Source organism: Hippopotamus amphibius, chromosome 4 (genome assembly GCF_030028045.1).
Source record: "Hippopotamus amphibius kiboko isolate mHipAmp2 chromosome 4, mHipAmp2.hap2, whole genome shotgun sequence".
NCBI classification, from domain to species: Eukaryota; Metazoa; Chordata; class Mammalia; order Artiodactyla; family Hippopotamidae; genus Hippopotamus; species Hippopotamus amphibius.
Genome location: NC_080189.1, coordinates 48,800,094 through 48,944,272, shown reverse-complemented (window position 1 = coordinate 48,944,272; position 144,179 = coordinate 48,800,094). Strand labels below are relative to the sequence as shown.

Here is a 144,179-nt window from a genome sequence, read left to right as displayed (position 1 = left end):
AAAGGATTCTTTGCTCTGAGTCTCTGTTTTTGGCGGTGTTCAACTGAATGAAAAACAGGATTAAATTAGAGATTTATCTCTTTACTGTCTTTAAAGCTAGAGTGAGATTTCAGAGGTGCCTGTGTTGTTTGGGAAACATAGATAATGGTTCCATGAATTTGTGTCTTGCACAGGTATATATAGAAACTGATTGGTTGATTGATTGATTGATTGATTGAAATATGTCAGTTGGAGAACTTCATGAAAAAAGTCACCATCTTTATAGATAACAGTTGCGGGAGACATCCACTCAACAAATACATGTTGAGTGCTAGGCATTGGGGAAAGGTGGTGAGCAAGGTAGAGAAGGTCCTTTCCTTCATGGAAATCATGAAATCTACTGAGTCTCAGTCTCCTCATCTATAAGATGGAGATCACGATAATACCTACTTCATAACCTTTTCAAGAGGAGTAAATGCCCCTGAATGTGAAAACACCAGTTGGATTTTAAAATGCTACATAAATTATGAGTGGCTATTATGATTGATGTACCAAATATAATTATTGTTCCCTTTGAGAATAAATCCTGATTAATTATTTCTAGTTCTGAATATTCTACATCTCATAAAATCTACAACCTGATTTTATCCTTATAATTTGGGGAGCTAAATTACCTTTCATTACAATCCTAATGGTAAGAAAAGAAAATGCCAGGTGTATAGTTTGGGTTGTAAACAGTTGTATTAGTTAGCAGTTGCTGTGTAACAAATTAGCCCCCCTCCCCAACATATATTTATTAAGGCAGAGTTTCTGTGGGTCAGGAATCTGTGTGTGGCTCAGCTGGGTCCTCTGGCTCAGGGTCTCACAAGGCTGTAATCAAGATGTTGGCCAGGGCTGCAGTCATCTTGAGCCTCAGCTAAGGGAGGATCTACTTCTAAACTCGTGCGACTATTGCAGGCCTCTGAAGCTCCACATGCAAGCTTATTTGTATGGCTGTTGGCAGGGTAAGAGTAAGCAAGGGTTCTATCTAAGAGCAAGAAAGTGAGAGTTAGAAATCACAGTCCTTTTTGGTAATTTAACTTCAGACATAACATCCCATTAAATTTGCCATATTCTTTTTTTTAATGTTTGTTTGTTTATTTATTTATGGCTGTGCCACGCAGCTTATAGGAGCTTAGTTCCCTAAGCAGGGACAGAACCCAGGCCCCTGGCTGTGAAAGCACCAAGTCCTAACCACCAGACAGCCAGAGAATTCCCACATTTGCTATATTCTATTTGTTAGAAACAAGTCAGAAGGCCCAGCCTATACTCAGGGGAGGAGATTACATGCATGTATACTGTAAGACTGGGATCATTAGGAGACATCTCAAAGACTGTCTGACACAGCAGTACTTGTAAATAATACTGAGTTAATGCTGTAGCTATGATGTTAATAATGTTACACTTTTTGAACTGAAAAAAATAAGGGAAATAAGCACCATCCTTTCCTTAAGACACAATAATTAGGATAGACAAGGGAGGTTGGTGTTGGAGCCTTCTAGATTTTGAATTGTGACCAATAAAGAATCCTGGTTCATTCTTTTGCTTCTGCCATTGGCTCCTGCTTGGACATTTATAACTTCTGTATTTTTCAGGAAAGTATTTGAAAAGTACTTTCTAAATGTTGGAGGTAAACAAAGGTCAGTCTTTCCTAAGCAAGAATACCAAATTAAAAAAATGTTAATTTTAATTTGCCATTTCATGGGATTATTGTCATGTATTCACTTGATTACTTGTTTTAAAAATGTATTTTATTGAAATATAGTTGATTTGCAATGTCATGTTAATGTCTACTGCACAGCAAAGTGATTTGGTTATACATATATTTATAAATATATTCTTTTTCATATTCTTTTCCATTATGATTTATCACAGGATATTGAATATAGTTCCCTGTGCTATACAGTAGAACCTTGTTGTTTATCCACTCTATATATAATAGTTTGCATCTACTAACTCCAAATTCCTGATCTGTTTCTCCTCTACGCCCCCTTCCCTTTGGCAATCACAAGTTTGTTCTCTATGTCTATGAGTCTGTTTCTGTTTCATAGATAAGTTCATTTGTGTCATACTTTAGATTCCACATGTAAGTGATATCATATAATATTTGTCTTTCTCAGCCTGACTTACTTCACTGAGTATGATAGTCTCTAGGCCCATCCATATTTCTGCAAATGGCACTATTTCATTCTTTTTTATGGCTGAGTAGTATTCCATTGTATATGTACACCATATCTTCTTTATCCACTTATCTGTCGATGGACATTTAGATTGTTTCCATTGTTAACTTGACTGCTTTTTTATTTTTATTTTTTGGCTGTGTTGGGTCTTCGTTGCTGCATATGGGCTTTCTCTAGTTGTGGCGAGCAAGGGCTACTCTTCATTGCAGTGTTCGGGCTTCTCATTGCAGTGGCTTCTCTTGTTGTGGAGCACAGGCTCTAGGCGCATGGGCTTCAGTAGTTGCAGCACGTGGGCTCAGTAGTTGTGGCTTGCAGGCTCTAGAGTGCAGGCTTAGTAGTTGTGGTACACGGGCTTAGTCGCTCCAAGGCATGTGGGATCTTCCTGGACCAGGGATTGAACCTGTGCCCCCTGCGTTGGCAGACGGGGTCTTAACCACTGCACCACCAGGGAAGTCTCCACTTGATTACTTTTAACCCCAACCTGAAAACAAAGCTGGTCTAATCATTTGGAGGTTATAGGAAAGAATATTATCTTAAGATATAGAGGAGACCTAGTGCTATGGGAATGAGCTTGCCAGGGTTGAGAAAAAGAGAAAAAGACCAGTATATCCAGAGTGTAGTGGGCAAGGAATTAAATGCTACTAGATGACGCTGGAGCTGAGGTGTATTAAGCCAGGTTAGGAGTTTAGATTTCAATCTAAATGCAGTGGAGACCCATTGCAGGTTTGGGGTGACTGCAAGCAGCAATAGTGTTTTCTGTGATTTTAATTGCATTAGTATTGCATTGAGCTGTCTCTGAAAGAAAGATTCTGCAGTCTATTAACTAAAGGCCATGCTTGGGCAAAGATAAAACAAGCACTGAAACTTTATAATAGGATGTTTGAATCAGGCAATGCACTTAACACAGAGTTAAAGTGTTGTGTATTTCCAGCAGCCAATGGCAAAAGCAATGTGGTAGATGCATTTGAAATGAGGTCCTGGTATCATAGGGATTCCTAGTATTATGCTAGTTTCATGTGACAGGACTTACAAGAAATTCATTCAGAAAAACATCCCGTGTAGGAGTCTTTTTGGCATATTCTCTGCATATTTTCTCAAGTAAGCGGCAATCATTTTTCGGTCGTGTCATTTATGGCTGGTGCCTGTATGTAGTCCTGGGGCTCTTTTCTAAGCCGGCAGGCACTGCAGCAGTTTGGCAGTGTCATCTGGGATTGTAAAATTAGAGCACACCATTTAAAATAGTGGTCTTGATAAGTTCTCTTTCTTGCAAATTCCCCCTGAAGCTGACCTTGTGAGAAAAATGCCCTGAAGAGGAACAGTAGGGCATCTCTCTTTCCTGAAAGGGTAACTAGGAAAGGAAAGTTCCAAAGTTTTAACACTGGAAATCAGCGGATCCTAATGCTAAAATCTACTTGCTGGTGTGTCCCTTTCTGAGTGAAGATGAATTTTAGCTGGCTTGAACAAAAATGGTGAAAAAAATGTCAATTAGATCTGAATTCCTTGGCTTTGTTTTTTTAACTTTAGAGATAAATGTACTGTTTTCTGATTTAAGGAAAAAAACTCATAGAAGATACAAAAACATGTGAAGAAGAAAATTCTAACCAAAGATAATCACTGTTGGTGATTTTTATGTATATCCTTCATATAATCTATGTCCTTCCATATCGTGTAGCGATAATTCAGAATGTTTGCAGTTTTGTGTTTGAATTTGTTTTCTGTTTAACATTATTTTGTGATCATTTCCCCAAGGTCATGATTTATTTTTTTGAAAATATAATTTTAATGACTGTATAATCTTCTATTTGCCATAATTTACTTAAGCCATTCTGCTTATTATATGTTTATTCCATTTTGAATTTTTCCTTGGAAATGTGTAATATTTGATGGCTCTTCTTGCACATAATTCTTCATCTGCATCTCTCACTTTTCCAAAGGAATTAATCCAACAAATGGATTTTGATATATTTTATTAAATTGCTTTCAAACAGCCTGTACCAATTGCCTCATCATCATCAAGGCTATGCAGAGTGCCTATCACGCTTGACCTGTAACCAGGATTTAGATAGTCACTAAAAGAGAGATATTTGCCAATTTATTAGGTCAAAATTGTTTTAATTTGCTTTTATTTGATTAAAAGGGATGGTGACCATTATTTCCATTTATTTACTGGCACTTTGTCAATTGTTCATGTCTGTCTATGCCTTTTGGCCATTTTTCTTCGCTTTTTAAAGTTTTTTTTCTTTTCTTTCTTTTTTTTTTTTGATGTGGACCATTTTTAAAGTCTTTATTGAATTTGTTACAATATTGCTTCTGTTTTATGTTTTGGTCTTTTGGCTGGAGGCATGTGGGATCTTAGCTCCCCCACCAGGGATCGAACCCACACCCCCTGCGTTGGAAAGCGAAGTCCTAAGGACTGGACCACCAGGGAAGTCCCCATTTCTCTTTTAGAATGTCAATGTTTCACTTTTTGAAATTTACATTTTTTAATATGGCAAGGATATACACTCTATCTTAAAAATTTAGAGGCATGAATATAGCCATAAACTTCTGTTGTAAAAAAAGTTAAAAAAATTTTTTTTGTGGTTCTTAATTCCTGATATAGTGGTTTATATATGAGTCTGTAAATATATATACATAATTTACTTTTAGAATAATGTCTCTTCTGCTTGTTATAGGTTCAGTTACATGGATCTTCCTTATATTTTTCTGCCTGTTTCCCTCTTCCTCCTCCTGTAATAAGTTTGTTTTAAAGATCCAGACTTATACTTATCTCACTTTATTCAACTACAATTCTAGGTGGCAGTCTGCCAAGGAAACCAAATCTGAAAAGAATCTCATGGGGGAACTGAAGGGGAGCAGTAGCTCTAGTGAGAGGAATAGTCGATGAGAGAAAAAAGACAGCTTCTTGTTTATGCCCTGTAAAGAATGAACTTCCTGAGGCCAGCTCAGAGTGAGCAAGCTTAGTTAGGAGGCCATGGGGCTCAGGAATTTCAGGTATCCGACAGCCAGCTTGATTTTTCTGCCTCTGGCCAGAGGCAACTGGTTCATCCCGGCTCCATCTCCGCTCCTCATTTTATAATGGAGATAATAATACCTCAAAGGTATGCTCTAATTAATTCTTCTTGGAGCCTCTGAAAATATAATTACTAATTATTACAACTATTAGATCATTAATTCTTTATCGCTTTTATGGAATTTCGATTAAATGCCAAAAATTCAACACCCAGATTCAGTTGTTTGTAGAGACTTCGTTGCCTAGGATTAATAGTTTCACCGGCTTCTTTATGTTTATTTTACCCCATGCTAAGTGAATTCTTTAAAATGTAGAGATTTGAAAGTCTGTTGAAAATATTTAGAAATTTTGAAGTTCCAAGATGAGGGAATGCCAAAAAAATTATAAAGTTAAAAAAAATTTAAATATAAAGTTTTATATCTCCACAGATCATTATAACTCACTAATAAAAATAGCTAAATATTTGAGACTGTTGGTTTTTAAATCACGTTAACTTCTTTTTCCTTCGAGGTGAGCCATATAATCTGGTCATTGGTAAATAATTATACCTAAGACTATTATAGTTTACCTAGATAGTCAAGAGGAGAGTCATGTGGGCATAAGTAATTTAACAAATGACTTGTTCTGACCAGTGGCCCGAGCTTTTACTGTGCAGTTTTATGTTTGAAACTGTGTGTTGACTGATTAGGAATCTTTTTGTTAATTCTGTAAATTCAGAAAATTAACTTGGCTCTGAGTTGAAAAGAGTGGAAAGGGTGTATACTTAGCATTGGCGATTTTTCTTCAATGGCATTGTTTGATTTAGTGTGTGAGTGTCTTATTTTTCTAATTAGGTCACATGCATCTTAAGAGTAGAGACCATGTATTGTAATTCCTCTAAAAGCAGAGGGATTGAATGAATGCTGGAATTATCACCTGGGCCACCTGGCTTTTTTAACCCTGACTCAACCTATAACCAGCTGTGAGTCTTTGCACACTTAGGTAACTGCATGCTGCCTCAGTTTCCCAATCTCTAAATGGGAAAATGATACATTCTCTAATTCACAAGGCTGTTGTGAAGTTCAAATGAAAGGAACTCCCTCCATAGGAGGAAGTGAATGGTTAAGAGCTTTGTGTGGGCTGGTAAAAATTCCGTGCCATTTTGTAAGGTAGTTTTATTTCCAGATGCATGCTTATCGGTGGAGATGTGTGTTTTGACCTCTTCCCCTGCATTTTTGCCTGGGAGATTTTGCATGCTGACAAGAGCTGAGAGTTGGTTTAGCAGAGTTATTATCAGTTGTTTCCGGCTCTCATGGCCTCTGTCTTCTCCTGGTCTGGCCTTCATATGAACGAGGACCATACAACCAGCCTCTTAAATTTAAGTGTCAGTCCCATCGTCTTCATCAGGAGAAACATCTCAAACATTTATTTTCTTTGCAGAAGGCAGGTTTTAGTGGGGGAATCAATTTATTTCAGAAACGATCTCACTTACCTGAATGAGGAGCGCATATTTATTTTCAGGGTAAGTGGCCAGGGTGTATAATTCTCATGTGACAGATGAACCAAACACTCCGCTGTAAATTACATTTGGCTGGAAGAAGATGCTCTGGTATGAAACCACATTTCAGCCTTGCTTACTTGCTCTTCTTGGGTTGGGGCTGAGAGCTGGAAGATTGGTGAGTCTGTGATTTACCTAGAAAATGAAAACTATTCTTTAGAGAAACCAGAAAGTGGTGAGTAATCCCATCTATACTTATTTATATAAAAAAGAGAATTTGCGGATGTGACCCGGGTCCAGCCTTTCTCTTGCCAGGAGACTAAAAGTGTCACAGAACATGTCTGAGTGGCTTGTGGCATTACAGTTTATTTTCAAAGGCCTTTTGATAACACGATTAAGCCTTTTCCTTTGTTTTATTTTAAAGTTGCCCTTACTGGCTACATTAATATGTCACAAAGTGGGAATTTTGTTGTTGTTGTTTCTGTGAGCCTTCAGTCTCATAAAAATTAAATGTGTGCATTCTTGTAACCTGATATGTCCTCTCCAGTGAAAATCAATGCTTCGTGCCCTTGCTGCTGAAGCTGCAGAGGTCTTATAATGTAGCCTGTGTCCGTTGTGTGCATTTGTGCGTATGGCCCTTCATCACCCATGTTTTCTGATGTTTCTGAAACATATCTGAGACCTCAGCCCCACTACAAACAATCTGTTGGCATGTGTCTGGCCTCCCCGTGTGTCTGCTAGAGAAGAGCAGAGGGTGGTTTTTTGTTTTGTTTTTGTTTTTTCGCCCAGCGTTTGTCCTGGACAGTGGGCACAGAACAGCACCGGTTTATTACTTGTCTGTGTATTATTCCTTTGGTTGCGGGCAGCAAGAACATCTAAAGAAGATGGATTTCTGGAGGGGTAGCAAAATTGAAAACTGTTTAGTTCTCTTTCAGACTTGAATTATATTATCTTAAATATGCCAAGTACAAAGTCTGAGACTCCTGATGGCCAATTATTTGCCTGTGCTTAGATGCAATTATCATTTTTTCCTACCTAGTGGAATTTCCATTGCAGGTTTCTTCTAGGAAATAATCAAACATTGAATTTTAGGATTAGGTTCCAAAATAGAGGGAAAGACTCTGGGATTCTCTCGGATTCTTCTTGAACTAATCATTGCCTCTGATAAATGGGACCAGCCTAGCCTTTTGCAGCATTTGACTGAGATTTAAGGATATGTTATCAAGCTGATGGAATCTGGGGGAACAGGCTGCATTTATTCTGTTATATAAAAGTCCCCAAGTGTAATTGTATACTATGCTGGTGAGGTAACTCAAAGGTTATGTTAGAGCAAATGATGAACTGTCCCTAATTGTCCTTGCCCCACTTTTAGAAGGAGAGTAAGCATCAGAAGGTCTTTTGTTCATGATTTTGTCTGATATCACTGATTCAGCAGGACAACATCCCTCGGAGGTCTCAGCTCTTACTCCCAAGGTCCCACTTACGTGATCAGTAGAAAGGATTCTTAGGGGCGTGGCTAAAGACTTCTTACTACTGTCTGTGATTAATCAGTTAATTTGGTTAATGCCTACTATATGCTAGGCACTGTGCAATAAATACTTAACTTACATTGTTTTATTTAAGTAGGTGTTATTATCTCTGATCTGATGAGGAACCTGAAGGTCAGAGAGACTGAAAACTTTACCCAAGATCACGTAGCTATGAAGTGGCAGAGCCAGCATTCACTCTCTGTCGTGGGTGCTTCCTTTCCTTGTACTGTATACAGTGTTATGAACACGAGAGGTTTGTAAACCTTACCAAGAGAGACCACCCTTCCATCTTCTTCAGATAAAACTATCTGTGTGGCGAAAATACCACTGAAGTCTTGAATCCATGGATCTTCATTCCATCACCTTCTACCAATACAAAATGCTTTTTAGTTCTGTCACCAGATATTTTACTGAGTCCCTACAGAATCCTAATTTTAAGTGGCCGTTGATTTCAAGAAGTACAATAAAAGCGCAGCTCACTTCACATAACAACACGAAATGTAAGGTGCAGTTGGTACTATAATCTAACTAAATGGAATTGCAAGTGCTGTTATTAGTAGTCCTGATATTAATAGTTGTGTTTAAGATACAATCCTGTTAACTATAAGCAATATAATATCATCCCACTTCTTAAATGCAGTCAGTCAACGATTAACATGTGCAGTATTCTTTGTATGATTGTTTTTGGAATAGAAAAGAGAATATAGAGATTTGTGAGATTAGAATCTGGTAACTTTCAGGCTCAGGATGAATTTACAAACACTGGCATTCATCTCTGCATGATATTTCCCAGTTATCCAAAAAGGCTTTTATTCAGGAACCATTTGTGGTTAGGAAGCATTGTGATGCATCATTTATTTAGTGCCTTAAGTGTTTACTGGGTAGAGTGTGCAAGAGACAAAGCACAAGAATCCTGCCTAAAACCCTTACTATCTAGAGACACATTTACTGTTATGTCATAGAATTTCATCGGAGAGTAGATATTGCTTAACTCATTCATCTCCTGAGAGCGGAAGTTCAGGGTTTCCTTTAACATTCAGATAGCCCCCAACATATGCTGATTTGTATCTTCATTTCCAGTAGACAGTCACACTAAAGAGTATGCTTTGCACTCTAAAAATGGGCAAGAGGTGGGATGGGAAAGAAGGTGTGGACTCGATCAGCAGGTTATTGTTAAGGGGGTGTTGAGAGAGGGCAGCTGAGGGTGAACTGGAGATCACTGCTTCCCAGCTTCACACCGTAAAGGGCCTCTTTGTTTTTTCTTATTTTTGTATTTGAAGGATTTTTTTCTCTACTCGATAAGTATTAATTAGTTTTCTTTAAAACTAAAAGCGTTCACAGTTGTAAATCAGAAACTGTGGTCATCATGAGCTGACTGATCTCACCACACTGAATCAAAAAGTTTCCAGCCAGAGGCAAAGTTGACGTTTTGCTTGGCATGTGAGAGCTTTTCATATGAATCACTAAATGTTTAAATATATGTTAAGCTTTTGGAAATACTGAAAATAGAACTGATCTCTGTTATTACTTTCACAGACTGCCTAGGAATCCAGAGACCCCCAAGTGGGGAGCAATTGGATTTAGCAATTGCCATAAATTCCCTTCTACTTCTAACATTCTGTGATTTGTGAGCACCATTAAAACTAATAAAATTGACTGGTTGCAAATGTACTCCCAACAGCAAGTTTTGAAATCCAGGTCTGACATTTTGTGGGGTAGGGGAAGAAGCAAATTTAGATACCCCCAAAGTTTGGAGAGCAGGGTAGGTATGTGGGAATAGCTATGCTTTGGGTGTGCCCCACAGTTTTCCTTGGTAAGCAAGCAAAAAAAGCAATGTCTACTTTGTCACCCTTGACCACAGACAGTTCTACTTGTGATAAAAACAAACGAGCAAACAAACACAACAAAACCAGACCCTTCATATGATGCTTTGTCTCCACATCTGGGGTGGACCTTACACAACCCTTTAGCCCAGGCCCCACATTGCATGCAGAATGATCTGGAAAACCAAAGCCAACTGTATCAAACCCCTGTTGGGTCTCAACTGCCCATGGCACTAAAATCTAACCTCCTTGGCTTGATGTCTAAGGTCTTTGACAATATGACCCTAATCTACACCTGATTCATCTCCACATATAAATTATGAACCTGCTACACTGAATTTTTCATCATACTTGCAACCAGACCTTTCATTAACCATTCCCTTTAGACATGTTATTCTGCTAACTGGAATATTTTTTCTGCTCAATCTTTGTTGAATAAGTCCCTATAATATCTGGCTAAGATAACAGCACTTATTATGTACCAGGCACTCATTTAATCCTTACAGTGAGGTGGTTGCCATTATCAATACCATTTTGCAGAGGAGGAACCTGGCCTAGAGAGGTTAAGAAAACTTCCCAAAGTCACATAGCCAACAAGAGGTAGAGCCAGAACTTGAACCTGTACAGCCCATCACTTCTGAACCTATACTCTCACCCCCCATGCCACACTTACCCTCCTCTAAGATGCACGTACAAAGTTGAAGGTGTTCCTAAATCCCTCAAATGGAATAATGTCTTTCATTCTTAGGATTCCCAAAATGCTTTCTAAAGCAGGCTAGTAATAGAATTTAGCAAGTTGCATTATTATTTTGGTCTTTCTGTGCCTTTGTGATTTGTGAGTAATTTTGAGCATCATTCAGTTTCGTGCCCAGGGCCTGGCAAATTGCCTGCCACCAGGTAAACACTTAGTAGATTTATTTCTTCAATGAGAGAATGAGTGAGTGAATGAACAAACACACACAGAAACACTTGCCTGTACTCAGATGGGTCAGGATCATCTTTCCTTCTATGATATGTTTCTGGGATATCAGTTGAAAAACACTTCCTTCCAGTAGACTTTACCTGTCTCAGGGGTGTAGAACATTCCAACAGGAAAACTTAGAGCTCTCAGCTGTCATCTTCACGTGACAGTAAATCATTTCCAAATCCTGCAAAGATGCCCATGAATTCTGCTGAGTAGCCATGTAGCACTCCAGTCCGACAACATTGATTTATTTAAGTATGGGTTTGGTGCTCTGTAAGAGCTCACCATCTGCTTAAGTTGTGTTTACTTTAAGTACCAGTCAGCGTTTTCCTGACACGTTATAGAAAAATGGTAGTTCGACTTAATTTTTAAGCGAAATCTGTTTAAGAATAATTTGTTAATTACTAGTTGGTTGATCTCATTTCCTTAAATTAAGGGCTCCAGTTAATATCACATGCTTATTGCCAGCTTGCTAGAAGCCGCTGCAGTGGTGCTCATAGTTGCATGATATACCGTAGTCCTATTCCTCTGTGCCAGCCTCTGCCCTGGCTTTTAAATTCATCTTTAGTTAATTTTACAAGCCCGGAGAGTAACCTGATGGTTTCCTAGCTTTAGAATTGCAAGTTGGAAGCTTAATTTAATAGCCACTTATAAAACTGCTTAGGCAGAAATTGGTATAATAAGGCCTTCGATAGGATGGGTGCGCAGAGCCATTTCATCAAGGCCGATAATTCAAAATACAGGAGAATTGGGTGCACACCATTTGGGCTGAAGGTGTTTCATCAACCGCACACAAGACAGGATCCAAACCTTGCGGTGGGGTGGTTTGGAGTTCCGTGATTTTTTTGGCAAGAAAGGAACTATTTGGCAGCCTGTTATTGGGGAGGTCCAAGGAGGCTGGCCCTGGCCATTAAAGAGAACACACTGAGGCTGGGTGAATCTGGATGTGTAATGGTTTTGTAAATGTTTTGGTTTCAATAAAATCCCAAACGTATTTTATCAATGCATTTCCCCCTGTAATTTTCAGACCTTTGTGTATTTCAAGGGAAATGTTGTGCATATGCTTTTGATTCATTTATACTTAACTCACCAAAATGTTGTTTTCTAAGAGTTTATTTGATGTTCAAGAAGACTTTAGAGCTTGATTTAAATACTTTCTAGTGTTCTTTCCCTTTATTTTTTAAAAATAGAAAGCCATCTACTCTTGGCAAAACCCAAATGCACACACACCAAAAGTTTGCATTTGGTTGAAAGCTGTAACCCCATAAGGTTGTTAAGCTGGGCCAAATGCATTATCCAGCTCCTGGTAATGTGTGAGCTCCATTCCTCAAAAGTATAGAGAGATCTTTACCTTTTGATGATCTCTAGTGGCTGTGCACATGGAAATAAACCCTAAAAAATAAAATGCCTGCCATTTGCTAGATCTTTGATCTTGGGAAAGCCACCTCACCTCCCTTCGCTTCAGTTTTCCCATCTGTAAAGTTGGGCCATCGTTGTCTTGTCTACCTCCCAGAATTACTGAGAGGATTGAAAGAGTCCATATGAAAATACTTTGGAAAACACAAATAGCTCCACAAATAGAATCATATCTCTTTGCTTGACGTTATTATTCTTTGAATAAAATAGTAGATACTCACCCTTTAGTCAGTGTTGATCATGTGCCGGGTACTGTGTTAGACATTTTACAAATTACTCTCTTGTTTAATGCTCATAGTATCTGGTAAAGAGTAGATACTTTAAATTTCTGCATTTTGGACGATAAAACTCCTCTATGTTATTTACCCAAGGTCTTATCGTTTGTGGAAGAGCTAGAGTGTAAATCTAGCCCTTTATGAGTTTTAACCATTAAATTGTATAGTATATGGTTGAAGCCATATTGATCACTGTCATATTGACTCAATATCATAGTTTATCTTGAGTTATAACTGTGATTAAGATCACTTACATTTTCTGTTCCATTCTCTTATTGATTAGAGTGAATGCATATATAATATTATGTTATTTGATTATGTACATATTAAAAGATCATTCATTACATTGAATAGCAGAGAAGCTAATGTTAATTGAATACCTACTTGGGACCAGACACTGCAGAGCTCGTTATATGATCATTGCCTTTACTCCTCATGGCAGCTCTATGAGGTAGAGACTGTATTGTCAAGCGCTGTGAAGATCTGGGATTTTACCCTACTTGCAAGCTAGCAAACTAGCCTGCCAGTTTCATGGACGCTGGAAGAAGTTATGAAACTCCTGGGTCAGAAATAAAGTTATTACTGACAACCAGCAAGCAGCATCACTTTCATCTTTGCATCAGTTTCCCTTGGCCCCCAGGTCCTACCAGGGTGATGTGCACTGGCCCATGTGGGTTTATGTTATGGCTGAGGAGCTAACCCCAAGCTTAGAAATCCATCTCTTTTAATACTGTGGTAAGAAACCTTGCCTGACCTTTGCTCCAGAAACAGACATTATCTTTATCATACTGGACAGTAAGCAACCATGCCCTGTGCTCCAGATGGACACGCTATATCCAGCTTACTGTTCGCTATACAAATATGTTAGAAAAGTACCAGCCATCAGTGCCTCTGCTTCCAAGACATACATAATGGGAAGAGACTTATGGTGAGTTGTCTCCCAACAGTTATCTCCATTTTACAGACAAGGCATCTGGCCTTAGAGAGGTTTAGTCATTGATTCATACCAGAAATATTTATTGAGCACCTGTATGTGTTAAGGTCACAGAGCCAAACAGCAGAGGAGATGGCAGCCAACACAGGCTCTAAGCCATTAACTTGTCCTCTGGGCCACTTACCCCTCACCTTCTTAGTCGCTATCCACCTTGTCTTCCCACCTAATGACCAATGATATAAAACAGTGAGTAACTTAAGATGATAATGACCCTTTGGGACATATGCTTCTCCTGCCCTCAGGTGCTCCCTCTGCAGCTTGACCCAGCCCAAGGTACCCAGATGCAGCAGGGTTGCCTGAGATGTGGGTGTGGTATTGGCAGCCCCCGAGAGAAGTCAGAGGTTGTATTTAGCAGCACATGGAAGACAGTGGTGCTAGGTGATTGGAATATTAAATGTGAATCACTTTGTATGGGAAATTTAGTTTTGGAACTTGGGAATAATTGGGTCTCTGTACAAAATTCAGAAGGTTCTTTTCCCCAAATGCTCCCTCCTCCAGTTTATCAGTGTTATTTTATGTTTGTATAATGATGCCATGAAGTGACTTTGAGTTTTGGTCGTGCCCATGCTAGCTTGTGGGGTTCCTCGTGCCACGTGCCTGAATCAGTCCCTCAGGAAATATTAAGTGATGATGCAGTTGGAATCTGGGGAGAAGAAAAAAGTCTTGGCAACAATCTGACCGGAAGTATCCTTTCCTAACAAAGCGTTCTCCTCCACCCCATAGGAAGGCGTCCCGGGCTGTAACCTCTCTCCTCTGTCAGCACAGGCTCCAGGAGAGAGCTCGTTTGCCATTTTTCCTGGGAAAAGAGTCATGCTGGACCGGGGTAATGAAGAGGGCTGGTATCTAACTCTCAACTGTGGTGAAGAAGCAAAGTGACATTGAACGGGTCAGCCTTTGCCCCTTTCAGCCAAGAGACTTCAGGGGAAACAGTCTCCCGCTGGTTGTATCTCTCCGCCAGAGGGGAAACTGTACCTTAAAAAAAATGAGAGAAAGAAGCCTGCGTTGACGCGCCCTTAGCCCCTGTCCCCACGGTGTTCATGGATTAATGTAACACAGCGAGAAAGTCTCTCCTGTTGGCCTGTTTGTCAGCACCTGAAACTATTGGCCCTGTTTCCCGAGCTTGTTTCACCTCCCTTTGATGCCAGAGAAGATCTAATTAGTGAACAATCTGAAGGAAGGAATTTTGGAGAGCACTCTGCCACCCCAAAACCTCAGCAGAGCGGGGCCATGGCCCTTTCTTGGGAGGCCCTCCCTGTCAAGGGTTGGCTTCCTAATCTTAAAAGTTAAGAAGGAAAGTTTATACACAGATTCTCTGGGATGGAGAGGGGCCTCCTTCGGAGCCGATGATTCTAGAGCCACTTACCTTGCAGATGAATTCCCTCTTGAGACAGGCTCTGATTCTGGACTAGGCTTGCAGGAAGAGGACGTGTGTGCACGTCATCAGCAGAGTCCACGGGAAGAAGAAAATAAGAATCTTTGCAGCTGAGTTTTACTTAAGAATGAGAGTGGGCCTCAGGAGCTAATATTCTCTGAATATAATTTGGTGGGGTGAGGAGGAAATGTGTGCTGCTTTGCGCCGAATATCTGAGGCCTGTCCACGGCAGTGGCAAAACCACCTCAACAGACAAAACCAGACAAACACCCAACAACGTGTGACGTGTTACTTTCCTAATTACTTGGTTCTGCGCCGCCCCCCACCCTCCCCGCCAAGGAAGCCCTTAGAGCAGCCAGGGTGCCTTTCCTTGCGGGAACCATGCTAGATGCCCCTGAACACACGTGGCTCCAAAGGAGCCTTCAGTGTAGACCATCTTCCTGTCTCCCTTTGTTCCTATTGATGGTTCCGCCCATAGTTTCCTTGTGGTTGCTTTTGGTTGATCTGTTTGTGTTGGGTCCCCTGCCCCACCCCCCGGCTCCAGGAAGCTGTACACACACTGGAGCCTTTGCGGCTGACTTGGCAGGATAATGTGACTGCTGGCAGCTTCCAAAATACGACACCAATGAAAATATGAACCAAATGTTGCTTGTATGCTAGGTGTGAAGCCTTCATCACGCCTCTCTCAGAGCAGAAAGCATGAAAGAACTAGACAGTTTTGGGTCGTGGTCCTGGCTCTGTCTCTTAATTGCTGGGTGATGTCTCTGAATACAATTCTTTATTATAAAACAGCAGTCGTCTTACTCGCTTCATAAAGGTGCCATTGGGGTCAAACAGAGTCATTTGTTGAGTGCCTACTGTGTGCCAGAGAGTGTGCTGAAGTAGCTCCTCTGCTGAAGCATGAGCATCTCAAAGTCAAGGTCATTTCTTATTCCCACTGGGCCAGGCTTGGGTCTTGACTCTGTCCCTTGCTAGCTTTGTGACTTTGTGCAAGTTACTAACCTCTCACCTGGAAAGTGGCAATCACAACAGCACCTACCTCAGAGAGTTCTTGTAAGAACTAAATAGGCTATTACACGTAGCCCAGGGCTTGGAAGATGCTCTGTGAATGTCAGCAGTGGTTGTTACTTAAAAGCCCAGTGCCTGGAACATATCTGTCTTTTGAGATATAGTAAACAGTAAGTGCTCAACAAATGCTAGTTTCTTTTTCCATAATCCTTCTTCATTAAGTCTTCTCTTTCATATCTGACAGGTTACTGTGGTGTGTTTCATTGGGGCCAATCCCAAGAAAGGAAGGTAAAGTTTTTCCAGAGGGAGTTTAACTCCTAAGCTTCTCTTCAAATGTGTTGTTTGTTCTTTCAGTCGCTACAAACAGACAAAGGGAGAAATGTCTTAGGGCCTTTGTCCCTTCATGCAGCCATTTGCTTCAGTTGAGCCCAAGCTCAGTGATCCTGAGCCGTGTTGGTGGTGTAGAGAGAGCAATGCCACAGAATGTTCACTCAGTGTGTCACAGGGGTGTGGGCCCTACACATGCACCTGCTGGGGGAAGGGAGTGGGTGGTTGTGTGTGTTTGTGGCAGGGGTGGGGGTGGTCAGTGGGTTCACAGCTAGGGGAGCTAGATAAAGAAGTTGCTGACTCAAGGATCTTTTATTTTCCCTGGCATTTCCAAAAGGTGGCTTTTGATGACATAACTGCCCCATATTCCTTGCCAACCTCAGGTACACCTCAGGCCTTCTCTTCTTCCCATTGGCTTCTTCCTTTGACTTGGAGCAGATGTTTATAAAGATCGGAATACTAAAGAAAGGGACAAGAAGCAGGAAGAAACCACTTCAGTGAGTGAGCTTTTTTAAGCAGGCAGGGGCATGTATGTGTGGTTTTCATTTTTATTGCTTCCAATTTTTTTTTAGATCTTAATTTACTGTTGGACACCTCAGAGTTCGTTTGGCTCTGTCAAGATCCCTGACCCCAAGGACCTTCGTTCTCTAAACTACACTTCCCTTCTGGACTCAGGAACCCTCAGCGTTAGTGATATGGAACTGGTGGGTTTAGCTGTGGAATTTTGCCACCATCTTCGTGTGTCTGCTGGGGGACTTTTCAGATATTGAAGTAGGCCTTTGCCCTGCTAAATTCTTTCAGTGGCTTGACTGGTCACTGGCTGTGACTTCCAGAACATGCAAGCCCTGCATCCTTCAGGGCCTGGTGGGTTGGGCAGATGTGGAGAGGGGGGGCATTGATAAAAGAGTAGGGCTTATCACTGCATTTACATTCAAATCCTGAAAACAAAAACCCAACCAAAACCCAGCAAACAACATGTGAAGTGCTGCTTTCGTAATTATGTGGTTCTATTTTCAGGATCTGAATGCAAACCAAGTTACATGGGCCCTGTGAGCAGGCAGCTTTCAGGATGATTCTGTCAACCTTTCCATTTTACAGATGTGGGAACTGAGGCTGGCAGTTGCGGGGTGGGGGTGGGGGTGGGGTGTCGAATAACTTGCTTCTGGTCACAGTGCTAGGAGCAGAGCCACGGCTGGGACTCAGGCCTTGTGATTCCTTCTTTGGGGTTCTTTCTGTTCTCTTCCACTCATGCACCTATCCTTGACTGAGGTAGACATGAAACTCTAGCTTCTTAACCAATTCTTAACCCTTTGCCAAACCCTCTTACTTTTGGAAAAATGGAGTTTTCCTGCTATTCCTCTTGGCTAAGTTTCTTCTCCTTCTCCTCTCGCTTGTGATATGTCCACATGCAAGCAAAGTAAATCAGATGCTAAAGAACCTAAATTGAAAAACCATCGTTTCCCCTTGCCGCTCATTAGAGGTGATTTTTTTTTCTAACTGGTTCTGTTTTTGTTTTTTCTGGAAGTGACTGCCAAACTCTAAATAACTCATATCTATGTTTCTTTCTTTATCATGTTTTTATAGCATGTATTGTTTGAAAATGGGGATTTAGCTCCGTTGCCCTGCTTTTTCTCTACCCCTGCCTTCTCTCAGTGTTCCATTACTACTTTTAGTCTTCTTGGTCTACTGTACCTTTAAATTGTGACTCGCACCTTCACTTTGTGTTCTGTCAACTTTCAACCAGTTTCCTAAGATGGAGCTCTGAGCCCTTTGAGGACTCATTCCTTACCCCACTCCCTTCCACACTCCACCTTTTGTCAGCTCCAAGTTACTTTCTTTTTTCAAGTATTTTATATTCTTCTTCTTATTATTATTTTGGCTACATTGGGTCTTAGTTGTGGCACGTGGGATCTTCATTGTGGCACGCGGAATCTTTTGTTGCAGTAAGTGAGTTCTTCTATGCGGCACGCGGGCTTTTCTCTAGTTGTGGAGTGTGGGTTTTTCTCTCTAGTAGTGGCGTGGGGGCTCCAGAGTGCTTGAGTCTGTAGTTTGCAGCACGTGGGCTCTCTAGTTGTGGCACATGGGCTTAGTTGCCCCATGGCATGTGGGATCTTAGTACCCTGACCAGGGATCGAACCAGCGTCCCCTGCCTTGCAAGGTGGATTGTTTACCATTGGACCACCAGGGAAGTTCCAGCTCCAAGTTACTTTCCCCTTGTTCAGGTGATTTTCCTTTCCATTCTATCTTGCAACCATAGCCATGGCTTCTGTGCTTTGGTTAACTCTGAAAGTTGAAAACCAGCAGATAGCATTTATATATTGAGACTGTGCAATTTCTGTTTGTTGTTATGCCAAATAACGTATTATGATTTTCTCTAGGGAACTTAATGTCATAACTTGAGGGCTCGTCAAAGAGGGATATTCCTAACATCAAGGTCATGATTGGCTTTTTTTTTATGTTTCATCAGTTGCTTAAAATCATTTGACCAAGGTTGATAACTGTCAGTTTCTCCTGAGAAAGTCCCTGTCAAACTTTCCTCCAATTTTTTCCCTGCTTCTTTCTTCTAGCTCCCTCCCACACTTCACAGTAAAATAGAATCAAATACTATTGAGTTTTCTTAGACTTAGAAACTCAGAATTTGAAGATGTGCTCTATGACGTGTGCTCAGTCAATGGCGTGATTGATTCTTTGGCCTTCTTTTGGACAACTAGAATGAAATCATATGTGCCCCATAATAACAAGAGAAGCTGTTATTTTGGAGAATCAACTGATACTGCTGATGAGTTTAATTTTCTTTGTCTATTTATTTATTTTTGGCCTTTTCTTCCCAAAGGAGGATGTCAGTATAATAAATGCTGTTTGTTTGATGGATCCTGTCACGATTGATAATAATGATTCTGATGCTTTCTGTTGGACCAAGATAATAAAAAGCTCAAGGGTATTTATAATATGCCTAACCGGGTTTTAAATCAATTAGTGGGTATCTGAAGGCTTTATATAATACGTCACTAGAAACAGCTACTTAAGGAAGAGCCTGGAAAATCTCAAAAATTATGCCAGTTCGAAAGTGTGATACCTGCTGCTCTAAATTACCATTCTGCTACTTGATTTGTATATTATGTGGAATATTGAAATAGATAATTTACCAAGCATGCAATTTCTCAGGCTGAAGAAAATATGCAATTAGGAAACACCCAACATAGATTTAGAAAAAAGTATTTGCAGCAACTCAGATGGTTGATGTGAAACCATAATTTTCTCCAGATAATGGATTGCCACAGGAGCTGAGTCTGCTTGGCCAGATGCTTCACCTCATCCTAGCTTGGTATCCCTTTCTCTCTCTCTGCAGATGTTGAATGGGAGAAGACAATGTGGGGTAGCAGGAGATGAAAACTGGCTTTCTAGATTTGTCTCAAGTCTTGGCAAAATGTTGAAGACGGGTTATAGCGTATGTTCTCTGCTATTCATAAGTCCCTTTTTCCCACTCTAAATGGTTCTTTTAAAATTTTTAAATTTTTCAAAAACGTTTTATTGAAGTACAGTTGATTTACAATGTTGTGTTAGTTTCAGGTGTGTAGCAAAGTGATTCAGATGTATGTGTGTGTGTGTGTATGTGTGTGTGCGTATATATAAACACATATCTGTATATATATGTATATATATTTTTTTCAGATTCTTTTCCATTATAGGTTATCATGAGATATTGAATATAGTTCCCTGTGCTATACAGTAGGTCCTTGTTTATCTACTTTATATATAGTAGTGTATATCTGTTAATCTCAAACTCCTAATTTATCCCTCCCGCCCTTCCCCTTTGGTAATCATAAGTTTGTTTTCTATGTCTGTGAGCCTGTTTCTGTTTTATAAATAAGTTCATTTGTATAATTTTTTGAGGTTCCACATAAATGATATGACATACTTGTCTTTCTCTGTTTGACTTACTTCACTTCGTATGATAATCTCTAGGTCCATCCATGTTGCTGCAAATGGCATTATTTCATTCTTTTTTTATGGCCGAGTAGTATTCTGTTGTGTACATGTACCACATCTTTTTCCATTCATCTGTTGATGGGCGTATAGGTTGCTTCCTCATAAGTCCTTTTGAAACAGTAATTTTCATTTTTATATGATGGGGTGTTTGAAGTTGTTGATGATGAAGTAGTGATTTAGGCAAAAAAAAAAAAACTTCAAATGTGCATCACAAGTACCCTAGCACTAGGTATAATCTGGAAAGCTGTAGGAGTCTGTGGTGTGTGTGCATGTGTGGAGTGGGTATGGGAGATCAGAAGTAAGAAGAATATGATTGGGAGGGTCCCTGCTGGGGAATCCCTCTCCCAAGGGAAATATCATTATTGGAAAGAAGCTAGTGTATAGTGTGGCTGGCATCTAACATTCCTCAGACCTAAAGTTAACATCATCTGTATTTGGCTTTCTGTAAGCCTTTCTGTGGTTTGGGCATAACAAGCAGAGCCCAGGCTGTTCTGGCCTTTTACAGTTGATCTAGATTCCAGCCACTTTCCTGGATGCCATTCTGGCCTTTTGCTGCGTGTGCGCACGTGTGTGTGTGTGTGTGTGTGTGTGTGTGTATGTGTGTATGTGTGTATTCTGCCTGCCCCCCTGCCCTGAAGATTAGTCTTAGGTGAAGTTGGTTGTGGGGCTATAGCTTTCAAGGCTTGGTATCTGAATCTACCTAGAGGTGGCATGGTGTGTATGTGTATGTATGTGTGCTGTGGATATACAGTGAGGTGGGACAAGGAAGGTCGAAGTTGTGTGTATACAGAAGTATGGCGTTCCTACAGGAGCATCCCTGTTCGGGTTCCACTCTCCAGAGAGTGTTGCTAACCTGATCTTTCTATCCTGGGTCCTGGGAACTTAAATGTAAATATGGGTTAGGTTTATATACAGTACAGTTGGCTTACTTTTAAAAACACTGATGGGTTTTGTGAGGATCCCCGAGCTCACATTCTTGACTAACTTCCATAGGGTTTCCCAAACAGATCATGTATTTTAAAGTGTATACATATAGAACAGACATACATTTATAGCAATTGCAAGTTGTGTGTAGGTGTCACTGCTGCGTGTTGTGGCATTAGCTGCCAGCTCCTCTTGGCAAGGAAATAGGTCCCCGCTTCCACCCTCTGCTTTTCCTGCTGCATCTGTCAGTCCATCTCTGAGCCACTCCAGCGCATCTTGGACTGGTGATTTCTTTCTATCATGGATGTTAACATCACTCCACAACCCCGGCTCTTTGCCTGCAGTTACTCAGAGTTATGTTTCTCGATTTCCATGTCATCATCATCTCTAGCCTCATTGGATAAAATGATCCCTCTTTATGGCAAATATTTTATAATAAATTTATAATCTTTCAGTGAATCTTATAGATAAAAAACCTACCCTAGACACACGGTTACCAAAAATGCCCTAATATAATATGAGAAATAGAAGAAAGGTAATTTTAATAAAAAATATGTATTTATATCAATCAAGGTCCTGACAGGAAAAAGCCAGTAAACAAGAGATTTTTTTTAAAACTGAAAAGACTTGAATGAAGGTGAGGTTCAGGGTTAAGGGAACCCACCAAGGAGAATAAGGGACCCAGAGATCAGGGACAGCTGGAAGCTCTTACCACCCCTAGACCTGGAGAAGCCCCGTGAGAGCTGGAGCTAGAAAGTGGGAGGCAGCCACATCCTCAGGCTTGGGGTTAGGAAGGAGGGAGACGGGGAGTGAATACCCCAGTCTCTTCCACCTCTCACCCTGGCATCTCCTGCCACTGCCTCTCATTGGCTGAATGCTAGAAGCTAGAGGGTCAGGGAGCCTGCGGGATGCAGTCCCCAGAGCTCAGCCTTCTCGTGCAGAAAGGACAGAGAAAGGCAGAGAATGGATCAAGGTGGGGTGAGGCAAATGGAGAAAGCAGCTCAGTATTTCGGTATGCACCTGCCAGGTGCCACAACACGGGAGGACTTAAAGCAGGGTCAAGTCTTCGCACCTTGGTGTAGGATTTCCCTGGGAACACGGGAATGCGACAAATGTATTGCCTTGTGTTGGCAACTCTGATGCTCTCAAACAGCAAAGAACGTTCGTTAAAGTTCCGAATTAAACCAAATACAGTTTTCACTTTTCAGGTTGCCTTTCTAAAAAAAAACTTAAGCAGATATTAAAATCATGCAAAAAAATGTGTTTTGCTTATACAAATAAAGTTGAGTTAGTTTCTCAGATAATATTAAGTATATTTTTCTTCTACACGAATGGCATTTGTGTTGGGTGTGGGGGTGCAGGGCAAGTATCTATTCAGCAGACGTGTCTTGTCTATTACAGGACAATTAGCATCCCTGACCCCTGCCCACTAGATAAATGCTCATAGCACCCCTCCAATAGAGGTAAAAAAACAAAGTGAAGTACCCGGAAGTTTTCAGAATGTCCTCAGTCTAGGGCATGTCCCGCTACCAGTCACTGCTGTAGCTATGCCTGGTGTCATTTACTATGTCATCACCGATGAAATTGCTAGAAGTGCAAGTTTCCTCCAGTGCAGTTGGTGTAAAATAAAAGAAAGTCTCTGCTAATTAAAATGCTGCCTTCTTCACCATGCTGGGATGAGGGAGGTTTTGTAAACCTTTTTGCTGAGAGAGGGTGCGGTCCAGGCTAGTTGTTAGCTGAAAGAGGCTCTCCTCCAGTTCTTATTCCTGTAAACGTTCTCTCATCACTTCTCTCCTAATGTGTTCCTACCCAGCACGACCTCCCCTGCCAAAGCTGTGTATTTGTAGCTAAAGTGGCCCAGCCACTGGGACATCAGATCAGCCTGAATGTGGGCTCCCAAGGCACCTGCGATGACAGGTGCCAGCATCTGAGTCCCTGCTGCTCTTCTATCTATCAGCAGTTCTCAGTCTTCTCCCAGGAATTCTCTCTTCCAGTTTCCTTCCTCATCTGTGTTGGCTGTGCTGCCTCCCACTGCCACCTCACAGCATCTATGGGTACCACACCTCCACCCGAGCTTAATAAGCTGGGCCAGTTTATGCCATGATTGGTCCGATTGGTCTACCTGTGGCTCCACCCTCCCCATATTACTATGACGGCTGCTACTCTATGTCTGTGTCTCAGGGCCCCAAATTCCACTGGAGTGAATATTATTCCTATGGTATGCTATTAAGCACCTAAAATTCTTTTATAAAAGACTGAGATGCCAGTATGCCAATGCTGGTTTACAATTTAAAAGAGTTGGTATGCCATCCTAACAGTATCTTCATCACGTGGGGGATCTGGCCAATTGTAATGGAATGTGTTTTGACACAGGGCTGGTCAGCCATGGAGAGCTATGTTTACTGTTACCCATTTCCACATCCCTCTCTGTCATGGATGCTGAAGAGATGACCTTATAGTGGCTTTGGCACACCACCTCACTTGTCCTTGAATGAGCCTCCCTTATAATTGTGCAGTGGCATCTGATCACCCTCTAATGTACATTAAGACAGTACTTCTTTCACCTTCAGTTTTCTTAATCAGATGATAAACAGGAGCTTTAAAGATAGCATTTGGCAGAAGAAGTGGGGTGGGAGGTAAAGCTGCACATGAAGTCTGTTCAAGTCATCAGTTACACGTGTTGAGGCATTGAAATTGTTCACTTATTAGTATGCATATGTCGATCCCCAGACATGTTTTGCAATGCATACTGTGTGGAGTGCTCTAGGTTAAACTCCACGGAGCTGCAGAGATAGATAAGATTGAGAGCGCTTACTGTCTGGGGAGGAATCAGACAAGCAGACAGAGAAGTTCACTATGATTTGGGAATAGACCAAAGGGGCAAAGGGGGTAGAAGAATGTTTATGGGGGCATTTGAACCAAGTCTTAAAGGTAGTACAAGATTTTAATAAACAAAGAAGGAAGAAAGGGTGCTGCTGACTTAGAATGAGAAAAATGCTATTTGTAAATTAATTGCTAAAATTGTGTGGCTGGCTCAGGTAGTCGTCAGAGATTCAGGATGGCACATATGTCGGATTTATGTAGCTCTGAATCTGGCAGGGGATAAAAGTTGGGGATGGACTGCAAAGTGCCTTGACCGACCTGCTAAGGAGTATAGGTTGCACTTTGGGGCTTTGATGCTTCAGATGGGCATAGGGGAGGGGGCAATCACGGTGGAACCCAGGATCCCAGGAAAATTGCCCTGGGGCAGTGTGTAGGAGGGATTAGAGGAGTAAGAAAGCAGGAAGGAGATGGTTAATGGGCTACTTAATAGCTTTGGCCAAGATGATGTGGGCAAAAGTTCTGCATGTGCTCATCGCGGATATGGGTGGACAGTTGCATGCATTTTACCTCTCAGTAATGTTGGAGAAGTGACTGATACCTTTATTTCTTTTCTTAGTATGTGAGAATTGTTACTGACCTGGTCAACTTTTAACCTCTCAGTCTCACCAAGGCCAGACCACAGAGGGGATGATTACATTTTTTTTTTTTTTTCTTTGCTTTCACTGGTGTTGGGAAGAGAATGTGGGAGGATATGTTAGTGTGAAATCATAAATGGAATTCAGATTATTCTTAGGCAGGCTGCTGACTTAATGTTTCTAAGCAATAGCTAGAGTTTATATCCTCATCTTGAGAGGAAAAAAAAATGTTCCCTCTGAAGCATGTACTAAAGAGAAAGGCTGAGAGGATTGATTTTTTTTTCCCCAAAGAATCCATAAATATTTACATAAGTGCAAGTTACAAATCTGTGGCTTGGAGATTATCGAATTTCACTGCTTTTACACTCACAGCATATAAATTTCCAGCAGGCATTTACTGGTTGTGAACGTTCAGTCTTTGGAGAATTGTCTCCTAGTTTGTTTCCTTTGCTCTTGGAAAACAAATCTCTCGTACTCTTTTTAATGCTCTCACTTACCAGTATGGATTGGTCGCTGGCAGCCATGTGACGATGATGGTCCTTGGCCAAGGGGGCTTCACTGTGATGGACTGTCTGCTGATGGGGGCACTGAACCCCGAACCAAGATGTGGCTTTTAAAGACCCTCTGTGTGACTCAATCATTCTCTCCAGAAGAGAGCCCTGGATGGTGATGAAGTTCCAAAGTCTTTGTGGACTTCTTAGGTAAATGAGAAAGTCTCTAAAGATCAAGTCCCTTGAGCTTCCTAGGTGGTGCAGTGATTAAGAATCTGCCTGCCAATGCAGAGGACCTGGGTGCAATCCCTGCTCCAGGAAGATCCCACATGCCGCGGAGCAACTAAGCACGTGAGCCACAACTATTGAGCCTGTGCTTTAGAGCCCGTGAGCCACAGCTATTGAGCCCACGTGCTGCAATTACTGAAGCCCACGTGCTGCAATTACTGGAGCCCACATGCCTAAGGCCCGTGCTCCACAGCAAGAAAAGCCACTGCAATGAGGAGCCCCACTCACCGCAACTAGAGAAAGCCCGTGTGCAGCAGCAAAGACCCAACACAGCCAATAAATAAGTAAATAAATTTATTAAAAAAAAAAAGATCATGTCCATTTAGCTGAGAGACACATCAGCAAGTCTCCCTTAAATATGGCTGCTGCATCCACCATTTTGCATGTGAACTGACCTCAGCTATTTTATTCTCGGCCTCTCTCTATTGAACTGGGCCTGGGGCTTGCTCTCTTCTTGTTTGGCTGGTCAGAACGATTGCTGCCCAGTAAAGCTTTTCACTAAGATTCTGAATTTTAAGATTGCTAGATTTTGGACTAGCCTACTAATCTCAGGGACCTAAATCTGTATATGCTGAATAGCACATTTCTTCAATATGCAAGGGACAAGCTCCTCCTTTGTGTCTTGCCTGTGACAGGCAGTTAATACCCATTTGTGGAATTGGGGAGTAGTTGACCTGAAAGTAGTTCCCATCTGTCTTCTTTCAAAATAATTTTAACATTTGTTAAACAGTTGTTTTTAAATTTGAGAAAGTGCTACACAGAAAGTAAACAAAAGAAATTTAAAATTCCTGCCAGTGGACTGTGCCAGGGTGCCAGAAAAACTTAAGTTGTAGAAGAGGGGCTTTCACACAGAGAAACAAAGGAGCCATTTCTGTTTGTGTTGGGACTCAGCTGGGTACAGCTTGGTCACTTGCAAAAGTGAGATTGGTGGTAGGTGGGCTTAGAACTGGGTTTACCCCCAGCCTCATAACAGAAGCTCTGGTCAGCCTGCCTAGGTTTAGCCTCTCATCCATGGTCATAATTGGCACGGTCCCGATGAGAGATTTGCAATGGGAACCCAACATGGGCGGGGTGAGGTTTCTCATCAAGCAGACAGACTGAGACCGCAGAATGGATGGTGGTTTTCCATCAGATTCTGTACCATTGGACAGGACTCTGGGCCTGGAAGGGGAATTGGAAGAACATGGCAGAACCCTTGCCTCTAGTCACCTGACTGGAACAGGGAGCCAGCATGGAACCGTTGAGAAGAAACCTAGAGTTGGGAGTCTTGCTCTCTGGGCAGGTCTTTTAGCTGGGGTAGAAGATTAGAACACATGAGCTGTGAGGCAAATAATGCATGTCTCAGATTCAGGCAATAACTCCGTAAAGAACCCCTACATGAGTCAGGCTTAGCTTTGGGTCTTGGGGGAAGGCCTGAGGCTGTGTCTTATTTATTGTGTATCTTCTTGTGCCTAGCAAGATGCCTGACAGTGTAGTGCTCACTAAGTAATGGCTTCCAATGTAAGTGGCATGGATGGTTTTCAAGAATGTAAAAAAGCAATGAAAGCTTATGGAAGGTTGCATTTAAGTTTACAGCAACATTTTAAAAGAGACTTTGACTAATATTGAGGTTATATAATCCCCAAAGAGGCAGGCAAGAAAGGGCTGTGTCAAGAGAGGGATACTGAACTTACTCTGGAAGCTGTGTATTCTGATGAAAAAAGGAAAGACAAAACAAAATAAAACAAAACAAAACATGGGCTGTGGTTTCAGACAGATCTGGGTTTGAATCTCAGCTTTGCTAGATACTAATTATGTGGTCATGACCAATAACTTCACCTCTCTAAGCCCAAGTCACCAGTAAAATATGGATACTGTTGCATTCCTGGAAGGGGTGTTGCCAGGAATAAAGTGTTTTAACATCAGTTAAAGACTTAGGTGGTGCCTGAGCCCTAGTGGGCCATAGGAATGAAAATTCCCATAGAGAGTCCTGAAAGAACCCACCGTGAAGGAGAGAGACAAGAGGCTTTTAATGTCTTGCTGTGGGATTTGGTGACCCCGATGGGCCTCATCCTTACGCTCCCTGAGTGATGTGTTTCTTGCTGACGTAATGGGCTGGGTTGATGTCGTGCAGATCTGATGACAGGACACCCACACCCTGTCACCCTCCCTGCCAAGACGGACTGTGCTTGTTGGAGCTGACCCCTCCAAATGAACTGAGCTTTATTCACATCCTTATGGAAAATTCAGCCTGGTTGCTTTGCAGTGGTCACGTTCTTAGCGAGGGACCAACTCTCAACCAACTCTGCAAACCCCAGCCCTCTCATTCTTCATCCAGCTGTCCAGGTTTCTTGTTTTATCAGGCAGAATTTGAATTTCATCTTGACCATCCTTTCCTCTGATTTGGAGGAGTGGGAGAGCAGAGAAAATAAGAATCAGGAAAAGAGGCCTTTTTTCCCTATAGCCAGGACCCTCAGAAAAGTGAGGCTAGTTGTTGGATTGGAGTCATGTAGCGCTGATGTTTTTCATTAGGTCACCCATAGAGGCAGGGCCCATGGGGCAGTTTTAGGTTCTGGAATCGTGTCATCATAGGATGCGTTAAATTCCCTCTTCTACATTTCTGCCCCTACCCCATCCCCTGTTTTTCTTCCAGATGAAGCGGAGGGCGGGCAGGATACACATTTATGGACAGACTTGTTCTCCTGAAAACATGACCAGACTCTGTGCATGTGGAAAGGTGGGCTGACACAGTAGAAAGTGTGTAGTCCAACTTGGGTTTGTGCCACCCTTGCCTTTGACTGCTAGTGACCTTGCCCTTGTCAAGCATGGTTGTCATTGTCAGATGTTTACTGAGCGTTTACTGTGTTCCTGGCACTGAACAGATGCTTCATATGTGTTATCTTGTTTAATCCTCACTACAAATCTTGTAAAGTACGTGTCATTATCCTCATTTTATACATGAGTAAATGAGGCTCAGAGAAGTGAATGAGTGGCGTGAAGAGAAGTTTGAAACTAATGATTTTCCTGCAGCTGCAGTTCCTGTCACAGCTGATGTGCCTTCTACTGCTCGTGCTCTTACCACTATCTGCCCCTTAAAGCTGCCCCACTGCATTCATGTGACATATGAAGACATTTGATGTCTCTATAAAATAATTTGTCCTTCCCGCTTCACAGATATGCTTTGAGGAAGAAGGATTTTGAAAAGGACTAAATCTTTTACAAGTGTAAAGAAACTCACGGATATGAAGTTTTATATAAAGGAAATGAAAGTTGGCAGAAATAGCAGGGAAATAAAAATGGATCAAAGAGGAAAATATTTACGTATGAATATATACGTGTTTACCATATCTAATTGCTTCAAATGTGTTATTTTACTTAAACTTCATAACAAGTCAGTGAGGTCCATGCTAGTGCAATTATCACCCCTGATTTACAGATGAGGAAACTGAGGCACAAAGAGGTTAAGTACATTGTACAAGATCACATACCTGGTAAGCAGCAGACCTGGTCAGCAACAGTCTGACTTGGGAAGCTGCAGTTTTAACTCTGATGATTTGATGTTCTGCCTTCTAATGGCTTTTACAAGGGTAGGGGCAGGGGGCTAGGGAATCCATGAAGGGGTCTCCTAAGTAATTTTTTTAGATGTGGTGTCTGTCATGGAGGTGGTGACAGCTAAGGTGATTTCTACAGGACTCTTGGGAATTGGCAATAAGTAAGACAGGGGGTTAAGGAAGAACAACATCAGGCAGAACCTTATTAAGGAGTCTATAATTTACCCTAGAGGGCAATGAAGGGTTGTATGCAGGGGAGGACCTTGCTCAGCTTTGAGTTTTAGAAATGTCACCCAGACAGCCACATTGGCTATATGGCAGCGCTGAGGGAAGGATGGTATGATGGACGAGGATGAAGGCCATGGAGTGAGACAGACTCAACTGTCAATACCTGAGTCTTGATTTTTTCATTTTAAAAACAAAGAATAATGACAACATGTACTTAGGAAGGTTACCCTGAGAATGAAATGAGAGCTGTTTTGCCCAGTAAGTGCTTCATAAAGGCTAGCTGTTCGTACTGTGAGGTGTTCCAAGAAAGCAGTTAAGGATGAAGATGGTTTTATCTGGGATGGTGGCAGTGGGAATGGAAAGTGGACAGGTTTAAAAGAAGTAGAATTAGGAGGAGTTGGCCATTAATCAGATGTGGGGGGTAAGAGAGGAGAGAAAGAGAGAGCTGTGGGAGGAGAGGAGTGGTAGAAAAAGGAGAAGAAAGCACAGGAAGGGAAGGAGGGGAGGAAGGGGTATCAGATGTAGAGCCTGTAAAAATACCCAATGTTAGCAAAGATGTAATCACAGGAGGAGACAGACAAAAGAAATACACCAATGGGAGAGAACACTTATAGTTTGATTAGGGAAATATCTACATAGTCATTTAACCATTGTTTATGGAGCATCTATTATATTAGACAACAATCAACAACACAAGATGTTCTGGTTACTGCATATTTTGGGTGGATATTTGTTTTAGCGTTTGTGTTCATTAAATGTTCACACTCTGAGTTTAGAGTAGAAGATGAGTGATACTTATTTTCCTGCATGAACGTCTTTCGGTAGTCACAATTTTCCATGAACTCATCATGATTAGAGTCTAGAAATTAGTGTGTGCTTTGAGTAGTGAAGAATGTATATTTCATGTGGACTGATGGCTGACATATGAGGCCATACTAGGATTTTCTGTGACAGCTCCATTTCCGTGTCATTGTAACACTTTCCCAGCAGAAGATTTGTAAAATGGCTCATTGTGATTGAATGTGTAGACCTTTTCATTTAAATAAATTAAAAAGCAGAAATCTCTTGCGTCAGAATGTGTCCTGATTTTGTTTCAGAAGATATTGGCCTTGTAGCCTTAGGGAGCTTAACTCGTAAATCCATTGCCATTTTTCAAACTGAAAAAGCAGGGTAAAATGTAGTGAACCCACTTGTAGACTTTAAAGTGTATATAAAACAGCTTTATTGAGATATAATTCACATACTATAAAATTCCCCCCTTTAAAGTATAGTTTAGTGTTTTTTCTAATATATTCACAGAATTGTGTAACCATTACACTGTCTAATTTTAGAACATTTTCATCCCCCCAAAAGGAAACCCTGTATCTGTTAGCAGCCACTGCACGTTTTTCCTTCCCCCCCAGTCCCTGAACCTACTTTATGTCAATATGGTTTTGCCTGTGTAGGATATTTCATATACAATATGTGACCGTTTGTGTCTAGTAAAATGTTTTTAAGGTTCATCCATGTTGTAGCATGTTTCAGTACTTTCTTCCTTTCTATGGCCAAATAATATTTAAACATAAGGATAGACTACATTTTGTTTATCCAATCATTAGCTGATGGACATGTGGATAATTTCTACTTTTTGGCTATTACAAATAATGCTGCTATGAACATTCATGTACGAGTGTACAAGTTTTTGTGTGGACATATGTTTTCATTTCTCTTAGGTGTAGACCCAGGAGTGAAATTGCTATCTCATATGGTAACTCTATGTTTAACATTTTGAAGAACTACCAAACTGTGTTCCAAAGTAGCTGCCTCATTTTACAGTCCCACCAGCAATGTATGAGGGAATGGAATTTCTCCACCTTACCAATACTTATTATGTGTCTTTTTGATTTTAGCTGTACTAGTGGGTATGTTGCCATATTTCACAGTGCTTTTGATTTGCATCTCCCTAGTGACAAGTAGCGTTGAACATTTTTGGGCCATTTGGATATTTTCTTCAGAGAAATGTGTATTCAAATCATTTGTTTTCTTTCTAATTGGTTTGTTTGTCTTTTTATTGTTGAGTTGTAGGAGTTTTTTATGTGTTCTGGGTACTCCATCCTTATCGAGGATGTGACTTGCAAATGTTTTCTCCCGCTATGTGGGTTATCTTCACTTTCTTGATGGTGCCCTTTGAAGTACAAACATTTTAAATTTTGAGGAAGTTCAACTCACTTATTTTCTCTTTTGTTGCTTGTACTTTGGTGTCATATCTAAAAATCTTGTTGCCACATCTAAGGTCACGAAGATTTATGCCTATGTTTTCTTCTGAGTTTTATAGTTTTAGTTCTTATATTTAGTTTTATAATCCATTTTGAGTTAATTTTTGTATATGGTGTGAACTAGGGGTCCAGCCTTATTCTTTTGCATGTGGATATCCAATTGTCCCAATACTATTTGTTGAAAAGACTGTTTTTCTCCATTGAATGGTTTTGGTATGCTTCTTGAAAATCAGCTGACCATAAATGTAAGGGTTTATTTCTAGACTCTTAATTCCGTTCCATTGATCTGTGTGTCTCGATTACTACTGCTTGTAGTAAGTTTTGAAATTAGGATGTGTAAATCCTTCAACTTTGTTCTTTTTCAAGATTGTTTTGGCTATTCTGGGTCTCTTGTATTTCCATATGAATTTTAGGGTCAGCTTGTCAATATCTGCAAAAAAGGCATATGGGATCATGACTGGGATTGCATTGAATCTGAAAATGAACCTACCATTTAACAAAATTAATGCTTGCAATTCACAAACTTGAAATGTCTTTCTGTATCTTTAGTTATCCTTTAATTTCTTTCAATGATATTTTGATGTTTTCAGTATACTAGACTTGTACCTCTTTTGTTAAATTTAATTAATTAGTTAATTACTTTTATAATTTTGATGCTATTGTAAGTGAAATTGTCTTCTTAATTTTATTTTCTGATCATAGTGTATAGAAATAAGTTTTGTATATTGACTTGTAATCTACAATCTTGTTGAACATGTTAGTTCTAATAGTTCTTTTTTTTTAAATTGATGGGTTCCTTAGTATTTTCTATATACAGATTATGTCATCTGTGTTTAGAGATCATTTTCTTTCTTTCTTTCTAATCTGGATGACTTTTATTTTGCTTTCTTGCCTAAATGTCCTGGCTAGACCTCTAGTGAAATAGAAGTGATAAGATCTGATATCCTCTTGTTCCTGATCCTAAGGGTAAAGCATTCAGTCTTTCACCATCACATATGATATCAGCTGTGGGGTTTTTTGGGTAATTTCCCTTTATCAGGTTGAGACAGTTCCCCTGTGTTCCTAGGTTTCTGAATGTTTTATCATGGAAAGGTATTCTATTAACTTAGTGTGTTATTGTGATTGATTTTCAGAAGATAAACCAACCTTGCATTCCTTGGATAAATTCCACTTGGTCATGGTATAGAATCCCTTTTATATGTTGCTAGATTTGGTTGGGTTGTATTTTGTTGAAGATTTTTGCATTGATATAAGAAATATTGGTGCATATTTTTTTTCCTTCTTGTAATGTCTGGTTTTGGTGTCACGGTAAAGATAGCTTCATAGAATAAGTTAGATAATGTGCCCATTTCTTTATTTTTTGGAAGATTTTGAGAAGGATTGGTGTTAGTTCTTTAAACATTTGGTAGAATTCACCACTGAATCCATGCAGGCCTGAGCTTTTCTTTGTGGGAAGTTCTTTTTTTTTTTTTTTTAATTGCTAATTTAGTCTCTTCATTTGTTATAGGTTTAATCAAATTTTCTATTTTCTCTTGAGTCATTTTTGGTAGTTTGTGTCTTTGTAGGGGTTTGTCCATTTCATCTAGATTGTCTAAATTGTTTACATACAGTTTTTCATGACATGTACTTTTGTTTCAAGTTATGAAAAAACATTATTCTTTTTGAAAATAAGGGCTTCTGCAAGACATACCTATGTAGCCTTGGAGTACAGGACTGTGATAATAACTATTATAGAGTGCTTACTATGTGCTGGATATTTTGCTAACTAACTTACATATGTAATTTCATGTGCTATAACAACAGTTTGAGGTAGATAATATGTTTTCTGGAAACAGAGGCTCACAATTGTTATGCAGTTGGTATGTGGTGGGACTGGTAATTGCACCCAGATAACCTGGACATTTAGAGTAGAATCCTTTGAGAAGAGGTACTGAGTCCCATCCTATCCAAGTCTTGGGAGAGGAGGAATTCCAAAGTCATCTCTTTATATAGAATGTCAGGAGGTCCTGAGGACAGGATGCTGAGTGAAGAGATGTCAGGACTACTGCAGCTTCAGGAGAGTTCCAAGAACCATGAGACTGTAGTAGGTACTGCAGAGGTAGAGAGTAAGACAGGAGGATGTTTTGAATTTACCCAAATTTTTCTCTAGAGGTTGCCTTAAGCTTAGGTCTAGGGGGTATGCTGGGAGCTTGGACTGGGGATGTAGCACAGAAGGTTTTGCAGCTTGATCCAGGGCAGAGGGTGCTAGAAAGGTGTTCGATGTAGTTTCTCCAGTTTCCAAGGTAAGAGGACAACTTGCACCCCATCTTTGAAAACACCCCATAAGGCCTAGAGCTTTCTTGTGTGTTTGTATCATAAATGTATTTTCAGGACTCACTGGCACATAGATTGATCTCCACCAGGGGCAGAAACACTGGCAAATTGGTTTTTCTGCTCTGTTCTAAGAATATCCTAGTATTTAGGGTCAGGGGGCCCAAATTCAAGTCCTAGCTTTGCTTTTTACTCGTGGTGTGACCTCAGTCATATTATTTCCCTTTCTAAATCTCAGATTCATCATCTGCAAAATGAGAAAAAAAAAAATCCATCTCATAAATCATCCTAAGTTCCAAATTAAATTAATGTATGGAAAATGGCTTTGTAAACTGTTAAACCCTACAAAGGTTAACGAATGGCTCTTTTCTCCCCCATATGGAAAAAGCCACTGAATAAATAATCTCTTGCATGAGTGTCCATTTATGTCAGCCTGCTGAGGTCATACGGTGTAGCTTTGAAGTGGAGAAAGTGTGACTGTCAGGTTTTAAAAAGGAAGCAGAGAGACTGTATTTCTCTTGCCTCTCTACAAGGTAGCAAGCACAGCTGTAAAGGCAATGATTTCACAGAACCTGCAGCACCTTCCTGGGGCAGAAACAGTCAAAATAAGGACAACTGAGAAACCAGACGTGGGCAAGTTGGAGAAATGAAATAAAAACAGACCTGGAGGGCATAAAAAGCACCTTCATTTATAAAAAGCTTTATAAAAATAAATAGATTCTCATGTTTCTTTTGTGATCTTTCTAGAAATTTCCATCTAGTTATTACCTGATCACTTTTATCCTAAGTATATGACTGAAAAACGAAAGCTCTGAAGTTTTTAGCTTGGTACTTTGTGAAAATTGAGAGTGATAATATTTCTCAAGATAATGTCATATCTATTATCAGTTTTGGTTAACTAGGGTTCATTGAAACTTTGGGAGAGTTTCAGTGAGGCTTGAAAGAAAAAAGCGGTTAGGCTGGAGGAAAGACGGCAAGCATTGGGTCAGCAGATATGTACTGTTTGCTTCCTGGCTCCTTTTTTCTAGCTAGGTCCTTGGGGAAGTTATTTACCTCAGATTTTCTCATCTGTAAACTAGAGAGAATAAAATACCTTTTCAATAGGGTTGTGATGAAGACTAAATACACAGCAATAACTCTTTGTTGCCTTCCCTTTTTAAAAAATTAACTTATTTACTTGGTTTTGCCAGGTCTTAGTTGCAACAGGCAGGCTCCTTAGTTGCGGCATGCATGTGAGATCTAGTTCCCGGACCAGGGATTGCACCCAGGCCCCCAGCACTGGGAGCACAGAGTCTTAACCACTGCGTCACCAGGGAAGTCCCTCCCTACCGTCCTTTTTTTTTTTTTTTTTTAAACAGACAATAAACTGCATATATTTAGAGTGTACAATTTGGTATCCCAATCTCCCAATTCATTGCCCCCCAACCCTCCCGCTTTCCCCACTCCTACCTTCCTTTTGATTTAGCTTTTCATATCATAAGACCAACATCACTTAATCAGAAAACATTTCCAAATGAGTTTTTCTTCCTCATTGCAAATATGCCGTGAATGGTCTGACTTTTTTTTTGTCCAGGGTACTGAGAACTACCCTAAAAGGTGGTCAGATGCTATCTATCTAGTCTGTTGACTGCTCCAGAGAATTTTGAAATCCTCTGAGTCCCTAGGTTAAAGCCTTGCAAATCTGGGCTGTGATCTAGGAGAATTAATGGTCACGGTGGTTCTAGGAATATGAACATGATTCAACATTCCTCAGACATAGACCACTGTATCTGTCAGGGTTCCCACAGGAACATAATGCACTCTTCGAGGGATAATGAAAGAAAGTGTAGTGAAAGGACTACTTCGGAGCTGTGGGCAGGCTAACAGGGGACCAGGAGTGCGAGGGGGCCAAGGAAAGAACCCACTGCGGAGAGCTTGGCTGTGGGAGAGGGGCTGCCTGCCATACACAGGGACACAATCACTGCCACCCGAACCCCAGCAGAGAGGCAGTGCCCAGAGTGGAGCCTTGACTCCTCTCTCTTTCTCCCCTCCAGTTAAGGAGATTTGGGGGCAGTTGGTAAAGGGTAGCCTCCTAGGACATGGGTTGGGGGTGCAGAGAATGGAGCTGGAAGGGCAGAGGAAGACCACTCAGAAGAACTGTCTTCTCGGTGAGGGAGGGTCCTTAGCACTGGCTCTGGCATTAGGCAGACTGACTCCAGCCCTGGAACCACAGGGCAAGGGCGGCACACACAAATGCCACCTTTTATTCCCCCCTTCTGTTTTTTTCTGTCCTCTCACACATCTGGAAAGGAAAAGATGTAATACTACTCAGGTTTGGTTCTGAGAAGTCCTGTCTGTTGCTTGCTTGCATTCTTGGCCACAACTCAGGCAATACGTAGTTCAGATATTGCACTTGTTTGCAAAACCTCTTTGAGGATTTATGAAAATGGGTTACTGTTCCTGGTGATGCTTGCAATTCTTTATTTTCCTTTTGTAGACAGATGAGGAATTGCTCTTGTGGGGTGATACGAAGTGTATATAAGTCGCCCTAGATCACATCAGCAGCCTACCCATTAGCCAGAATTTCCCACATTGCTAACTTCTTGGGGCTGCTGTGTTGAAGCTACTGCAAATCTTCGATGGCAGAGAAAAGCCATCATCAGCCTAATCCATGTCAAGTTGGCCAGGGCTGCATCCTAGGAAAGAGGTCGGATTAATGATAGAACATCTCAAGGGCAGCAGCAGAAGCAACTTGGAGATATTTGGTCCTTCCAAGAGCAGTGGGGAGTGGCAGGCAGTTTTGAATGGCCTGAAGATATTTGAAACTCTGCCGTGTTAAAAAAAAGATTATACTTCACATTATACCTGGGATGGGATGAGCCCAATGACTGCAGGTTACAGGGAGGTGGGGTTTAGTTCCTATGAGGAGGAAGTTCTTAACAATGAGAGCACATGAAGATGGGGAGGTGGCCTTACAAGGTCATTACGTGCTTCCCCAAGAAGCAGTTTAATTCTAAGGTCAGAACTCAAGAAGCTGTGGCAGAGAGTAGATCTGGGCACAGAGCCTAGGAACAGAGTGAGGCAGTGTCCAGTCCCCTGGACAGAACTCATGAGTTTCTGAGCAACACAGCTTATCTGCAGAATAGACACTGGGTCCTGAACTGCTGTGGCAGACAAGCCATGGGCATGTGGTGCTGAGCTTATGTCTGGGATGGAGTTTATCTGTCTCAGGCTGCTTCAAAGGCCTGAGCCAAGACCTGTCTGCTGATGCTGCCCAACATCTTAAAGATGGTGTCTAGTCCTTCACAGGGGCAAGGTCACCATCACTGCAGGTCCTCCAGCTGCATCTGGTTGATGAGTTCTTTGGGATGTTGTTGAATAGACTCAAACACCACACATGTGGTTGGATGAGATAACCTTGACCTTCCCATTCGATGAGGATGAGAGTAAGCTTTGATTGGGTCTGGGGCTAGAGACAAGGAGAACGGGGTCTTATTTGTCTGAGGCAAGGGAAGATCTGCTCAACCAAGGATGATAGTCAATGGGTTGGGAAGGCACCAGAATGGGGAATAGAAGGTGCTAAGAATAATAGTTTAATTCCATTTTCCAAAGTCCTGACTTGTACGGGTAAATTATCACTTCCGCTTCTGTGCTCTCAGAGTCTTCCTTGAAACCCGATCTCACTTTTCACATAGACATGTAGTTGTCAGCTTGTGTCTGCTTCCCTTGCAGACCACATAACAATAGTGAACATTTATTGAGAGCTTACCATGTGCTAAGTGAATTACAGGCAGCTTTTTATTCAGTCTTCACAACAAACCCATGAGATAGTATAGTAGTAGTTGCTGTTTTTATTATTATTCCTATTTTGTAGATGAGGGTATTCCTATTTTGAGCAGAGGGTTAGGGAGAGGATGAAACTCAATTCTGTATTATTCTGAATCTTGACTGCTATGTTATCTCTTGGGGACTATGTCTTTTTTCCTCTAGATCTCCCTAATACCTAGGGTTCCAAACAAGTTAGGCTTCCAGTAAAAACTGTTTTTGATAAATAAGTGGATGACCCAACTCCCCTCTGTGCTTGCCACACTGTGAGATTACATACTGTAACAAATATGCATGCAGATTTACTGAATTCTGTTCTATGCTGGAGGGAAAATGTAAAGACAGAATGATGGCAGAGAAGATGCTCATTGGAGAAATTAGCTGAGGCAATTAAGTTTTCTGGATAGTCCTGAAATTATAGCTTGTGTTTAATACATGGAATCAAATAAAAAATTAGGACCTTGATTTTTTTCCTTGTCATATAAACATAACAAGTTTATACATGAATAAAAATTAATGTCTCTGCCAATGACTGATACTAAAATGCCATACTATTGTTGCTTGTTATTTTTGTTGCCATAAAATAAACCATATTTACATGGTTATGTAACCATATGCTTTTTCAGAAGTTTTAGATTTAGATTTCATAATAGTAATAAGAACTGGCAGTTACATAGCATTTACCATGTGCCAGGCACTTTTCCAAATTGTTTACATATGTTAACTCCTTTAATCCTCGTATACTCATATCCATATGAGGTAAGTGCCGTTATTATAAAATATGAGGAAACTGAGGCACAGAGAGGTTAAGTGACTTGTCCAAGGTCACACAGGTAATTAATGAAAGAAAAAAGATTTGACTCAGGTACTCTTAAAGACTACAGAGTACTATGGAGCTGTGGTTTATTGAGTAGTCACTGTATGCCTCATTCAGTCTTTACCACAATGTTGTGTGGAAAATAATGGTTTTGTCCATTTAACAAATAAAGAAACTAAAATTTAGGGAGGCTTAGGAATTTGCTGAAGATGGAACAGATAGCTGCAAGGGTCAAGGCAGGTTCATGGACTCTTACAGTGTCCTTGCTACCTTGCTATCATCACATGCTTTTGGATGTATTCCTGTTATCTTACATTGAGTCTTTGATTTATTTTGTACACAATCAATATTCATAATAGAAAGAGAAAGAATATATAGATACACAAAAAGAACATCATCTCATTGCCTAGCTGCAACCACTTTAAACCTGTTAATGTTTTGGTGTAAATCCTTCAAAAATTCCTATGTGTATAAAATCACAACTTAAGATAAAAACATGATTTGTCAATTACCAAAATTTTCTTGACCAGCTTTCAATGGATAAACTGTCTTTAAATTTAAAACAATTACTCAGCTCTGTAAAAACCAAACCAAAGCGAAATAAATCTAGCCTATTGAAAAATAAAAATTATATTTGATGCACTTTTTCCACCCCAATGAAAATTTTCTTTTTTTTAAAAATTATTTTTTATTGAGGCAACATTGGTTTATAACACTACTTGTTTCATGTGTACAGCATTATATTTCTACTTCTGTATACACTATAGCGTGCTCACCACCAAAGTTTTAGTTTCCATCTGTCACCATAGACTTGACCCTCTTTACCCACTCTGCCCTCTCTCTGTCCCTTCCCCTCTGGTAACCACTACTCCGTTCTTCGTATTATGTGTTTGCTTTTGCTTGGTTTAGTTTGTTCATTTATTTACTTAGTTTTAATATTCCACATACAAGTGAAATCATATGGTATTTGTCTTTCTGCACCTGACTTATTCCACTTAGCATAATACCCTCAAGGTCCATCCATGGTGTTGCAAATAGCAAGAGTTCATCTTTTTTACGGCTGAGTAGTATTCCATTGGGGGTGTGTGTGTATGTATGTATGTGTGTGTGTATATATATATATCAGTATTTATGTGCGTGTATATATCTATATATCTATATCTATCTGTCTGTATCTATCTATCTATCTATATATCTGTCTGTATCTATCTATATGTCTCGCATCTTTATCCATATATTCATTGACACTTAGGTTGTTTCCATATCTTAGGTATTGTAAATAATGCTGCAATGCACATAAAGGTGCATATGTCTTTTTGAATTAGTGTTTTCATATTCTTTGGGTAAGTACCCAGAAGTGGAGTTTTTGGATCATATGGTAGTTCTATTCTTAATTTTTTGTTTTCCATAGTGGCTACACCAATTTGCATTCCCACCAACAGTGTATAATGGTTCCCTTTTCTCCACATCCTCACCAACACTTGTATTCTTGCCTTTATGATAATAGTCATTCTAACAGGTATGAGGTGATATCTCATTGTGGTTTTGATTTGCATTTCCCTAATAATTAGTAGTGTTAAACATCTCTTCATGTGCTTGTTGGCCATTTGAATGTCTCCTTTGGAAAAATATCTATTCAACACTGACGATTTTTTAATTGGGTTGCTTTTTTGTTGTTGAGTTGTATGATGTCGTAATATGTTTTGAATATTAATCCCTTATTGGATGTACGATTTTCAAATATCTTCTCCCATTCAGTAGGTTGTCTTTTCATTTTGTTGATAGTGTCCTTTGCTGTGCTGATGCTTTTTAGTTTGGTGTAGCCCCATTTGTTTATTTTTGCTTCAAAAATGTTCTTTTAACTACTAAATCCAAAATACAGTATTTAACAGTCAAAGGAAAAAAAATAGTACTTGAGATTGTCCTAAGTTTGGTTATATGAGATTGAAAAGGCTTCAGTGTCTTGTTTGAAACTCAAATCAGCGTCTCTTCTGATAGAAAAAAGAGTAATTATTGTATATTCACTATGTACCAGAAATTATTCTCTCTATTTTGCATGCAGGTTCTCTCTATATATAATAAAAATATTGTATATTTTTATTATATATATAAATAAATCTTCAAAATAAGCCTAGAAAGTAGTTTTATCTCCATTTATAGATAAGGAGGCATGCACAGTGAAGTTGAGTTACCTCCCCAAGGTCATACAGCCATGGTTTGAAACCAGGCAGTATGACCTTAAGCTGCAACTAAAGTGGTGACTAAGAGAGTTAATCCCAAGGTCAGTGTTTAGACTCTCATACTGTCGGCCTGTGTTAGTTATGTCACAGGGATTGTTTCTTCTTTCTGGTTTTCTCTCCACCCGTCACTCCTAGGCAACATTCTTACTTTGAGGGGAAGTCTAAATACTTATTTATGCATGAAATAGGCTGTGTTGTTTAATTCACGAGAAGGTGAGCATCTGCTTTGTGTTCCAGCCTCTGTCCTAATCCTGGGAGGCCTTTAACCCTCATAACAACCCCAAAGTAAAGGTATTATGGTCCTCGTGTTTCATACGAGGACTGAGGAATAGAAAAGTTAACTGCTCCAAGTGCCTTTCTCTCCAGCCTGGAATTCTTTAGTGCTTCTCTTTACTCAGAATAAATCCTACTCTTGGATGATTTGAGGCCTGCCTGCTTCTTAGCGACCCTGGGCCTCTCTCGCCCTTGCCCACCACATTCCTGTCTCACCAGCCCCCTTTTAGTCTGTCAGACACCCCAGCTCTTTGCTTCTGGGGTCCTCTCCACCTGGAACACCCTGTCTTTTTCATTTGCATAGTTCAGATCAGTTGCTCAGTTCAAACAGCTCATTTGCTTAGTTCAAACAGCTCATTTGCATAGTTCAAGCCTCAGCCAACCTCTCACTTGAAAAAGTTCCCTGTCCACCTTTTTCTCTATCACATCGCCCCCTTTATCTCTTGCAATGGACTTTCCAAAATGGCAGTTGTTTTTCTGGGTCACTTACTTGATTTGTGTGCTGGTGGTTTTTGCTGACTTTCTTATTTTGTTCTCTGAGAGAACAGGGACTTCATCTGTCTCCTTCCCCACTCTCACCTAACGAGGTCCTCCAGAGACATTTGCTGGAAGACCTCAGTCACCTTAAAACCTGAACCCTGCACTGGGGCTTGGGTGAGTGAGGTCTGTGCTGGAAGCAGCCAGGCCGCGGGACAGGAGTCTAGGGCCAGCCGATGAGTGAAGACAGAGGCCACTGTCCACCATCTGGAAAGGCCCTGTGCCCGGCTTATTTGGCCAGATGTTCTTGGGAGCGTCTCATTGTCACCTTTGGGTCCGTGATCCTGGCCTGTGGCAGAGGAGCCTCCCTCGTACTTTGAAGGTTTCTGCTGAGCGCTGTGGGGTGTGCCTTAAAGCGGCTTGTGTGCACTGTGGAATTTGGCTCCCAACAGCCTCATTTTTTCAGGGACTATCTGAAGCTTGGTTTTGTTGTTTGTTTTGCTTTCCTTTTCTTACGTAAGGAAAGCTTACTGAATCGCCTGGTTCAGGGGACATCTAGACACCAGATTGACTCACTGTCCAGTGCTGTCATTGAGCAATTTCTGTCATTCTGAAAAGTCCACTGGGCGTTGGGTGGCTGGGGGATGAGGCTCTGTGGAGAGAAGCTCCCTCTTTTTGAGCTTTCTTTGAGTATTATTAGCGGGCAAAGCCTTGCAGCAATGGCTTGGATGTGAGTACTTGGCTGTGTAGGAAAGCTCGAGAATCAATGAGCTTGGACTTCAGGGTACATGCTGGCGAATCCTTACCTCAGTTTCCGCAGGCGTTGATGGGTAACTATCGCTTTCCACTGAGAGAGGGGAGCCTTAATCTCACCATGTGTGGGATGTGCCCCGTGGGGCTGTGTTTTGTAGGCAGTGAAGTTAAGGCTTGCCCAGAAAAATAACATGTTTTCCTTGCCTGGTGCTTGAGCTGTTTGCCCAGTGACTGGCTGATTGGCAGTTTGGGAAGAAAGGAGACATTGGTTAACTTGGGTGTCCCGAGGATTTTTCTGCGTATGTGTTTGTGTAAGTGGTTGTTTCTGTTTCTTTGGAAACAGTAGAGGACAGATGAAGAAATAACGATGATATTACTACTTTCAACTTGTGTTCATGTTCCTTGAAGCATCTTACAAACATTAGCTTGATGTCATTATTTAAATAATCCCATCACTTCGAGAGAAGCAGAAATCCTTTGATGTAGGTATTGCAGAGGTGGATAGGAAAACTGAAGGTTTTGGAAATCACTGAGAATTTTGCCATCCTAACTCATATTTGAACAGCTTTATCCGGCTGTGTTCCCTACAGAAGCACTTAGTGGAGAAGATAAATCAAAGCTGTATCTAATCAAGGCTTTCTTTCAGCCTTGAGAAAATGCTTTTCTGAGATTAAAAACTTCTGACACATAGGATGTGGTAGTACATGGACGAGATATTTTTGTTAAATAAAATTTTCATGATTCCCAAGCATTAAAAAAAAAACCTCAAAATTTGTCAGGCTTTCCATACATACAGACTTTTGCATACATACAGGATGATCTGCTTTCAGGGACAGAGGTCTTTGGCTAATCATCTTGAACAACCCAGTGTCCTGGGTTAGGAAATGTTGCTATTATTGAGATGTGATCTCCCCATTTTCCCAACTGGTTGAATTGGGAACATTTGATTTGTTCTGTGACTTCCTTTTTTTCACAGCTAACTCTTCTTACTGCCTTATTCTAAGTATTTTTATTAAATACCACATGGGATATTTGGGGAATGAAAAGGAGAGGAAAAAAAAGAAAAAATAAGGAAGAGCAAGAGCAAGAATAAGCAGTAAGATGATAAAGGGAAATATAACTTGCTAAAGAAAATTTAGTAACAAAGGAAGATGTGATTTATTTTTTGATAGCCTGAATGGAGAGTGAATGTAAACGAATGTCATAATCTGTATTAATCTTATTTTTTTCAGATTTTATTTATTTTAGCACATATATAAACATATATATAGATATATATATATAAAATCAATATTTTGAGTATGATCAAAATTTCTGTCTGTTTTATATCACCTGCATTTTTTAACCTTTTGACCCCCTTTACCCATTAGTCTTATATTAGTCTTATTAGTCTCTATTAGTCTTATTTCTAATGACTCCAGGTGAGCCTAAAAGCACCCACTGATAAGAAGGCACTGAGTTTCTCAGTTTGTCCAAGGTGCCTTCCAAACTCCACTCTTTTCCTACCGTCGCTGTGACTGGAGTCTGGATGGTAAGGACAGCGTGGCCAAGCTGTCGGGGTGGACTTGCCTAGCAGAGAGCTTTCCCTGCATTACTGTGGTTGGAAGCAATGCTCCAGGAAAGTAAACAAATTCATGTGCCTTTTCAGCTCTGGCTCCTCCATGCTCAGGGCGAGGTGTCTGATGATCCCTGGCTTGCTCATCCAGCAATAGCCAAATTTATCCCAGGATCAAGTGACCCCCTACCCAAGCTTATACGTCAGCTGGTATGTCACAGAGCTAGGGATTGAACACAGACCAGACTCCAAAGCATTTCTTTCTTTTTTCTTTTAAGAACTTTTATTTTGATACGGTTAACATACAATAAACTGCATATATTTAGAGTGTACAGTTTGGTATCCCAATCTCCCAGTTCATTCCCCCCCAACCCTCCCTGCTTTCCCCACTTGGTGTCCATATGTTTGTTCTCCACATCTGTGTCTCTGTTTCTGCCTTGCAAACCGGTTGATTTGTACCATTTTTCTATATTCCACATATATGTGTTAATGTATGATATTTGTTTTTCTCTTTCTGACTCACTTCACTCTGTATGACAGTCTCTAGGTCCATCCGTGTCTCTATAAATGTCCCAGTTTCATTGCTTTTTACAGCTGACTAATATTCCATTGTATATATGTACTACATCTTTTTTATTTCTTAACATCGCCTCTCACAGAAGACAAAGAAAATAATTCTACTTGGGAGCCTACAAGTAAAAAGCTGATTTGGCTTGGTAATTGGTAGATTATCAGAGAAGTGTAGAAGGTCAGGATCTCTTTAAAGATCATCCCCTCCAACGTCTTTCAGAATCATTAATCTCTCTGCACATGCTGTCAAGTGTAGACATAACTCTTTGCACCATCCAATACTTGAGCAATTCCATGTGCTTACTACAAGGTGACTGATAGAAACAGTAACCAATATTGCAAAGCACTTTACAGTTTATGCAGTGCATTTTAAATATCATCCATTTGATCACACCCATATCCCCAGAGGCAGATTATGCCAATATTGTCTGTAATCTCTTTTTATAGTGAGAAAAATAATGTTCAAAGAAGTAAAGTAATTTGTCCAAGATCACACAGCTAGTAAGCAAAAGACCTGAGATTCAATTATTGATTTTCTAACATAATATCTGGTCTCCTGGCCATATGTTAAGCTTATTGCAAATAATGTAGTCTTACTTACCAGAATTAAAAGCAAAATAAAGCCTAAATTAAAACAAACATAAAAACCTTACTTCTAGTACAATTAAAAGATCACTTCAAGATGTGTGTGTGTGTGTGTGTGTGTGTGTGTGTGTTGCTTGAATGGGTCTTATGAGAAATGTTTAGCTGTGAAAGGAGATTATATGGTATTTGATGTAGGTAATGAAACAGCCTTGCTTTCTCATGGCCTCTGATCTCTCATAGCACTTTGCTAAAACTGCTTTATGGCCTTTAAACTTCTACCTTCCACCACAGACATCTGTACATGCCTCACCTCCCTACTGGATGGTCACTGCTCAGAGGGCGGGGGCTCTTTTTGTAGAGCCTTCCTGTTCCTAGTGTGGAGCTTAATGCTTGGTAGGTGCCCAGTGACTGTGTGAGGAAAGAATGAATGAATGAGACCAGTGTCCTTGGTTTCTGATCCTGTCCCAGTGCATGCTGAGGTTGAATCACTTTGGAACAAGTTCTGGGTGACAGGTAATCAATCACTGTCCACAGGTCACTTTCCCTCAAGCTGCCCATGAACAATGCCCTATGAAGATCCTAGAATTGGCTCGTTGAACAGCTGCAGTTCACCCATGTGGGCTTGAGGACTCTTCCCTTCCCCTTTACCCAGGCTTTCAATGGAAATGTCTGACAGGCCTCCCTCCAAATCCCCTCTGGGTGCCACGTGCACCCTGCCTCCTTTCATTTTCTCTCTTGGAAGAGTCCAGGTTCAGGGTATTTCCCAGGACCTGACCTCCAGCTCCTGAGCAGAGAGACCACAGTCGAGCTGAGGCAAGGGTCCTAGGTTTGGGAGATCAGGGGCATTAAAAAAAGTCCCTTCTCCTTTCCGTGCTGATTTGGAGTGTTGACTGAAAAATGGAGCTGTTGTCTGGGGGCCAAGCCCTGGGGAGAGAAGGGGCTGGCCCCTCGTTTGTTTGTTAATGGCTCGGACCTTTTGATGAATTGGAGTCTGGTACAGTGTAACCTCTCGTGGGTGGTGGTTCAAGGAAAAGGCCTTTTCTTTCCGTGTCCTTTTTTCCAGTGTGTTTCAGTGGGTTTATAGGCTTTAGTGAGTGGCTCTTTTGTTTAGTAGGAAGTTGAGAAAGACATGAAGGACTTTTCTAGTCTGTGGAAACGACTAGTGATTCTCACAAATACATCTGATTCTGCACTTTTAAAACAAGCTTAGTGATCCTTAACTGTGGTGAACTTGTGCTGTGACGCAGACCCGGATTTTCTTCTTCTGCCTCCTTGGAGCTCAGTAGTGTCCTCTGGGTTACATTTAGGACTAGACATCGGTTTCGAGGCTCGAACTAGTTTATGGAGATAAAGTAATCTCTGTAATGTGTGTGAATATATATAGACACACACATACACACCCCAACTTATCAATAAGAAAACAGGCCAAAAGAGAAAAAAAAGTAAAGGTATATATATGTGTGTATGTATGTTTATTTATATATTGTGTATATGTGTATGTGTGTATGTGTGTGTACATATATGTATGTATATATATGCTTATTAATAAGTTTTGAAGTTGGTTAGGAGGCCAGTGTTCCCCTAGTGAATATTCTGTGAGCTGATGGCTGATGGTACCAATAACAGGAAAACAATTTAGAAGCTTGTGACATTCTCTACTTAAATTTTAAAAGGAAAAGAAAACCAAAACCAAGCAAAATGTGGTCTTTTTGATGGTGCTAACCTCAGCAATGATATAAAATAAGCACGGCAATTATCAGCGGCGAAAGGGCATCTGAGCAGGAGCCACTTCCACCTTGGGCCAAGGCTTTCTTTCACTGCTGGAGTCAACAGCGCTTAGGACCATGTGGTGAGTGAACTGGAGGCTGAGGCTGCAGGTAGCCAAACGAGGTAATTCACTTAAAAAAGTTTGCACTAGTGTACTCATCGGTCTCCGCTGTGGCCTGAACCTCAGAGGGTATGCTTATGCTTAGTTAAATTTTGGCAGCAGTCCCCAGCCCTCCTTCACACTGAGAGGGGATGATAATTTCACATACTTTTTTGAATATTCATAAAGTTTTTATTGGCATTGAATCTCGCCTCATCCTAAGCTTAACTTTGCCTGTGTTTTCCAGAGCTGTTTGCAAAGTTTAAAGAGGTGGGTATGCGTTTAGTCTCTCATTTTCATTTCCTCTGCTGTATGCTGACTTTGTTTTTATTGTCTCACTCTTACTATTTTCTTACTCTTATCTGCTTTTTACCTCTAAACCAGGGGGCAGTGGGACTCATACTGTGATTACTCTTGCAAAATCTGCACTATTAGCTATTGAGTTGGGAAACTTTGGTGTTGCATAGGGCTGCCCATTCTGCACATCACAGAATGTTTCGTATCTCTGACCTCACCTATTAAATGACAGTGGTGACCCCCAGAAACAGTGGCAACTAAAAATTGGCTTCACATATTTCCAAATCCTCTTGCGGGTTTGTGCAGGGAAATTGTGCCTTCTCTAGGAAGTCAGATGAGAATATGCCTTTTGCTAGTATTTAGAGAGGGAACTTTATTAGAATGATGATGGAATCGTCAGATTACTTAAGACTTTTGCCTTTACATGGCCTTTAAGTGACCTGCTAGTATGGTCAGATGTTCCCATGCTTGACATTTGACACATAGTATTGTAGGAATCTGAATCAAGTCTGAGTGTATTTTTACCTTGTATTCAACTGACGTGGTGAGATGGGGCAGGCTCTGAACACAACTGCTGGATCCTTTAGATAGGACTTGGGAATACCTAGCTTTCTTATGGAGTCAAGGAAAAAAAACCACTCAGTTTGATACCATCATTCTCAAATGGCTTTTACTAGTAAGTCAGTGATGGTAATCCTAAGATTTAATACTAAGGTGAAATAGCCTCTTACTAGGCATTGCAGAAAGCAGAGAAGTCTGGCATGATCACCACTGTGTTTCATACACAGTGTCACGTTTTGTAGCTCTGATTCGTGCACAAGAAGGGGACTTCTCAGATGTTTTGTTAAAGATTACTTCTGCCCATACATTAGATGAACGAAACATACAATGTTGCTGGAGAACAAGGATACTTATATAGAATAAAGATACAAAGAAAACAGTTCTAGCCAATAAAAATCATTTGAATGTGTGAAAAGCAAGCCAAGACTAGAAAGTTGTGATTTTTCAGAATATTGAAAAATACTTATTTTACATGAAAACAGTTTAAAAACCAAATGCACTCAAAATTTCTTAAAAATTATCCAGAGGCCGAGTAGTCCTATTTGGGAACAGGTTACAGTTTTAAAGTCTGATTTTACTATAGTAGAGCAAGAAAGGAAAAGAAAGAACTTCTTTCTTCTGCTTTTTCTTGAATTTCTGAAGGCAAGCTGCTTTTGACCAGGATAAAGACTATACCTGGTTTTGCATTTAATTTCTTTGTTATCATAGTTTTTCCTCTCAGGTTTTCATGGGGCAATTATTTTAAATTGCAGTGGAAGACTTTCTGGAAAGGTACAGATGACAAGGTCAAATGAACCCCTGGTCACCTCTTGTTCCAATTCTATTTTTTCTTTTCTTTTCTCATCAATTCGTTCATGTTAGGAGTAGGTCAAAAGAAAGAGTTTGCTTTCCAGCCTGTCTTCTGAGGTTGGGTCCAGTCTCATTAAAAACAAGCCGAGTGATTTGGTTACATTCAGTATTTCCTTCAAGACCTGACAATCTCTAAGCTAGTGTTGTGTTAACCGCATGCATGTCAGATAAACGTTTCATAGAAATGGGGTGTGTCCTGTCAAAAATGTATTGTGCTAGGTGGGAGCAGGAAGAGGAACACAGACTTAGATATACGGCCTTGGGCACAGACACACACCTTGCAGAGACTGATATACTGCACCTCTAAGGCCCAGCACTGTTGCTTAACGAGTGTGTTCTGAACTTATGAACCCATAGGTAGGAAAGCTGTGAGGCAGGATTGTGTGAAACATAAACAGAAATGAGCCAGTAACTCTGAAAGGAGGCCTCATATCCAAAGTAACATATGGAAAACTTAAAACAAAAAACAAAAAACAAAAAAAAAAAGAAAGAAAAGAAGAGAAAGAGGAAGCTAACATATGAAAACCCAATCCCACTGGAATGTTTTTCCATACACAGTATAAACGCCACATAAACAAACCACAAACCTCTGCTAAAGTACACGAGAGGACGTGAGTCCCCAGCACTCTCTCCTGTGAGGGCCGGGAAGTAAGGCCCTGTGAGTTTCCAGAGACAAAAGCTGTTTGGAAATCGTTCCTCCTGGGAACTATGGGCCTGGTTCGAAGGGACATCTGGATAGTCCCTTAAGCATGATGCAGCCTGTGAAACGACCCTAAGGAGGTCTGTGATTTAGGCTGTGGGACTCTGAACTTCTGGGGTACCAGTGGATGGTGGACATTTTTTAAGGACAATGATATTCTGGTTTGGACGGGATGGCAGTGTTTAGCTGCAAGTGGTCTGTGTAAAGCTGAGGACTCCTGGGGAAGAGTTCTGGCTGTAAACTGCCCAGCAACACACCCCATTCTCACCAAGTTCTGTTGAAATTTTCGCTTAGAAGGTAGAGTCCCACTCTTGGTCTTGTTCCTGGTATAAATCTCTGATTTGAAAACTTTGCAGCATTCAAGGCGTTTCAAGCTTGAGGGCTGAAATGTCACTTTAAAAGCAGGGTTAAAAAGGTCACACAGCTGCAAATAATAATAGCCCAATGAAATTCAGATTTTAGCTGCAGCCCACTTAAAGAATAACACTGAAACAGGAAACAAGCCTACTAGATCTTTTTACCAGTACAGCTAGTAAGAGCACATCTGATAAAATGGGTGTGTGTGTGTGTGAGAGAGAGAGACAGACAGACAGACAAAGAGAGACAAAGACATACGTTACAAGACAAAGACACAGAGAAACAGACATAAAAAGAGAGAACATGGAGTTTTTGAGAGAGAAGATACACACAGAAAAACAAAGACAGAGACACTCACAGATGAAGAGGTGGATACTAAGACCCACTTACAAAATAATTGATTTTCCTGGACTGAGATTCAAGGGTGTTTATTTTTCTGTTTGAAGTTACAATATTAAAATAATATTAAAGAATTTTTAAATAATTAAAAAATTATTTTTTAAATAATACCTCTGTAAATGGTCCTATTTATAATGTTTTACTAAAAAGGTCCTGTATCACAGATGAACAAATAAAATAGTAAAAGGTACCATATCCTTCAGATTAAATATATAATTCCTTTCCAATAGCTAGCCACGTGTTGGGAGAACCATCCTGCGCCCTGGCTTTTAAAGTAGAATCAGGCATCTTAGAATAAATTACTTTAATGTATGCTTTTGGTGAATTTGTGTTGGGTTATTATTGTATGTGGCGCTTTGAATTTCTGACCAAGACATTGAGAGAAATATTTGCTTTTCCTTTTTTTTCAGACACACAAAGTACAAACTGCCTATGCCCTTAACTAATTTAGTTAATAAAAAACCTTTGTTCCCAGAAACAAAGTAAGACTGATTTGGACGCTCACACAGTGTGATGAACTCAAGATGTTTGTCCGCTAACCTTGGCATTTTAGGCAGGACCTGTTTCCTCCTCTAGAACCCTTCCTGCAGTCTCATAAGCTCAACAGGGTAGGGAAGATCTGCTTCACAGGAGTTCTGACGAGAAGACTCGTTCCACGCTTGTAGTGGGGCAATAAAGGCTGACAGAGTTAGTTAACATCGCTGTTAAAATGCAAGCTCCCTTTCAGATACCTAATGCATTCATGTCCAGATTAACAATACCAGAGCTAATGAGGACATCAATATTATTATTAGTGCTCATTTATATTTAGTGTGGCTTTGAAGTTCCCAGAACTTTTGGTGTTGATAAAAATGCATGCCAGATTTTCAGATTAAAACAACATTTTTAGTGTATTACTATTCCAAATCCCATATCACTGTATGAATCTGTTTGCTGTTATTGGGGGAGATTTGGGCCGTTCCACTGAGATTGGAGTTTGCTGTTAAATAAGAATCAGTAATGGCTTACTCTGGTTTAGACGGGGAGGCACCACTCTTGGCTGATTCCAGCAAAGCTGTTGATATAGGTTTTTTCCCGTTGGGCTCAGTTGTTACTCTTAAATACATATTTACAGTATTTTGTGTAGACTGTCCAGGTTTTTTGTAGCATTTGTGTTTTGCAGTGTATGCCCTTCATGAAGTGGTAATTCCAAGTATATCCCTAAATGCCTGGCAAAGCATTTGAATGGATTGCATCAGCCATTGTGGAAGATTTCCCATTTTAGACCAGGAGGAATTTATAGGGTCAAACTCTGAACAATGAGAGAGATTCTTGCTCATCGAGAGGCCAGCGAATCCAGTGGCAGTTTAGAGTTTGAATTGTAAATCAAATCTGTCATCTCCTTGTCCACGATGAAAAACCTCTACTCGCTTTATACATCATTAGGGTTTGTTATTAGGGTTTTGTATTGTTTTCCAAAAATTTGAAGGGAAATTAGACTCTTGAGGCATTTGTTCTAAGTGAACATTGAAGCTGAACTTTGGAAAAGAGGAACCAAAAAATGGTACTATTTGTAAAGTAACCCTTACCTGATTAGACAGCTCCCTCCATAATTATTACTGTGTTTAACCAAAGATATGGGGTCACTCAGTGTTACTCAGAGGGCCCTCTCTGGATGTCATAAACAGTCCATACCTGGTTAATAGACTGGACTCCAGTGATTTCAGCATCTGTGACAATATTAACAGACTGAAGTCATAATACATTAATACATTTATATGTGAAATTTAATGAAAACTAGCTTGTTGTTTTCACCAAAAGCAACTTTGACTTTTTTCCGTTAAATCTGGTGAGATTTCTTTTCTGGTCATAACTGGGAACAGGTGAAATGATTGGCCTGCACAAGCTCTTGCCTTGCTGAAAACTTGGTTGTGGGCCAAAAAGTTTGAGGACCAGTGCCTTAGGAGTAGAAAAAAAGCAAGCTGTTTGAGATGGTTTATTGTGATGATTCAGGATTCATTATGCATTACACAAATATTTATTGAACGCTTACTATGGCAGCTCTGTGCAGTGGAGCCTGGGGTAAGGCGGCTGCCAAGCAAAACCTGGTTCATTAAAACATCCTGGCTAGTAAAGCAACTGAATGGGAAATGAGAAGATGAGGCCTGACTTCTGAGGACCAATTGCAGAACAACCTGGCTAAAATCATGTCTGAGTAATTTGCCCCTACTTGATGGATGATAAAAGAATATACACAGGGCTTTAGTAGAAGTCTGTTTGAGAGAATAATTATTACAATATGTGCTAGAAAAGAACCATAATAATAGACCATAAAAATAGACCCTGGCTCTTGACTAATACATCAGACCAGATCACACTGGTTGATAAAAGTCATAAAGCCTGTGTGGTAGAGTGGTACTATTTAGTAAAACTATCTCCAACACCCACACAGAAAGGAATGAGCAAGGGTGTGCTGTTTATAGAGGGCTAAATGTGGGAACACAGAGCATCAAAATAAAGCCATTGAAGTTTGCACATATATAGACACCCACTCAGACCTTATTAATCACTTAAAACTTATTTTATTTTAGCAACTGCCATTTTACCTTAGGACTCTTATTCCAATAGAATGTTGCCAAAACATTTGGTCCATGGGATCCACAGCATGTTGCATGGATCTGTTGATACAGATTCATTTATGTTTTAATAATAAAATAATACGACTGGTAGTTCAGTTGAACATAATGAACTAAACTCTAAACTATTTGAAGGCAGACTCAGTAGTTGTCTGATCCTATTCCTCTAAATGTGGCAGCCAGACTATGAAGGTTCAATAAGACTATGTAAACCTGTACGACTGAATTTTTTTTTTTTGACTGAACCTCGTTCTGTCTCCTACCACTAGTGTCATGTAATTCCATGATATTTGCTGCAGTTCATATGCAAACTATAACCGATAATTCAGATAAGGTAGCCCATGTTGACATTAAGCAGAATTGCTAAACTATTACCATTAAGGGCTGGAATTTATGGGAAAAGTCAGCATTTTGGTGGACTCAGGTTTGGGATAGAGTTGTGAATGTGGTAGAAAAATACTTCCTCCTCATACTGATGAGGCAGTAACATCCATTCAACCTCCTCATACTGGTGTGGCAGTAAGATCCATTTAACCTCCAGCAGTAGCACTTCCAATCTTGGCTACTTTTGTTGGTTGGACATTAATTTAGTTATTATCACTAACAACGTCTTTCAGATGTAGACCGTACGTGTATTTACATGGAACTTTCTTGGAACTTTCCCATTTTACCATCATGTAATCATAATATTGGTTAATAATATGACTAATATTGACATTCTTTGGTTACTTTTTTTTATAACTTTTTTTAAGATTTATTTTATGATTTATGATTTATTTTATTTTTGGCTGCATTGGGTGTTCGTTGCTGCGCGCAGGCTCTCACTAGTTGCAGGGAGCGGGGGCTACTCTTTGTTGTGGTGTGCAGGTTTCTTATTGCAGTGGCTCCTCTTGTTGCAGAGCATGGGCTCTAGGTGCACGGGCTTCAGTAGTTGTGGAGCACGGGCTCAGTAGTTGTGGCTCGTGGGCTCTAGAGTGCAGGCTCAGTAGTTGTGGCTCACAGGCTTAGTTGCTCTGTGGCATGTGGGATCTTCCCAACCCAGGGCTCAAACCTGTGTCCCCTGCACTGGCAAGTGGATTCTTAACCATTGTGCCACCAGGGAAGCCCCTCTTTGGTTACTTTAGCTACCAAAATTATTAAATGATGTCCAAGAAAGTCTTACCTTATGGCAACTTCTCTTTTATACATGAGGAATAGTTAATATTAGAATGAGGTTCCAGTAACACTTGTCCACAAAGCCTACCTCCACCTCCAAACACACACTCTTAAATACACAGACCTTTCTCCATAGTTTGGAAATGGCTCCCTAGCTGATTGGTGTGGTACAGGAATTAAGGAGCTGAAGGTTGATGTTCACACCCATTATAAAGGAGGGGAAAACTGAGGCAGGAAGCAGTTTAGGGACCTGGTAATGGTCAGGCAAATCATGGACACAGAGACAGAAAAGTTCCAGGAAAGCATTTAAAAAAGTTTATTAGAAAAACAAAGCATATTTAATATCGATAGATAACCCAGTTACTGTGCTGTTTGTTCTATCTTGGGTCAAAATAATTTTCTCAGCTTTATAGTCACCCTTTATTTGGAGGGTTAGAAGTAAGTCATCAGCATTCACAGGGGAGAGGAGGGATGCTCTATGATAAGTGACGGCAAAACCAAATGAATAATGAGATTTGAGAAGTCATTTTAGTTGCTCATGACTTTCCTTGGATAAGGGCAAGTGGAAAGCTTCTAAAGATATTTGTATTTTTTTCCTTCTTCTTCTAAGTATAATAGAAAAAAAAAGTTTAACCAGTATGCCTGACACAGGAAAGCTTAAAATTATGCTACATTACTGCCTTAATAGGTGACTAGTCATTCCAAATGGAGAGTGAAAAGGGCATTACTTAGTGAAAATTGTACGAAGAGGAGGAATAGTGGTGTGAAGAGAGTTTACCTTTTAAAATTTATTTGTTTTTAATATCTGACTAGGAGTATTATCTAAGGCTAGTGTTTTCACGTTGTGTTTCAGAAAAGGGAAAGTATGCCTTTATTTCCCAAAGAATATAAGTGGATATATTAGTGTTTGGGAGAAGGGTGTAATGACAGACAAATTAGAATTGTTTTTTTTTTTTGGCAGGATGATAAAGTTTTCTGGATGAAGGGTCAGTATTCCATGAGTAAAGCAGAGTTTCCTCTTTCAAGGGTGAAGGTGACTTAAGACTCCTTTGGACTCAACTACAAGTAGCATTTTAAGGAAGCACAGCACTTCCTTTCTTTAGAGACAAAACAGTAGGTTTTAGTTGTATAATAAAGCCATGTCCCACCAGCAGCACATGGAACTTGTTTAAACTCAGTTCCAAAATTGGCAAAAAGAAAAGTATGATTTAGAAAACTATTTAAATTGTGGAACTTCAACTGTATAAGTACTTCTTATGATAGTTTAAAAAATTATGTTACTATATAGATTAGTAACTACACAATCATGTATACTGTACTTTTATCAGTTTGGGGGAGGATTTGCGAAGGTGATTTTGATTATGCTCAATTTTTGTCTAATGAGCTCACCTTAGAACCTAACCCCTACATAAGAAAAGACCACACTGTAGTTTAACATATGTCTGAGATCATAACATAACGTGTCTCCCTGCAAAGCTACCTTATTCGAGATAACTTATCTAGATCAGAGGTTGCCTTAATCTAATTTTAATTTCAAATCAGCCTATAAGACCAAATTAACGAAATATTTAAGGTAATGCTTTTTGCATTTTCTGATTTCTCATCACCCTGAACAACTTGGATAATAAGTTGAGGCATCATCAAATGCCTGAGATGAAAGAGAATTTAAGACCATGGCTCACCGCCAGCGTCCTTTGCTAAGCTGGCTGTAGGGCTACCTTGCATCGCTTGTTCATACTGAAGCTCAGTGGGGTGATCATGGGAGAATCATGCTCAAGGTTGGTCCTCACATTGATGATTGCCCAGTAACTAGCCTTCTCTTGGTCTCCTAAGTAGCCAACCCCTAGGCACTGGTGCAGTTTTTTTTTTTTTTTGCCTCGGAATCTTCTTGCACAGGTGGGGTCTTGCCTGGTAATAACACCCACCAAGTGTTATTTCCACAGGCAGAATTTCTGCTGCAACAAACATTTTTGTTGTTGTTGCATTTTGTTAGCATTTTTTCTTCAAAGTGAAGTAAATATACACCCAAGAAAACATAGTAGGAGCTCAAACTGCAGGGAGCCTAATAAACTTCAGCAAGGCAGGACCTGTTTTTCATGTTAATGTTTTTCTTGTCTAATTTGGGAATTGGCATAGGAGGAGGCTCTGAGTCATTGCCTTCCTCGTGTTTCTCAGGTAGAAGCAGGAGATATTCATGGATTTCTGTTTTCCTTCCTCCCTCTCCCCCTGACCCTTCAGATTTATGAGGAATCCAAGATGAATTTGGAGCAGGAGAGGCCATTTGTCTGCAGTGCCCCCGGCTGCTCCCAGGTGAGTGTGTGTGTGGGGTGTCCTCCACTCTGGCCTGCAGGGGACACAGTACCTTCCCACAGGGGGGCAGCTCTTACTTGTCAGTCATGCTTGCTGTTGGCTTTCCTTCTTCATCAAGATATTCTCAAAGTCCCCTTCATCACCACCCTCATCATCACCATCACCACCCTCATCATCACCATCACCATCACCACCCTTATGATCACCATCACCATCACCACCATCACCATCACCATCACCACCCTCATCATCACCATCATCATCATCATCATCATCATCATCATCATCACCATCATCATCATCATCATCATCACCATCACCATTATCATCATCATTTTCCACTTTGAATAGTTTGAACTACTTCCCTCACAGCCTCTGAAATACATCGGTGTTGGCCATTTCCACGCATAACTTTCCCCTGGAAGTAAGCCAGCTGTATCCTGCCCACCAGATGTTCGGGATTGTTATTTCAGACAGGGGGATAGAGGGTACCTGCTTTGACAATAGCCACTTGAATTCTGGGTCTTTGGATTAATGGTGAAATAGCTTGCCATCAGAGACTGAATTGGATTTTGTTTTCTTTTCCCGTTTGAGTAAAATAACCCCCCTATGATTCTTCTAGAACCCCCAGTTTTTCCATTTATCTAAACTTTAAGAAAGGAAGTTGGCCTGCTGTGCTGGATTAGATGTGAGGCTCAGATGAGGTCCTGTGTGTAGAGTGTTTAGTAAAGGACCTGCACATTGTGCTCAGTAGAGGTCCACTGTTCCTATGACAACCGCTGTTACTATTGTACTAGAACCCATCTCTTTGAAAGAAATTGGAAACATCCATCATCTAAAATCAGAATTTGACATTTTCCCTTTAGAACTTGATGGTGACTTTTTCTACACTTGACCTTTGGATATCTCTAAGTTCCAGTCATTGGAAAATGACCACACATGATGCTCTCATGCCAAGGTCTTCATTTTATGGGATAAAGGACAAGCTTAGAACTCAGAGCACAGGCATGTGGGTAGTTATGCTCTCTTTCTCTGAAGTGGTCAGTAGTTTCAAGTGGCATCAAGCCCCACTCTCTTGCCTGTTTATGGGACAACCTGTGGGGTTGGCTGCACAGCATGGAGCAGTGTCTGGGAGTCAATGAGAGGTGATATCCATGAAGGACCCTTTTCAGTATGTCTCCCCAGAGAGTTTGAGGAGGGTTCTAGAAGCTTCCTGGAGGGAAGATGCCATGGAAACATGAAATGTTATTGCCTTGCGATGCCATCAGTGACCTCAGCCACCGGCTGAGAAACCAGCATCCTTTACTTGGGTTCTGACAGATTTTGCAGGGGCTTTTATGTGAATGTTGGTTTTCACCCTGTAAATAAGGAAAGCAGTAGAGAAAATTATTTTGAATTTCAACTGTTTTTTTGGCAACCTGGTTTTGGAAGTCCCTTTGAAATTCTGCTAGACCAGGACTCTCCATTGTGAATGCAGAAAATTGCCTTATCTAAGTTAAAACTGATTTCCAGTTAGTTTCCTTAAGGAGGAGACTCAATAGCCAGAAAGAATCTGATAATTCGAACAGTTTGCTTTGGTTTGCTCTGCCTGTGAAAACATAACATTAAATTTTATTCAATTCGAGTCACTCAGCACATTTTTGGGGGCCCTGTTATGTGCATAAAACACATATACTGCCGCCCTCATGGAGCTTCTAGCCTAGGCGTCACATGTGGAACCACATGATCAATTCATCAGTTAATTAATGAATTGCAATTTTCCGTGAAGGCGGAGCACAGGCCATCCCGAAGAATATCATAAGGGGTTTTACTTTACTTGGGGAAGATAATGGGGGTTTCTCTGTGGAAGGGGCTTTTAAGGGAAATGGATCCTCAAGAGACTTGGCAAAGGCCAAAGAGGTTTCACAGCAGGTTAGAGTTCCAGAGGAGTCCAGATTTGTGAATAATGGTAGACAAGAGCCTTTGAGGAAGGAGTATTTAGCCGCATCCAGCGTTTGGATAAGTCATAGAGAAAAGAAGTACACAGAGGGCATTAGACTGTGTGGCAGAATTTCCCAAACTTGGCACTATCAACATTTGGAGCTGTATAACTCTTTGTTGGGGGAGGGGAGGGGACTTCCCTGTGCGTTATAGGATGCTTAGCAGTATCCCTGATCTCTACTTGTTAGGTCCCAGTAGCACACCGCAGTTGTGAAAACCAGAAATGTTTCCAAGCATTGCTAAGTGTCGCCTTGGGGACCAAATTACCCCCGGTTGAGAATGATTGCCCAATGGCCTGCATTTGGCTTTTTAGCCTTTTTTTTGTTGGATCTCTTTCCTTTTGGGAATCACCTACTTCTAAGTGATGCTCTCCCATTCTATTTTAGGTATTGCTATAAGCCATCTTTTCTCCTTTTTGGAATCAGGCAGGGTATAAATAAATACATAAACGCTATAGACGTGTGGTTGCTGGTGTTAGACGCTGCTAGAGCTGGGACGTGGAGAGGCCTGAGCAGGGGCTGTTGGGTTTGGCAGTTGGGTGCTTGCTGGCGACCTATGAGAGAGGAGTTGGGGCGGGGGCCAGATTGGAAGGGATTACCAAGTGAGTGGGTGGTGAGGAAGTGGAGGTGGCCAGCATAGAGGAGTCTTTCAAGAGTGCTAGGGAGTAACGGGAAGCCAGAGTGATATAATGGTAGCCCAAGAAGGAAGCAGCTCAAGGGAGGTTCTTTTTAAAGTAAAGGCTCGCCAGGCTGGGTTTAGTCAAGGGCAAGGAGGAGTGAGCACGCTTGCTTGAAGGACCACAGCTGGAGCACCCATCCCCAGAAGATAGAGGTGTAGAGGATCCTGTGGAGGAAGTGGGGGGGTGCTTGTTTCTGTGAGACAGGAGGGAATAGAAATAGATCCTATGATGTTAATGCGAGTTCTGAGGTGCAGGTAATAATAAAGGTTGAAGGGGTGCATTTCAAATGACCTTGAACTTCAGTGAAGGAGGAGGTCATTTCTCCAAGAAGGCTGAGTGAACTGAGGAAAGATTTGGACAAACATGATAATTGAGAATTTACATAGTTTCTTGGTTTTAAGGTAAAATTCCAAGCCTCTTCCTTCAACCTTCACTAAATTTAAATGTAGAGATATATCTAAAACTTGATGTCTCTATTTAATGTACAAGTGTTTCTTTTTCTTGACAAGCTGTTATAAAAGTATGAGCATCTTTCAATTGAAGAGATATTAGAATTGAGAAAATATAGTGGTTAGCCAGTGATTTCAAGGGTCTCCTGGTGCGGTGTTAGGGAATCAGTCCATCATGGCATTTACTTTAGCAATGTTCCATAGCCTAGGAACCTGCATGGAGAAGAGAGGATGGTTGGGAATTGGAAAGGGGAGTAAATATGAATTATGAGTGCTTGTGCTGTGTTGGAGGTGATGGATGGATTCTCCCCACCCCCCTTTCCCCTCACTGGAAAGCACCTTTGCTCTATTAGGAATGGCCTATATTACCTGGGAGGTTTTGTGTGTGTGTATTACGGCTCCTTATAAATTAGCTTTGTCCCAGAAGTGAGGAGAAACAAGCCTCTCTTGTTTTTTCTGACCTCACAAAGTACAATGTTAATTTCACTGTTCCTTTGCCCTCTGCATTAACCATGTTTTAAGTAACAGTGGCCTCTCTCAGCTCTGTCAATTGCAGACTGTAATTTTGGTTATTTAAAATTTGCTGTTATTTTCCTACTAAATTAAAAAAAAATCATGGATATCCTATATTGTCTCATTTGGAAGGTAGTTATAATTAATATGAGATACCATGGAAATTATTAGTAGTATATAATAAGTATTCTTGTTTATATTCTATTTTAGGCTATTATTTTATGGAGCCAAAAATGGCTCCCCAAATGGCTGAAAATGAAGGCTATTTCCATGTTGCTTTTTGGTATATATTACAGAAAAAAATTATAATAAGGCTTTTGACAGAAAGACTAAGAAATTTAACCTATGTATCTAAGTCATACATGGTAGTGTCACTTATTTGATGCAGTCATTCTACTACAGTGTTATAGAGGACCAAGAAAATAGATGATCCTGCAGGAAAAACCCATGTCATTAAAGACTTCTGTGTATTCAGAAGTCTGGCATTATCTCCATGCTTCTGAACTCTCCAATTTATATTGTACAAATAACAAAGAAATAAGTGATATTTATTTGAAGAACTACTTTTAGAATATTCCAAAGGATTTAGCCCAGTGAATCCCCTCATTCCTGTGAATACAAATTATTCTATTTGCAGAAAAGATGTCTACCTTAGTATACAATGGTAAATGAAATTTATAATGGCTATCCTGAGGAGCTGGTACACTCTGAAAGATTTTATAGATTGTCAAAGATTTGGAAATATTCAGCAGACTTTATTGTCTTTTGTTGTATTTTCATTTGACTTTGATAAAGCAGATACTCTGTTAAGTTCAGTTATTAAAATGACCAGTCTGAGTCAGGATAGGCTAGGATCTGCTACAATAACAAATTAGTCCAAAACTTCAATGGCTTGACACAACAAAGGTTTATTTCAATTGCCCAAGCATACATTTCAATTATAGATTGTCCAGACATTTTTCATAATCCTTCAGAATTCAGAGATGCTCTTCATAATTCTTTAGAGATTTAGGATGATTGAGGGGCCACTGTTTTGCATACTGTGAATGACCGTGCTAAAAGGGAGAGGGTCTTGCCCCAGGAAACAGATGCTTACATCTGGGTAACATGTCACTTCCATTCATGACTCAATGGGTAGAACTACTCCCATGGCCCCACCCAACCACAAGAAGGCCAGGAAATCCAATCCCACCGTATGACCAGAAGCCAGACAGCTAAAAATATTTAGGTGCAGCATTCGTGACAACCATAATATCGTTCTCTGAAAATTAAAAATAAAGTGTTGGTTTACTACGCTGCATGGAGTATAGAACACTAAAGAGAATTTGTTGTGTTACTATAAATCTTATGTATAATTATAATTAATGAGATAATCATTGTGCAAAGTCTTCATAAACAGAAACATATTATGCAAATATCATGGGGTACATTTGTAGATATATATGGCAAATAATTAAGCATGACGTGTAATTCTTTCCCAGAGTCTGACATAAGTGCATGTACGCTTTCATAAAATAATTTGTCATTTTACTTACCATGCTTTCACACTTTTTCGGAACTAATTTTTTGTTTTGCTGGTCACGTTTGCAATGCTGAATAAATCTTCTTCTCTGTGATGGCAAAATATATATTACGAAACTGAATGGCTCCTCTCCCCTCTCCCTTTTTTTCTATTTGTCTGACAGCGCTTCCCAACAGAGGACCATCTGATGATTCATAGGCACAAGCATGAAATGACTTTGAAGTTTCCCTCAATAAAAACAGACAATATGTTATCAGGTAAGGAGCCATCAGGCAAAGAGGCTTTGGGTGATCAGATCAGCCACATGTGAGATACTTGTTTTACATAACAGGATGATCAGATCAGCCACATGTGAGATACTTGTTTTACATAATAGGATGATTTCCACTGGCAAATTCTACACCTTGAAAATATACTTTTCTAAAGTATAGCTGAGACTTAAAATAATGGTAAGCAGAAATGTAATCAGCTAATGTAGTGTTCACTCTAATAATCAGAGAGCTATGACTTCTTGTTTTCTGGAATGTGAAATATTTATTACTATGAAACTTGGCTCCATGTAAGTATTTTGTAAAATCACATACCTGTAATTACTCAAGCGACAAATATTAGTTGAGCATCTGTAACTCACACTGCACTGTTCTGAGTGCCACAGAGGTGCAAAGATTGATATGATTACTGTGTTGGAGGACATCACAATGTGTGTGTAAAAACTTAGCTAAAATAGAAGACTGTCCATGATACATATCAAATGAGCATTGTAAGGAAAAATACTGTGTGACGTTAGTAGAAGGAGCTCTCTTTCTGGACTACTAAGCTGGTCAGTGAAGATTTCCTTAAGAAACAGTTCCTGCTTCCTAATTGGGAAATTAAATGAGATAATGCATGGAAATATAGGAAGTGTTCTGCAGATGTGAGCAGAAGTGAATAATAATGATAATCATCAATTAATTGCCATTCTGTCCCATTTTGAGAGAGAGTGTGGTAAATTAGAAAGAGTGCAAGGAGTGAGGAAACTTGAACTCTAGCCTGGCCAAATGACCTTGAGTAAGTTGATAAATACTCTTGGGCTTCAGTTTCTTTTTCTATAAAATGGGAATGACCTTATCTGCCCAGTCTATTTCACAGGCTTATTGTGATCCAAGGAAAGAATGTAAGTGAAAGTATTTCATAAACCCTAGCAGGGTAATTAAAGCACTTCCTGTTGCCCTTCTTAGGCTAGAAATATTTCACTCAAGCCACTGTCTCTCTGGCATCATGAAAGAAATAATATGCCCATGAACATGTTTTAAATGATATCAGAAGAGAAACTGACTGCACAGGCAAAACTGGCTCGTATAATTGAGCATTTCTATGGCACTTAAATTTTATAAGTATTTTATTATCACTATTATTAGTAAATACTCCAAGAGTTTTCTCTGACAGGTTATTATTAGATAGAGGTGGAGGGGTGTGGAGAGGGTGCAGCTTTCCCAAACTCATCAACAGGGCAAAAATAGGGCCCTCGATCCTGCTGTGCTAACCCTCTTAACTTGCACCAGCTACTGCATTGTCAGGCGTCATCAGTTTATATATATGATCAAATGCTTCCAGTGACAGGACCATCCACACATCTTCACAATCCAGTCCGTGACTTGTTAATGATGCAGATAGGCTGTGATTTGGAAGACTCTCAGAGTTCAAAGGCAGCCTCTTCCCTCCCCTCCCCCCCCCACCTCTCTCTCAGCCTATTTGTTTTTATTGAACTAGCTGGCTCTTCAGAAACAATTTTTGTCTTTCCTTAAGTCTAGAAACAGAGATGCAGAAACTCAAATTTCTAAGAATTACGAAAACCTAGAAGGGTAAGGAGGGGCGTTCTGTTCTTTTGTTTTTATCATTTATTGTGCTCTGTAAAGTCACATGTGGTGTAATCTTATAGTTTAGCACCAAACATGTATATGAAAGTAGCAAGGCTCTAGACTTTGGAATTCCCAATATTTAAAATAATAAATTCGCCCTTTATTTTTCCCAAACAGGAACCCTAAAATAGGCTGCCTGGGGGTAGGGGAGTGGGGTGAGTGTGAGGGAGTGGTGATTATGTGGAGACATTACCACTATAGAGGTAAGTACCAGTGTAGTATCTCTCAGGCAGACTGCTGGGATGGCCCTACAGGGGGCCTCATCTAAAAGTCTGAAAAAAAGTAGCTAAAGATGTGTGAATGTTTCTATAGATTTCTTATAGGTTTTCTTTTTCTTTTTTTTTTAGAACTTTTATTGAGACACAGTTAACAGACAATAAACAGCATATATTTAGAGTATACAATTTGGTATCCCAATCTCCCAATTCATTCCCCCCCCAACCCTCCCCGCTTTCCCCACTTGGTGTCCATATGTTTGTTCTCTACATCTGTGTCTCTATTTCTGCCTTGCAAACCGGTTGATTTGTACCATTTTTCTATATTCCGCATATATGTGTTAATATACGATATTTGTTTTTCTCTTTCTGACTCACTTCACTCTGTATGACAGTCTCTAGGTCCATCCATGTCTCTACAAATGTCCCAGTTTCATTGCTTTTTACAGCTAAGTACTATTCCATTGTATATATGTACCACATCTTCTTTATCCATTCATCTCTTGATGGACATTTAGGTTGCTTCCATGTCCTGGCTATTGTAAATAGTGCTGCAATGAACATTGGAGTGCATGTGTCTTTTTGAATGATGGTGTTCTCTGGGTATATGCCCAGTAGTGGGATTGCTGGGTCATATGGTAACTCTATTTTTAGTTTTGCAAGGAACCTCCATACTGTTCTCCATAGTGGCTGTATCAATTTACATTCCCACCAACAGTGCAAGAGCATTCCCTTTTCTCCACACCCTCTCCAGCATTTACTGTTTGTCGATTTTCTGATGATGCCCATTCTAACCGATGTGAGGTGATACCTCATTGTAGTTTTGATTTTCATTTCTCTAATACTTAGTGATGTTGAGCAGCTTTTCATGTGCCTCTTGGCCATCCGTATGTCTTCTTTGGAGAAATGCCTATTTAGGTCTTCTGCCCAATTTTGGATTGGGTTGTTTGTTTTTTTGATATTGAGCTGGATGAACGGTTTATATATTTTGGAGATTAATCCTTTGTCTGTTGATTTGTTTGCAAATATTTTCTCCCATTCTGAGAGTTGTCTTTTTGTCTTGCTTATAGTTTCCTTTGCTGTGCAGAAGCTTTGAAGTTTCATTAGGTCTCACTTATTTATTTTTGTTTTTATTTCCATTACTCCAGGGGCTGGATCAAAAAAGATCTTGCTGTGATTTACGTTGAAGAGTGTTCTTCCTATGTTTTCCTCTAGGAGTTTTATAGTGACTAGCCTTACATTTAGGTCTTTAATCCATTTGAAGTTTATTTTTGTGTATGGTGTTAAGGAGTGTTCTAATTTCATTCTTTTCCATGTAGCTGTCCAGTTTTCCCAGCACCACTTATTGAAGAGGCTACCTTTTCTCCATTATATATCCTTGCCTCCTTTGTCATAGATGAGTTGACCATAGTTTATCTCTGGGCTTTCTATCCTGTTCCATTGATCTATATTTCTGTTTCTGTGCCAGTACCATACTGTCTTGATCACTGTAGCCTTGTAGTATAGCCTGAAGTCGGGAAGCCTGACTCCACCAGCTCCGTCTTTCCTTCTCAAGATTGCTTTGGCTATTTGGGGTCTTTTGTGTTTCCATACAAATCATAAAATTTCTTGTTCTAGTTCTGTGAAAAATGCCATTGGTAATTTAATAGGGATTTAATCGAATCTGTAAATTACTTTGGGTATTTTCACAATGTTGATTCTTCCAATCCAAGAACATGGTATGTCCCTCCATCTGTTTCTGTCATGTTTGACTTCTTTCATTAGTGTCTAATAGGTTTCTGAGTACAGGTCTTTTACCTCCTTGGTTAGGTTTATTCCTAGGTCTTTTATTCTTTTTTTTGCAGTGGTGAATGGAAGTGTTTCCTTAATTTCTCTTTCTGATCTTTCATTATTAGTGTATAGAAATGCAAGAGATTTCTGTGTGTTAATTTTGTATCCTGCAACTTTACCAAATTCATTGATGAGCTCAAGTAGTTTTCTGGTGGCATCTTTAGAATTTTCTATGTATAGTATATCATGTCATCTGCAAACAGTGACAGTTTTACTTCTTCTTTTCCAATTTGGATTCCTTTTATTTCTTTTTCTTCTCTGATTGCTGTGGCAAGGATTTCCAAAACTATGTTGAATAGTAGTGGCGAGAGTGGACATCCTTGTCTTGTTCCTGATCTTAGAGCAAATGCTTTCAGTTTTTCACCATTGAGAATGATGTTTCCTGTGGGTTTGTCGTATATGGCCTTTGTTATGTTGAGGTAGATTCCCTCTATGCCCACCTTCTGGAGAATTTTTATCATAAATGGATGTTGAATTTTGTCAAAAGCTTTTTCTGCATCTATGGAGATGATCATGTGGTTTTTTATCCTTCAGTTTGATCATATGGTGTATCACATTGATTGATTTGCATACATTGAAGAATCCTTGCATTCCAGGGATGAACTCCACTTAATCATGGTGTATGATCCTTTTAATGTGTTGTTGGATTCTGTTGGCTAGTATTTTGTGGAGGATTTTTGCATCTAAATTCATCAATGATATTGGTCTGTAGTTTTCTTTTTTTGTAGTATCTGCCTGGTTTTGGTATCAGGGTGATGGTGGCCTCATAAAATGAGTTTGGGAGTGTTCCTTCCACTACAATGTTTTGGAAGAGTTTGAGAAAGATGGGTGTTAGCTCTTCTCTAAATGTTTGATAAAATTCACCAGTGAATCCATCTGGTCCTGGACTTTTGTTAGAAGATTTTTAATCACAGTTTCAATTTCATTACTTGTGATTGGTCTGTTCATGTTTTCTATTTCTTCCTGATTCAGTCTTGGAAGGTTATACCTTTCTGAGAATCTGTCCATTTCATCCAGGTTGTCTATTTTATTGGCATATAGTTGCTTGTAGTAGTCTCTTATGGTGCTTTTTATTTCTGAGGTGTCTGTTGTAACTTCTGTTTCATTTCTAATTTTATTGATTTGAGTCCTCTCCCTCTTTTTCTCAATGAGCCTTGCTAGAGGTTTATCAATTTTATTTATTTTCTCAAAGAACCAGCTTTTAGTTTTATTGATTTTTGCTATTGTTTCCTTTGTTTCTATTTCATTTATTTCTGCCCTGATCTGTATGATTTCTCTCCGTCTACTCACTTTGGGTTTTGTTCGCCCTTCTTTCTCTAGTTTCCTTAAGTGTAAGGTTAGATTGTTTATTTGGGATTTTTCTTGTTTCTTGAGGTAGGATTGTATTGCTATAAACTTCCCTCTTAGAACTGCCTTTGCTGCATCCCATAGGTTTTGGATTGTTGTGTTTTCATTGTCATTTGTCTCTAGGTATTTTTTGATTTCCTCTTTGATTTCTTCAGTGATCTGTTGGTTATTTAGTAGCGTATTGTTTAGCCTCCATGTGTTTGTGTTTTTTACAGTTTTTTTCCAGTAGTTGATTTCTGATTTCATAGTGTTGTGGTTGGAAAAGATGCTTGATACGATTTCAATTTTCTTGAATTTACCAAGGCTTGATTTATGACCCAAAATGTTATCTTTCCTGGAGAATGTTCCATGTGCACTTGAGAAGAATGTGTAATCTGCTGTTTTTGGATGTAATGTCCTGTAGATATCTATTAAATCAAGCTGATTTATTGTGTCATTTAAAGCTTGTATTTCCTTATTAATTTTCTGTGTGGATGATCTGTTCATTGGTGTCAGTGGGGTGTTAAAGTCCCCCAGTATTATTGTGTTACTGTCAGTTTCCTCTTTCATAGTTGTTAGCATTTGCCTAATGAATTGAGGTGCTCTTATATTGGGTGCATATATATTTATAATTGTTATCTCCTCTTCTTGGATGGATCCCTTGATCTTTATGTAGTGTCCTTTCTTGTCTCTTGTAACATTTTCTATTTTAAAGTCTATTTTATCTGATATGAGTATTGCTACTCCAGTTTTCTTCTGATTTCCATTTGCATGGAATATCTTTTCCTATCCCCTCACTTTCTGTCTGTATGTGTGCCTAGGTCTGAAGTGGGTCTCTTATAGACAGCATATATATGGGTCTTGTTTGTGTATCCATTCAGCCAGTCTGTGTCTTTTGGTAGGTGCATTTAGTCCATTTACATTCAAGGTAATTATCGATATGTATGTTCCTATTACCATTTTCTTAATTGTTTTGTTTTTGTTTCTGTAGGTCCTTTTCTTCTCTTATGTTTCCTGTTTAGAGAAGTTCCTTTAGCATTTGTTGTAGGGCTTGTTTGGTGGTGCTGAATTCTCTTAGCTGTTGCTTGTCTGTAAAGCTTTGAATTTCTCCCGAATCTGAATGAGATCCTTGCTGGGTAGAGTATTCTTGGTTGTAGGTTCTTCCCTTTCATCACTTGAAATATATCATGCCACTCCCTTCTGGCTTGCAGAGTTTCTGCTGAGAAATCAGCTGTTCACCTTATGGGAGTTCCCTTCTATATTATTTGTCATCTTTCCCTTGTTGCTTTTAATAACTTTTCTCTGTCTTTAATTTTTATCAGTTTGACTATGATATATCTTGGTGTACTTCTCCTTGGGTTTATCCTGCCTGGGACTCTGTGCTTCCTGGACTTGGGTAGCTATTTCCTTTCCCATGTTAGGGAAGTTTTCAACTAGAATCTCTTCCAATATTTTCTTGGGTCCTTTCTCTCTTTCTTCTCCTTTTGGGACCCCTATAATGCGAATGTTGTGCGTTTAATGTTGTCCCTGAGGTCTCTTAGGCTGTCTTCAGATCTTTTCATTCTTTTTTCTTTATTCCTTTCTGCATCAGTGATTATCACCATTCTGTCTTCCAGGTCACTGATTCGTCCTTCTGCCTCAGTTAATCTGCTATTGATTCCTTCCAGTGTATTCTTCATTTCAGTTATTGTGTTGCATATCTCTGTTTGTTCTTTAATTCTTCTAGGTCTTTGGTAAACTTTTTGATCTTTGCATCCAATCTTTTTTCAAAGTCCTGGATCATCATCACTATCATTATTCTGCATTCTTTTTCTGTAAGGGTGCCTATCTCCTCTTCTTTTAGTTGTTTTTCTGGAATTTTACCTTGTCCCTTCATCTGCTACAAAGTCTTTTGCCTTTTCATTTTCTCTGCCTTTCTGTGGCTGTGGTTTTCAGTTCCACAAGATGAAATACTGCTGATACTGCTTGACTCTGCTGTGTGCCCTCTTGTGGAAGAAGCTATCTAGGAGGCTCATGGGTGCTTCCTGATGGGAGGAACTGATGGTGGGTAGGGCTGGGTGGGCGGAGCTCAGTAAGACTTTAATTTGATTTGATGCCAATCTGCTTGGCTGCCAATGGGTGGGGCTGTGTTCCCACCTTGTTGGTTGTTTGGCCTGAGGCTACCTAGCAATGATGCTTATAGGCTCTTTGGTAGGGCTAATGGTGAACTCTGGGAAGGCTCATGCCAATGAGCACTTCCCAGTACCCCTGCCGCCAGTGCTCCTGTCTCCTCGTTGAGCCATAGCTGCCCCCCACCTCTGCAGGCAACCCTCCAACACCAGCAGGTAGGTCTGGTTCAGTCTCCTATGTGGTCACTGCTCCTTCCCCCTGGGTCCTGGTGAGCACACTTTTTTGTGTGCCTTCCAAGAGTGGAGTCTCTGTTTCCCCCAGTCCTGTGGAGGTCCTGCAATCAAATCCTGCTGGCTTTCAAAGTCTGATTCTCTGAGGATTCCTCCTACCATTGCTGGACCCCCAGGTTGGGAAGCCTGACGTGGGGCTCAGAACCCTGACTTTAGTGGGTGGACTTCTGCGGTATAACTGTTCTCCAGTTTGTGCATCACCCACCCAGCATTTATGGGATTTGATTTTAACGTGATAGCACCCTCCTACCGTCTCATTGGAGCTTCTCCTTTGTGTCTGGATGTGGGGAGTCTTTTTTTGGTGAGTTCCAGTCTCTTTCTGTCGATGATTGTTCAGCAGTTAGTTGTAATTCCGGTGCTCTTGCAAGAGGGAGTGAGCGCACGTCCTCCTACTCCACCATCTTTATCCTCTTCTTATAGGTTTTTAATGAAACTCTTGCAGCTTTTCAATAGCTCTTACCAGATTCTTCTTAGTTTGTGGCTGTTGCTTCTGATAATTGGCAGTCCCAGGTGGAAAATTATTGAGGGAACAGTCACTCTGATTTTTATTATCTGAATCTTGGAATAAGAAAATGAAGGGAGAAATACATGAGAAAAACCAGCATGAATAATATAAAGGCATATTTCCTTTTGGTTTCTCAGGTTTTATATTGAAGCTGGTTACTCCCAATGAAATTAAGTGCTAAATTTTTTTAAACCATTGTTTAGTTGAAGTATAGTTGATTTACAGTGTTGTGCTAACTTTTGCTGTACAGCAAAGTGACTCAGTTATACACAAATACACATTCTTTTTAAAAAAATGTTCTTTTCCATTATGGTTGTATCCCAGGAGATTGGATATTGTTCCCTGTGCTAAAGTTTTTAATTTGCTACCCATTCTACATTTTCGTAGTCTCATAGAATTTTCTTGCTGGAACAGAATACAGAGCTATCCAGTCCAGCTCCAGGGGCTGAGGTGTCAACTACATGTCATATGCCAGTGTTGTCCACACTGACTTGTAATAGGCTATTTACTGGGTATTTTTGCTTTGCATTTTTTTTTCTTGGAAAGCCTTTAATATATATTTACCTCAAACATCATTTTAGTTTTAGCAAAATAGATTGTGATTGTAAATATGACTGAACTTTTACTTGTCTATATCTTGATTTACTGAGATTTGAATTTATCAAAAGCTTCAGAATCTACTTTTATTAAAGATATGTTCATTAGAATTTTTTTTCTTAATGTATCTTAAGCCTATTTTGTGACTGCTCATGAAGATGAATAATTTTGTACATCTTGAAATATAGTAACAATAAAAATAAAAATAGTATAAATCAAATCTTAAATCAGCAAGCTTCATCAGGGCAAAAATGTTCAAGTCCCTCTTGGGCTACTTTTTTTCCCAGCAATATTCAATTACCAAAATTTCATTTCAGATGAATTGGAGTTTGCAATATATTAAGGAGATAAAGTATGATCGGTATATTTATTACTAATTTCAGGATATCTGGCTAACCTAAAATTTGGAAAATCACTTCATCCTTCATTAATCACAAATGTTACAGTTAGAGAAGTTATTAAGATACCACACATATACTTTTGAAGGATAAATGTCCAAAGAGTTGTAATATCTGAAATAATTTTATATCTTTGCCTTAAAGTTCATTTTATTTAGGCCAGGTAGAATTTATTACTCACAATGACTGTAAATGATCTTTGACATTCCACAAAGCAGGATAATAAAAGTGACAGTCATGGTGTTTTATTAAGATGAATCTGTTCTCACGGATAGACAGTAAACATAAAACCTCTCTTTCTAAAGGGACAGTACTAGTAGGGACATGAATAGGGGTGGTACTATTGGATTCTGAAAGGAAAGACTTCCATTCCCTCCCATCTTGGTTATTCTGTCCTTATTTGGGACATGTAGTACATTTCCAGAGTCCTGATATGATGAGGGGCATGAATCTTTCCCTTCAACTATTCTCGATCCGATAGAAGATAATTTCATGGTGAGGGAAGTTGTGATAGCAAAGGTTTTTAGGTGCCAAGTTTGAAATGGGAATCCGTTGAGAACAGTAGACTTCTACACACAGGTTGCAAAATTACCAGCTACCACATGACACAAGATCTGTTTGGCTTGCACATTATGATCAGATTTCAGTATTAGAGATAAAGAGGATGGTGTGTGGGTCGATTTCAATGGCATTATGGCTAGGTATCCAGGAATTCCCAATCTTGCCCTATCAAACATCCCCACCCTCACTTCTTTACAGGGTTCCCAGCGTCCGTACAGGGGAAAAAAAAAAACCCCAGAATAGGACCCGAAGTACAACTTTGTAGCTGAACAAGTAATAAGCAAATAATATTCTAAATGAGAACTCTGTGTGTATGTGTTGTGTGTTGGGGGAATATGGTGGAAATATTGACCTAGAAGATGGTCAGTTTTGCTTCATGAAAGGGAATATGAAGTTCAGGAGTATTGAGAACCTTTCCCAAAAGGTAAAACCCGAACAACACTCAGGTGGGAAACCTGAGAAGGAGACACAGGGGACTGTGCCTTTAAGTGCTCAGTCAGTTCCCTCATCAGACATTGTAGCCCGATTAATGCTGCAGGCAGCTGGGCTGTGCTTGGAGAGGAGTCAGGACAGGCACCAGCTGAGGTGTGGGAAGAGGGTCTGAAGTTGCCCCTTCACTACCATTCAATTATTCAATGAACATTTAATGAGTGCCTGCAAGCATCCTGTTGTGCTGGGTGCTGAGGATGAGGCATTGAACCAGACAGGTGAGGTCCCTCTTCTATGGAACTGACTATACGTTATTGAGGGTGGAGAGGAAGAGAGATAATAAACTAAAAAACCAAACCAAAAACAAAATGAAAACCCCCCAGATAAATAAACAAGAAAATATCAGTTAGGGACAAGTGCTCCGATGAAGATAAAACATGATAATGTGACATCACTGGCCAGCAGGCTGCCCGAGGGAGGTCAGGAAAGCCCTCTTCTGTATGAGTGGCATTTCAGCCAAGACGTGATGTTCAGCATTCCAGGTTCAGGGGTTCTTTCTCCCTGACCTCTGAATATGGTGGGGCTGGAAGCGGTAAAACCCCCAAACCAGATGCAGTGCAGCTGACTGTACCTTGTGCTGACACATGGAAGAGAGGCAAAAGAGACTGACTTCCTCATCCCATATTCCTTTCTGCCATCTGATGCAGAGCATCTAATACAAATGACAATATGTAGTCCTTCCGAACCCAACTGACGCCTGGATTAGGTCTAGAGGTAGGGCCTATCTCTAGTTCCAGGCTTTAAACCTAATTCTTACCATGAAGAAAGCAAAATGTTTTCAGTGAAGTAGAACTCGTCTTCAAGAGATTGATTGTGATCAGCCAGGCAGTCTTAGAACCTGAATCCATTGCTCATGGCTCTTTGCTATAAACCCTACTTAATAATCCAAGAGCATCTTAAGGGAGAAGCCAGAGGAAAGCTGGCATATCTCACTCCAAATTTTTTTTATTGGAATATAGGTGCTTTAGAGTTGTGCCAGTTTTTTCTGTACACCAAAGTGAATCAGCTGTATTTATACATATATTCCCATATGCCCTCCCTCCCGTGACTCCCTCCCATCCTCCCTATCCCAGCCCTCTAAGTCATCACCCATCATCGAGTTGATCTCCCTATGTTATGCAGCAACTTCCCAGTCAAACTCTTTTTGAAATGAACTGGGATATAAAAAGTAAATAAATCATACACACACACAAACACACACGTGTGTGCAGCCCGTACTTACCTTTTTTCTCTTCCATTGATGGTAAAGTTACATAGTGACTTCTCACTGTGGAAATTAATCAGATCTTTATGGAACAGATGGCTTGCACCAGAAGGCAGCATGATAATAACAATAGCTACCACCTATTACCTTATCTTATGTTGGTAATTGTGCTCCCTGATTTACACACATTATCATTTAATCCTGGCCACTTTTCTTTTCATATGAGGAAACAAAATCAAGAGGATAAGCAATTTGTCCAAAGTCCCTATCTGCCTAAAATCTTCTCGCTGTATACCTAGTACATGTATTATTCTTAGTGTTTTGATCTTAGATTTATGTTTGGGTATAAATCTCTGAACTGCTTTTTCTTATTTTCTTATCCCTTAAATAGTCATCAATGAAGAAACTAGTGAAACATTTTTAGAAGGAGATTATAACAACACATTAGCATCTAGAGGAATGAAGAGTTGTGTTTTTAAATCAGATTTTCTTGTCCATTGTGATAAGTGGCTATTGGCATTTAGGACGTCAGCTTCTCATTCATGTTTTTAGTTGGTCAAGTAAACTAGAATTTTGAAAATTCACCTGAATATGTCAGAAGCCTTGATCTACAGTCTTCTTTTATATATGCAAAACTGGCTTCCAGCCTGTTTAATCTGGAAACCAATCCCTTTTGACAAAGAGTATAGGAGAACTCAGGCAGTTAGTGACTAAGTGGAAACATTAAGCTTTAGCTTCCACTATTCCAAGGGCAGATTTTGATCCCTTTGTTCACGTGGCCAGCAGAGACATGGTTTCACTGTGTTAATAATCCTTTTCACCAGCTCAGCTCATCTAAAGCAAATTAAAATTGTGGGTTAATTGCTGTTGGAACACTTAGAGGTAGGCCATGGCTGATGTTGAGTATGTGGGTGTGAAATATGTACTTGTATTATTTAAGTCTGTATCAGTGTCTTCTGGAGCCATGTGTTGTAAGAGATGCCTTTATCAGAGCATTTTCTAGTTGACTCACAGCCTCTCTAAGGGTATCTAGTTTACCAGCTCTCCACCTTGACATAAATGGATTCCAGCATATGATCTAAGAGTGTAAGAGTGTGTCTCACCTCTCACTAACCTGGATCATCCCAGTCCGGATCAATTTTTAAGCATCCCACAGCTATTGTTTAAAAACCAGAGTTGCCTTGGTTTGTCCCATGGTAGCACTGCCTCTTGGGACACGTGTAGGGAAATAGTAATGTCAGTGTTACTGAGAGGACCCTACTGCTCCTGTTGTACATTCACACTCAATAAAAGGCACATTTATCGCAAAGAAGCCCGTCTAGAATTCCATAGAATTCTGTCAGTTGTTGCTGATTATTACTCTTATAAAGGATTATGTATTTTAAAATCCATTTAATGTAAACTCTCTTAATGAGGACTTTATTAAAATTCAGATAAGGGATAAGAATATTTTAAAGAAAGCATTTGCTGAAAATTTCATGGGTAAATATGACTATAAGAAGGATATTAAAAGTCTCTAAGAGAAATACTTTTTTTGAGAATCCCAACTCTTACAAAAATAGATAGGCTAATTCCAATACTTTTCGCTATTGATTTGAGCAGCATTCTTGAGGAAGTCCATTAAGCCACATTTTGTTGGCTGAAATTGTCATGTAAATAGTAAAAATGCATTGCCTTTTACAGCTGGAGGATGGATGATGCCTTAGAGGACTGGGACGGGGAGGGTGGGGGGGAGTCGAGGGAGGGAGGGAATACGGGGATATGTGTATAAATACAGATGATTGAACTTGGTGTACCTCAAAAAAATAAATAATAAATAAAAATTTTAAAAAAATGCATTGCCTTTTAAAAAATACCCTGTAGTTAAAATGGTCACTAATCCAAACTGATCTGTCTCATAACTGGTCTGAATTAGTGAGGCTTTTATAGTATCAATTTAATACAAAATGATGTAAAATTACTTTACACAATGTCCTTTAGTAATACTGCAGCTGAGAATATCAGACCAATAGGAAAAAAAATTCTCCTTAGGGGATTCACATTTTTCTCCTCTGGTATGTGATGGGAACTCTGCTTTCCCCCCCCCTTTTTTTTTTAAATTTTAAATCGATGACTTGTCACCTTGCCTTTTTTTATCATTGAGGAAAATGAAACATAGACGAATATATAACTCAAACACAGCTCTGAAATCGAATAAGGTAGCAACCTATTATTAAATGTAGAGCAGACTAAACACTTTTTAAAAGAAGAATCAGGTTTCATGCTTTAGCTTTGTGCTTGTCATTCAGGCTTTGGAATAATCAGACTTGCTGGGACTGAAGCACTTGATGGTAGGCAGACTATGAGCTGATTGGAAAACTTAGTGAGATGCTTTCTTCCCTAATAGTTCTAGCCATATATTTGTGGTCCTTCCCAGATGTAATGTGATGCAGGATTTTCTATCATAGAATTAATGGGTGAATTCCTAACTCATAATGCCAAGTTTGTGGCTCTCTTCAAGGCAGATATGCAAGTAGGGCCTCTGCATCACAAATGTCCTCTACCTAGCTATTTATAGAGGCAGTGATTTCATGAAAAGATGCTCCTGTTTTCAAGAAACAGACTCATCATTCCAGATATTGAAATATGACAAACTTTACAAAAGATATTTTATCCCTTTTGGAGCAAATCTTTCCTGTCTGATTGGTAAAGAAATCCCCAAGGATGTTTGAGAGGAGTAGAAGAGGGTAAGATTTCTTACTCGCACTCGCCCTGGGTGTCTAGGTCTCCTGAGAACCTGATGTGCTCTTTGTAGACTGAGAAGGTAACACACAGGCATTTCTGCAGCATCGATGCAGATTTACAAAGGTAATAACAACAAAATACTTTGAACTCAGGTAAAGTTCAAACTCAAAAGCTATTAATTTTCAGTTTAGTTTGAGATTTGGGGTTATCTCCTCGCCTTCAAATGGACCTCACCGGAGTGGGAACACTAAAAGAAAGGGGAGCAGAAGTTCTTAAATGGTCACCTCAGCTCTGAGTTCCCATTGGAACCAGTTCCTGTAAGACCTTGGAGTGTGGCCTGTTCCTACTGAACACACCTTAGATATTTTCCACCAGTAGAGCATCGGTCATTGTTATTCAGGACATAGAAACTGCTGCTGCTGTAGTAACTGGTGCATGCTCTTGGTTCTAATTAAGGTATAGATTACAAGAATTTTAACTTATGGCCATGGATATTAACCACTTACTTCTGGTCTAATTTCAGCTGAAATAATTATTTGACAAGGCATTCATGTGGCCGAGAAACTCTGCCTCTTTTATTTAAGCTGCTGATAGATTTAGCTGTACCCCTTTTGAAGATTTGCACATTTCCTGGCTTACTTGGAACTGGTACCATGTGGGATCAAAGATGACTTGAGACCCTGTATTAATTCTAATAAATGTTAAAACAAAAGTTAAGCTCCATTTTCTGGTTCCTGTTGTAACTGGAAAGAGTAGCTCATTCACAAGAAGAAAATGAATTAAATATTAGCAACAGTGTGCCTTATCTCTTCCAAATGTGGATATGGATAACTGTTTTGCTTTTCCCTCACTCTTACCATACAGCAAAGAAAGTCACATTTCGTAACAACTCTGGGGCCTTCCTCTGGGTCTTTGGCTCTGAGACTGGGGGAAACCAGCTCTCTTTATTGTCCATGCTTCCCCTTGTTCCATAGCTTTGTTTCCCTGTTGCTGTAGAGAAACTCAGCATGATGGATGGTGCCATTGCTGTCCCATGCCATGCTCCTTCAGTCTCCTTTGCTGATGTATATGGGTGTATGTGGGTATCTGGGAATAATTTTGCTTTAGAGGAGACAGAAAACATCCCTCAACTTTGCTTGGGGTTTGGGCCCCCACATGCCAACCTGAATTCAATTTCATGGACCATCTCCTGAACTTATCTCAGAGTTCAGGAGTCTTACAGAGCCTCTAGGATTACTGTTCTCTCTACCCGGAATCATGGTCCTCAACTTGTAAATCTCCAACAAAGAAGCATAGAGGAATAAAAGGAAAATTAAAACCTGGCAAACTAAATTCCCATTGATGACAAGTGGTCTAATATTTCAGTCCTGTTATGTGATACTTTCTCAGGTTTTTTAGTCACAAAAATGTTCCTGCCAGACAGTGAAGTGTCTGTAGGCTTGTAATGCAGTTCTATTGTATGAGGGATACAAATGATTCCGAGATATATTTCAGAAGAACCAAGGATTGTTAGGATTGTCAATTACCAATACAATTATGTGACTCCATTTCTAAATGAGGCCTGAGTTTCAGTTTCCTCGTAAGCAAAATGGGGAAAGTAATTTTTACCTAATGTGGTTGGTGTGAAAATTAATGAGATGATGCATGCAAAGCACTTAGCACTATGCCTGGCATGGATTAAGCATCCAATAAATGTACACCCACCCCCCACGCCCCCCCACCCCCCACATACCCTTATATTTCCACTCTCAGGTTTTGCCTATTTGTACCTTCTGTTCATAAAACTCCTTATATAGCCCTTATATATCTAGCCCTTACCTCTGGTCTAATTTCTAGTGTCTAGCTTTTACTGATGTTCCTGTTCAACTGTCCTTTACACGGTCATATTTTCTTTGATCTACTAACAGGGACTTTTGAAGTGAACCTAATTATGTGGTGATTTTAGGATTCACAGAATCATGTAACTTTAGAATTTTAGTTGAAAGATGATGAATATGAAGTCCAGAGGATGTAGGTAATTTCCCCCAAATCACACGATTTTCAAATCTAGATTTCTGGGTTGTCAGTGTTGTCTTTTACACGTGCACCAAAGATCTTTGGCTCTGGGAGGAGAGTCTGGGCAAAGCATGGGGTTTAAGTTGAGAAGGGATTATGTCTGAAAGTAAGAGAGGACTTAATAGTGATAAGATGGTTACAAATTGTGTGACCCTGTACAAGGTATTTAATTTATCTCTCCTGATCTAAAATAATATGCACTCTGCTTACCTCATAGGATCTTGTGAGTTCTAGAGTCTAGACAATGTGGGTGAAAATGTAAATTGCAAAATGCTGCATAAATACTAATTTTATATTTTATAAGCCACAACACATAACTGCTGTAGGTGTGTGTTGGATACATGCATATATGTATATCTTAATAAATTAATTAATGTTCTAAAAAAACCATTTTCAGTAAAATTCAATCCTTTGCATATCTTTTATCTGTAATGTCCAATTTATGATTGTTTGTTGTAGGCTCTCTATGTACTGCAAAGAGAGCTCAGTATCTTGGAGATCCCGCTAAGAATGGGGAAGTATGCAGATGGGTATTTTGCTGCATCAGAATCCAAGTCAATCATTTGAGTATTTAACAGGTAGGAGACTCCTATGCCCATAGTGTATCAGGAGGCATTGCCTTGGAAGGGCTGATTAAATGGAGATATCAAACCATTTCAGCTTCATGGGTGTTAAGATATTCTTTGAATCTCAGTAGATAATTTACTGGGATTAACTACTCTCTTTATGATTTAGAAAAGTAAATAGCACTACTGGGTATATACCCAGAGAATACCATAATTCAAAAAGACACATGCACCCCAGTGTTCATTGCAACACTGTTTACAATAGCCAGGTCATGGAAGCAACCTAAATGTTCATCAACAGATCAATGGATAAAGAAGAGGTGATACGTATATACAGTGGACTATTACTCAGCCATAAAAAGGAATGAAATTGGGACATTTGTAGATACAAGGATGGACCTAGCGACTGTCATACGGAATGAAGTAAGTCAGAAAGAGAAAAACAGATATCATATAGTAATGCATTTATGTGGAATCTAGAAAAATGGTACAGCTCAACCAGTTTGCAAGGCAGAAATAGAGACACGGATGTAGAGAACAAACATATGGACACCAAGGGGAGAAAGCGGCGGGGGGTGGGGGGGTTGGGGTGGGATGAACTGGGAGATTGGGATTGCCATATATAAATTACTAATAAAAAATCAAATTGTATACTTTAAATATGTGCAGTTTTTTGTGTCAATTATATCTCAATAAAAGTTCTTACAAAAAAAAAAAAAGAAAAGCGGATTCTAGTTTCTTGTCATACAGGTATTTATAGAGAGTGCAGAAGTTGCAAATTCTTTTCAACTTGAGGGCATTCTTCAGTTGACTGGTGGTGATGGCTTAGAGGACTGTCCAGAAAGAGATTTGAGACTGAGTGTAGGTCAAGTCAGACAAGTGCTGTAATCAATCTAGCAGTGTCTGCCACAGGCTCAGGTAGGAATAAGGCATGTATATAATGGAAATAGCTCCAAGCCTGTTATAATCCTAGTGTTGCTACATCTACCTGAGAGACATTGAACAAGACCCTTAATCACTCAGAGCTTCAGTTTTCTTCACTTGCACGATAATTGATGTGGCCAGACTTCGCCACTGGGAAGTGGTCCTCTCTGGTTCTTTTATCTTCTGTTTCTGAGAAGAGGGCAGTTTACACAGTTTTATTCATGTCCACTCAAGTACACTTTTACCAGGAAGATGACTGTCCTTAATAATTACAAAGGTGTGATTCTACCCTGCTTACCTTATAGGATCTTGTGAGGTCTAGATTCTAGAGAATGTGTGCAAAAATATTTTATAAACTGCAAATGCTGCATAAATATTAAGCCACACATAGTGGCTTCAGATCCTCCAGTTTTCAAAGTAGTAAGCTCTCCAGACCATCAAGAATATGAAAGAAATTCTATTCCTTTTAAAGAGTCTTCTCAAAACATTCTTTTGGCTATAGCAAAGGAAAATAAAATTAATAATTATATTTTAAAGGGATGGAAGCTGAATGTGTTTGACTTGGAACCTTTATCATCCTTCTGTGACTCTCAAAATGAGAGCGAGAATTGCTAAATTTTTATTCTTCATTTAGGAAAAGGAGTTGAATGCTTGTTTCTCTCTTTTTGTTTGATATAAACATTTATAAAATCTTTTGTCCTCCCAGCCCCCTGATATCAGGCTTAACATTGACTCTGTAGATTTTTTTCTTTTGGCCTTATGTTAGCTAAATCATTTTTTTCCAGTTAAAAGAGTTATTCCACACGTTGCAATGTGTATTCAAATGATATGGACCCCAGAAAGTCAACAGTGGGATCTCCTCGCCTGAAGTTGTCCAGAGGGAGGCTTGGGAAGGCCTCCCATGCTGCAGCCTTCTGCACATCGTATTCCTCTTCTGAGCTTTATGGTTTTATTTTCTTTCAGATTCTGATTTAATTTAAAGTGCTGGGAGATTATGCATGGCCCTGGGCACTGTCATTAAGTCGCGGGGCGGGGATTAATGAATTTAGCTCACACTTGCCACTGACTTTTGAGGAAAAGATCCCATTTATGGTCACTTGGTCTCTGTTTTCAGATCAGACTCCGACCCCAACGAGATTCCTGAAGAACTGTGAGGAGGTGGGGCTCTTCAGCGAGCTGGACTGCTCCCTGGAGCATGAGTTCAGGAAGGCTCAAGAGGAGGAGAGCAGCAAGCGGGTAGGTTCGCTTGGACGGACACCTGGGCAGGTGTCTCCTCTAGCAGCTGCTGGAAACGTTTGCGTGGGAACTAGGTGGCACTTCAGATTGTGTTGATGTGGCCCTAAAACAGCATTTTATCCATTTGCAAGTATTTGATTTTTTTTTTTAAACAATGGATGAATCCCTGTTGTGGTAGAATCTAAAGCTAGAAAAATCATGGGAAAAGCAGAGTATCTGAAATATGAAATTGAAGCCAAAAAAAAAGTTACCTGATTCTTGACCTGAGTCCGAAAAACTCACAGAATTTTTCTATTCAAAAGTAGTTGTTTTACTTTGCTAAATAATAGCAAGCTTTACATGAGTGGCAGGTGCAGAAGACAAGGGTCAAGGGGTAAGATGACAAGTGAAGGATCGTAGCATTAGGAGAGAGGATTTCATCTGATCTTGGCTCAGGTATCTTCCCCGGTATCTCTACCAGTTTCACAATTCCTTCCTGGTCATATTATTGAACATCTGTTGTTGTTGAAACACATAGGTTCACTGTAAGTGTGGATTATTTGTTCTTACAAATGTAGAAAATCCACTTTATGAATCCCTCCAGAATATAGTCAGTTTTTATTGTCATGTTGTGCTGGCATTTAAAAATCACTTTATCAGATTAAGGAAAAGAAATAGAGTTGCAACTAAATATGATAATGAAGCTTTTTAGTGTTTTTAAAATTGTTTTGATAGACTGTTATTGAATGCCCACAATGTACTAAACAACAAATTAGATACATCCCAAGAACAGAGACAAACTGAAAGTTGGTTGAAAGGAAGTGCCGGCTGCATCGTCATGGATTCTGAACTTCTAGCTGTTCTGTTCGGAGAAGAAATTTTAAAAGGCTCTGATATTTCTCTAAGTGTTTCAAAATCTTTGAATCCTCCTCTATGTGAAATTATAATAATCCCCCTCCACCAGATTTTTTGTGTCACATTCTCATATCAAAATAGCCAAGGGTTTGTAGTCAGTCTGTACCACTTTAGGAAAAATCCTGAAAATAGGTTTCAAGAGGGGTGTGAAATCTCAATCAGCTCATCTTATTTATAATTAGTCATTCATACTTGACACCCCCCCCCCCCCACCGCCAGCCAGTGATGGGACTTTTTTTCTTTTTTAAAACAAATACTTATTTAGCACTTATTTGTCAGACACTGTTCTGAGCACTTAAAATTTTTAACTAAATAAAAATAGAAGGCATGCATTCTATATTTCATTGCAATAGAAATAGATTAAAAAAAAACCCATAAAAATAGCGAGGGAGAGAGGAACTAAAAAGTCTAGTAAGTTCCCTCTTGTTGAGTCATAAATTTAGCTCTCCTGATGGATGTGGCATACCTGGACGACTGAGGGATTAAGTTCATTTATTCCTCCAGATAGTCAAGGTTGACTTTTTCTGAACTGTAAGAAAGGTGTGTACTTGGTCCATATCATCTCCACTTCTGGTAGAAGTGTTTTATCTGAAGTGTATGCCCTTGATTTTCCCAAAGACATTTACCAAGAACAGCTTTAGGAAGCCCATGGTAGGGGTATGGTTTTCGATCTTCTCCTTTGCATAGTACTCATGATCTCCTGTATGACACCCCATGGGAGGAAATTCTAGCAGATCTGAATTCCAGGAAATAGTTGGCTTCCCCTGAGGAACTGAAATATTTTCTCCTTGTGGACATGAGAATCCTGTAACCAGTTCTGTTTCTCTTTTTGCTTTGACTGCTTGGTTAACATGAAGCCAAATTGACTGCTTAACTTTTTAGAACACTGCAATGAGCATTTTACTTCTCCCACAGACTAGACTTTCAGTGCCAGTTTATACTTCCTCTGGTCCCAATTTTTAATTAAAAAAAATTTTCGTGCCATACATTTTTGTGAGTTGCTTTTGATTCTTTGTGGGTTGAGTACAAATAATTACATGTTAAAAATTAATCAGGCAAGCAAAGTTGAAGAGGACTATTATCATTGTAGAAATATGTCTTTTTCTCTTTCAAATGTTGTTCTTAGCAACATTAGTCATGTGATGACTTTAAGATTGGTACGTGGGTGGGGGATCCTGCAGCCAGCTTCCCCCATGGCTTTGGAGTGGGTCCCTCAGGAGACCAGTGTCTCACATCCCAACTTCACTTGCACGCACCAGAAGTTGGACAGCATTCAGACTGTTGAGGTATCCTCTTCCATTGCCTCGTTCAAACCAGAGGGCCAAATCCAGCCTCGGTGGCCATGACTACACAAGAGGGCACCTTGAAGCCTAATGCAGGGTGACTCATCCAGTGACCAAATAGACTGTGTTGGTGGCTTCTGCCCTAACATTTCCTTGGAAGTTACAGGATGGGGAAATGAGGGGTAGGAAATGCTCTCCAATCTGGCAACATACTGTTAGTCATCCCTTTGACCACGTTTCTCCAGCTCCCAACATCCCTGGCACACTGCCACCCCAGCTCCTACTTTATTTATTTATTCTCTGCTTGAAAAGTAGGAGTACAAGTTCTTTATTCAGTGCATACCTTGTCATCATTAAGTTCTGTCTTCTTCTTCCCTTTTGCTCTACATTCAGGTATCTAATCCTTTTTAATTCTACGCTCCAACTCTCTTCTAATTTATTTTCCTCTGAGGCTTTTAATAGAAGACTTGCATTAGTTCCCTCAGCGAGTTTTAGTAAAGTGGGAGATGGATTCATTTACCCACCGAATTTGGTTAAAAATGGTCTTTGCTTGAACTTTCTAAGTACTTTATACAGAAATATTAGAAAGACTGGGCTGGTTCTTCCATCCACCTTTAAAATTCTAGCTGAAGATTGTTCTAGAAAATTCTATGAAAGAGCAACTAAAGAATTGATTCTTATTTAGCCCGTGTGGCTCTCTGTTGGGGAAAATTCTGTTCTACAGTCTGTCTCTAATCCTGACAGCCTTTTCCAAAAGCATCCCAATGTATGTGTAGAATGAGGACAGGCTAGAGGCAGGTGATAAGCAATGGGAAGAGCCCCAGTGTCTGTATCCACAGCATGTATAGCAGATGACACATTCTGTAATTGCCTCAATCTTCCACCTTAGTATAAACTCATAGCTTCAGGACTCTTCAATGAGAGATTTTTTTTTCCCTTGGAAAAGCATCCATCACTATAGAGCATCACAAATCTCAGCTTGCCTGTGGTTTAGAAGTCAGGCTACTCCATATCCTGAAACAGATCAGAAACTTTCGTTTACCATTTATTCACACAATAAATATTTTCTAGGGCCCACCACGTGCCAGGCATTGGTGAATATACATAGACTAAAGCTGATTGAAAAAGCAAAAACAAAACCCCGCCTTCAGGTAGCTTACTTTCTGTGGGCAAGACGAACAGTAAGCCAGTAAAAATAATAAAATGTATAACATGTCTGAAGGTGATAAGTGCTATAGAGAAAAATATAGCAAGGAAGGGGCACAGGGAGTCCTGGGGATGGTCTGGGGGGGCACCACTGGTAAGTGGACATACAGCTGAGACCTGAAGGAGGAGGCGTGAACCAGGTGTGTACTGGGGAGGGGAGTGGAGAGAGCAGTAAGTGCAAAGCCCTGAGGCTGGAGGGTGCTCTGTGAGCTGGAGGAACTGCAGAGAGCAGGGTATGTAGTGACGGGAAGAGTGGGCAGGCGGAGGCACATCCAGGAAGGCCGTGTAGATTTCGGCTTTTATTCTGAGTCAGGTGGAGAATCATAGGACAGGTATATGCAGAGGTGTGATAGGATCTGACTTATATATTAGAAAGTTTACCTGGCCGCCAAGTTGAAAGTCGGCAGTTGGAGGGAAATAGCACAGTGAGACCAGGTAGCAGGGTATTCAAAGAATCTAGATTAAAGATGAGGGCAGATTGGTCCAGGGTGCAGATGGAGGGGGTGGTTGGATTCTGGATCTAATTTGAAGATAGAGCCAACAGGAATTGCTGATGGATTAGAACGGGAGAATAATAGTTGGAATTCAGGATGAAGCCAGGTTTTTGACCTCAGCAACTGAAAGGATGGAGTTGCCTGTGGGAGGAACAGGTTTAAGGGGAAAATTGAGGGGATCGTCCGCAGACTTGTTAAGTGGAAATATCTAATGGGCAGATTAATATATAGGTATGTAATGCAGGACCTGTCTGAAGGTGTAAATTGGCGGGGGGTCATTGGCACGTAGGTAGTGTTTAAATACGAGACTCAAAGGAATGACCTTGGCCAGGAGTGAATGGAGATGAGGTAGAGAAGATGTCTGAGCAGGGAACTTGGCAGAGTCCTCCAGAATCCTCCAAGACAGAGCCTTCAACTCTCCTCAGTGGCCAGAGATGACAATACCACGGATCATATAGAATCAAGTCAAGTATGGGAACCCTGGCAGTCGGCATGCTGATTTCATGGTCCACGTTAGAGGAAAACACAAAAACAAAAAGTTTTTTTTTATAAAAAGGGTGACTTGATCTTTCATGTTGATTTCTTTTTTAAAAAAGAGATCCAACAGTGTATATCTAGGAGACAGGAGATAGCTTCATCATATGATAGCAGTTGTGTGTGTGTGTGTGTGTGTGTGTGTGTGTGTGTGTGTGTGTGTGTGTGTGTAAGAAAGGAAGGGGAGTTGAAAGGACTAGAAATGAACTCTTTTGTCTTGCTGAGAGAAATATAACATTACAGCCTAACGTGGTGAAGGACCCTGAAGATGAAAAGCGCGGTGTATAAGTGCTAAGTGTTGTTATTCTCCCCTAGGACCTAAATCTGACTCATTATGCTGATGCAGCAATAGCAAATTAGGACATTTCCATGCTCTAGAATTCCTACCCAAATGATGAAAAGTGCAGTCTATTCCCAGAGGGTGTTGACTGTTTAACACATAGGAACAGGGGACAAGCTACAATCTTAAGATCTTGGATCCCAGCTCAACAGGAGTCGTGGAACAGGGCATGGCCAGGTCAACCTCAGCTCAGAAAAGTCTGCTGCTCAATCGGATTAAATTCTGTACCTGGAAATCATGATACCAGACACCACCAGTTACTTGGGGAGAGAGGGCGCAGAGAGGGAGGTGCTTTGCCCCTACAGTCTTGCTCTGTCAGCTACTATCAGGCATGGTTGCTCTCTGGGGAAGGTGTGAGTGGCAATGTGTGAGTGGCGCTGGGTGGAAAATAAAAGATACCAAAGTGAGCAAACCTGCAGCAGCTGTTACGTTTCCATTTATGTTAACATGTTGCTTCTATAATATTTGTGTAATACGATCCCTCCTGCGCCCCCGCCCCCATCCCCTGCCCTAGAAATCTGCAGAAAAAGATTCTGAAACTTAAACTTGGTTTTATCCAGGTTTTGAAAAATGTCACCATGTTTGCTAAATCCAAGTAGTTGAGACTGTTTTTGATCTTTTTGGCTTTTTTTTTTTTTTTTTTTTAAATCAGCATGACTGAAAGGAAACCCATTGGCAACATTATGAGAGAAGACAACCTATTTCTTTCCCCACCCCAATAACTGGAAAATCTAACCCTTATAGCATAAGGATTCTCTTGGCCTCCCCCTCCATTTCAGCATGCTACAAATGTGAACACTTTCAGCTTTCTCCTTATAGGTTTAAATTATGCACTCAGCTTAGATGGAATTTGATGCTGGAAGAGAAGCTGGCTTGGTCTTTGCATCCCACTCAGTGGAATGACTAAACCAGTGGATAAACTAGAAGCTATTTCATTATAGTTCCCTGGGATTTAGGATTAATGGGTACAATCTTAGAGATTATTAAGAGTTGATGTCCACTTCCACATATGTCAGTGAATCACGATGTGATCTCAGGCTCGGCCTCAATTTTAAAATGGAGTGGGAAAGAAAAACAACTCATAGAGTTGGTTTCTTTTATTTGTTTTTGGGGTATTTTTGGTGGAAAATAAGGGTGTCCTCAGAGTTGCAAGATGTATCATCTATTGCCCTGCAAAGAGTGAGCACTTAAAATCAATTACATTTGACGTGGATGATGAGGGAGGGACGGCCCACGGGTTGGAGGAAAAGCGACCCAGGAGGGTACTGGGTGTTGGCTCATCTCCTCCCTTGGACAGTTTGTATATTTGGCTAATTTGGACCTCAGTGGATGAGTCTTCACAACCATTCACATTAAAGAGAAAATATCTCTTGAGACTGAGGGTTTACTTTCTAATGCTAAATCATCTGGCAGTTCATGGCGCTGCCCTCAGCCAGTGTTAGGAGCCAAGTTAAAAGGGGGTGGTGGTAGTGGGTAACGGCAGATGAATGTCTCTTAGCCTGTGACTGGCAGGTTTTATTGTTCTCTGAGTTCAGTGTTTTTGTTGTAGGTTTTATTTATATTTGATGTCACATGACATTTGTTCTGGCAAGATTGAGATCTCTGCCAGAGGTCTCTTTGAGAACCGATTACAAGGTTTTCAGAGGCTGAAGTTTGAATTAGAAAGTTTTGCGTTCATTCCACGCAGTGATGGTTGTTGTCCTGTGAGGTAGTGATGTTTCCATTTGAAGCTGTGGTGTAGAAGCGATTTGGAGGACTGGATCCTAAGATACAACATGAAGACTGCAGGAGGAAACTTGGCATTGATTTTGGGAACTTTTATTTGTGTTGGAAATAGTGCAGAATAAAATAGTATTTTCTTGCACCAGTATTTCCTGTTCAGTTGTGACTGGGTGTGGTAATAATCAAAGTATTTCTATATCATGAAGCATATCTGACACATCTGACATTTTGAACATGTTATTAATGATAATTTGATTTTGGTCCCTTTAGTTAACAGGGAATGATCATAGGTAGTTATAGCAGTACTATGTCCCCCATTTTAAATACCGAAGAATAAACTATCGAGAGAGACAAAAAGAGTTGATAGGCACTCGGCCAGTGGCAGGGGTGGCATATTCTGGCTTTTCTCCTACTGCTCTGACTATTCTTTCTCTGCCTCCTTGTCTTTTGCTGTATCCACTTTCAAGGTTTCTGTTTACACCTTCTCTTCAGAAAACTCGTACATTCTCATAACCTAGCAATCAGCTCCACCCAAGAATTCCTTTACCTGTGCATGGAGTCCTTCCCAGGAATACGAGTCTCTACTCTCCAGCTGTTGCCAGCATTCCCGTTTAAAAATGCTGCTGCTGTTTGTAACTCACCGTGCCCAGAACTGTGCTCAGGCTTTCCTGTACAAACTCACTGACGTGCCGCCGTCCCACCCCCCGACTCCCTCCACCCCCTGCCCTGTCTGGGTCTGTCAGAGGCATAGTGCCTCCACCTCAGGAGGCAGCTTTGCCTCCCCTTCCTCTTTTGCCCCACATCAACTTCCTTAAGCCAGAGTCCTCCTGTCTTCTCCTTATGTTCCATTTCAATCACCTCAAGTCCAGCCCATTTTCCGTTCCTACTGAATTACTGCTGCGCATTCCAAGAAATGTTTTGACCCGTAACCCAACTTTAAAGAAATACCTAGAATTAAGTATGATTGCAAAATTGAATGTATTTTTTAAGAAGTGAAACAAACCAAAATGTTTATGTGTAAAAAAAAATTGTTATTGAAAGTGTTTGCCCCTCACCTGTGGTTAAGTTGAAAATTCCTCCAAGTATTGTCATTGTTAAAAGGTAGAGCGGTTGGTGTGGGATGTCATCATCGGTATGAAAAATAGTGTGTTGGATGCTGTTAAGCACAGTCTTGATTCTAGGAGATTCTATGCATGGAATGCATCTAAAAGCACCAAAGCAGGGATGGGGGCGGGGTGGGGAGGGACACTTAAAAAATGAGTCACTTTGCTGTATAGCAGAGATTGGCACAACATTGTAGATCGACTATATTTCAATTAAAAAAAAATTTTTTTTAAAGACTAAGAAAAGGAACTAAAGACAGCCCAAAACACAATGGAGTCCTGAAGCTCCCCAGGCACGATCAGGTTGTGAAGGTCGCTTGTTCGGCCCGCCTTCCCATCGGGTGGCCTTACTGTAGCTGAAAATTAGCCCGATTGAATTATTTGGTTGGGAAGCTCCTCACTAAAATAATTAGGAAGCTCAGCTTTGAGGACCGAGAAAAGGGCAGCTTTTCCCAGCTGGAGACTTTCTCATTGGGGTGATTTTTCTGTTCAGGGTTGGGTTGGGATCTCAGTTGGTTAAAATCACTCCTTACCTGTCCTGAGGCAGGCAAGCCAGGCTGGGATTTCAAGGTATTAACCCAAGTGGAATCACAATGGCGAATGGATGCTCGCCTCTGAAGGAATCCATTTCCAGCTGTGAGGAATTCAGGATTTACAATCTGCCAGGTGGTGGCTAGGTGGGTGTGTACCTGGGGCAGGAGGCTTTTGCATCTGCAAGGGAGCATGTGCTGTCCTCCGAGAGGCCCTGCATTCATGCTCCCGAAAGCAAGCAGGAAAACAGATCTGTTTTCTGGGCCGGATTAAAACAAAATGACTAAAAGATGAAGCTTCCGTTCTGGGCAAAAAACAACACTCACATTTAGAAAATTGGACCACATGTTAGCCTCACTGAGCATCTGCAGCTAAGAATCACTTACCTGGGCCCCTCACAGACACGTGAGAAAAAAATTGACACCGTGAAAAGAGAAAAGGAAAAGAATATAATAGTTGCAAGAGTCCCTGCTTCCATCATCTCATAAATCCAGGTGAATGTTCAGTATGGTTAGGAGCAGGTATGGGAGTGATTTACCCTGGGAACCCTGCTTTAGCATTTGTGTGCTGTTAAGTTATTTCCATATTGATAAGGCTGAGGCCAGGAACTGGGATTCCAGGCATTCCTCCCGTCTGTATTCCCAGCATGTTGGCTGTAGACCCAAATCTGCGGTGTACTGACTGATTTTAGCACCAGAACCCTGGAGGGACATTTTCCTTATTCTTAACCCAACTACCACCAAAACCCCAAAGCCTAGGAGAGTTTATGAAATGATGGATTTTCCCCGCTGCACCACATTCCTACACTTGAGGAACTGGCTGTTCTGCTGACCCACTGGGGCTCACAAGCTGGTTGGATTGGAGAGGAGGTCAGGCCATACCCTTTGGTGACCAGGCACAGTCACCTGCTGGCTCCTCACTCTTGGGCTAGGATGATCCTCACATCCCAGGAATATCGGCTGCAGTCTTCTCCAGGACATAGCTGGGCTTCCCTTTGTTCTTTGCTTTCTGGGATATGAAAAGCTATTTTTAGCCTGTTTGAGCCCGTGGCTCTTGTATGTGATGGGGCCAGTTTCTCCTTCGGCTCTAGAGTGAAATGGAATGCCAAAAGGGCTTTACACTCAGCATCTCCACTAAGCACATATTTTCTAATAAAACTCACTCACGTTGGCAGAATCAGACTGTTGTGTATGTACACAATATTTTGACTTTTGACCTGAAGGCGAATGTGAGTGTGTTTTATTGGACAGCTTTGGAGCTAGAAGGACGGATCACCCCACCTGCAAGCTCTCCCTTCATTGTGTGGCATGTTGGGGGCTTCCCCAGTCTTCTCCGTGAAGTGGGGTGAACCCCACATTTTGGGTTCAGTGTGGCTGCAGCCCAGGTGTCCCTGGGATCTGAGTTACAGGCAGAGCACACCATCTGTTACATGAAAACTTTGAAAGTTGATCACAGTGCTGACCAATCCTGCCTGAGTCAGTGCCGGGTGCTGCCTTTCTCTGTGGCTTTATGTTTGGGTGGGGGCTTATTTGGGCTCTGCAAACAGTCATGTCCCCAAAGAAGAAAAGCAGTCGTGTTTTGTGTGCCTGTCAGGTTGATTGACTACAGATGATACAGTGCTGGGCTATTTTGAATCACAGCCGCTCTCAAAGAAGTCATCCCCTTCCTGGCTTCCCCTGGTTATACACAGAGTTTAGGAACTTTCCCAGAGAATATGTGAATGTGAGTCTGTTGCTGGATTCGTCGGCACAGGTGGTCCAGGCATTCCCATGCTTTCCAGGGCAATGTAGAGCGCATTGCCCCACTCTTTCCAGCCCCATGTGGTTGGTCCCCAAGTGACCAGAAGGGAACAAGATGGTCCAGAATTCTGGCAGCCCCTTTTGTGGTGTGCTGTGCCAAAGTGTGTTGTGCACTGTGCAATCTCTGTGCTGCTGGTCCACCTGAAAACGGCCTCCTGAAGCCTCCTGTGCTAATCGCTACAGCCCTGGCGTGGATTGTGGAGAAGTAAGGCAGAGTGTTGTCTGAATTCAGGACAAGAGCAAGAAATCCAGACTCCATGTCATCACTCTCTAAAAGTCATGCATGACTTCATTTTCTCACCGGTAACCTGGGCCTTTTAACTACCTTGGAGTTATAAACATACATAGTTCAAATATATTGAGATCTGAAGCATAGGAAATAAAGTTAATTCCTAGGTAGATGGTCTTAGATTCACATATTACTACGACACCTCACCTTGTACATTCTCTTTGATATTGACTGAAAGAAGTGTCCTAAAAGGGGTACTGGGAACAGAAATCCAAGTCCGCTTTTACAGAGACAAGGCAGCGGTGATATCGCTGCTTGAAAGAACCTCTCTCCCCTGCATAGCAGGAGGAGGGGAATAGCTTCTTATTCCAGATGTATGCTAGATGTTTTTCTTTATTTGTATCATAATAATGAACACATACACCAGCACATGTCTTAGGCAAAGTGGGCCATCAGGCTTTGTGAACGATTCCTCACGTTTCTGACCGTTACCTAGTACTGCCTACACCAGCTTTAACAGACATTTGATGTCCAAGTACGGTTGCCTGCTGCCCTCTGATTGTGAAGGCGGCACGCCTGATTTGTCCATCAGCTGGGTGTGAACTTAGGAGTGATTTCCCATTAGTGGTGATGGATTTGCCCAAATCCAAACACACATGCCCTCCCATGGACCCCCTTGTGACCAGAAGCACATATTGCCAGACAGCTGGTCAGGGCCAGGGGTGCAGTCTGTGATCACGGAGGGAGGAGCTGCTTTGACCTCATTAGTGCCATTCTTCTAATTGAGCCTACAGCTACCCGTGCCGCACTCCTAACACAATGGACTAGTGTATTTTACAGAAAACAATCTGTTAACAATACGGATGGAGTAGCCCAGCACTATTTTCTCTTCTGAGGTTTAAGAATTTGCCCTTCCTAGCGTCTACTGCCTTTTCACAAACTCTCACGATGCCTCAGCAAACTTACCTAAATCGTGAAATAGTGGTTTGTTGCTGTGAAAGAACACTGAGATCACACACTTCTGTTTCAGTCAAACCGAAAGTGCAGAGAAAAGCCCAAGAAGCTCCTGTAGAACGGGGGACATCCTGTATGTCTCTGATCTTAGCGTACGGGTGGGTGTGAAAAGGGAGAATATGAATGGGACTTTGTGTGTATGTTAGGAATGGCTTGAAAGGAAGCTCACCACTAAAATACTTCCCTTGGATGCTTTGTGGGATTTATTCAGCTCATCCTCCTGGACTTACTGGCTTTTAATCAAAGAGTAAAGAACCACTCCAACAGAGCCATGCCCTGTGCACATGAAATGGTTGACTCGGTACAGTTTTCAAACATCCGTTTACAGCTTCCTCTGTTCACAACTCTTTCACCCAGTTCCTCCTCCTTCATTTGGAAGTCCTAGCCCCGACTTCCTCATCCCCGGCTCAGGGTATTTGTGAAGCCCCTTTCATGTGTGCCGCTGAGACCGTCTGACATATTAGCCAGCTGGGGAGTGAGGTCCCGACCAAGATGACTAGTATTTGCATTCTTCTTTCCGTTCCATAGAAAAGAAGAAAGAGACCAATTCTGATTCTTAAAGTGGTCCTCATTTTCCACACCCCTCTGGCAGAGGTAACCTGCTCCTTGTGCCAAATGCCTTTCCAACAGCTGCTTGGTGATTCTGTGTCACCGGGCTCACTGTAAAGTCAGGCATATCCTTTTAATTACCTGTTCATATTTCAGCCATGCCGAGCTCCGTGGCACAGGGAGAGGGGATAAACCTTCATTGTAATGGATTTTTAGTAAGACTATCTTGGAGATAAGAGTCCTAAATCTTGGCAGTCTCTTTAGAGCACACACTTTGTGATTGCACACAAATTCTTGGCTCCCCAGAGCCGTGTTGTAAGTGGACTGCATTGCATGGGGCTGGGTAATAAGATACTGCAGATACATTTGAGAGCAAGGTACACTTTTGCTTTATTTATGAAGATAGACATGCTGGTTGAGGGCTTAATCACAGCTGATAAATCATTTTAAGAAAGCCTATTAGAACCATATGCTGATTTTTTTGCATTAATATAGTGTGTCTGTTTCCAGTCTAATAAGACAGGGTTTTCTCTCGTGCTCTCTGTCTCTCCAGTGTGGACTATTTATCTGTTTAAGTGGTATCACTTGTGTGGGAGCATTTATCTCTTTAAGAGGTACCATTAATAAAAGAAGGTGAAAGGAAAGGGGGAAGGAAACATGAGAGAAGGGGCCCATTGCACAGTGCCTTTGTGTGTGTGTGTGTGTGTGTGTGTGTGTGTATGTTTATGGTATTACAAAGGAAAGAGTCAAAAAGCTGAGAACAGGAAACATCTCAATTAGAGTTTCGGAAGACCGTGGATTGGTCTTCACTCGGCATAAGGTAGTCATTTCAGCCCAGGTGGTTATAATACTATAGTAAAAGATTATCTGAGTATGGGGGTGGGTGTGCACTGACATTTTGGTTACCTCACTTCTCCCCAAGCTAGCAGAGGTCTGCCCCAGGAACAGGTCCCAAGGCTCTTTAATGAGAGCCATACTGGGGCTCCGACTCGGAGCCAAGTTCTGTTTATCACTAATTGCAGGGGTGCCTTGCAGATCTTTTCTGTTATTTCCTGATTATACCCCTGCTCTTTTTATTATCTTGCCAACATTCAAACAGTAATAATCGCATGATTTATTCTTTATTTATAACCCCTTCTACTGTGTCAGTCACTGTCTTTAATAGATTTTTAAAACAGCAATAGCTTTTCGCAAATGACTGGATTTCTTTTACCTTCCTCAGAGAAGTCTTGTATTGGTGAACCTCACTTGGCATTCTTCAGAGTGCTTCCATGGCCCTCCCTCTCCAGAATCCTGTGTTTCTGACCATATAAATAAGGGGTGGTTTTGGTGCACAGAGAGAGCTTGCGTGCCAGGAAGATGTTTTAGGAAAGGATATTAATTTATCGTTTAGGAGTATATCCACATTGGGTTATATGACTCCTAAGTTTCTTTCCAACTCACAGTTTTCACGATTCTCTGAAAAATGAGCTTAGAGATAAAGATACGGGAAAAGCCCATTTAATACAAATTTAGATATAGTGGGGAAACCTGGCACCAAATTATTAGAAATTGAGATATTGAACTAGTAATCAAAAAATTCACTGCCATTCATTTAAGGGTCCCTACCATTTGTCAGGGAAGGCACCAAAAGTTTTGTTTACATTACTCCATGATCATTGCAACAATCTTGAAAGTGTTTTTACCCTCATCTAACATAGTAAGGAGTTAAAGCTTAGAATTTAAATAATTTGCTGAAAGCCACAAAGCTCAGAGGTTACAGATGGACTATTTGTACATAGGACTGTCTGCTGAAAAATTCCTGTGCTTCCCATGACTTCAGATTGCTTCTTTCTATCTTTATTTCCTTATGGTACCTGTATATTTTAACATGCATGCTAATTTACTTTAAAAAGTGTTCAGTGGAAGCTTTGCAAAACATCAAGCTCTGCTTGATCTCCACAAATACATGAAAAAAATTTGACTGTAGCTACTCTGTCCTGGTCTTTAAAAAGTCTTCTGTAGGCCTCCAATCTCAGCCCCCAATTCTTCCATGTTCTGTAGCTGTGGCTGCAGCAGCACAGCTCGCCCCGAAACCTCAGAGAAAAGGCAGCTTCTCTTCATAGTGCATTTCTCAATGTCACTGAGGGCATGCAGTCCACCACCACTGCCCTACTCACCAAAACGCATAATTTCCAGTCCAGACCAGACCTGGGACCATCTTCTCATCTCCAGTGCTTTGTGAGTAACATCCTCCTGCTATGGGATGTTTCCTTCCATGCCTGGTCCTAGTGACCACTGCTTTCCTGCAGTAAAATGAACATTTGCTGAGTGGAGCTGTATTTAGAGCTGACATTAGATTCTAATAGAGTAATACCTGTCCCTGAGAGAGCACACTTAGGAGAATGCTGCTATGGTCTTTTAGGACACTGCCTTGGATTGGGGGGTAGGGGTTGCTACAGCATTATTTCTGGGTGTCGTTGGAGTTTGGGCAGTAGGGTAGAGTAATTTCTACTGCATAGGCTGTGATCAGTGTTACATATTTAGACATTGAATTTTAAAGGAAAGTTTTGCCGTGCACCTTCCCTCCACCCCCAGCTTCCACCACTGGAAATATTTCTATTATGTCCTCCCAATTCAATCCAACAAACTTTTATGGAGAGCTTAATATGTCCCAGGTGCTGTGCTAGGTGGGCCAGGTGCCAAGGCTACATTCTAGTAGGGGAGCCGCTAGTCTAAGGGTGTGTGTGTGTGTGGTGGTGATGGGGGAGGGGGGTTGGCTTTCCTGATGGGTCCTAAGCTCCCCTGGAATCACAGGTACAATAGAAATAGCAGTGACTGTGGCTCCTCAATTTAGCTGCATATTCTTCATGACCTGACCCTGACTTAAGTTGCCAGTTTTCTCTTTTGTGTCATTTTCTCTCCTGTGTCTTCTCTGCTCCAGGAAAATGGAATAAGACTGCCTCCCCTGAACCTGTCTGTGGCTTCCCCACCTCACTGTGCTCGCCCGCACACTTATGGCCACCTGGAAGGTTTTCCCCTCCCCTCATCTTTGACCAAATCTCACCCATCCATGAAAGCCTATGTCAGATGCCACCCCCATGAAGCCTTCCCTGATTCTCCCTCACCTGATGTAACCTTGGCCTCCCCTGAATTCCAACATTGTTTTTCAAGCACTGCTCATGGCACTGCTACCTGCCTGTGCCGTGTTCTCATATTTGCTGCAGTCTCCTCTCCCCTCGACTGTAAGCGGTGTTGTCGCAAGGCACTGCATACTCCCTTCTGTCACCCCCAGCGTCATTGCCTCACACATGGAAGAAGCTCCATGAAGAATTATTGGAATGGGAGAATGAATGGACCTAAGTGCATGAATGAATGTCCTCATACAGCAGGATTACTTTACCTGGTTTATCCAAGGCAAGGAGAACGAAAGTGCCTTCTATGGCACTTTGAGAGGTTTCTTAAAGAGTTTCAGTATCCATTTTCTTCTCAAGCAATTTGCTGATTCATGAAGGAGCCAGGGGGACCAGGGATGAAAAATACCTAATAACCTAGTTATTAGTTAATAGCCATACTGTGTAGAGAATCTTGAATTGAAAGCAAGAAGGCTTTGAATGAGAAATTCATCTGTTCATTCAGCAGTGTTTGATATGTATCAGTCATTGGGATATAAATCACTTAATATGCCAGCACTTATAATAAAGTGTGACACGTGTTTTGTGCCATAATAGTAAAATAGGGCTAAGCTAAGGATTTCCTAACTCAGTATTGTGTGTGTGTGTAGGTGTGTGAGATGGGGGGAGAGTGGTAGGTTAGGTAGGTTAAGTAACATAACGTTATGAGCCTTGGTTTTCTCATCTGTAAAATGGTAATAATGATTATCTCATAAGGTGTTGTTGATGGTAAATGAAGCCTCCTATGTAAAGCACTGTAATGTATATGCAGCGGTGCTCAATAATTCTTGTTTTCTCCCCCTTCACTATATGTATACCCAAGGATCAGAGGCTGCTGAGACTTTAGTGCCACATCTGTGGTGGGAAATGAAGCAAATAGTCTAGGCCCATAATTTTTCCTGGATTTTAGGTGGTAGTTGTGACTCAGAAGTCCCTTTCATCACTGCAATGGGCCAAGAGACTAAAACCTTCCAAAGGCTTTAGTCAAAACTCAGAGGTCAGCTTGGTGTCTACGATCCGAACCCAGCAGGAGACAGTCTTTTGTTGTTCCAGGTGATTCTTATATAAATCCAAAGTCTCAGGGCTTCCCCAGCACTTCCTTTCATGACCCAGGTAGTGAGTATACCCGCTATTTATTTTTAGGAAGGTTTGGCAGATGTTGGCTAGGCTGACTTCCAGGTCAGAAAAAATGTTCAAGGATGCTTTCTTCTGAGCAATGTAATAGAAGTTCCCATGGGACAGATTGCAATGAAACCTTAACAGCTTTAGAACACACTCACCTAGTCCTCAGTTACTTATCCACAAAATCGCTGATCCCGCGGATACCATTCTACTTTGTCTTTTTTGGCATTTGAGTAGCTTCCTGGAACAATGTGCTTATTCCAGTGTCTAGGTGCTGGGGACCACCAGAGTTTTGGTTACTACAGCACATTATTGGTAAAGAAAAAGAAAAATAAACCCTCTTTGGGGCAGTTCATGGTTTAGGCAAGTTTGGCCTCATTGGAGAAAACAGTCTGCACAGCCACGTGGGCTGGGCAAGCTGGACGTTTGAAGGCCAGCTATACACAAAAGAGGTGCCGCTTGCCTTCCAGTCCTGGTCCTCCTGGGGTAGGTAGGAGACAACATGGGTATGTGCATGGGTCCATACCAGCTTGGAGCACAGGCCCTGAACCGTACAGTTCATTCCTTTGAATTTTTTTTTTTTTTTGGTCACAAATATTGCAGACCCGGTGAGGCCCTCCATTCTGTACTTGTGGTATCTAATTTACCCATACCTTATTACTCCTGTGATAGCAGGACCCGGACTCTACACCCCTTACCAAGAATGGGAAAACTGGGAAATATAAAATCCATAATGGTGGCAGAATGTTGACTCTTTCACCTTGTATGAAAGGAGGGCCACCCATCAGGGAGTTAGAGCTGAGACATGATATATACCCTGGCCAGTTGCAGTGAGACATGCCAAAATGGACTTTTCCAGTTTCCAAGAACTAGTTTGGAACCATCACAACCACAATTACTGTTATCCCTTCCTAAATAAGAGCTGAGAAACCAACTTTCTGCCCCAGTAAAAGCCTGTCCTCCTGTCTTTCCTTTTGCTACTGGAACCAAATAGCCAAAGGTCGGTGTCACACAAGTACTCCTATTGCAACATTTACCAAAATGCCTTCCCTGGAAAACGACTCTTGAGAAATATGTTGCATCAGAATCACCAGCATCACCTGGGAACTTGCTAAAAAGACAAATTCTGGGGCCCCACTCCAGACCGATTTGGTAAGTCTGGGTGAAGCAAGTCCCAAAGTAGTGCTGATGCTGCTGGTCTGGGGACTGTATTTTGAAAACCAAAGTACGGTCTAAGGAACTGCTGCTGTAAGGATTCCTTTGTCAAGAGGTTCACTGTTCATTAAATTGTACTCTTCTCTTGGGTATTCGCAATGTACATTGGCATTTTAAAGGCTTGAAGAGGTCTTGTATGAAAGAAACTTTGTTCAACCTACTATTTTTCTAACTTACTATTTGACCACAGAACCCTTTTCTTTCTGTGGAATAGCTCTCAACATCCCATGGAGCCATAATCCTTTGGAACCAACTTTGCATGACTGCCGTGGAAAGAGCTTGAGATACCTTGACTTACTGGTTTTGTGGCCTTACCAAGTCACCTAACATTTCTGAGCCTCCATTTCTATCTACCTATGTAAAGGGCCTAGCAAGTTGCCTTGCTTGCATGTAGAATATACTTAATAAATGGAAAGTATATTGTGTCTAGTTTATGTCAGAGCCATGTTGACATTTGTTCCGCCCATACTCTCTTTGAATGAACTGTCACTTCAGGACATTTTGAATGTGTCCAAAGATTTCTTGAAACTTGGACTCTGGTTTCTGTCTTCAAGTGAGCAGATCATCTTGATATGGGCTCTAATTGAGCCAGCACCAATCATTCTGTAATTGTCAAGGTGAAGAAAAATAGCAAGCAGGATACTTTTTGAGGATGCTGTGGCATCAAGAATACATAGCATTTTGATTCTAAATTGTGTGAAAGTCGTGTATAAGCTTTAATGTGCTATAAAAAATGAGTGATTGTGATTTTAATTATTATTACCCTAACAAACATTTTAGGTTACAAAAAAAAAAAAGCCTTGCCATTACAGAACTGGTGTGTTTCTCTGAAAAGGAAGAATATATTTCTCCCCCTTCTTTGGCCATCCTCTGACCATTATCCATCTCAGAATCACTTTGGGGGGACCTCTACAACTTTATGGCCTATATATGGGCCTGTCACTTCAAGGCTGGACCTCAGAGAGGCAAGGAGAGGGTGGAGCATCAAATGACTTTTCCATAAGTCCCCACAACCAAGGACACACCCCACTACTTCTAAGGTAACAAACTTGGAGACGGGGGAATATGATTTAGGAGGAAAGGCAACATTTTTGGTTCTTCTATGGGAAAAACTGGAAAGCTATGGTCTGGACCATGTAACTGGTTTCCATAACTTAATGCTGTGACCAACTGGCCCCTGGAAGGAGATGGGCTCCAGTATTTCCAGAATACAGGGAAGAGGTTGATTGACTGTGAGGCTCAGCAAAGCCTGAGGCCCAGGGAGTAGATGCTGAGGGCCTGAAGGGAGCCTTCTCAGCATGGCTCCCTGCAGGGAGCCCTGTTGGCAGGCAGAAGAGGGTGGGTCAGGGAAGTAGGAAAGGAGTGAGGCAAGGGGAAAAAAAAATCACAGATGTCCCAAGTTTCCACAATTTTATCAGAAATTTTCCATGACTCATCTTGTGACTTTTCCCCAAATTTAATATGATAAAGCCACTGCCCCAAGTATAATTAAACTGCAATTACCCAAGACCAAGAGGGTGGTGCATTTTAATCAACCTCTTCACTCCCTCCACCACCCAATCCAAGGTGGGAAAACTAAAGAACACAAATTTCTCTCTCCTTTCTTCCATCCTGATTCCCTTGCTCTATGGCCTTCTCAAAAGGGGAGCAAAACAGAAGGCATTTCAGAATAATCTCCTCCCACTCAAAAGTAGTGAAATAAAGTAAAAGCTGCAGAGAGGGAGCTGGAGGACTATGATTTTTGCTTGTTTGTTAGCTCAGCCCAATTTCAGGATATTTTCGGCTCCAACACACTTTGCATTACCTTTCCATAAGGTAATCTGCCTTGAAGGTGGGAGTGTTTGGGACACTTGATCATAGCACTAGCTACTTCCTGCTTTGCACCTACTATCTGCCAGGTGTCCTACAAACATTATCTCTTAACTCAAGAAGAGGTCCGTAAGGCAGGTTTTATCACTCATTTTACCCATAAGAAAGGAAGCTCAGAAATTCAGTTTCTTGTTCTTAGTCACTCAGTGGCAGAGCAAGGATTTAAAAACTCAAGATGGTCCAATTCCAGAAGTCCCCTCTGACCCTGGGAAGGAGCAGTGGTGAATGAAACAGGAACAAAAGCAGTTCAGAGTTGCTGTTCTTGCTTTTGAATGCCTCCAGACTGTTTGTCACAGGCTCCCAATCCACCCGACCCTTGTTTTTCTCACTACAACCGGATAAGAAGGGTCATGCTTGACCTGGAAGGTGTTGAAAGACCTGCTGCTGAGTGCAGCTCATCAAAGGGGACCAGGTTCGCCATTGCTGTGACCTGGGAAGGTGCCGTGGTCCAGCTGGACCCCTCTCCAGCTGCTCCGAGGTGGCTTGGGCTGCTGTCCAGAGTGCACTAAGCCATAGCCAATGTCAAGGGCTCCTAACGTCCAAGCAGGAAACTGTGACTGAAAAGCTGAAAAAACATATGATCCCATAAAAAGCCGCCTCTGGGGAAACAAGCCATTAGTCAACCTTATTTATTTATTTTTCCTTCTTGCTGCAAAGTTCAATACAGACGAAGGGGCTGTGATTATCATATAAAAGGCTATGCAAAATTGCCCTCCCTGTACTGTGCTGGAGAAAACCTCACCCTGGCCCTTCCTTTACCCTGGCCCTTTGCCACAGTTAGCTTTGTTTGTGTTCTTCAGATTCCTAATGCTTTGACCACAATTGTGATGGCCCACGTTGGAGCACAAGTGTGTCTCAAAATAAACAAGCAGAGTTGGAACTCTCCAGAGCCCCCTCTCATCTCCACTTCAGCCTTTTATCCTGCCTGATGACGGAGGCTGGAGGAATGGGGTGTCGGTGGCCTTATTAAGACAAGATCTTGTGCAGGAAAAATGTGCTTAATGAGCTTAGGAAATACCTTGTGGTCATGAAAGAGTAATAAAATATCCGCTTTCTTGGGTGAGATCAGGAAACCTTGACTGTCAACTCTGAGTTTTTGCCAGTTTTACTTGGGAATGTGCTTTTTGGAAGGTCATTTTTTTTTTATGGGTGGCAGGAAAAAGACACAATATAATCTTTTGAGGGAAGCCCCACGGTCAACCCATGGATGCAAGTGAACCACACCTCCCTGTCCTTTAGAGATCTCTTGGTACTAGAGATGTTAAGTTTTGTTTTTTTTCTTCCCTTACCATCTGCATTAGTTTCCTGGGGAACAAAGTACCATAAACTAGGTGGCTTAGAACAACAGAAATATATTATCTCCCAGTTCTGAAGGCTGGAAGTCCAAGATCAAGATGTCAACAGGGTTGATTCTGTCTGAGAGCTGTGAAGGGGACTCTGTTCCATGCCGTTCTCCTAGGTTCTGGTGGTTTGTTCCAATCTTGGGGTGTTCTTTGGCCTGTAGATGTATCACCTTGATGTCCACCTTCTGTTTATTTGGTGTATTCCGTGTGGGTATGTCTCTGTCCGAATTTCCCCTTTTTATAAGGACACTAATCATATAGGATTAGGGGTCCACCCTACTCTATCTTGACTAATTACATCTGCAACAACCCTATTTCTGCATAAGGTCACATACTATGATAGTAGGGCTTACTTTCAACAAATGAATTTGGGGAGGGGTACAATTCAATACATGACACCATCTGATGGACTTATCCAAGTTCTCTTCCTCATAGGAATTTTGAAAATCAGCCAATAGAGAGGGGTATGGAGACCCCAACTAAACTGAGGTTGAAATTTTAGCAATGGAAAATTACTCATTACATTTAAGACCTTAACATTTGCTTGTGAAGCAAGATTTTGTAGGGCTTGAGGGAAGCCAGTGCCATGACTCCAAAAACCCTACAGAGAGGTCTATGTGGCCAGGAAATGAGGCCTCCTGTCAAGCCAGCGGTATGAGTGACCCATTTTGGAAACAGACCTTCCAGCCCCAGTCAAACCTTTAGACGAATGCAGCGCCAGCTAACGTCTTGACTGTAATCCCATGAGAGACCCTGAGCCAGAACCACTCAGCTAAACCACTGCTGAATTCCTGACCTAGAGAAACTGTGAGATTCTAAATGTTTATTATCTTCAGAAACTGAGTTTGGGGTAATTTGTTATACAGTGATAGAGATCTAATATGGCTCTCCTGCTACCCCAACCCTGGAAAAACAAATCTGTATCAATACTTTGTGAACAGTATTATCCTGACAACATTGAGGAGAAAAGAATCTCAGACCAACAGTGACATATGTCTTGGGGGTAAGAAATTTTTCTGGTTTTATTTGTTTGCTTTTATTTTTTTTTAAGGAAATGTAGGAAATGTACTCCCAGAGTGATTGAAAATAGATATATTTTATCAACTATGAGCAATTTTGGCCAAATTGGCAATTTTGTTCATTTGAACAGCAGGATAGTGTAATGGGAAGAGCCCAGATTTCTGAACCAAGCAGTCTGTGCTGAGATCCCAGCTTTTACCAGCTGTGCAATCTTGGGGAAATTGCTGTACCTCTCAGCCTTAGTTTTCTCATCTGTAAAATGGCATAATAGTAATAGTACTCACCTCACGGAAAATAGTTTAATAAAGACAATAACTTAGAACTATGTTTGGCACACAGTAAGATTAAGTTCCTATTTTCGAGAACACAGGGTGGGAAGATAACATGAAATGTCCCATAGTTGAATTACGACTCATGTGGAAAGGGGGCCTCTCAGGAAACAGGAACTCAGAACTTGTGTGATGAAGGTAAGACCATACTTTCATAACCTACCTTCCTCAGCCTTTAGACACTCATGAATATAATACACTTCAAGAGGAAAGGTAACTGTTCCTAGTACAGAAGGGGCCCTAAGAACAGATAACTTGTTCAGGACCATGTGACTCATGGAAACTATGATTGCCACATCGCTTCCAGCAGAGTTGCTCTCCTTCTTTCCTTTCAGTTATACCTGCATTTTACATGGAGGTGGTGATCCAAGTCATATTGTCAAGAAGTCATATCAGAAAGTGCCACAAGGATTTCCTGAAGGACACAGTGTTTTAAACTCTACTTGACAGGAAATTCATAATGTCTAAAAAGCTAAAGGACACGTTAATAGGATTTTGAGCTCTGCATTTTACATGACATTTTCTAAGAAGCCTTCAGTGGGCTTAGTCCTGTATTAGGCAGAGACCGCCTCCTCTCCTGTTCTAAAGGAGCTTGAAATTCCTGTGCCTGTTGTCACTTCCTGGTACAATGACCAAACCTGAGCATATCATGGAGCGCCCGTCCTGAGCCAAAGCCCTGAGTCCTTGTCCTCCCCCTCCCCCTCCTCCCCTCCCTCTCCTCTTCCCCCTCCTCCCTTCCCTGCCCCAGCTCCTGCTCCGAATGATGCTACACAGGCTGAGTCAATATCTCCTTTTAAAATAAAAAACAAGTGCCAACATTTATGAATCACAATGACAGGTCAAATTTGGGACTCCAACATTTGCTTTTGTCACAGGGTTTTTCAGTTACCTTCTGGGGACCCAGATCCTGTCACTCAGCCCTGGAAAAGCAAATCTGTATTAGGTGGACAACTTCTGGTGAAAAGAATCCCAGACCAACCGTGCCTTGGGCCTCAGGGATAGGAATTTCTAGAAGAAAAAAAGAAAAAAGAGAGGCATTTTGATCCAGCTGCCGTTCATATTGTTGTCTCCCTGTCCAATTTGCTAGAAAATTTCCCAGTGGCTCTTGGCGTACTCTCAAATTGGAGTGCAGTCTTTCAGAGATTACTCTGTATGCTGAGAGACAAGGAACCCTTTATTACGCAGAATGCGGAGGCCCTGGCTTCTAGGAAGGGCAGATGGAGGCTCTGGGCTCCATGTCTTAGCCCTGCCCCTCCCTCCAGGGCACTCTCAGGCTCCTCCCTCTCCCAATGGAGGGGAAGGACCATGGGGACCCCTTTACTTAGGCTGGAGGGAGAATGTGATTTAAACTAAGTAACAGTTAAGGCATCCCCTCCCCTGACTGGCCCGCCTCTCACACAACTGTTACTGCAGCAAGATGACACTTCCTGTGTATGTGTGTGTGTGTGGGGGGGGACACACGCCTTCTTTACCCACTTTTCTCAAAATATGAGAATTTTCAAACAAGGGAAGACGTCTCAGATAATATTTTCTTCTCTTCATGTCCACTTCGTCTTTCATTTATCTTGCTTCCCTTCACTTGCTCTCGTTTGAAAGGCCTGGCTTTGCAGACACCACCTTCATTGTTATCACAACAAACATTTATGCAGAGTTTCGTATTCATTTATTTAGACCTCACGACAGCCCTGTGAGGCAGGTACTCCTGTCTTCCCCATTTTAGAGATCTGAAAACTGAGACACAGAGAGATGAAGTGACGTTCCCAGGGTCACGAAGCTCAGAGTTCACCCCAACTGGTCAGACTGCGGAGTCTGAGTTCTCAAACCCCTGATGACCTATATCATTTCCATCTTATGATTTATTTCTCTTTAGAAATTCATTCTTCCCTAAAATTTGTTTTTTACTCAAGGGCTTATGTGCTGCAGCTCCCCTTTCAGGTTCCTCCTAGTCCTGGGTGAGTTATTCGGTGAAATAAGGTGAAGCCTTTGCCAACAGCATGATCCCCCCATCTATACCTTCTCCTTAAACAAGGCCCAACCCAGTCACTCAGGGGCATCCCTGCTAGGCCTGATTTGATAAATTCACACTTTCTACAGCAATACAGCCCTTCCTCAGTAGCTGTAGGGGATTGATTCCAGAACCCCTGAAGATACCAAAATCTAAGGATGATCAAGTCCCTTATATAGATTATATTTGCATATAATCTAAGCACATCCTCCATATTCTTTAAATCATCTTAAGGTTACTTACGACACCTAATACAATGTAAATTTGGTACAAATTGTTGTAAATGACATGTAAATACAATGTAAATGCTATGTAAATAGTTGGTAGTATGTGGCAAATCCAAGGTCCAAGGTTTTGCTTTTTGGAACTTTTTGGTACCCTCCCCTGGCCCCCTCAGTCTCCATCTACAGTTGGTTGAATCCACGGATGCGAACCTCAGATAGGGAAGTGGAGGCTTTGTCCCCTGATGCATGCAAATAGCAAAGTCCTCCAGAGTTAAGCTATGTTCTTTAGGAAAAGTGGATGGAGGGAGGGAAGGAAGAAGGAAGGATGGAAGGGAGAGAGGGGGGAAAGAGGGAGAGAAGAAGGGAAGAAGGAAGGAAGAATAGAAAGAAAGAAGAGAGGAAGAGAGACAGGGAGAGGAAGGGAAAAAGGAAGGGAGGGAGGGAGAGAGAGAGGAGAAAGGAGAGGAGAAAGAAGCAAGAAAAAAGGGAGAGAATGAACGGAAAGGAGGGAAGATGGCAGAAAAGAATATTCATTGGCATGGTCACCATGAATTTCTCAGGGAAGATATTCTTTCAGGCCTCCTAAACCTTAACCTTTCTGCAGCAGGCTTCTTTTTCCCCTTGATTGGGTCATGCTAACTTTTGTCACACTAAGACTTTACATTTGGAAGCCTGGTTATGTTCTTCAGGTTTCCTCTCTAAAAAGAAGGAATGGAAAAAAAATGTAGCAACTTAATTGAAGCACATCGGATCAAATCAAGGTTCCAAGCCCAGAGCTGTAAAGGCGTCCCTCAGAGACCCTGAGACTTTCTTGGGACTGCCAAAGTGTTTAGCGTTGAAAGTCACTCCTGTGGAGTGTCTGATTTCCCCATCAGGTAACAAGCAGCCTGCCTGAGACACCAGCAGGACCGCGCTCGAAAAGCACCTGGACCTGGAGGGCACGCGAGGGGGCCTCTTTCTAGCTTCCGTATTTCAAGGACAGAATCATTGCAAGAGAACAGTGGGGAACTCGTGCCTTTAGAGTTTGCAGAGGTTCTATGCCATGGCGTCTGTATTTCTCCATCCTCTCTCGGGGTCTGTTTCTCCTTTTTGCCTCTTCTCTTCTTCATTGCGAAGTGCATCTCTTGGGAATGTTGTCTTTGCTGCCTGCCTGCCAAGTACTGAATTCCCTTCCAGCCCTGAAACTCGGTGATTCTCCCAGTGATGCAAGCTCTGTCTCTCTGCTGTTTCCAGGCTCTGATCCAGCTCAGATCTTGAGTTCCTTGCAGTACGATTTGACACCTTCAGGAGGCAGCAGTGGGCTGGCCTGACCAGCCTGGGGTTTGTGAAATCACTTACTGAATAAGGCTCCGTTCCAGCATTCCAGTCCGGAGACAGTCATCAGTCTTAAATTATTGATATTATTTATAGCTTCAGTACCATTTCAAATAATATCACCACTCGTTACTGAACATTCATGAGGTGCTGAGTACATACTAACACACTGCTTATGAGTGTTTCTTGTTGCCCGTTCAGTAGTATTTATGCACACAATCTTATTTAGTTTCACTTAATCCTCATACAATCCTAAAAAAGTAGCTATTTAACACCCATTTTACAGATGAGGAGACTGAAGCCCAGGGCGGTTAAATAACTTGCTTAAGGTCACTGTACCAGTATGTGGAGATATCTGAAATCTGACTAACCCTGGTTTGTTTTCCTCCGTCCTCATACCTCCAACATTACTAGCCACCAAGTATTACACACGTACCACGTCCCATAACTGTGCTGGAAGTTTAATGTGTGTAGTTTGATTTAACCCTCATAATAATCTTGGGAGACGGGAAGATTGACTCCATTTTTCAGGTGAGGGTTAGAGAGGTTGAAAATGACCACTCTGGTATATCCACTGAAGTCCAATAGATGTTTAGAACAGTTCTGAACTTCACCACCAAAACACAAAAGAAGTTTCTATAACATGCATTTAAAGACTTTTTGTTTTTCAACATAGCAGAGTGTCTGCATTTATTTTGAGCACATGGTCGTTTAAAATTACACCCTGAGACAGCACACCTGATGTGGATGCCTGGGAATGGACTTAGAGAAGGTGCAGACTGCTGGGATTACTGAAGAGAGTGGAAACATAGTCCATTTTGATGAATACATTGGAGCTGAGTGAGAAATGGGGGGCTGCTTGATGTTCCTGTGAGTGAAAAAGAGGGGAAGATTCGCTAGAAGAACGTGAACGCCCAACAAGATTTCAAGGTTTGTTTTCAAATCTTGCAAATTCATAACTGATTTGTTGGAGGCCCAAAATAAAGTCAGTAGTGTGTCATGAGAAAGGAGGACTGAATCTCAGTTTCAAGCCCTCCACATCATACTTGATATATGGGCATCCTTCTTTTTCTCACTCAACCTTGGTTTTATATTAAGCAGTTTTGGGTGCAGTTTGGGTTTCTAACCATGCACCTACTGGTCATGGTCATTCCCTACCTTAATGTATCTTTCACTAATAAATCTTCGTAAATGAATATGACCAAGTTCAAGTGAAATCTTTTAAATGTCATTTACAAAAATACTAGGGAAAAAAAATCTATATGTTGTCTCCATGGTTTCTTAACTCATTTCAACTATGCACATAGACCCAGTCCTGCACTGAAATCTCCCACATGGCCACTTCCTGAAAGTATTTGTAGTGGAGCTAACATAATTTGCTCAGCTGTAAATCCTCTATTCTGGGCACTATGTAAGTATTCAGAGGGACATTTTGGTTCAAATGCCAATGTTTTGCTTTAAAGAACAGTGAGCAAAAATAGACTCTGGTTTTAAAAATTTAAAGCCAAGGTAAATTTAGAGGTGATGATGGACTGGAAGAAGAAAGGTGTATCTTGTTTTATTGAGAATTTAACCGTGTGCCAATTACTATTCTAAGTACTTTCGTGTTTCTTCTCATTTAAAAAAAAAAAAAAAACAACAGAGAACATCTATAAGACAGGTGCTATTGTCATTCCCATTTTACAGATAAGAAAACAGAAAGAGAAAGATTAAGCAGCATGCTCAAATTCATATAACTGGTTAATGGTGGAACTATGATTTGAACCCAGGCAAGCCTAACTCCAGACTAGACACTGTCTTTATATTATACTGTGCTATGAAGGAAATAAGACCCCTGTATCATTCTGGGGCACCACTCACTGAAGAAAATTTTATTTTGCAGAAACCCATAGAAAAAAAAAAACAATCCTGGGGACCAGCTTCCCGCAGCCCCAGCTGGCAGATGGCTGCGCTTGCACCAACACCTTAATAGACTTTGTGCCAACTATGAATAGGTTGAAAATTCATAGAATAATCTTGCTGTGTTTTTGGTTCCTCTAGCAAATAGAGAATGGAAAGAGCACTGAATCTGGAGCCTGAAGGCTTGTGTTCAGGTTCTAACTCTTGTCCATCAATGGCCACTGGAACTCCGGACAAATGACTTAAATTGTTCAGTATCTATAAAAACGGCAACAGTAATACTTTCATCTACTTAAACTCTGAAAACTCTTCTATGATCTACAGAGATTAAGAGAAAAGAATAAAGTCCAACATCATCATAATTTTGAGACCTTATGAACTTTAGATTAAAGGGATCTAGTTGCCATGTCTTTCCCAGACTTCTGAGGAGTGAAATTGAAATGATTTTAGACTCACTGGAACTAAGGAGAAAACAGCTTTGGATTTTAATTTCTTCTAAAATAAAATCCTAGTATTCAAAGCTAGGTGATTTTGCCACAGAAGTGTTCTTGCCTGCCTAAAAATTCTTGCAGCTGCTTCAAATAGGATTCTATAAAAATATTTTAGCTGCAGTTAAGATATGTTTACACCCTTCCTTTGCAGAACAGCATCTTAAAACACTGGGGGAAGAATATATCTCTTTTTCCATCTGTCAAGATGCTCTATTTCTTTTGGTGTCAATTTTATACATTGAGATGTTTGTAGAAACTTATCCTTTTAAGTAAAATCCCAAATTTATTGACATAAATTTTAGAAAATATCCTCTTTATCTTTCGTTTTCCATGGCATATATAGCAATAGGCCTTTTTCATTCCTGATATAATGTGCCTCCTTTCTTTTTTTTCCTTGATTAGTCTTGGTGGAGGTCGATCAGTTTTATCAGTATTTCCCAAGAATTAAGCTGTGGCTTTGTCAGTTTTCTTGATTTTGTATGTGTTTCTTATTTCCTTGATTTCTACTTTTATTTTTCATAATTTTATTCTACTTTCTTTGGGTATAATTTGCCCTTCTTTTTATAACTACTTGAGGTAGATACTTAGATCAATTGAGATTTCAGTCATTCTTCCTTTCTGACATGTACAGTTAAAGCTATACATTTATTTCTAAACACAGCTTTAGATATATCCCACAAGATTTGATATATTAAATTTTTATCATTCACTGAAAAATATTTTCTAATTTTCACTGTGATTTCACCTTTTACCATGAGTTATTTAGAAGCATATTGTTTCATTTCCAAACATTTGGGAATTTTCTAGCCATCCTTCTGTTGTAATTCTAGCTTAATTTCCTTGTGCTCAGAGAACATATTCAGTATGATTTTAATTCTTTGAAACTTGCAGAGACTTGATTGTGTGCAACACTGGCAAGTTGCTTAACCTCTCTGTGCCTCAATTTCCTTGTCTATAAAATGGAGATAATAATAGTGTCCTCCTCAAAGAAGTCTTGTGAGCATTAAGTTTGGTAACATATTAAAAAACAGTACCTGGCACACAGTAAGTAATTGGCACCATCAGTAAATGTTAGCTATTATTAGTTATTAATTAATTTTATTACTGATTATTGTGTTGGTTCTAATATAAGCATCCATTACCTTTCACTAGCCCACCTTGCCCGTCTGCTCTCATTTGCCATTAAACTGTGAGGTGTGTGTCTTAAATATCTTTTAAGTCTCACCGCATTCCCAAGAGGTGGGCACTGCTAATATCTGTTCTACCAACATGGGGATTAAGGTACAAACTAGGTAAGAAACTTGAATGGAAGACTGTTTCTCAAGATATAAGCAACAGCCTGTCCTCAGTTCACGTTTATATTCCTAGCTCATATTTTATTACATACAAATAAAATAAGTAATAATTTTGCAATGAAGTGGTTTTGTGGCTGACATTTTTGTTGGGTGTTCCCCGTGGATATCTACATCTTTCAGGCCAATCTGTTCCCTAGTCGGTAGGTTAGCCTCACTTCAGTCACTCAGTTTCAGTCTGAAAAACGGCAGAGTCCTGGAGAGCTGAAAATATGTCCAGGTTCCCAGCCCTTAACACCCTCCAAAGACAAAATCCATCGTCATTACCTTGTGGGAACTCAACAAATAGTGGCTGATAGATCGTCATGGTATCAGTTCTGAAAATAAGCACAGACATTTTTGGTTACCAGCCCACCATCACCCAAGTCGTAAAGCAAGTGAAATCAACATTCTTTCCCATTCATTGGGCATAAATTGTTATGGCTGTTTCCAAGGATGCATGGTACACGTGTAATGTGGGGGTCTTTCAGGGAAATTTGACATCAAGCCTAGAGTCTTGAGAGACCAGTTTGTATTTTCAAGGAACATTGAAGACTTTACCATGTTTCATAAATGGCATTTGCAAAACCATATTGGTACTAGTTTCTCAACCTATTTTACAACATGCAACACCTGGTCTCTTGCTTAGTGTGATTTCAGAGGGGCTGGTATGATTCTTCCGAGTATTCTAAATCTCCCTGGATTGTAATTGCACAATTTTATTCCCTTATTCCGTTAACATGTCACCTTGCTAGTTTGTTTATTGGGTCTAGTATACAACCGCTTGGGAATGATAACATTAAATTTCATTAATTGTTCGTACTGTGGATGAGTGAGTTTACTAGATTGACTCCCAGGAGCTTGTTTAGGTTCAGATTGAGGAGGGGCAGGAGAGAGGGAGGAGGGTGTGGGTATCGTGGGCATCTGGGTTTGGGAGTGCTGGGGGAAAGAGCCCTGTCTTCTGAGGCTGGGGACCGAGCAAGCTTCACGTTTTGCCTGGGGCTGCCTCTGCCCACATCCTCTAACCACACATCCAAATGCCATTTAATTAGATAATTGTTGTAAACCTTTAGCAGTAACACTGTTACTGTCACGTCACAATGTTCTGTGTTTATGTTAAAAATTGCTCTCTTTCTAGTTCTTTGGTGCATATTTGTGTTCTCCCCTGGTCTTAGAGAGCTTCGGAGTGGATAACAAAGAGGAGTTGAGAGCAGGAAAGTGAGGGGATTTTGAGAAGGTCAGTCAGAGCTGTCACCTAGGGCTCATTCAGCTCTACTTCCTCTTTCTGTCATGATACTCAGGAACACGTGGCAGAACTTTTCTTCGTGGACCTGCCCTGTGCCCACCTGGCAGATTAACTGATGCTCTTTATTCTGTTGATAAAACAAAGCTACTGATGCCCCTGACACCTTGAATGCTCGCAATTGCCAGTTCTTTAATGCTTACCAACTGGCAGTTGTATTTATTTCTGTCAGTGCTGGTTATACCAATTGTAATTCCATAACTTAATTAAATAATGTATACATCAACAAAACATGAGCATGAAAGGCAAGGCCTAATTTGAATGCCGGCAAAGACTTAATAGGAGAATCTCTTAGAAATGCTGTCTAATTAAGTATGGGCAAGAATTATCAAAGATTGGGAATGTACTAATATTTGTGGAAATGCAGACTAGTTCTGCACTCAGATTGCTTCTCTGTGATCTTTAAGTTCTTGCTCTGCTTTTTTTTTTTTTAACTTGCTCTGCTTCTAAATATCAAAAACTAGAAGCCATTGACTATACATTTAAGGTGTGGTTTATGCCAGAAAGAACATGTTCCCCCATCAGCAGACCTGCAGTGCACTTACTTTTATATATTTTAAGTTAACAAGATGCTTCAAGTTTACACCTGTGATGTTTATGCTCCTCCCTTTATTCAGCTTTTTAGCTGATTAACTACTTTGTCTCGACGGCTTCTACTGTAGTTAAAAAGGTCTCTATTGTTCTTCTTGATGTGGAACTCAAAGCGCTTACTTTGTACCTAGAGTCGGTACTAATTAACCCATATTGTCTCACCCAGTCCTCACAACAACCAAAGGAGTAGGCTTCATTACCATCTCCATTTTATAGGCAATTGAGACAGAGAAAGGGAAAGTATGTTGCCCAAAGTAACACAGTAGATGGTAGAGCCAGATTCTAACCCAGACTGACTCTGTGCTCATAGCCATCGTGCCATTTATTTTTAAATATCTCAAGTCGTTTTTAGGGCTTATTATGTGCATGGCTCCTTTTGTGGGGCAGGGATGGGGGAAGCAGAAGTGACTGCCTGCCAATGTTCCTTTATGTTCAGAAGGTGATAAAACACCAGTTGTTTCAGACACCGTGCTATCTGAGAACAATTCTGTTAAATCTTGTGAAAAAGATAGTGTGGAATATGCAGGACTTTGCACCTCAGACCAATAATCATTACTGCAGATAAACACAGGCGCGAGTGCACATGTATGTATGTGTGTGTGTGTGTGTGTGTGCATGTGTGCACATGTATCCTCTTTCGCTGTGGCTGACTAATGAGGGACTCGTATTTTAGTGCCCTTTTGTGCCACTGCGCTTTTAACTGCTGTTAAGATAAGGAGTAATGTCCCTCCAGCTGTACATAATAGTGTTGTAATTCCATCAAGGGGCCTTGATAACTTCATAAACCCCGACAGAAAAGCTTGAGTGGATTTTCATGTCACCGTAACACCAAGATGGAATTACAGCCTTAATTTACTGGGTGTACGTTTTGGGGGTACATTACTTACTGTTAAACCCTGTTAAAAACAGATCAGCTGATGCCATCTGGCTCTGTTTTGTGGTGGCATCCCGGCCTCCCCACAACTTTGGATCTTCAGTTATTGTTTTCCTCATGGTCCTAATCACCCTTCTCATCATCACGATGAGCGCCTTGTATCCACAGACCTTTCTTTTTAGTTTACAGAGTGCTTTCTCTTTTCATTCACGATCCCCTTAGCCTCATAAGAGCCTCAACACTTGCTTTTTTCTCTCCCCAGAACATCTGAAATGTAGTTATTTGTGTTACATGGAACAAATGTCCGTTGGTCATCTTTTAAGAATAAAAGCAACATGTGCCCACTGAAAATTTTCAGACAGTGTAGGAAGGCATAAAATGAAAAGTGAAGTTTCCTTTCCTTCTGCCTTCCCATTATGCCTCTCCTCATAGGTGATCCCTGTTAATAGTTTCTTTTGTATCATTCCAAAAAAATTATTCATATACCATAATTTATAGCATCGCAGAGAAAATAGTATGCATTTCTTTGCCTGTCTATTCATTTATCTGTCCATCTCTCCTTTTCTGTTTATCTAAACGAGAGATGATCTGCCCCATGTCATTTAAAAATAATTATATGTCCTAGGCATCTTTCCATATCATTACAAGCAGGTTTCCTTCATTTTTGTAGCCACCACATAACAATCAGTCATTTAAAAGTCTGTTTTCCAGATATTATTTTAGGTTTTAAAATGTGTGAGTCAAGGGTACCTCAGGTTAAAGAGATACGCTTACAGTAGCCAGATCTTATCAGGACAGCTCTCAATCCAATCCACCAGAGAAAAAAGGAAATTGATTTTTTATTTTGTAAATGATTTCCCATATTCTGTGTTTAATATAAAAGTAGAAGCTCCTGAAAATGTCATGCAGTGCCACATTCCTGCATGGCTGGGAGGAGTCGAGACAGGGAGTAGGCATGATGTTCAGGGAGGCGTTTTGGACCAGGTGTCTGGAAACCAGCCATATAACCTGGAGCCTTCCTGGGGCTCTATTTCGTTTTTTGGGGTGTGGGAGGGTACATTTATCTAGACTTCAGTTTCTGCATCTGAAAAATAGGGGCATTCAATAGATCTAATAGAGGCTGAATAAAGGTTAGAAGCATGGGCTCATTTTTAATTCCAGCTCCATCGCTGATTCACCATGTCAGGCAAGTTACTTAACCTCTCTGAGCTCAGTTTTCTCACCTGTAAAATGGGATTAATCGTATCTACCTCATATGAGTGCTGTGGTCATTAATAGAGATGCTTATTTTTGCCTTGATAAATGGTTTTATGAGTATTCTAAGGCTGCTTCACAGTTTATAGTTGATGAAGTAGCTTTCCTTAGAGGAGGCTAAATTTTTAAAAGCTATTGACTTTCCATAACTTAGCATTTATTGTTGTCCTGTAGATCGCAAACTTCTGCCGTAATGAAATTGATTTTGAGATGCAACTTATAGGAGTTGGTCTCATTACCTTATAGTTACATTATTGTTTGTTATTTTCTCTCTCACATCCTGGCACATGGTGGTTGCTTTGTAATCCTGGTTGATCCAGAGATTTGTGAACTTTGGGTGTTGTATTGGGTTGCTAGCTATAGGAGGCTTTTCATGAATTCTTGACTTTGGGATAAAAGTCTACACTCTCAGATGTGTGTTCCAACCCACTTTCCAAAGCTCTAGTCCCTTCTCTTAACAGAGAAAAACAACAGTCTAATGTGGATTTCCTAGTAAGCATGATTTTTTAATTTAACTTTTGCTCTGATAGACTTCCTGCAAGCTGATGTGTAATCCATAAAACACAGAATCAGCAGGCTGACACACTTTCCTAGTACTTTGCATTATGTTAAAAAAAAGGCAGCAATATATTTTCTTAGGAAAACAAGTTCCTCCGGAGGACAGGTCTCCTAAGATAAACAGTGCATTCTAGAGAGACGTACAGGATAATGTCTAGGCTCGCCTCTGCATAGCCCTGACCCTGCAGAGCTGTCATTTGGAAAGTACACTGTTGTCTCCTAAAGATACTGCTGCGCATCCCAAGCTGTAAGCAGAGAGGGGAGTGTGGGGGCGGGGTGCAGAGATCCATTAACCTGGTTGGTGTGCAAAGGCAGCCAGAGACAATATAAATCTGGGAACTGCTCTGCGCGAGGTGAATGCCCCTGCAGGAGTTAGAGTAACAGACAAATTAGCATAATGTAATTGGCTGGCAGGGTCAGCCCCTCTCTGTGAGTGCAAGCCGTGGGGATGGTTGGGAGAGGCAGATAAAGGATGCCGGAGTGCAGCATTTTGTCTGTCACTGTGAAGGCGTTTTCATCTCACCACTGCATAGATTAATATTACAGCCCTGGAGATAGCTCTCTCCAAGTTAGTAAAGTTTCCATTTTTGAAAAATTTCTTCCTTGAAAACAAAATCTCAAAAGTCCACTTCACTCCCTCACTGACCCCCAAACCCAAAGCAAACAAAGTAAAACAATAGAAGTAAAAAAGAACAGTAGAAAGTTTTGTTTTTTCTCTACTCACCTACTCACTCCATCGACTTTTGGAAGCTCCTTCTGGAACTTTGAAAACTGCATGTTATCTTTTGACTAGTGTGTCTCTGGGTGATTAATTTGTCTAAGTGACTTCACTCATTGCCTACTTGTTGTGTAAGCACTACCTTATCCTTTCTGTGGGCAGGCTTAGATATGTGTCTTTTTTCCTGGTCTAAGTGCTACACTCACCTGTACAGAAAAGGAAGCAGAGAAACTCCCCTGCTGGGACAGAGGTGTTTTGCTTGCACCATCCTGTTGCTCACGTTATTTTCAGAAACTTGCAGAAACTTAGAAGACCATCCACTGCAGCTGCCATATATATATATATGTGTGTGTATATATATATAAAATATATATATATTTTTTAAGCTCTTTATTGGAATATAATTGCTTTACACTCTTGTACCAGTTTTTGAGGTACACCAAAGTGAATCAGCTGTATTTACACATATATCCCCATATCCCGTCCCTCCTGTGACTCCCTCACAGCCTCCCTGTCCTGGCCTTCTAAGGCATCACCCATCATCGAATTGATCACCCTTTGTTATGCAGCAACTTCCCACTAGCTATCTCTTTTACATTTGGTAGTGTATCTATGTCTATGCTACTCTCTCACTTCATCCCAGCTTCCCCTTCGCCCCTGCCCCGTCCCCCCAACCCCGTGTCCTCCAGTCCATTCTCTGCATCTGCATCCTTATTCTTGCCCTGTCACTGGGTTCATCAGTATCATTTTTTTAGATTCTATATATGTGAATTAGCATACGGTATTTTTTAAAGTTTCTTTTGCTTTTTCCTTAAATTTTCTTTCAAACTTCAGGTGCCGAGTTGAGCTAATCAACATTGTTAACTAACTTCTCCGATCAAGTTGATTGTCATCATTGTCTGGGACGATTCCCACTCTCACTGTATCTATATTCTCCCCTCTGTCTTCAGGTTCCATTCCCCTCTCCTTCCATAGTCACCCACTGCACTGTACTCACTATATATTCTTTTTTTGGGGGTAGGGCAGGGCGCTGCGTTGGGTCTTCATTGCTGTGTGAGGGCTTTCTCTAGTTGTGGCGAGCGGGGGCTACTCTTCGTTTTGGTATATAGGCTTCTCATTGCGGTGGCTTCTCTTGTTGTGGAGCACGGGCTCTAGGTGCGTGGGCTTCAGTAGTTGCCGCACGTGGGCTCAGTAGTTGCGACTCATGGGCTGTGGAGCGCAGGGTCAGTAGTTGTGGCACACGGGATTAGCTGCTCCGTGGCATGTGGGATCTTCCCGGACCAGGGATCGAACCTGCGTCCCTTGCATTGACAGGCGGATTCTTAACCACTGCACCACCTGGGAAGTCCCTCATTATGTATTTTTAAGTCTTCATGTATCCTTATAAAAATATAGTTGTGTGTATCTGTATGTGTTGAGTGGCAATGTGCCATAAGTCTTCTGCTGTTATTTTTTCATACAACATTCTTTTAAAGATTCATCCTTGTTTCATACTTCTTCATTGCTTCTAACTGCTAGATAGCATTTTATGATATGAATCCATCCATTTTATTTATCTCTTACCAGAAACAATTTTAGAACATTTTCATCACGCCAGGAGGAAACCTCATGCATATCAGGCATCACTTTCCATCCTCCATCCCTCCAGTCCTAGGTAACCGTAATCTACTTTCTGCCTCTATGAATCTGTCTATTTTGGACATTTCATATAAATGAAGTCATATAATACGTGGGCTTTTGTGACTGACTTCTTTCATTTACCGTAATGTTTTCAAGGTTCATCTATTTAGTATCATGTATCAGTACTTTTTATGGCCAAATAATAGTCCATTGTATGGATATGTAATGTTTTGTTTATCCATTCATCAGATGATGGACATTTGTGTTATGAATAATGCTGGTATGAACCTTTGGGCACACATTTTTGTATGGACGTAAGATTTTTGTGTCTCTTGGGAATATACCTAGGAGTGGCATTGCTGGGTCCTATGGTAACTCTAATGTTTAAATTTTTGATGAACCACCAGACTGTTTTCCAAAGTGGCTGCACTATTTTACAATTCTAACAGCTCGAAGATTCCAATTAGGGTTCATTCTTGCAAGGACAGACTGTTCTGGTCTGACAAGTGGCCAAGACCTCATTATTTGAGGGGGATGGGAGGATGTGCATGGAGCTTGTATGTTATATGTAGGCTACAGTCTCTTTATCTCAATTAGGAGATATTTTCTATCTCTCTCTATAGAGAGAGAGAGATAGGACTAGGAAATCTGAAGCTTATAGAGCAGACTGGCAGCCTGAATATTTGGGTGAGTTGATGAATCCAAGATCTGTAGGCTGGAAACTCAGACAGAGTTTCTATATTGCAGTCTTGAAGGAGAATTGCTTCAGAAACCTCAGTCTTTGTTCTTAAGGCCTTCAACTGCTTGTGTGAGGCCCACCCACAATACAGAGGGTAATCTGCTTTACTCAAAGTCTATTGATTTTAATGTTAATCACATTAAAAAGGTACATTCGCAGCACCATCTAGACTGGTATTTGACCAAACATTGGTGACCAAAGCCTGGCCTAGTTGACACACAAAGTTTACCATCACATCTCTGGACTCTTGAGCTATTCACTTGGCCTGTAATCATATGCAGGCTTCTGGTGTTGTCTTCCTCTGACAGTTAAGTTTGTAACTATTTAAGGTTTGTCTTGCCAACTCCTTGAAGACAGGCGTCATGTCTTATACTTCCAATGGGTCCCACAGAATGCCTAGTGGGTAATCCACATGTCATGCTTAATAACCCATTGTCCAAAAGTGAATGCACAAAAGAAGTGGCTTTTTAAAAATAACATCAACGTAAATCTTTGGAGTGAAGAATTGATCTTTGGTATTTTGCATCCCATTCCTTTTACTACCCCCCCCCTCCCCGTTACAAACCAAAAGACTTCAACAAATTCTCCAGAAAATTTTTTACTTGAATTTTAGTAGTGTCAGTTTTTTGGCCAGGCAAACATTTCATTTCCCTTCTCTGGTATCAACTTGAGTTTAAACTCTGAAACTGACCTATAAATTTGATGCTCTTCTCCTGGTCTTTTTCACACCTGAAACACCTGGCTATTGGTGGGACATTATGTGTCTTGAAAGTTCCTTTTGATTCTTGCAGCCTCATCTTTTCTAGCCCTTTTTAGCTTCCTATTCCATATCTTAGACAGTTAAACACATGATGCCCCAATATATTTTGGGGTGTTGGATCCCAACTTTGGTGAAATGCAGTGGATCGAGTGAGCTCTGTGGTTTTCCTAGTCAGTGGCAAAATGTTCCTATGATGTGTTAAACTGTCTCAAGCTTACACAATAGACTAACTGTTGTCAGTGACAGATGACATTCATGGTACCACCCTAAAAGCAAAGAATAATTACGGTCAGATAATTGAGTGCCAGAGCATTGCTGGGGCCGAATGGAGTTAGAGAGAGCTAAGCATACAGAAACGTCCAACTTTAGGTCTTACATGTGTTGGGAACTTTCAAAAATTCAGAGCATAGAAATCCCCACCCATGATGCTAGCTAGCTCAGTAGATAAAGTTTCCAGAACATCTGAATCTTTATTGCCCTTTTGAAAACATAGCAGATTCTTCTTTCACCCACATGGGCAACTGTCCTGAGCACTAATTAACCAAATTCATGCTTTTTCCTAATTGCTCCTTTGTTAAATATTACCACACTTTATTTTCTCTATCAGTTTTCCCTAAGCCAGAGGCATCCAAACTTTCTTAGATCCAGGCACTTTTAGAGTTTCAATAATTTTTTCAGGGCACACCTTGGTTAAAGGAATACCATATCATTCTGCTTATTAAGTAGTTAGGTCCAAACATCCTCATAAGTATACAAACATCTCAGTAGCTATTTGAAATAAATAATAAGATATTGAAAGAAAAAAAGAATTATTTCATTCTTAAATAATGATAATTACTAAGGGAGTATTTGTACCTGTTGGATTTCCCACAAATTCTCAAACCTTGGAGTTGGATTGGAAACCACCACCCTCGTTTTCTGTTTTACTTTTGAGTAATATTTACTTTTTATCATAGAAATCAACTGAAATCCAACTTTGCAAGGATACGATATAATCAAAGGAAGGTAGCATGATCTAATGTTGAAACACTGACTATCTTGAGTTTGCACAGTGTCCAGCAGATTGCCGTGTTTCCCTCAAACTCTACAAGGTCCTGCAGCAAACCTGTGAGTTCACTGTGGAACCCTGGGGCACCTCGGTGCACAGTTTGGGAAATGCAGCCGTGGGCATTTTGTATGGATTATTAGATCAAACATTTAAATCTGTTAAATGTAGGAGGAATGAGACTTTCTGATTTGTCCTTAAGACTAAAATTTCTCTTCAGGGAGTCACATTCTGAGATTTATACCTATACACCTAGCTGTTCTTCATTTTCTAGGAAACTATATGCTTATGTTCAAGGTAGCATTTCTCCACCTCTTCCTTTTCATTCTCTATTTTTTGAAATACATACAACTAGCTGTTTCCCGCACTTATTTCTTTGTCAAAAATCGTATGAGCCAAAACAGCCTAGTGAGCAATGTTGTTTACTTTATTGGATGCCTGTTACTTTTGCACTATCAACTTTCTGTTTTATTTTGGTTAGTAGTTATTATTAAGCATCCTAAGCATGAAAAACCTAGTACAGAAGCTACATATGGGGAAAGAGAAAATGCTGTTTTCTCATAGAGATTACACACTGTGATCCTTGTCATTTCTGATGCTTTGCTTCTAACCCTTAGCTCTTTGTGAGCCAGCAGATGTCACATGAACTAAGACCCTAGAGAGCATCAGCCGCTTGCTTGGTTTCACGAGACTGTGCTCTAGCTTCTGCAGTGGATTTTAATGCCGTGGCCTTTGGCTGCTTTTCTGAAGAAGCCTCATGACATCCCTAAGCTTCAGGCTCAATGATATTTTAGCCTTACTTCATGTCTCTTTTTATTCTAGTAGAGATCCTGCTCCTGCTGCTTCTGCTGTTGTTTCTCCTCCTCCTTCACATCCTTTTCCTTTTCCTTTTCTCCTCCTCCTCCCCCTTCTCTACCACTGTCTCCTCCTTATTCTTATTTTTCTTATGAACGGTTCCACTTCTGAGCCCCGAAGGGCGAAACACCAAGCCCACTGGATGAGTGGCTATAGCAGCTGGAGGTCCATGGTGTCTCCCAGGTCCCTGAATCCAGAACATTTTTTCAGTGGATAGGGAGACTGGGAATAGGAACACTGCCCAGTTGTGGAGGAGGCTTAAATCAAAGTTGGAATCAAAATGGCCGTCGTTGGCAATTTGTTTCGCTTTACAACCAAATAAATGAGTCTCTCGGATGCTGACCCTGCTCGCCTCCATCCCTTCTGCCGTCTCTAAATCCTTTCCCCCAGCGTCGTCCCCTCCCACCCCCCAGCTCTATCTCTCTCATCCATCCTTTACCGCCTCAACTTCTCCACTCAAATTTTGCATTCCACCTTTGACTCCAGCCTGTAAAACGTTCTCGCCGCTGTCCCCGGTCAGGTGGAGGCTGCCATAACTCCTGTGTGATATCAATAACCCACGCTGGCGAAGCCAATGAGGTAATTTTCCCTGAAGCTCTAAATATAATTTAACAAGTTAAACACTGTAGCATTGTGGTGGATGCGCTATTAAGGGACTGTAAATTGCTTACATAGCATCAATAAACACAGTGCCCTAAAGCGAGGGGCTGTTAAAACTTTATAATCTAAAGCAGCACTAGGAGTATCACCCCAAGGCTTTAACTTCATGTCAGATAAAAACAAAGCGGCTGAAGTCTTTAGCTGATGCCAAGTGTACCCAGGAACACAACAAGCTTTAGGGGGTAATTACTTTCTGAGTGCTTGATGCAGATTCGCTGAGAAACACATCTGTTATCATATTTGCCAATGATTAATTTGAATCTTCCATTTCCACAGCAAATAGGAGAAGTAAAGTTGATGGTTACAAGTGCCAAGCCAACTGGTATATGGCCCCCAGAGAATAATGTATCGTTTTCTTGGGATAAGAACAAAAGTTTCAGTATAATCTACTCTCACACTTTGGATTATATCCCGTAGGATTATGTGTGTAGAAAAAGATTTTGTGTAATTAAATTATCTTTCTTGTGGTTGAAAGGGTGCAGAGTTTCAAAAGTTAATAGTCTCTTTTGGAAGCAAAATAATTCGTGTTTCAGGTTTTGTAAGCCCTAAAGCTTCTTTCTCCTTCTTTTCCCTTCCCCTGATGTGCACCCAACCCTAGTCAAATCCTTTCACAAAACACACTCCTTCTGCAGTTCTTTCTCGGGTTCATATCCTCAGCCAACTGGTGACTAACCCTTTTTGTGTTTTAACTGTTATCCAGAGTATTTGGTCTAAAGTATTCGCATTTGAGTTCTGGAAAGCTTTTAGCATTTTACAAATGTTACCTCATTAATCACCACAACCATCAGACTGACAGTGTTTGCCTCATATTAAAAGCGGTGGAAAAAGGAAAGCTCTGAGTGGCCTGGGGACCTGACCAAGGTTGCTTGGTGAGTCAGGGTGGGGAGAGAGAGGGGACTTGCTAACTCAGGCACGATTCCATCCCCCAGACCTTGTACCTTCTCACCAATGAACACCCCTAAAACCTTCTGGGGTGGGGCCTTTAGATCTGCAGCCTCTCAGGGTCACCTTTGTGATTTCTGAGTATTTTTGTCCTTTATTTTTAACTAGCTAGCTAAGGTATAGTTTAAGCCTGAACAAAAGTTCCTGAATAGAACTAAAAGGTTTCCCTTCTTTCATTACAATCAGAGCCATCTTAAGATGATGGGGACTTTCCACCTTGTGCCTCTAGGCTCTAGTACAAGATACCAATCGCTGGATGACAAGCAATAACTTTGAGAGAAGGCTGCATCATTGGGGTTCAGAAGAACAGGCAAAATGCCCTCTGTTTATTTACCACCATCAGCAGTTAGCAACTCACCTCTCAACTGGGTGGTCCTGAGATTGCCCCTCTGCCTTTTCAGCCCCATTCTTTGGGCTGCACGTGTGTTTCCTTGGGACTTTGCTCATTGGGGTGCATCAGAGTTCCTGCTAACTGGGTTCACAGCAGAAAGATGGTTGAAGGAGAGAGATGACAGGATTATGCGACCTGGACCTAGCAGTCCACTTGGGATGGCTTTTGTCCTGGGGCTGGGTTGAAATTCATTCTCTGTTGTGAAGGTAGGCAAGATCTGGGAGATATTGATACCTTTTACACATAGATGAATAAAACAGCTTCCAACTGGTCCAGGCATGTCTGCTGGGAAATAGGCCACGCTCCAGGAGATGTTCCCACTGATGCCAGCATGCCAGGCCCACTACACATCTATCGCTAAGCCTGGGGTGGGGGAGGGGGGGCATGATTCAGTTTTCTCTCCCGGCTTTCTTCATGCCACGAAGATACACTCACAAGTGCACTACTTATGTCTTGATGATAAATTACAAAAATCCTGAGATCAAAAAATTTTCTAAACAAAAACAACTTCATCTTACTTCTGAGCGGCTTTAGTTAATTTCCAAATTCTGTGACACTGCAGGGCTCCCCCTCTTCTCACCCATTCCTAATTCATTTCTTAAAACACAATCTAAATATATCATGGGAGATGCACCATTACTTTCCCTTCTTTCAAGTAATGCATTTTTACGTAAACATGTTGTTTATGATAGAACCTTTTACCGATGCTTTGTGTTGCCTTTGCTCAAGAAAATACATTTTAAAAGAATTCTCCCCAGCCTGGCATGTGATGTTTCATTAGCCAACATAACCTTGTTTATTTGCTTTTTAAAATTTTATTTGGGAAAGGAAATCAATTTGCACCCCTGACACGCTGCCAGGTTCCTGTTTATAAGCACACAATAGGCAGCTTGGAGGGGGCAAAAATAGATAGTTTATGATTTCAGCTTTAAGTATGACACAATCTGTATATGAAACCATAGAAGCAATAGTGTCTTCCTGTCTCTGCAGTCATGCTCTACAGTTTAAGCTTTTTTATCAGTGCATTATCCAAGTGTGCACGGAATAAATGGTCCTAATTGTGCCGGGCACTTTAAGTGTGAGGAAGAATTGTCAGAACAAAAGGAACTCTTTGCTGGGCTTTTGTTTTTGTTTTTTACAGAAAACTCTCTAAGCAACTGGCTGAGACTCAGCCCTCTAACTGTGCTGTGCTCTGGGGAGGCTTAAAGCGTCCCTACAACAAAATAGAGTGTCCTCAGGCCCTCTGCTGTCAAAGATTCCAATGGCCTCAGGGGAGGTGGGCAGGACCTGAAGGCCAGTGTGTCCATCATTGAAGAGAATCCCTTCCCCTTCACTCTAGACCCCCAACGGTGATGTGAAGAGATGGTCATCCTCTGGACTTGACCCTCACTCCTGCCTTCTTTGAGTGTCTGTCTGCTTTTCTCTTCCCCAAGATGAAATCATTACGTTACTGGTTCAACCTATTCAAAGGTTACCCTGAGATAAAGTTACTCTCTGCTGCACAGAGATTAAACTCTCTACACTCATCTATTATAGCAGAAAGAGCACGGAAGTAGGAGGCAAGAAAGAGATCTAGATTCTAGTCCTGCTTCTGCCTCCATTGAGATGTGGGCCACTGGGGTGGTTGCATTTCCTTCTCTGGCCTCCATTTTCTTCTCTATAAAATCAAGGAGTTGGATTCCAGGCTCTCTGTGGTGTCTTTCAAATCTCAAGGTCTGAGAGCAGGAATGTATTAGCTTCATAAAAATCTTCTCCTCGAACTGGGAGTTTTTTCTTTCCTGTCTTTCCAGCTTGCATCCAGGCTGGATCTCCTGTTTTGGGTTTTTCCATCTGCAGTCCTGTTTCTATTCCTGATGAGGTGGAGATAACTTCATCCCTCCTTTTCACTGCCCCAGTTTCCACTGTTTCAGTAATTATTTTAACTTCCGTGGATCTGCTTTTTCTTTGTTCCTTTTCATGTTCCCCAATTACCATTGAAACCTAACAGTTAAATCCTGCATAATTCTGCGGGCCAACAGAATTAGTGTCTCTTTGGTTACAGACACTGTTCCTGAAGGCAGGACAGGGTCCCTTTCCATCCCACCCTGCCATTTGTAGGGTCAGCCTGTAGCCACAGCTTCTTATTGAAGCCCTGAAGTTCTTTTCCAGTTTTTTAAAGTGACTCTTTATTTCACTGAGCTTGTCACACGCTCTAGGTATGCTCTGTATGTGAATCTAGAATGTTCACATGGATGCGTTGAGGAGGGAAGCTGACTTGGGGTGGGAGGAGCTTGACTACAAGGGGACTCTTTCATTATTCGTCTCTGCTAGTAATTAGAGGGCACTATTGGATAGATATAATTGGATCATATCACAAAAATTAAGATAAAAGGCCGTAAGCATTTCACCCTCCTCCTTCCAACCCTGGCTGAGCACCACCACCCACACCCCCGCTCCTCAGCCTCTGCTGAGATGTTGTGCAGCCTGTGCTAAGGCTCAGTGTACTAGAGTTATCTTAGAAAGCCTAAGCACCACTGTGTCTGTGTGTGTGTGTGTGTGTGTGTGTGTGTGTGTGTACATAGAAATCTTCCTCAAAGCTTCCATGTGCTAGAAAGATAGCTTTTCTGGATTCCCTCTACACAAAGATAACTTAGTGTCAAATATATCTTTTCCCTCAGCTGCCATTGGAACAGCACTAAAGAGCTTTCAGAAAAGTTCTTGATGGTTCTAAACCCAGTAAATGAAAGGGAAGAGAGAAAAGGGAAAGAGGTACCTTTTAACCTTGTCAGCACTTCTTCAGACATAGGAACCTAAACCTCTATCCAATGTGGAGATGTGAAAGGATGTTTGAATAAATGGAGCAACATACAGGACAAGGCTTGGGGGAGTAGTCTCTTCTTCTGCCAGCAGATGATTAGATTTGATGCCTAAACACTGTCACTGTTCCATTAAAAAGGGGATGGAGAATTGGTTAGCTACCCAGAGAAACCCAGCATTATGTGTAAATGCAGGACTTACTTGTAGACTAAGCTGCTTAACTAGGGTGAAGATAATATAAGCAATTCAAATAGTTCTTCATCTTTTGCCCTGAATATGCCTTTTATTAATGATTATAAACCTTTAAAATGGCTTTTCATACTGAGATTCTATTTAAGTTTCTAAATTCATCTGTAGGGGTTGAAGCTATTTCATAAAGTGACTAGTAAACAATATAAGTATGAAAAGATACATGAAAAGTATTTTTTTAATACATAGGTCTACAATAGGGCTTCTTTAAAAGTAACCAGGCTATATATATATATATATATATATATATATATAGTCTGGAAATGGCATCAAAGCAAAGGGAAAGATGCAGGCCTTTTGTCCAAGGACTCCCTTACTATAAGCTTCTATAGTTTGAGTGTTTCTTTACTTTTTTCTCTTCTTTTCTGCATGGGCTGAGAATCGAACCTGACCTTCCACGGGGCAGGTGAAAATTCTACCACTGAACCACCCAGGTGTTTCTTATGTGGGTTCCTGACTCCTCTGAGTTCTTATCTTTGTTTTAGGTTTAGAAATTTTGTTTCTTAGCCTATCAACTAATCAGTAAATTTGTTCCACCTTAAAGTTGTCAGTTGAAGAAGCAGCACAATAGGATGAAAATGAACTCAAGATGGCAAATTATAGAATGTTCAAGTTACTGAAGACCAGGGGCCTATAGATTTGGTGTCTGACCATAAGAGTGAGAGGTTGCTGTGGGAGATCATGTAAATACAAATATTTCATTGGCCTTAGTGCTTACTTAGCAAGCCAACCCATCAATCCTGACTGTCTAGGATAGAAAAATGCGGCTTCTAAATGTACTTACTTTCCTCCCATCCAATAGCTGGCAGAAAGGAGCGCTGAGCTCCGCACGGTACTGGCTTTATGATACATAGACGCCAGGTGCCAAATTCTTCCTTCTGTGACGCCCACATATAAAGCCATGCTTATTCCAAGCCCGATTGTTTCACCAGGAGGAATGTAGACAAATCGGAAGCTGTGGCCTAAAAGTAAGACCTTGTTTTGAGGATGTGTATCTGGTTCAGGGGAGCCAGGCTTGTCGCGGCTCATCTTTGTGCGGTGGAGCTGGGTTACCTGGGCAGATGTGGGATGGGTGCGTCTTAGCTCTGCCTTCTGTTGTTTTTATCAGTCCAATCATGGTTTGTTAGGCACATGGGTAAATACAGAGCACATTCAGTTAGTGAAGTCCTGCCCTTAGAAAGTTCAAATTAAAGGAAAGGAAATAAAGCTACAGATAACAATTTTTTTTTTAGTTATTGTAGGTGGGGTAGAGTGAAAAATGTCACTGGGTCACAAACTGGGGTTTCTGATCTTTTAGGTTCCCTTGGATATCACAATGTATATATAAATACGTTATAAATAATATATATATAGTTTATATATACTCACACACACTTCTCTGTGTGTGTGTGTGTGTGTGTGTGTGTGCACACGTGCTTGCAGAGGAACTATCTGAAGAGATATAGTAAAAGATTCATTTTTTCTGCATGTTAGGATGATGGATAATTTTGTTCCTGCTTATTTTTTTCTTGTATAAATTTTCTCCATGAACACGTATATTACAAATACATAGCCTGCAAAATAGAATAATGCAAGTTTAATCGAAACATAGTTGTATTGCATATTTTCTGACTGTCCATTCAGGCCCATTTCCCTCTTTTCCACTCTGCTGTCTGCCCTGAAAGGCTATCTGTTTACACCACATGAATGAGCACCTTTAACCTGTGTTTTCCCACTGGATCGGGGCCAGTGGCCACAGGGTCACCACAACAGGTTCCAGAGAGGGAGGAAGGGAACCTGAGGGTCTGTTCTCCCAGCTCTTTCAGTTAGTCGCCTCCTTTGACTAAGGGTCACAGTTCTGGCCATGTGCCCTCTCCACACATCTCTCTTTCTCCCCTGGTCCCACTAACCTCTTCTCTTCCCTGAGTGCTGATAGCCTTTCCTTTCTCTCACTCCTGGAAGCCTAGCAATGCTAATAGCTCCCTGCTGAAACTGGCCCCAGGTTACAACACTCTGGCTTGTGCTTTCCTGCACTCTGCCCACAACTTTGCAACTAGCTTCTTTATTAGTCACTCTTCAAATTACCCATTTTGAGCATGCTGTTTGTTTCCTACTGGGACCCCAAGTGATACAGGAGTCAAACACTCTAATTGAGATTGTGCATTTATCTGTACTGTCTGCTAGATTAACTAAAGCATCAGTTTCCTTCTGTTTGACTAGAATTTTATCAACATTGTGAAAAAGTAGATCTGATGGTATAATGGAGCGAAATGCGATTTTAGAAATCAAGGAATGTAAAAGCTTCAAAAGACAATTGTGTAGAAAAATGAATTCATGACTTTTCAGAAGTATTTTAAAAACATGAGATACAAGGGAGGAAAGTCATAAAAGAGATCCTTGGTGGTCAAAAAAAAAAAGAGCCATTGGATTTTCTGTGTATTTTTCTTTTCCTGAATTCTTGTTTTAAGAATAAGGATCAGAAATGGTCTGATGTTTTTGGATTGAAATGAATGAGGGAGGAATGGATGTTATGAATGGGAATGGAGGGATCAAGTAAGGGAAATATGGACTCAAGGAGGCAGAGTTGTAATAGTAAACAGAGTGGCCAGGCCTCAGACATAGGCCTCACTGGGAGGTAACATTTGAGCAAACATTTGGAAGAGGTGAGAGAGGGAGCTGTGAGAATAATTCGAAGAAGACTTCCAGCCTGTGGGTGCAGTGGCACCAAGGCTTCCATGTGTTATCAGAACATCAAGGAAGTCAGTGCAAGGCTGGAGCAGAGTGAATAAGGTGAGAGGGTGGTAAGAAATGAGGTTACGGTGATGGGTAATATCTCGTAGGTTTTGAGATGTACCTTGCAGGCACTATAAACATGGAAACCATCTCACTGACCCCCATTTCACTTCTGTGAACACCTAAGGATCCAGAGAACCCAAGTTTCTACTAGGAAAATTTTTAAAAATTGGCTCTTAATATTCAGGCAGGATTTCCAGAAGCTTCTTTGGGGGCTGTCATGCCCAGTTGTGGCCAGTTCCCCCATGCTACACAAGTGCTGTTTGGTTCACTGTGGTCAAGACAAAAATGTTACCTCTTTGTATCAGGATTTCACCAAATAAGACAGATCGAATCTCTCACCGATTTCCTCTGTCGCATTATACACTTGGGTTTTGCTCTAAGACCTGAACACTGGTAGCTATGGTTCAGTTTTCTTGGAAGCAATGGAGATTCAAGCGTACTTATCCAACAGCCACTTTCCAGGATAGAAATATGCTGCTTAATTAATATCAATCATTAGAACAGTCTCGCAGGAACTTAGGTTTGTAAAGTACTAAACAATTTACAAAGCAAGGCCATTCATGGAGAGCCACCTGACGGGTTCCACCAGCAGCGAAATGAAGTGTGAGCCTCTTCATTCTCTATTGTTTTGGAGGAGGAAGTCTATCTTATTGCACACTTTCCTTCCCACTGAAGATCACATTTCTATTTTATGTTCAGAGCATAATGTTGCCAAATATTCAGGAATGCAGAGGCCCAACCAGTGCTCTAGGCTGAGGAGTTTTCAAGCAAATTCATTTTAGTGGGCCAGCCCTACCTTCCAGCCCTTTTGGCTGCGAGAGAAGAGCTGAGGAATGGGGGCCTGGGAAAGGCAAGGGAGAGTCTTTCTTCAGACCTGTGCTGTATCATTAGCAGCTTTCAAGAGAGCGATACCTTTATGTTTCTGGTCATTAAGCAAGTATTTGATTTTCTTTGAAATGCTGGAGAAATAGATAAATACCACAGCATCCTTGTGGTAGTTTTATATGTGCTTTTATTTTTAGTAATTTTACATTTTCTGGTAAGGAAAGGAGAGAAGTTTGATTAGTGATTCTAGAACAGGCCACTTGCCTCCCGCACAGCCATGCCAGGTGCTCAGTGTGACTTCTAAGCATTTCCCTGTGTGCTCACTGCTGCTTTCCGGATCCTAAAGCCCCCTTTCTTCCTTATGCCACACAGAAGCGCAAGCCTGATAATGCCATTGGTGCCATCTACTTACCTTCCCTGTACCTGCTTTAGGACCCCAGTGTTTTGCTTGTTTCTAATCACCTGACTTTGGCTCTTGGGGTCTGTTTCCTAGTTGTTAAGGAAGGCCCGTCTTGCCGCACTTCAACCAGAGTGCTCTGGTTTGGGTTGACCAGACACGTGGTGGTTTGCGGAGACTGTTGAACTGTGTCCTGGCCTCTGTGCGTTGATAGGACTTATGAGGACTCAAATCCGCAAATGTTCTCTCCTTGTATCTTAGGTTAAGATGACCATGTGCCCAGCTTAGACAAGAGGAAATTGTAGGCTGATTGCTCTTTATTCCCATATCACCACCTCGGAAATCATAATGCGTTTCTCTGTTCAGTCATCAGTCGTCCAGTTCTGTGTCAGGCACGGAGCTTAGACGTTAGCGCTAGAAGAGAAAACGAGGCAGGCCCTGTCCCCACCTTCCTGGAATGTATGATATGGTGAACTGGAAATAGGAAGTTACTGTGTCAGCAGGGTAGGAGGTGATAAAGCTCTGGAGCTTGTGGGAAAGCAAAGAAAACAGCTGTGGGAATCATTAGGGAGGCAAATTCAACAGACTGAAGAAGTTAAGCAAGATCATGTGCTTAATGGTGGATCAGATGGAAACCCAGACCTGTTGACTAGCCCTTTGCCCTCCAGACTGTGATCTAACCAGCTCTAGATGGTGTGTCTTTTCCTCTTTCTAGTGTGTGTGTCTGTGTGTGTAAAGGTATTTTTCCAGCTCATTTGATTTTCATCCCCCTTTCCCCCTAGATTTCCATATTCCCTTTAAACTGTAGGTCCTCTAAGAGAGTGCCTCTTTTTCATTTTTTCTCTTTCCACAGCATTAGTTACACTTACTATGTATTGACTAAGCAAACATCTATGTGACAGGTGACAGGCATTGTATTAGGCCCTGAGGACAATGATATGAAATCAGACCCTGTCCCTGTCACCAAAGTATTCACAGCTAGAAGGGGAAGACTGACCTGAAGTATATAAGTAAATGCCCCTGTGTGTTATAGGAGCTTTGAAAGAAGTATGTGTGGGAGAAGATGGAGGACACAGGAATGGTTAATTGATTATAATATGGTGACCTGGAAATAATAATGATCACAATTATACATTGTGCTATAAAGGAAAGGATTGGGGTGCTGAGGTAGAAAATAACAGGGGGCCGGATATCTTTAGTTAGGGGAGTAGTGTTAGCATTGGCAGTGATCATGGTAATCATGATAATTAGAATAATGGCTACTAACATTTATTGGCCATTTAATGTGTCCGGCATCGCACTCGGCTCTGTATTTATAGTACCTAACTTAATATACAACCCTTACAAGGTAGGGTTGTTCCTATGTGATGAATGAGAAAACTGAAGCAAAGAGAAGCTATACACTTGCTCAAGATCACACATCATTCATTTCTTCACCAAATAATTGAATTTATTGCATATCTACAAAGTGCATGACACTGGCTGATTTCAGATGCACGTGGAATGTTCCCTCTTCCAAGTTTCCTGAAGGAAGCATTTGTGAAAGTAAGTCAGGCTTTCCAGTGAAGGTGCGGACAAGGCTCTGTGGGAGAGCAGAGCAGGGAACTAACGGGGCCAGAAGGAGTGGGGGAAGGCTCCACAGAGGAGGGAGTGTCAGAGCTGGATCTTGATGAATGAATTGACTTCAGAGAGGAAGTGTTATGTGCAAAGGTGAAAAAGAGACATGAAATGGTGTGGGATAGTCAAGAAGCATTGAGGGGTGTGTGTGTGAGTGGTAGGGGAGGGGATGTGGATGATGGGTTGCCAGGAGGTGATGTAAGAAAGATTGATGGGGATCAGATTGTAAAAGGCTGAAGTCAACACGAAGGTACACATAGGAGGTCATGGACGGCCAGCAGAAGCGTTTAAGTAGGCTCATGCCATGATGGAATGCTCAGCTTTCTGGAAGAATATTCTCAAGAAATGAGGAACCTTACCCGTGAGCAGAGCATACAATATCATTTTCAGTGGCGTTAGCTGAGTTTCGAAATTCCAGGATATCTGTAGATACAGCAGCCCCAGAAATTTGCTCCACTGTAATTCTAGCAACCTGAATGAAGTCCGAGTGCCATTTCATTCCTTCTATCCCATTTGATTATATTCAGCAGAAGCAACCAAGACAGTAATGCAGGAGATGAGAGCAGAGAGTTGGACAGTCCAAGGAACTGAGAATCTGAACAGGAAGGAGCAGGATCTTTGAGAGACACCCAAAAACTTTCTCACAGTCAAGGGTGGCACCTGAGCAGACATTTATTGTCTTGAGCGTTTTACTACAGTATTAAATGAATAGCTATAAAATGCTTACAGGGATGCTTCAGGGCTCCATTGCCTCAAACCCAGTATTAGGAAGGATGACAGAGGTCTGGGATTGGAGGAGAGCATGGACCAGTCAGATGGATCTTGCTGTTCCGTATCTTGCAGACTGAGGGCTAGAGGCTAGAGCCCCGGTCTCCCCTACTCCCCTGGCGTGCCTCCTCTAATATCTGCTTCCTGGAAATGTGTGAGTGGGCTAAGGCCACTGATGGTTACATCAGTATGTGAGCTGCCTTTCTACCCAATGCAAGGAAAGTTGCCTTAGAAGTTGAACTTGATCCAAACGTCAGAGAAATGATCTCTTTCTCAGGCTTTCCCTGAGCTCTTGGAACTCTTAAGGAAGGTGAACTAACATCAAAGAGTGAATTAGAGATGGTGGTTTGTTTGTTTTGAAAATTTGACAAAAGTATTGATCAACACTTTTTGAACTATAGCCCTCCCTAATTCTAATCTGCACTGTTCGTTGTAAATCAGTTTAGAAATGCCTATGCAGCCAACATGACCTTGAGACAAGGATCGCTAATCAATCACTTTGAAATGAATTAATGGTGTATTCCCAGGCTTTGCTAGGTGTGAAGACAGTGGTGATGACATTGATCCAAATTAGTGGTATGACAGATAGACTGTAGTTCTCAGGATCACATACCAGCATCAGTTAATAACTTCTTTTAATGTCCATAGAAAGGATGTCAGGTACACTTTATTTTTTGCCGTGTCACTTTCTGCTAGAAAATATTTTTACAGAGAGACTATCGAGGCAGTGTGGCTTAGTAGGTAATAGCCTGGATTCTGAAGCCAAACTGCCTAGTTCTGAGCTTCTCCACTTATTGATTGTGTGACTCTGAGGACTCTTACCCTCTCTGTGCCTCAGTTTCCTCATTATAAAATGGAGGTGATAATCACACCAAACTCCTAGACTGATGATAAGGATTAAATGAGTTTTCTGACATATGGTCATGCTGTGTATGAGCCATTATTTATAATATTTCAATTAATATCAGTCATAGGGAGTAGCCACACAGAATGAACCATTACTCTCTGAGCTTCACACTTGGAACTTTACTAAAAGGATAGAAGTACACATTTGCTGTCAGGTGCTGTGATGGAACATCTGTCATTCCATGTGAAACTCACTACAGTCCTGTCCATTAGATGATTATCTCCATTTTAAAGATGGGGAAGGTATGGCTCAGAGAACTTAAATAACATGCCCCAGATGATATAGAGCTGAAGTGAACTTGAGCCTATACTGCAGTGCTTATGTTTTCTTTCTATACTTTTTTTCCTTTTAGAATTCTCCAGGGATAAGTAGCAAACTCTGAAAAAGCAGAATTAAAATTACACGTCAAAGCTGGCATTTTCATAGTACCCTGTGCTCTCCTCTCCCTTCCTCTCCTGCAGAGATTACTTGAGATGGTGTCTTATCTTATGTGGCCCATCTTGCACTGTGTGACTATGCTAAGGAGAGAGGGGCAGCCTAAGTGGCCCCTGGTCTCCCCCACCACCCTGCCTTGCCTCCTCTAACATCTCACCGTCTCCTCTGTCAGGGAGCAGCCCACCCTCTCAGGAGGATTCAAAACACTCATGCTGTTCCAGCTACCGAGAGCACCAGAAAGGAGTAATGACAGAGCCTAGTACCTTCCAGAAGGTTAGAACCATTGTTATTCTGTGAAAGTCACAGACATCTTTTGGATGCAGTTCATGGATATTTATATCTGGGAAGTTCTGAAAGTCTTCATAACTGCCTGGGCATCATTAAGATGCAAACAATTCTAGGATTGCACAACTCAACTTGTAAGCGCGTGTGGGGTTGACCCTGGCTCTTTATAGAGAAACTTATAAAGTTTCCACACCTTGGCAGTTGGAAAGAATATAGATTTTGAAGATAACATTTTGGGACTTTATGGGAATCAACATCATTTTGCTTGTATGCTCCAACCTTCACTTTCATTTGTGGTCCACCTCCCTTCATCCTTCATTACCACACCCTGAAATTATAGTTATTTGTAAGAGCATGGACTTATATTCATATACATCAGGTTGTTTTTTTGCATATTGTATTCCAAGCCCATGCATGCAGGGCAATTACCACTCTACCTCAAGCTCACTGACTGTGCAATCAAGACTCATTATTACCCTGGTTCTCATTCCATTCACACCCTTTATGTCTCAAAACAGCAGTGAATGGGGAGGAAGGTATATTGCAGGGCATAAAGGAAAGAAGAAGGCCAAGGACATGAGGATAAATCTGAACTAAGAAGGGGAAAATTTAGGTAAAGGTGGTTTTCTGAGGAGCTATTCATCTTTGGTGCTCCAGAAATTTTACTTTTTGCTAGATCTGTTTCTTGAATCATGACCCCTTGGGTCTGGTGGAAAGCTATAATTTTCGGAAGGCTTATTTCTGCAAAAGCTTATGGTTATGGAGAAAAATCAACGTTTGTAGGCCCACGAATCAGAGTCTAAAAAGTTTGTTTGGATATTTAGTGTCTGATAAAATGTAACATAGAAAGACTTGTGGAGTATCAGAACTGGAAAAGATCGTGGAGACCATGTGGTCCATCTCTCTCCTTTTAGTGATGAGGCTGTGAAGCCAAGGGAAGCTCAATGATTGACACAGGTTACATGGCTACAAGGAGGGGTAGAGAGACTGAAGTAGAAGAGACCTCCATACTCCTGAGCCAGTATATTTTCAACATTATCACACATTACTAATATTTGGAAGCATTTGAACAAAAGTATGAACCGTGTATTATGAGAGAATCTTAGCAAGAAGAGACCTTGGAGGTCATCTAGTGCCATCTCCCTCCTGATGCAAGAAATCCTCTTGGTGACATCCTTAACAGATGGCTCTACACCCTACTGGCTTCAGTATGATGCTAGGAATCTCAGTACTTTATAAGGCAACTTATTTTATCTTTGGCTATCCCTACGTATTGGTAAACTTACCCCAACAAAAGGTCAAATCTCTTTCTTTCTTTCTTTTTTTTTTTTTTCAAATTTCTATTTTTAAAGCATCAGTCCAGAAGGAGTGAGTGGAGTGTGGCCGGAGGAGAATGGAAATGGTATTAGTGATGATGTAAAGTTTTATTCTTTTTATCTTAAAATAAGGATAATAATGCCTATCTTGTAGGGTCATTGTGAAGATTAGAGGTGCAGTTTATAAAGCATCTACCATAAGAGCTGCTTCAATAGGTACTCAAATTGTAGTTATTGTTGGCTTTTATTATCACGATCCCATTTTTTGTAATTATGCCCTCTGGAGCAACATAGATTATGACTATTCCTGCAAATATTTGAAGGCAGTTAGCATGACCTCTAAGCCTTCTTTTCTTCAGACTAAATATTCCCTGATTCTTCTACCATTTTTCCTGTGATGCATCTTGGATGCCTTCATTGCTTTCATTCGCTCCTATTTGTCAATTTCCCCCTTAAAATGTGGTGGCCAAATGTGGTCAGTCTGATGTGCTCAACCCTGGAATAATTACTTCCCTTGATCTGGACATTGCACTTCTCCTACAGCAACCTAGATTTATGTTAGCATTTTTGGAGGCCAGATCACACAGTTGGCTCAAGTAAAACCTGGTTTTACCATCCAGAATGTTAGTGATGCCTCCCAACATTGTGTCAACCACAGATTTGACAAGCATGATTTTTACATCTTCATCCAAGCTGTTGATAAAAATGTCGAACAAGAAAAGGCCAAAGGCTGAGCCTCCAGGAACACCTCAGGTCCTGCACATTGACATCCATCCAGTGGTTGGTGACATTGATTCACCAGCTCCAAATCTATGCACCTATACTAACAAAAATAACTCAGAAAGATGTAGTCACTCTTTGTGTTTTTGAAATTGGATATTTAATTTATCTAAAGATAAAATGCCATTCTTTTATCAAGGAAGGCAGGTTTTGAACCCATAATTGGGAAAATGTGAACTCAGAAAGTAATTTCATGTTTGAGTTACTATGTAATGCTGAAAGGAAAAAAATCATCTTCTCTTAATGTGAAATGATAATTCTTGTTTAAATTTGTTTATTTTTCCAAAATGTTTTGAAATTACTCTCTGGGGCTGGGGGAAGGAGGCTGGAGAATTTGCAGAGTTCATGTGTTGGGGGGAAAGGAGATTTTTGAAATATTAGGGTTTAACTTTCAGGAGCCTTTTACATCCCTAGTGGAGATCACAAAGACAAAGAGATCTCTTAAAAATGTTGGTGGCGGGGGGTGTGAAGTATATTCCTAGATAGTCTTTTTTATTCTTTTTAATGATTCTCAGAGAAGATTCTTAAACTTTTTGAGAGGAGAGGTATTTCTTTCTCTCATTTAACATGCTTTACGCTGAAGAAATCAAACCAATTTCTTTGCACCAGGTTTCAAAAACTTTGGACCAAGTTTTTCTTGGTTTTCATGGTGGAGATAAAGAATGGTTATGGACATACCATTTGAGCCAAAGTGCTCAAAAGCTTGAAGCTTATTTCTTGGTATCTTCCTCCAAGGGCTCATTTAATGTTTTCTCAAAGGCTTCACTTTTCAATCTACGTTCCATGTTTGTGGCTTCCTTCTTAATTCTGATCCTTTCTATTTCTCCACCCCATAATCAAACAAGTATCTTAACACTTTAACATATCTTAACATTGCTTATTGTGAGCATGCTTTGAGATTTCAAGGTAAATAAACAAGAGAGTTAGTATTCTCAAAAATTGCCCAGGGAATAAAAGATAAGATTTCATCATCCTGAATGTTCTGGAAATGTCATTCTATAGTTTACTCATTCTCTCAGTATTTACTGTGTGCCTGCGATATGCCAGGCACTGACCTGGGCAACGGAGATTCAATGGGGAGTAAAGTCAGATTTAGTCCCTTCTCTCATTGTGCTTATATTCTAGAAACAGATATTGATCAAATAATTGAGGACAATTGTGAACTTGTGAAGAGTGCTATGAAGCAGGGGGAGATAGTGCCCATCATTGAAGAGGTCAAGGAAGGCTTTCTCACATGGTGCTTAGTTTGTGATTTGATGGTAGAGTCAGGGGAAGAGTACAGGTAGCAGAAAACCGTATATTCAGCTCTGTGAACTGAAGTGGAGCATGTTCAGTGTGAGAGCAGGAAAATTCCTACAGGTGGAGTGAATTGCAGGGAGCAAGACTGTGAAGGTGGTGTGAGATAAGCTGGGGAGATAGGAAGGGTCTTATACAGGCCTTGGAAGTCACACTGAGAGTGCTTTCGGGGTCTTCTTTAACCATGAGAAGCCATCTAAGAACATGGAGAGGGTGAGCAACGTAGGGGAATTTATGTGCGATATGATTAGTTTTGCCTTTTGAAAAGATGACTGTGGCTGTATTATGGGAAAGAGGAGAAAGGGAAGTCAAAGTGAGTGACAAGGGACCAGTTAGGAGAGCACTTGTTTAATCTAAGAAAGAAGGTGATGGTGGTTGGGTGGAAGTTGGTGGAAGAAGAGACGGAACGAGAAGGATGCTTACATTGAATTTATGGTACTTGGGGACTACATCTGGGGGGTGATAGAAAAGAAGTGCCAAAGATAGCTCAAGGAGGGTTCAGACATTTTATGTTATTGTTTGTGAACTTACAAAGAATATTATTTTAAAAATTGTATAGCTCTATTGATACCTTTCGCTAGCACAGCAGACAGGAATAATAAAGAGAGTCAGAAATCCTTCTGTGCCTCAGATCTATTACTGACAAAGTAGGTGACTGTGAAAAAGATGAAAATGTTCGCATATCTTTAAGGATCTAAACAATGGAAAATAATACTTATATTGTTTACTTCATCACAGCCTCACTGAGACCTAGGGAAATAAGTTTGTTAAGCTTCACTTTCAAAAGAAATAACGATTATCTTTATTTTCACTATTACTTTTAGATTGATTCTTTATGCCTCTAAATCCTATAAAAAGAACTCAAGCATGTCCCCGTGCTGCCACCCCAATATATAGATCACTATTTCCTTTCACCTTACTTTAACCAACCACAATATTTTCCCATGTCAGAAAAACCTTCCAGTATATAAGGGGAGCCTTTGGATCATGTGTGTGTGTGTGTGTCTAAGTCCATTCATGCCTTTGGGATCCCAAGACAACAGTTGGCTTACAGTCTAAGCCAGGTGCCCAGTTGCCGTCTGGATTCATGACAAGCAGTGTGGTCAGGGTTTAGAAATCAGAAACCTGGGAAAGGTGCAGTGTGATGGACACAAGCCCCCCCCAGTACCATTTATGTTATCACCATCATTTAACACATAGTGTAGGAAATCCTGTTCTTTACAGAAGAACTTCAGAGAACCACTTCTATTACTCCTGGGTAACATTTATTTTTTTTCTTTGCTAACCCCAAAGCGTAGAGAGGTAGATATTTTTCCACTAGTAAATTGCTAGTGACACTCGGTTTCTTTCCTGTCATCCTCAACCCATTGTCCAACTGACCTCTCAGATTTCCCTACCCTTCAAGGCAGAAGAGCTGTACCTGGCTGTTTCCAGAGGCTCACTTACTTACATTGCTTTGCCCTGCACTTTCTTTTTGTCTTCTAGGTTCTGAATTTCTCATGTTTCAGCCCCATCATGTTGATCAGCCCTCTTCTGCCTCAGTGTGAATCCTCTCTTGTTGTCCCAGTGACATTCCTTCCTAGGATGTCTTTTAAGGCAGCTTTATCATGTATATTTTACTTTACTTTTGAATTTTAAACAAAGAAGCCTTCATTCAAACAATCAGAAATAAATACGTGATATTAGGTCTCTAAGTGACTCAGTTGTGTCAGTATTTTCTTCACTACTTCCATGTAATGTCTGTTTGCTGACTGGCTGCTATGCTCTAGGCACCACAGTTAGAGTGTGAACACAAACATCCTGTGCTCTTGAGGAAAAGACAATGAACGAGTAAACAGACTGACAGTCCTTGTCAGTATTCCGTTTTCCCACCAAATTGTTAGAGATTGATTTTATGGAAATACAGCAGAGATTTGTAACTCTCCCCCTTGTCACTGGATCCCAGACACCGTGTCGTCTTTTCCAGTCATTCATCCTCACTCCCCAGGTTGTTGAGCTTGGGTCATGAGTACCCAGATTATGATTTGGAAAATTAGTTTCCTAGGGAAGAAAAAGAGGTGGTTAGCTGTACAGGACTGAAAAAGAAAAAATAACAAGTGTGCTTGTCATTCAAAGCTGGGTGCTGAATGGCTCTTCACTAAATCATAGTCTTATGCACTTACCCCAGAAATCATTTTCAAATGCAATATATATCACACCAAGTCAGAGCCAGATATGCACTAAACATCCCTGATGTAAACCTCACATTGGGATGGCAGCAGGGTGATTAGTGAACTTCCAGGTATTTTTTTATGTGCTTTACTCTTAAGGTGAGTAGTTATTTTTCATCTCCTTGTCGCTGTAAGTTATAACAAGATAAATGCACCCATGGCTTGCCAGAAGCCATAACTCTGTATTTAGCTGACATGACCAGATTCCCCATTTTGCCTTTGAGAGCTTGAGAGTAGACTAAAGCGTTAACCTCTTCTGACCCTTTCCCCTCTGTCTTCTTTGGGCAGAATATCTCGATGCATAACACCATTGGTGGGGCCATGGCGGGGCCTGGAGCTCACCAGCTTGGCAGCACCCGGATGCCCAACCATGACACCAGTGTTGTGATTCAGCAGGCCATGCCGTCACCCCAGTCCAGCTCTGTCATCACACAGGCACCTTCCACCAACCGCCAGATTGGGTAAGGAGACCTCCTCGGCTATCTCTGGGTCCTGGCTGGAGCTCAGGGAATGTTCCGGACTCTCTCCTAGTTTCTAGTCCTCAGGTTGGATAAGACAGAAGTTGGTTTTCCTGGCTGGTATGATATTGCCTAGAGCTCAGAGTGATGTTTTTGATGGGAGAAGGAAAGAGGGAGTCTCTGTTTGGTGGAAGCCCTTTGACCCTGACTTTGGAGGGAAAAGCAAGTCATTCTGTGACACTGTTTCTTCAGACAAGATTCTTGAACTTTAAGATGACCGTGGGGAAATCCCATGGATGTTGAGAGCAGAGCACAGTTCTCAGGACAGATGCTTGAGGATGGTGGGGGGGAGCGTCACCTGCCCAGCCTCCTCCCTAGCTGAGTATGTCCCTCCATTCCTAAGCTCTGAGCTTGTCAGCTGGGTCTTTGGTGTATTTCCACAGTCCTCCTTCCCTCTGATCATTTCTTCTGTGCTTCTCTTCCATGTTAATACCTTCTCATTAGCTCTCCTCTCTCTCTGCTTTGGTCCATGTTCATTCCCGGAGTAGACAAAACAAAGAAAGCAGTCCCTATCCCTCTCTATCCCTCTCACTTATATAAAAAAGACAACGCTGAGGCACTGAGAAAAATAAGTAGAATGCTCCCAAACACTGTGTATTATGGGATGGAAAGAGAGTTCACTCCTGAGTATCATGTGATAACTCTCAGCCCTTGTCACTCAGAGTGTGGTCTGAGGACCAGCAGCGTGGGTATTACCAGGAGCTTCTTAGAAATGCAGAATCTCTAGCCCAGCTTCCTTCTCTCCAGAGTGAGGATGGTACCTCTTCTTTCCACCCTCATAAGAGTAAAGTGGAAAGGAAATAAAAGATTTAAGAGTGCTTGGGATCTTAGGAAGGTAGTAACTTAAGCCAAAGAGCTCTGATAAATTCATATTGCTGGGTGCTGAGAACTGCTTGCTCTTTATTCCCAGATTTCTCTATTTAAAATAGAAAAGGGAGCTTGCTGTGTTTGGTATATGCGTCAGAATTTAGTTTGAATATTCCACTGAGTAGTAGATAAGGTGATTTTAAGAAAAAAAAATTGGACACACTATTTGACTGTCAGTGTGTCTTTTCCCCTCCTTGTTTTAAAATGCTTGTAAGAATTCTACACCAAGAGGGAGCACTAGGGACAATGGCTTATCCCTTCTTAGAATGCTCTAGAATGGGTACCTTGTCTCTCATTTCTCAACTCATCAGGGTGGGCTGTGACATATGAAGATGAATCTTAACAAATGAGAGTTGTGGGTAGTGACTATTCTGTGAGTTTGCCATGGGTACATTTTGTTTCCTATTCAAGAAACAGAAAATTAATCCGATCATTTGAATGCTTGGCTTTGTTGGAAGAAGCCAATGCTAAATTCAGAAGTATCTCTGTTAAAGATGTCTTTTCTTCTCAGATGACTACGGGAGCAAATGTTGCACCACCTAAGCAAGAACCTATAATATACTAAGAGGGTGGGGTCGTTAAAGACAGCACCTCAGTCTCAAGGGACTCCTTCAGCCCGGTGGCTTGGCTTTGGGCAAACAATTCACAGTTAGGCAAGCTAATTATAATTATTTTATTTTTCTTTCAAGGGGAAAAAACATAAAATGTGCTAGAGTTTACTAGCAGTTTTACAGCATTCCTTCTCCCCTGGAGTTCTTCTACCTCCCGCCCCGCAACAACCCTCTTGGAGGCCCTTAGTATCTGGCCATTGTTAGTACAACGCTGGTTTTTGTGAAACAAGCTTTTAAGGGTTAGCACTAAATTCTAAGATAGGTGTTGACTCTGTCAATAATGTACCCAGCTGGCCCAGGGCTGTAGAGTTGGATGACATTTCTAGGCTGTGTCACTGTGCCCTGACAGGTGGGGGTGCTGCTCTTGTACGTGGGACCTCCTGACCCACGCCATCTTTCCATTTCTTCCCAATCCTGGGGTGTTGTGTATCTCTCCTGGTGTACCCTAGGAGATAATTGTCACTTTTAGGACGCTGTCTCGTTGCCAAGCTTGAGGGAAGCTGTTTCTTTGCTTCAGATCCTTCCCTGTCGTGCTTACCATGTTGAGTCCAACCCCCACATCCTGTCATTTCCATTTTCTCCATGTGACCCATCTAAAACCTTGCCCAGATGATCGTGGGGGCTCAGCAAGTAACAGCCCAACCCATCTCACCAGTGGATTCAGAATGAAACTCTAGGTGGTAACATTTGGGGATGGTTGACTCTTTTATTTCTCTCAGCAAAGAGGAAATGAGTACTTATTTTAAAACATGAGTTCCCTCTGGAGACTGTGTCTTTAAATGAGCATTTGAAATTGCAGATAGTTTTCTTTTTTTTTTTTTCCTCTGAGGCTGCACAGAACCATATTGTAGTAATATTCTGATTTTTATCACAACCTCAAATATTTAAGTGTCAAAATCTGGCCAAGCCACCTGCAAATGTTTGCCATGGCTACTGGCCAACAAAAACAGCAAACAGCAATGAAAGTCTTCATTCAGGCTCAGCGCTTAAGCTACATCCAGCCAGAGAGGCTGGGACCCACCTGTGCCCACGCACAGGGCTTTTTTGCCTTGGCCAGTGGGTGTGTTCACGACTTGAACTTTGTGGGAGAGGGAGGGGGCCGCCTGTCTCCCGTTCCCCCCTTTTCTTTCCTTCAACTAGTGCTCGGCTTCTGTTGCTGATGGCACTCTTGCTTTCCTTTCTGCCACCCGCCCCCCCCCACTTCATGCTGTATTTAGACTTAGAGGTTTGAATGAATTGAGAGTGATATTGACATGAAGGACTGGGAAATGGGAGCAGTGCCTGTTCTTAGGGAAGATTTGGGGGGCAAAGTCTGTGCAGCCCTGTGACAATTTGATTTTCATACTTTTGGAGCAGACATTAAGCCAAAGTAGAACAAAATGGGAGTAGATGCAAAAATCTGAAGAAAAAAGGTTAAAAGTAGGTAGACAAACAACATAGGCAACTTTCAGTCCATCCCATATCACCCCGCTACCCTGCTGATGCCCAGTTCTGTCCAAGTAGCATTTTCATCCCAATAGAAACTGGAGGTAAATATAAATATCCCAAATTGCACTCGTGTGGTTAGGCAAGCTAGAAAAACACAGCGCTAGGGAGTGTGGGAGGCATCCCTAAACTAGTGACTACTTGTGCTTAGTCAAACTGGCAGACGCTTTGTCGGGAAGAGTGTCTTTGGCTGATTGATGGTAGCATTTTAGGAGATAAGTTTTCCAGATGGAAAAAAAAAGTGAGCCATGGGCTGTGGGGGAGACAAGTGAGACAGAAAACAAGCATGTGTTAAATATAGATGAAATCGATTCAACCTTGGACCAAATATGTGGCAGATTCCAAGCTGTATCTCTACTCCAGTCATTTTTATTAGATATCATGTAACAGGCTCATTAATTCAGGATCAAGTCTGCAAAACCTGGGAAAATGAGCAGGTATCAGTAATTAAATTCTCTCTTGCTCTGTCTCTTATTCTGTCTTTTTCTCCGTTTGTCTCCTCATATGAGACATTTTTGTAGGAGCCAATAATCAGTTGACTAGGTGGCTGTAATCTTAATGCATCCCAGCTTTCCTAAAGAAGCCTATTTCTTTTTATGGAGTCAATGCTATTAGATAATCCATGCTCAGTAATTCTTCAGGAGGACAATGAAGATAATGTGGAGTGTGGTGTTCTATAAAAATGGATATCAGTACAGAGTTTTGACAGGTTATAGGAGGCACTGCCAAAACATTGCACAAAATTCTTCCTGTATTCAAAATGTCCTATAGATTTAGTTCTCTGTATGGAATTGGGCAAATATACAAGGTCTTTAGATTATTGGTGAAAATTATTTGACAGTAATTGTTTACCACAGAGTTGTGATACATCTAACATCAGAATATACAAATGTTCCTACCAAGGCTGATAGTTGAACAGAAGGTATCTGGTCTATTGTGGAATGTTCTAGTTAAGATATCAGGAAACTAGAAAATACGTTCAACAGCCTGTATATATGAAACCTCTCCCTGATTATATGCCAGTTTTAGTCCTGGCACACATATGTTTATGTGATGTGTAGCTATATTAGCTGTTTGGTCATAAACTCTATTTGCATGAAGCTGTACCTAGGCAATGTAGATCTGAGACTTAGCCAGAAATTTGTATAAAATATTGAAGCAAATCTTGTTTTATGTGAAAATAAAAAGGAGCTGATACTCATCATAAATTGTATTTCTCACACTCTTTCTGTGCTTCTTTAATAATAATAATAATAATAATGAAAAGAAGAGCTTATCACATGTCAGAACTTGTTGGTGTGAAAAGCAATGCCACCTTGCCTATCGGCAGAGAGTCATGTGGCTTTGTTGTATGAGTTGTTGTCTCTGCTTGAGGTGACCATCAAGATGGGAATGTTAATTGATTCAGGGGTTTTTGTGTTATTTTGCTCTGAAAAAAAAAAAAAAAGAGAGAGGTCAATAAATGATGCCATCACAGAAAGGTGCCGCTTAAAGAAGACTTAGATAACAAAGCAGGCTACAGTTTCAGAATGTGCACGCTCTGTAAATGCGTAGGTGTATAAATCCATTATTAAGAGTTTTCTGAAACTCCACAAACCAAGGGGCGTGATTAAGACCGTCACTGCCCACCCCCGGGCAATGCTGGTGGCGTCCAGGGCAGCCTTCTTCCTGCTGGAGGCAGCAACCAGCAGGTCCCGGCTTATCACTGCCCGCCCCCAGCCCCGTCCCCTACCCTTCTCCAGGACAGCCTCAAGTCCCCTCTGAGTAATTCAGACCAGAAGCCATTATTTCCTGCTTTGTGTTTTGCTGAATATCACGGCTATGAACATTGCTTTATTGTTAGAAAGTTGCTGGATCTTTCACAGCCCTGAGAACATTTACGAGGGCTCTTCAGGGGGATGCTTTCTGGGAGGGTTGATGGACTTAACCATATGGCTCCCGTTAAATCCCATGCAGAGCCCTGAGAAATTGCCTCTGACAAGGGGACCAGCAGCCTTCCACTCACAGAGTTTTATGTGTGGAACAAAACATTAAGTACTGATACTTGAGGAAATATAAGGTTTCTTAACATTCAAAAGTTGTAATACCACATGGTATTGTGGCCAGATGAAGGGGGCAGAGCCAGAACACCAGAGCACATGGCTGCGTATTCCAAGAAGCAGAAAAACACCCCTGCTCTCCTTTCCGAACCTGGTTCTTGCCTGTGATCCCTCAGGCCAGCCTTGTACGTCTTAGTGTCTCAGCTTCTCACCTGGAACACAGCAAGTCTGGTAGCTTAGCTCAGACTGCTATAGAAAAATACCATAGACCTGGCGGCTTAAACAATAGACATTTATTTCTCACAGTTCTGGAGGCTGGAAGTCCAAGGTCAAAGTGCTGGCAGATTTGGTTCTTGGTGAAGGAGTCTCTTCCTGCCTTTCAGATGTCCGTCATCTCACTGTGTTCTCACCTGACTTCTTCTTTGTGCATGCAGAGAGAGAGACACACACACAAGCAGATTGACAGAGAGACAGAGAGAGAGGAGAAAGAGACAGAGAGATGGTATCTCTTCCTCTTCTTAGGACACTAATCCCATTATGAGGGCTTATGACCCCAT

At 41.0% G+C, this 144,179-nt stretch overlaps 1 protein-coding gene across 1 annotated transcript; it reads left to right on the top strand.

Moving 5' to 3' along the window:
* The first annotated feature begins 55,928 nt into the window (after positions 1 to 55,928).
* Positions 55,929 to 138,567, top strand: LOC130851870 (cyclic AMP-responsive element-binding protein 5-like). The gene is made up of 4 exons (XM_057732572.1): positions 55,929 to 56,054; positions 61,361 to 61,454; positions 80,003 to 80,124; positions 138,391 to 138,567. The coding sequence occupies exons 1-4, from the start codon at positions 56,001 to 56,003 to the stop codon at positions 138,565 to 138,567; spliced, it is 447 nt and encodes a 148-aa protein (XP_057588555.1). The 5' UTR covers positions 55,929 to 56,000.
* The last annotated feature ends 5,612 nt before the right edge of the window (positions 138,568 to 144,179 follow it).

Excerpts from the sequence above, each read along its gene's own strand:
- LOC130851870 (XM_057732572.1), top strand. The coding sequence starts at position 56,001 with ATGAATTTGGAGCAGGAGAGGCCATTTGTCTGCAGTGCCCCCGGCTGC. Across the intron at positions 61,455-80,002 it reads AACAGACAATATGTTATCAG|ATCAGACTCCGACCCCAACG; the intron begins GTAAGGAGCCAT and ends CTCTGTTTTCAG. Across the intron at positions 80,125-138,390 it reads AGGAGGAGAGCAGCAAGCGG|AATATCTCGATGCATAACAC; the intron begins GTAGGTTCGCTT and ends TTCTTTGGGCAG.